At 41.7% G+C, this 121815-nt stretch overlaps 1 protein-coding gene across 1 annotated transcript; it reads right to left on the bottom strand.

Annotated features, from left to right (window-relative positions):
* Positions 1-2298: 2298 nt before the first annotated feature.
* Positions 2299-115251, bottom strand: znf827 (zinc finger protein 827). The gene is given in 15 exon segments (XM_061679290.1): positions 2299-8083; positions 9592-9769; positions 10962-11174; positions 15561-15727; positions 17436-17613; positions 21311-21448; positions 23533-23633; positions 23717-23771; positions 27941-28085; positions 28087-28196; positions 45125-45400; positions 60945-61443; positions 63195-63367; positions 70725-71945; positions 114861-115251. Coding segments are annotated over 15 exon segments (4212 nt in total). The 5' UTR covers positions 114904-115251; the 3' UTR covers positions 2299-7368.
* Between the last annotated feature and the right edge of the window lie 6564 nt (positions 115252-121815).

The raw sequence follows: 121815 nt of genomic DNA, 5'->3' as shown, positions 1-121815 counted from the left end.
CTAAAATGGTTATTAAAAAAAAACAAAAACAAAAACAAAAACTCAAATTTGATGCAAATGGCCATCAGAGAGCCCAAAGGATGAAAAACGGGATGACGTTTTAGCTCTCACTAATGTGAAAGCCGACGTGAATGAACCGACTGTAAAAGAAGCGCTTCCGTCCAAGGTGTTCCGTAGCCGCGGGGGCTAACGCTGATGAATGACACCCTTAATGTCGCCAAACACTTTATCTCTGCTTCATCTGTTTTCATTAGGCAGTGAAGACCTTTGGCTGGCCGGGAATGTGCCGCAACTTTCATTATTACCACAACCACCTTCCTCCCCTCCCGTCGGCCTCGTAAAAAACATGGCGTGACGGATCCAATTCCTTCCGATGACGAGGATAAATTAGAAGAAATGACGTCCCTCAGAGATGATCCTAACTCACATTTAAAGCTTTCCCAGTGGACCGTGCGGAAAGTTTTGATTTTCATCTCCTATCGCTGCATTTTTCACTTCCTTTCATTTTCCTTGGACCTTGAACTCGAGCGCAGGCTGGAAGCACTTTGTCTGCTTTGCGTCACGCTAGGGACGTAAAATCAAAATGAACACACCTCAAGGATGTTGGTTTTTGTATCTCTACTCAATGACACAAATATTGGTATAATTTTTTAAATTTTGTGTAAAGGAAACTAGAAGGGTACCTGGAGCCTACCGTGGTAATGCATTTTTTATCCCAATTAATTTTAATTTCCCAAATAAATTGCATGAAAATAATTACACGTTACTTAAAATATGGCATACATGTTTAACAAATATTGGCCTTACATTCACATTTTGAGAAATTAAATGTTTTTACTTATTTACATATTAATGAGAAATCTGGCCGTCTCAACTGCCCAGGTGGAAAAGTCCAACTAGAATAGCTTGAAGGAGGACATTCTAGGCGTTGGTACGGGACCGGATGAAGAAACGGGCACGGGGCAAGGTGACATGCGGCTAAGTTGGAAAGACATGACTTGAACAGAGATGTGGCGGAAAAAACGTGACAACGAAACCGACCTTTACTTGAGCGCCTCGGTTGGTAGGTCCCGGTTAGATGACCAAACGGGTGCCTAAGTAAAGGTCAGAAAGAAAGGACTTGGGCCTGGACTCAAAGGGCTTAGAAAAAGAAAAACCCGACAAAAACTGACCGGAACTCGAAAAACGACAAGGATAAAATAAAATCAAAATCAAAATCTGTGTTATTCAACTAAATGCATGCCGTCTTCAAAATCAGAAAAATCTGAATCTGGAAAAATGTGTGGCGCTAAAATTGTAGGGCAGTGTGAATTACTAGGACGACTGGAAAACTGGTGAAACGGACCGAGCGGAAAGAACAACTGGGCTTACTCGAGGACGGTAGGTGCGGTCGGCATGCTGAGGGCGATGGGAGGCAGACTGGTGGCGTGCAGGGAGACGTCGTGTGCGTCCCGCTGGGTCCTCGGGTGGGGCGGCAGGCAGGTGTTCAGCGTGTACTCAAAAACTAATTCATTTTCAAAACAAAAGGCATGTACAAGCAAACAATAAATTAACAAAGTCAACAACAACAACAACAACAAAAAAGGTTCAAAGTCACAAAGAAACACGAGGAAACAAAACACTCACTGACATGACAGGACCGAAAACATGACGTACAGTATGATGACAACGCACCAACACAGACTGAAAGAAAGCAGGGAACTAAAAACAAAACAAATAGACAAGACCACCTCTAGCCACTCGACAAGTCAAGTGGCTAGAGGGAGCTTACTGGTACACGCAAGGGACTGGGCTGACGGAAACAAGTTGAAACGAAATCCTAACGAGCAAGACGACCTGATATCAAAGACCTTTACAAAGGACACAAGGAAAAACATGACACGGCATAAAACAAAAACTATATGCAATCAAAACAAAGTCGACAAAAACACAGATCATGACATTTAAAAAGAGTCATGGATATTCTCTCATTCCATTGCTCAAATGTGTTGAGGATATTAAGGCCTGGCTGCCTCTGAACTTTTGAAGTTGCAGTGACAAGACAAGAGGGGATGGTTTTGGGTTTTTCTGTGCCATGTACAGAAAAACCACTATTGTACTATTTCTGTACAATCCATTAAAAAGTCAATTACCCATGATATATCCCTTTGAAGACGTCTCCAACTACCGGAGACAAATTCCTCGTGCGTTTTTTGGACATACTTGGCAAATAGAGATGATTCTGATTATCAATACTAAAAGTAACTGGAGGATGTTAGAAAATATGAGTAAACAGAAGAGAAGACACAAAGACTTGGCAATATTCGATGTAAGCTTTACTTTCAAATCCTGTTACATTTATATCTGGCAAGTTGAACATAAAAAGAATACCAAAGGAAACAAATACAAAAAAAAAAAAGTACAAATGCTCTATTTACCAGTTATCTTCACAACCCTGTACAGCCTTAACCATGGAGTAATAACAATAATAATAATCATCATGTAAAAAAAGCTTTGTACAGCATATAGCAATTGTTACCAAAGCAGATGCGTTGGGTTGAGATTTTTTTTCTCTTGATGGTAAAAACGCTGAGATGCCAGTAAAGTCATGCTAACAGCAAGGGGAGTGGCAAGTGTTCATTCCAAAACCGATGACAACATATGCAATGCTCAAAGAAATGCTTATTATTATTATTATTACTACGTATTTTTTTTGGGGGGGGGAGACTTCGGAGGACATGATCTGTTTTTAGAATTGCAACTAGCGTCTAAAAGATGACACTGATAGAGAGTTGGCAAACAATAAAAAAACAAAACAGGACGTGACGGATTCCATCCTAACATCACATCCCGCGGCTATGTACGTTTTGGTCGAAAACAATTCTCATGCCCAATCTGGCATAATTTAACCTAGTAAAATAAAACAATACAAAACAATGATTGAAAAATGCATGTGTCATGTACAAAAGGACAAAAAAGTAGGGTAGAGGCAGAGTCCCTTTACAAATGAGGGATTCAGGCTGTGAAGGCCACATGATGAAAAAACAAACAAACATGTATCTCCGCATGTTAGGATACTTCTTACATTTCGTCAGGAAAACGCTCTCTTTGTCCAGTTTTGTAAAAAAAATAAAAAATAAATAAATAAACTTTTAAAGTCAAAAAATGTTTCTATTTTTTAATAAAAACAATCTTTGAAGTTTCAATAACTCCTATTTTTGGGGGTAAAATATTTTATTTGATGTTTAGATTTTTTTCAATTATCAAATAAAAAAACATGGCTAAACAAAAACTTTGATGTTTAGATAAATGAAAATCACAGACTGTGGAGATGCATGTTTTCACTGGACAACAAGCAACTTAATAACAGGTAAAGCTTTTCAAAAGTCTAATTGAATTTAAAAAAAAGCCCTGCTGCCCTATTCCATTCAGAACACGTCTGTCGAGTCTTATTGCAAAATAAAACTGCAACCCTGTGCAAAAAAGAAAACCCAAAACGATCAGAAATTTAGCCTGGGGGCCTTTTTAGCTCCCAGGAAGAGCGTCACCTCTATATCTCTAATTTACTCAATTTGTCTCCATTTAATGATATCCCCCGTGTGGGCGGAGCCTAATGGTGTCTTGATTTGTTTTCCCAGCCAGCAATTTTGAAGCTTTTTAAGTGCTTTTTCCTTAGACGTGTTAACAAAGTTAAGTGCAAATAGTTGATGTATTAGGGGTAGGGCAAATTTGTTACGATTAGAGATGGGCATGATAGTCGATTACAGGAGGTCTTCGGTTTATGACAGTCCCGACATGTTAGTGATAGACTACGCTGTGTTCCAACTTAAGTACAAATTTGGGTTTTCGTCACTGCTGTGGAAACAGAACTTCGTTGTACACTGAGGACACCCTGTAGATAGATACTGGTGGTGTTCCACAAGGCTCTATACTATGCTTTCAATAGGAACGCAACATACAAGAGATATTCAGTTTACGACAGTACTGACATACGTTTTGAGGCTAGCTCGGTTATCAATCAATTAATTTAATTAATCCATTTATTTAACCAGGTAAAAAAAAAAAAAAATCATTGAGATTTAAAACCACTTTACCAAGAGAGACCTGACCAAGAAGGCAGCACAAAATCAAATCCAACACAGATAAAATACAGGGTAAATACGAAGTTAGTGGGTACTTATTGTTTATAATTTGATGGTTTTATATTCATGGCCAATAAGTATTTTTTAATAGGCACCAGAAAACCTGCAACCCTAGTGAGCGTAAGCGGTTAAGAGAATGGATGGATTGATGGATGGATAACTTTACCGTGTTAGCCTAGGTTAGTGATAGACTAAGGTGTGTTCAGACTTCCGTACAAACAAGGGTTACGTTGCCACCATAGGAACTGAACTTCGTCATAAAACGAGGACCCCCTATAGATAGATACTGGTGTTCCACAAGACTCTTTACTAGGTCCATGCTACATCAATGTCAAAATTATCCACTGTTCCATTAGGAAAGATAGATACAGCGGTACTCGGTTTTAGGCGGTCCCGACATACGAGGTTACGCATGGTCCACAACAAACTAGTTTGCACAGCGGCATAGGAATACACGTGAAGGCATGCTCAGTTAGTGCTGTATTTCCTGTTTTGCATTGGATTGTTTTATACGTATGGCCTAGAAGTGTTTTTAAAACAAATTTTTACTGTAATCATGACTTTACCACTGCATTAGTGTGGGTTTGTAGACTACACTGTGTTCCAACTTGTGTACAAATATGGGGTTTGTCACCGCTGTACAAACAGAACTCAGTCATAAATCGAGGACTCCCTGTAGAGAGATACTGGTGGTGTTCAACAAGACAAGGTCCACTCTAAAAAAAATGACAAAATTACTTGCCGTTTCAATAGGAAAGCTAGATAAGATGCAAGAGATCCTCAGTTTACGACGGTACCTATTAGGTATATTAGGCCCACTCTACGTAAATTTCAAAATTACTTGGCAGTACGAAAGCTAGTTAAGAGCAGGGCAGTCCTTGGTTTACGAATGTACCAATATAAGGTTTTGAGGTTACAAATGTCACGCAACGAACTAGTTTGCACAGTGACATAGGAATACATTGTAACACGGCAAAAGAAGGCTCAGGATCAGTTAGTGCAATAGTTACTGTTTTATATTTGATTGTATTTTATTTATGGACTACAAGTGTTTTTCATTAAACTATTTACTGTCATTCTGACTTCACTATACAGACTTTCTAGGCGCAGCTGATGCGTCGAGGGGTCTTGTTTGGTGACCACTGCTTTTTGCAGAAGTGGTTCTGCTGACTTCATCCAGCCGTGATCTTCAACTCTTGGTGGAGTGATTCGCAGCCCAGTGTGACGCAGTTGCGATGAGAATCAGCACCTCCAAATCTGAGACCATGGTACTCAGTCAGAAAAGGGTGGAGTGCCCTCTCCATGTCGGGAATGAGATCCCGCCCCAAGTGGAGGAGTTCAAGTATCTTGGGGTCTCGTTCACAAGTGAGGGAAGAATGGAGCTGGAGATCGACAAGCGGATCCGTGAAGCGTCTGCAGTGATGCGGACTCTGTATCGGTCTGCCGTGGTGAAAAAGATTTACCGGTTGATCTACCTTCCTACCCTCACCAATGGCCATGAGCTGTGGATCATGACCAAAAGAACAAGATTGCGGATACAGGTGGCTGAAATTAGTTTCCTCTACAGGCTGTCCGGGCTCTCCCTTAGAGATAGGGTGAGAAGCTCGGTTATCCGGGAGGGAGCCGCTGCTCCTCTACACTGAGAGGAACCAGACAAGTTGGCTCGGGCATCTTGTTAGGATGCCTCGTTGGTGAGGTGTTCCTGGCACATCCCACCAGGAAGAGGCCCCGGGGACAACCCAAGACAAGCAGGAGAGACCGTCTCCCGGTTGGCCTGGGAACACCTTGGGATCACCCCGGAAGAGTTGGACGAAGTGGCTGGGGAGAGGGAAGTCTGGGCTTTCCTGCTAAAGCTAACCCCGTGACCCATCCCCGGATAAGGGGAATAAAATGGATGAATATGACTTTACTACTACGTTAGCATAACATAGCTTTACCTCTTGCGTACAAATATAAACTCCGTCGTAAAGCTAGGATCCCTGTACTTGATTGTTGAGGAGGCAAAATGGAGTGCACTAGTTCAAGGGTCCCCAACCTTTGTTCCGCAGTGGACCAGTTCATGCTCGTACATGTTTCGAGGACAGGCAACCTTTTGTCGACAAGGGAGTGGGGGATGCTGATTGACTTTTGGAAGCTAATCATCTATAAGGGTTGGGGCAGGGGAGTGCGGCCCGGCACTAAATGGCCAGTCCGTGGCCCGGTGGTCGTGGACCACTGCACTAGTTGACTATGACGTCAGGTCACGCCTACGTCCGCGATTATTCTGGCACGGAAACAGGAGTTCAGAACACACACATAAAAAAAAATAATAATAAAAAAAGTCAAATGCCCATCCCGTAGTTATTGTTTCTAGTGGAAGCCAAAGGATGGTCTATAGATGTAAGTAAAAACACATTTTATGATATCAAAGACTCATTAAAAAAAAAAGTAAAGTAAGTAAGTGTCTTTTTACCAGCACATAAGATGTCCCTGTTCACGCTTATTATTATTATTATTATTATTTGTACATCAACAAAAATACATTCATTAAAGTCATTTTGGAACAGTTTTTCTAGTTATTTAGCTTCTTTTTTGTACACAAAAATTACAAAAGCTCCAAAAAGCACCATTTGAATCGGCCCCGCGGCAACCGACCGAACTCCAGCCGGTCACCTCCGCTAACCTGTTAGCATGGTATACTGTATATAATTTTGTCGTTGGGGATTGGGTGAGTGCAAAAATTATCTTCAATTGGGATGTTTGTCAAATTTTAGATTTGATTCTCATAGCTTAGCAGGAAAAAAAAAAAAGAGGTGACGCCAGGCAGCAGCTAAGCATAACATGGTTTGACCATCATACAAAATAAAACGACAAAAATAAAAAAAAAGATGGGCAGGGGCTACAAAACTATGTACAAAATTGATAAATAAGTGCGTAGTTTGAGGCGTCTGCTTTGGAAACGAGCCTTTGTCCGTTTCATGGGTTCAGTCTGTATCGCACCGCCGAAAAAACAGACCAAAAACTCCATGTTAGCTTCCTAAGCTAGCTTGAAACACAGAAAGAGGCATGCTATCTTAATGCAGCTTGAAAACGAGCTAGAAAACTGGTAGCTTCCTGGGGCTAAGCGCTCGTCCCACGTAGCCGTCATAAAATTCAATCAACTTATAAGAAAAAAAGCAGCTTTTGGATATAAATGTTTGTTTTTGTTAGCATGTACAGCTCTTAAAAATGTTTGTGGTGGTCTGATTGGGATAAAAAACAAAACAAGTCAAACAGTCTCGGCCCGCTCCCTGAGTCCCAGGTAGGCCAGGAAGGAGTGTTTGTGGGAGGCGGGAGAGGGGGCGGCAGAGTGGGCAGTGGAGTGGGTGGCAGCCGGTAGGCGGGGCAGGGTGTGGAATGTGAAACTGTGGGTGAACAAGGTGCTGAGGGGGATCAGGTGCGCCCGCTCGCAGTTTCTGTACGGATCCACGTCGTCACCGCAGCCCGATGAGGACCGGCTGTTGGGGTGAGCCAGGCGAGGGCCGCCACCCAGGGTGCGGGTCAAGGCGACGGAGCGCAGCGCACGGGACGCGGAAAGACCGCCGAGTCCACCCGGCGTCTCCCGTCCCGTCCCGCAGTCTCCCTCCTCTGCCGCCTCCGCCCGGGAGGTCCGGGGGGTGGGCGGCGCGTGCTTGAGCCTCTTGTGCAGGTTGAGGTTGTCCTTGCGCTTGCAGCGGTACGGGCAGCGGTCGCAGTGGAACGGCCGTTCTCCCGTGTGCACGCGCACGTGCTCGATGAGCTTGTTGGCCGTCTTGGACAGGTAGCCGCAGCGCTCGCAGCGGTAGTGGTTGCCCAGGCGGTGGGCGCGTGCGTGGGCCTCCAGGGAGGAGCGGTCGGGCCACAGTCCCTGGCAGATGCGGCAACGGTGCTCTGTCTGGAGGTGCGTCTTCAGGTGGCACTCCATGGCCGCCGGACGACTGCTGGAGTAGATACAGAAGGGGCACCTGGATAGGGTGGTGTAAAAGGGTTGGGGGGTGGGAGACGAGAACAGTTGAAGACGGCGGGACCACCAGGGACGTGGCTGGATATTGATAGTGATGGAGAGGAGGGGCGTTGGTGAGGAATGGAGCAGCACTTACATTTTTAAATAGCACCTTTCATCTGCTCTGGGCCCCAAAGCGCCTCACAAACCCTGCAGAACAGAATCACAGGGTTTTTCCTGCATATGGAATTTGGAGGTGGCCGCCTCCGCATAATTTCAGGCGGCCTCTTGCTCTAAAACCTCTGACATCAAGACAACTGTTATTATTTGACCAGTGTTGGACTAAATTGGGTGTCATTTTTAACTGCAATTGCGGTTTTGAGGTAGAACGCCACAGCAATGCTGTATCAGTAACAGTTGGTAGTCGGACAACAAGGAGGAATACGACAGAAGAAGACCACAATGACGAAGAGGAAGACGGAAGAGAAGATGACAACGAAGACGACACCGAAGGAGACGACAAAGAGGAAACCAATGGAGAAGACGAAAACAAAGACGAAGAAGTCGATGACAGAGGAGACAAAGACAAAGAAGTCAATGAAGAAGACGACAATAAAGAAGAAGGTGAAGAAGAAGACAGATGAAAAAAGCCATAAAGAAGGTGCAAACAGCAGATTTTCTTTCCTAATCCAAATGCGTTCGACAATTTTATGATAAAAAATATTGTTTCAGGGCATAAAGGTGAAGCGAGTGTATGTGTGAGCACGTCTAAAGTTACATTAACACAAAGCCGACGTTAGAAACCAAGTTTGCATTACATCTGTTCCTTTTTATTTAATAAACCAAGATTGTCATTAATTTGTTTTAATAAATCTACTTTGCTGTTACTTTGACTCAATAAACTAGGATTGCAGTTGTTTGTCATAATTTTGTATGAATAAATAGCCGTTACATCTGTTTTAATGAACCAATTTTTTTGTAACTTTGGTGTGAGAAACAAAGTCGGCATTACTTTCTTTTTCAAGTTTGATGTTTGTTTTACCAAGCCAAGTTTGCAATAACGGTTTTAATAAAACAAATTGCCATAAGAGTTTTTTTTAATAAACAAATTATTGATCTAATAAATCAAGTTCGCTCTAACTGTTTTAATACAGCAAAGTTCAGCATTGCTGAGTTCTGCGCATGCTTCGGCGGGAGTTCATGACAGTCACAAACAGAATTGTGATACAGCTGTAAAGCATCAATTACATTTTGTACTATGTGATAGCTAGGACTACACACTCTTGTGAATAGCTATGTTAGCATTGACACTAGCTTTGTAGCTTATGTCAGTCACTGCCAGTGCAAATAGACCATCACATGAGACCACAATGATTCAATTAGCTTTTTCTTTGGCTTTTCGCCAACATGACATGAATCAGTGAGTGCAAACAATCCCTCAGTGTGTCTTTGTGTGGTGGCGTGATGGGTGAGGGCGGGGGGAGGACGGGCGGAGTTTAGGAAAGGTGTGACTGTACTTGCTTTCCTTACTTGAGTCCTCCGGTGGGGATGCTGTGACACTTCTTGTGCTCCAGCAGCTGCTCTGGAGTCTTCAGGAACTTGTGGCACACGTCGCACTCGAACATGCGCGCGATCAGGTGGATCTGCACGTGGCGCTCATACATGCTGCGCGTCTTGCACACGAACGTGCAGAACACGCACTCGAAGCCTGGAGAGAGGGAGGCAAAAGTTGACGGCGGTCGTTACTTTGTACAGATATTCCCCCAATTTGTGATCAACTGTAACAAGGTTCATAAGGCCTAACCCCCCTGATGAGGCTCTCTCCAGTGGCATTAATGATAAAGACAACTTGAATGACAAAGAAGGATGGTTCGTAAAAGAACCAAAAAAAAAAAGCAACTCTGAAGGGGTATGATGCCTTTGTGTTCGGCAGATTAAGCAATAGCAGAAAAATCCCATGTATACGAAAATGTAATTTGCATCTCCAGAAAAATGTTACAAACCATGAAACTTCATTTTGGACGGTAACGACATTTTGGCATTAAAAATAATAAGTTATTATTATTTTCTGTGATAAAAGAATTATGACCTTTGAACATCTCCCAATAAAATACTATCAGTAAAATTAATTGATTTTCAAAAGGAAATTCAGTGGGCCATGTTATTGATAAAATTATATGAAACTGACCCTTATGTGCATTTTTCTGTAATCTGTGACGTCGCTACTGTACATCGCACAACAGCGATTAAAATTTGGAATCGCCGCAAAACCAGTGGCCGAACTAATTACAGGAACCCGCACACTGTTCAGTAAGGAGTCCAGTAGGATTTTGCCGCTTTAGACATACACTGGTACCTTGACTTATCAGTTTAATTTGTTCCGTGACCAAGCTTGTAGCTCAGTTTACTCATCAAATGATTTATCAACTCTGAAATGACATTAACCCGATTCATTTTTTATGTTACGCGTTTTTAATAAAGAAAAATAGTACTGTATGGTATAAAACAAAAGAGTGTAAAGAGATGTAAAGAATGTAAAGCGCCACCTTCAACGTCTGTGGGGCATTACTTTTTTTTTTTTTTTTGGAACTTCTCTCAAGCTGCACCGTATCTGAAGCTTGCTCATAACTCAGAATTAGGCTCGCAATCAAGCGATAGCTCGTCACGAAAATCTTGCAAGTTAGGGCACTCGTACGCCACGGTGCCAATGTAAATGCTTTAGGGTCTTTGTATACAACAGCAAAGAAAGATTTTATTTACCAGACATGTTTCAGCTGAACACAACAAGGCACGTACCTCAAAATTCTTACTTGTGGAAGTAGGAAAATGTCCAAATGTTAATATGTTCAAAATGTTCATAAGTAGGGAAGTAACGTGTATTTACACTTCAAACCTTTTACCTTTATCGGATTTATCCTCCGTGCCCGAGCCCGAGCGGCTCCCGGAGCTGGATTGGCTGCTGGCCGAGGAGGGCGGGGCCAGCAGACTCTTGAGCTCTTCGCCGCTGGTGTGCGTGAGGTCGCCGCCCTCCGAGCTGTTGAGCGAGTCGCTGAGCGCCGACAGAGATGACGACGTGCTCTTGGTTTCACTCAGGGGACTCCTCGAGTTCAGGCCTGGAACGTTACAAGACGAGAACGGGGACAGGAAGTCAGATACCAAAAATTTATAGATGCAAATTGGCAATAAAGCTAACATTCCTTTTGAGTAATATCATGCTCAGTCAAAAGTGCAATGAACCGATGCTATGAATTTTCTTTGTACCTTTGTTTTAATAATTGTTTAACATTGTTTGAATAAAGTTTGCCTTAACTTTGTTTTAATAAACAAAGTTCAAAGCAACTTTCTTTAAGTAAACGTTTTCTGTTACAAATAAGGTTTGATGTTTGTTTTATTAATCCAGATTACCAGTACCTTTGTTTTGACAGACCAAGTTGGCCATACATTTGTTTTGAATGAAGTTTACCATAACTTTGTCTGAATAAACCAAGTTCATTGTCACTTTGATTTACTCAAACAAGTTGGCCATTACTTTGTTTTAATAAACAAATTTGGCCATTATTTTGTTTTTCCTTAATCTTGTTTTAATAGTAAAAGAATCTTGTTTTAAGAGACAAACCTAACTCTGTTTTACCAACTAAGTTTGGTGTAACTTCGTTTCAATAAACAAGTTTGGTGTAACTTTGTTTTAATGACAACATTTTACAATTACTTAAAGGTCCCATATTTTACCAAATCAACTTTTTCTAGTATTTGGAATGTTATATTGGCTCTATGGTGCCTCAGTAAACATGTGAAATATGAATTAAAATCGTCCACGGATTCCAGAGTTCCAGACGTTTTTCTGCCGAGAGGCCTGAAATCAGGTCATTCGAGTTTATCTACGTCACTAGCGAAGATATCTTCCTCCCCTTTCCATTCCTGAGCCAGCGCTGTCAACATAACCATCACGTGGGCTCTCACAAGTAGTGAAGGTGGGGTCTTCTACACAGAGCCAACCAATCAGCGGAAAATGGGGCGGTCTTAGCCAAATATGGACAAAGAGGATATAAAACTGGGTCTAACTTCCCGCATATCAGATGGTGGCCGTTAAATGACAACAATAAAATTACAATATCGGCAAAAAATGCCACGTTATGTCATAGATATGCTTAAGCATTAACTGCACACAATCTGTGATTCCCAACCAGTGCGCTGTGAGAGATAATCAGGTGGGTCACGGAAAGCTAGTCAATTTCACGTAATTGGTCCAAAAATATGTATTAAATACTGTATCTTTGTTCATCTATCTATGCCAGTGACATATAGTGACTGGAAGAACAATTAAATGCTCTTCCAATAGATGGCAGAGTGTACATAATTGACCTTTGCACTCATTTGTGGCATTTTTTGTTTTGTGGAGTCCAATGTCTGTGGCTCAGTTGCTAGAGCCAGTCGGTCAGCCAGTGACCGAAGGGTTGCCGGTTGGAATCTTGGCTCCAACTGTCCCATGACGAAGAGCCCCTGGGCAAGACACTGAACCCTAATTTGCTCCCAGTGGTCTTGGCAGCGCCTTGTGTGGCAGCAGCCGCCCATGGGTGTGTGAATGTGAAACTTTGTAAAGCGCACTGTTATGGTGCAGATAAAGCGCAATATAGAATAAGTGCAGTCCCTCAAACATTTAATGTCACATATGCATCTTCTTGGCTCAATAAACGTTGGGAAACACTGCAGTAGATAATGATTATAAGAGTCACTGTGCTGTGTATTTTATTGTACCATGCAGAACTTTGTCGTCATCAGACAGTGACCACATGAATAACCTCAGTTTTATCCTTCATGTATACACAAAAACACACATAGCTGTGCCTGAGGGCCCCCCCATTGCTGGCAGACAAATCAAGAAGCGGCGTGGTATTATTGATCCACGTCTTCCATTCACCAGGAAGCGAGAGCGAGGGAATTAGAAGTGGAGGGAGATGCCGAGGGACAGAGCGTCACGGGCGAAGGAGCTAAGATGGCGGAGGCGCGCTTCAACAAAGGACATTCGTCAAAGATGTCGGCGATGGGGAAGCAGTGCGCCCTCCTGCCGAGTTGGGCGGCGTACACTTGAGTTGGAACTCTGCGGGGGGCCTGGTCAAGCTCCTTGAACTGCGAACAAGCTGCTGAGCTCAGCCACTCTGGTCTGTATCCACGCAGTCAACACGGGAGAGCTATACTCTGTCAGAGACTAAACGGTGGCGTGTAAATAAAGATTTGCACTCTGTTGTGTTTAGTGACTTCCATCACAAGTAGGGAGCTACACTAACTTTTCCACTGGTAGCACTGGTGCGACCAACTGAGAAAAGGCTTAAAGCAGGGGTGGGCAAACCTTTGTGATTTCGAAATTGGACAGATGGTCCAGGTCATTGGTAGATGAGAAAGGGGGAGAAAAAAACAAAACAAACAAACAAAAAAAACAATAAAATGCTTATTGTAATAATACATTCACAACTATGTTTTAATTTTTAATATTTGTAATCATAATTATTGAATCAAATACTCAAAAATGTAAAAAAAAAAAATAAGTCTATTTCACAATGTGTTATTTGGAATAGATTTTATTGATAATAAATGAAACATTTACTAAAAAAACAGATTCTACTAATATTTTTTATTTACAATTATTACATCTTCCAATTATTTAATGATAAATGAACGAAAACAATCTATAAAAATGAGTAACTACATTTTAACTAACAAATTTTAGGAAAAATATCCAAATTAATGCAACAAGAGTTTATTCTAGTAGAACAATGCTCATTTTTATTTTACAATTTATAAATCAATGAATTATAATTTAACCAACCAATTTTTAATACAATATTTTCAATATTACAATAAATCAATATAAATACATTAGTTAATAAAAATCAATGCAAAATGTTAAGTGTACAGTATGTTTTATTATTTACAGTAATTAAATTAACCCATTATTTAATGAGATATATGAATTAAAAAAATTTGAAAATAATGCAAGAAATAAGAGTTCATCTGAGTGATGAAATAATTACTGTTCATGTTTTAATTGTATTTTTAACCAATGTTTAATTCAATAAAACATGCTAAAGGTACTGTATGTATAATTTCTTTAAAATTTTACTTCAAAAACATTGTAATTTACAATAAATAAATTAACCAATTATGTAATGGATAAATACATTTATAAAAATGAATAAACACATTTGAATTAACCAATTTTAGAAGGAAAAAAATGTAACAGTTGAGGCACACTGAAAATATTGCAGGACTGTTGATAATATAAATGCGCAGTGGGCCGGATGTGACGGGCCATACTTTGACCACCGTAAAGCAGACGCTCCAATTGATTTCTTCCATCACCCCAGGCCCGATAAGGGCCAGCCTTCTCAGATAAATGAGGCCACTGTGGCCTCTGAAGACCCTCTTCATGTTGCCAATCCCGCACGCACACACTCAATAAGCGCACACACACGCTTAGAGAAAGAGAGGAAGAGCCAAACATCAGCAATAAAAGTTGTTTTCGGACAAAAACGCTTGCCATCTTTCAGCAAAGGATCACATGAGCAGGTTTAAAAGATTAAACAGAAAAACGCCCCCCCCCAAAAAACATCTACTGGAGTCCATAAAAGAGGCAAATTAAACAATTTAGCTTTGTTTTGATAAACCAAGTTCAGACTTTTATTACATATACATACATATTACATATAGTTCGCTGTTTGACATTACTTTGTTTTATAAACAAAGTATGCCCCGGTTTTGTTTTGATAAACCAAGTTTACAGTAACTTTGTTTAAATAAAGCAGGTTGACTGTAACTTTGGTATAATGAACCAAGTTAACCGTAAATTTGTTTTGCTAAACCAAGTACGGCGTAACTTTGTTTATAAACCGAGTTTGATGTAACCTTGTTTAAGTAATCCCAGTTCACGGTAACATGGTTTTAATAAACGAAGTTCACAGTAACTGTTTCAATAAATCAAGTTCAATAGATCTTTGTTTTAATCAACTAAGTTCACCGTTACTTTGTTTTAAAAGCCAAGTTCACCATATATTTGTTTTAATAAACCAAGTTTACTGTTACTTTGTTTGACCAAATTCACTGTAACTTTAATCTAATCAACCAAGTTCATACTACTTTGTTTAAAAAAAAAAAAGTTTGATGATGTAACTTAGTTTTAGTAAACCAAGTTCGCTGTTACTTTGTTTTTCATCAACCAAGTTAACCGTAACTGTGTTTTAATAAACCAAGTAACACGCAACTTTGTCTGCTACATTTCCTGATCAATGGGGTATTTTGAAATTTTTGGGAACTGGGATCCTCAACAAATTAACTTTGAATCTATCTTAGATCCTGCATTGCACAGCGTCTCCTGGTGCCACCACAAGAACTGTTTCTGCCTACACTGGCAATGTAATCTCACAGACGTTGAAAGTCAGCCTTTTTAAGTCAGACAGCTGCCATTTTGAGAGCGATACGGACAAGTAGATTACAAATGTGGGTACCTGCGTGTCCGGTGCTTATATGGCTCTTCATGTCCCCCTCCTCCATGCACACAAAGTCGCAGATGCTGCAGCAGAGCGAGAACATCCACTGCTCCTTGTCCACATGGAGCGACATGTGGCCCACGAACTGGGCGTTGAGCTCCGTCTGGAAGCCGCAAACATGGCAGCTGCAAGAGAGCGCGAGAGCAAAAGAGGGAGATGCGACGTGTCAACCAACGCCAGCATGCATTTGCTAAGTGGCGCAGCTTGGCTTCCTTTGAGAGCTTTGATGCAGATTAGTCCAATGATGGCTTCATTACTTTCCCTCACACATCCTAGCCACCAAAAGCAATGGGAAGTAATTTCACTTGAAAAACTGGGAGCCATGACGCCCGTCTTTATGCTAAGCTAACCTAATGTCTCTTGGCAGCACAATCATGCGTACTGATGAGTAAACTATTTTTATTACTGATAAATCGAGAACATTATTAATTGGTTTGGAGCCAGAGTACAAGGAAATCCTGCAAAAGGTGTCCCTAAATGTTTAGTGCCAGCCAGAGCTAAAGAGAGGAATTCAATTATCATTATCATCATTTATATATTGTATTTTACATTACATTCATTATGGGGACGATCTTAAATGTTTTTTTTTTTTTTGTATCCTGCACATAGCATACTCAAATGTTTAGTGTCAGAACAGATATTCAATGAAGAAGCTATAATTACTAATTAATTAAATAAGTAGTGAATTTTTTATTCACTACTTATTTGATCTGGTGTCAGAACATGAACTGGAACAGGAGGAATTGGATATGTATTTTAATTATTTATCTATAAGTATTATATTATAGATTAAAATAACCTTGAAATTGTCCATCCTTATTATGTTTTAATAGTCTTATTAACTACTTGTTGTTTTATTTATTTTTTCATCCATCCATTTTCTACCGCTTATCCGGGTCGCGGGGCCAGTAGCTTTAGCAGGGACGCCCAGACTTCCCTTATTTTATTTTTTCATGTTTTAGTTTAATAACTGTTTTGTTTATTAAAAAATATTTTTTTGCCCACTTGTCCCCTTAAAAGATATACTTAAATGTAAACAATCAGACTGGAAACGCTAAAGTCGAACGACTGTACAACTCAGACTAACAAAAACTTCAGCAAATCTTATGAAACCCGTTAGATTTTTTTGGGGGAACCTATACTCTGTTAAAAACTCACTTACTCGCCGTTTCTGTGCTCAGGCTAAAGCAATAAGTGTTTTTGTTTTCATTTTATGGCACCTAAACCTTTTTGGGTGGGGGTGGGTGGGGGCATGAATTACTCACAGATTTTCGCTATTCACAGCAGGGCTTGGTCCCTATTCCCCACAAATAGTGGAGGAACAATGTATACAACATTCATTTTTAGACTTCTCAGCTAAGATTTATTTATTTTTTTAAATCCACTTTTTGACCTTTGTGGTTCCACTGTATAAAAATAGTAAGGGATAATCCATTTATTCTTCTATTTGAATGATTAGCTCTTCAAGTATCATCATAATGACCCACATTAAGGTGCAGTAGCTTAGTACGTGTTCAGAAAAAAAGAAAAAAAGAAGAAATGTTTTATTCCTAAAGACTATATTTAATATTATTGTAAGCCACTGATACAAAAAAACTGTACTTAAATAATGATTCAATTACAATCTATTGTACAGAAAATTTTAATTGTACCTAAATGTTTAAAAACAAAAATTTTGAAAGATTAAATGCAAATATATTGAACTTAAAAGTTAAATATAACTGAACTGCACTTGGGCAGTGATTATTTCTGGTACCACTTTTGTACCAACGTACCACAGTTTGAGAATGACTGGACTGTCAACATTTCGACTTAATGGACATGAATGATCACCTGTAGTAGTAGGCGCAGTTCTTGCGCTCGGCGGCGTCGGTGGCGGCGGCGACGGCGCTGACGATCTGCTCGGCGTCCGTGTTTACCAGCTTAACAGAGTGGATGGTCAGGTGCTGATTGAGGTTGGCCCTGCACTTGGCGGCATAGGGGCACAGGTGACACTTGTACTTCCTCTCTTCTGCCACGAAAACACAGACACACACATTAGCTCACATTATGTCGCACTCTTAGATCTAATTACTCAGCCCTGCCTCACCTTCACTAAACCCGGGGTCAATTTAATCCTAAGAGGACAGTAAAATGTGCATGAGGTACTTTGACAACAGCACCTGAAACATAATTGAACCCTGTTGATGCATACCAGATACCCTCAAACACTGTAGTCAGGACGAGGCGTTTATTTTCGAAGGAAGCATCCATTTGAGAGGGGGTCTTTGTTTTTGGACAAATGCTCGCACAAAGAGGCAAGTGCCCAGCCCAGCCCAGTGCTGTGTCCAAGAGAATCAAGTAAATTTTATTCATATAACTCTTCTCACGGACTCACAGTGCTAACATGGATAAAATACAGTCAGTTAAAAAAGATAACGAGATTGGTATTGGCACTTGATGTAGACTGTAGGCCTGTGTGTAGTTTCTTTGTCGTATGTCTTGTTTACCTGATTGTATGAAGCGTTGTCGTTGCGTAAAAGCACAAACAGTTGTGACAAATTTGATGTTTGAGACTTTTGTACTGCAGCTGTTCGGGTTTGCACTTGCTGCACGGCACTAAGAACACACACTTGTGACTTTTGTTTGTCATATGTTTTGTGATATTTGTTTGCAGGATGCCGTATCCTTATGTGAAAGTGCATTCAGTTGCGACAAGATTTGTTTGACACTTTTGCGATGTGTGGATACAGGTTTGCAGGTTTTGCACTTGCTGAATGGCCAAAAGACCACGTGCATGTGTATTTTTGGGTTTTAGTGATTGCGAAACCAAATCAGGAGCCCCTTTTACACAGAATTGTTTGCACCTTTTTTCCAGACGAGCGGAGCCGCCTGTTTGTAAGAGTATTCCATAATGTGAGACCGGGTGAAGTCTGACACCCAACACTTCTCCGCTCTGTTGCGTTGCTGCATATTTCGAGTTTGCACTTGCTGCACAGCTGCAAGACCATGCTTGCGTTTATTTTGTTAATTGCTACCTACGGTGGAAACAATGACGCAAATCAGGAGCCCCTTTCATAGGGATAGACCGATTTTTAAAAAATCTTTAAAAAAAAAAAAAATAAATCCAATGGCGGGTAAGAGATCAGTTTTGAACTTCTGGGGCTATTAATTTATTTAAAATTTCAATTAACTTTTTATAAGCGATGCTGCTGACCCTGGGAACTTCCTGCACTTTTAGTTTTAACTTAGTTATATTGAAATCTGAATATTGAAAACTTTATTTACTGTGGAAAACTTTACGAAGCTATTTTTAAGTTTGCATTTAACTTTAGAAGACATTTTTTGTTAGAATCTTAAAACAAAGATGTTCATCATTTTCTTGTCATGGGCCACATCGTAGTTACAGTATGGTTTCCCTCAGAAGGCAGTTATGACTGTAAACCCATAAACAGTAAATGTATGGTCATCTCATATTATGAGATACAACAAATGGATGGATAACTAGTTTCCAAACCAGAAGCCATTAAATAAATTGTTTGTTCAACTATTTATTAATGTATTTTAAGAGGGCTTGGTAACAAGAAATGCTTGCAATATTTCAACATTATTAAATGTGAAGACGATTTTGGCATTTTAGCAAGAAACATTAAGTGAACGCATATGATTTGCTTTCACGGGACACATAAAATGATGTGGCAGGCCAGATATGGTCCCCAGGCCTTGAGTTTGATAGTTAGCTAAAAAAAAACAAGTGGAGTGGAAGGACAATATCAGTTGGTGGCAGTAATGCGCCATTACGCTGCCAATAGATCCCACAGAAGAAGAAGAAAAAGGAAGGATGTAGAAAAAGGAAGGAGGCAGAACAGATTTATTGCATTGCCATTCATTACAATAGGGAAAGATGGTTTGAGATACAAGTGTTTTGCAATATGTGCGTGGTCATGGAACAAATAGAAATCGTATCTCAAGGCACCATTGTACTTGCATGGTTCCTTCTTTTTTTTTTTTTTTTCCCCAGAGGAAGAAGGAGCCACCTGTGAGCAAGGGAATGCCGTAATGCCGGGACCGCGGTGTCAATCTCAAAACTGTGAGGCAGATGGGCTAATCACTAGTTCACTATGCTACCTGGCAACTAATTAATATTCTTTTTTTTTTTTTTTTTTAAATCAACATACCAACACATCATTTCTTTGTTGAAACATGCACACACACAGTTCATTTGCCCGAAGGACACGAAGCCAGGCAACCTTTATGTCGTTGGGGAGACCAAAAAGACCACCACGGTGACATATGCCCCAACTTCTGCTCTCTGTGGTGTGGCCAAGCTGTTCGCAGCCAACACGCTCAGATGGTGTTCGCGTGTGTGCGTGTGTGTTTGTGTGCGAGCATGTCCAATTGTGTCTGGGGCCATTTTCTACACCAGTCTCAATTTGTGCTCTCTGAGATAAGGAGAGCTATGATATCCCAACACCACAAACTGACGACACCGTACCTCCCCTCCTGATTGGGACACATTCATTTCCCCTCTGCTTTTAATTGGCTTTCAAGTGAAATTCCACAAGCGGGAAAAGAAGAAGCAACAAGAGAGAGTCGATGGAGGATGTGGGATGGGGACACGGGAAGCTAGGAATTCTGTGTCTGTGTGCGCGTGTGTATGCATCGTTCAAATGGGGTAATGAGAAGGGGCACTTTTCCCGGTGAGACTCATCATGGTTATAATCTCTTTAGGGTAATCTAGTCTAGTCAACCTCATTTACCAATGCTCGTGTGTGTGTGTTTTATGACTTTAAATAACAATTATTTTCATGATCGATTAATCTGGAGATTATTCCCCCCCCCACCCCATTACCCATTATTCAAAAACAGGATTTTATTTCAAATTGACAGTGCATAAAACGCACAAACTTTGATATAAAAAATATTATTATGAATCAGTTACTGGTTTGGTCCGTGACATGTCAGAAAGTAGGCAAAATGTTGATCGTTGTTTTCCAAAATAAAAGCAGATGTTTGCAAATGTCTTATTTTGATTGTACACAAAGATAATCAGACAATATTTCCTGTTGAGAGGCTAAAATTCAGAGGATTTTGACAATTTTACGTTAAACATCTCTAAATGATTAATGGATTCTAAAAATAGTTGTTGACTAATTAAAAAATGTATTAGTTGATGATTAATCTGTTGTTGCACCTCTAGTGTGTGTGTGTATGAAACGGTTTACTGATAAATTGTGATACAATTTCAATTGGTTAACATTACCATTAAAAATGGTAATTATCATCAATACCAAGAGCTCTGAGGCTCCTCTTTAAACTGACGTGCTCAGTTAGCGTAACAACATAAGCGATAGCATCCACAGCTAATAGGAAAACTGTGCTTAAATAATGATTCAATTAAAATATAATGCTTAATGATTGAGTATTTTAGAAATTTCCACTTTTAAACGAGCTTTCTTGCACTGTACCATTTTTATCTTTATATATATATATATATTTTTTTCTCTTTGTTTTTAAATGTTTTGAGCTGTCTTTTATTTTCTGTCTTTATATTTTAAATGCTTTTAATCATGCAAATCACATTGCGTTACCTTGTGTAGGAAATACACTATATAAATACATTTGCTTTGCTAATGCAAATAAAAGTGAAACAAAATCCTGTACATTAAAACACGTGATTATTTTTGTCACAATAATGGTGAAATGGAATGTTTACATTTTTGTGTTACCTGTGTGTAGGGCCAGGTGCCGCGATAGTGTCTGTTGCCTCCCAAACACTTTCCCGCAGACGGGACATGGGAAGAGCTGCTCGTTTAGCCGCCACTGGGAGATCCCATTGCCTGGTTCACATTCGTCCTTTTCAGAGTCTGCAACACACACAAAAGGACAGCCATCATTCACTGCACTGATGCCACCTACAGTTTGAGGCTGTCACTCCAGAGACAGATGCATTTCAAACCTTCCTGTTATGTTGACTATCAAATTCCATCCATCCATTTTCTGAACCGCTTCTCCTCACTAGGGCCGCGGGCGTGCTGGAGCCTATATCCCAGCTGTCATCGGGCAGGAGGCGGGGTTAAGTTTATTTCTCTCTAATATTTTTATTTTTTTATTTTTTGTAGCTTTCATCTATTTATATTCGATTATTTATTACTGACATGAAAATGTTAAATTTTCTTTAATACAAGTGTATTTTGTCCTACTTGTTTGTATATAATTGTATTTTTTGCTAATATTTGTGTATTTTTCATTTAATACAGTATTTCATGTTTTGTCTTATATTTTGCTTTTTTATTGTATTTTCTTTGATCATACGTTTTCTAATTGTATGTTATTTCATCTAATACGTTCTCATATTTTTTAAACATTGTTTTATTTGTATTAATCTAATATGTTAATTAAATATTTGTGATAATTTCGTCCAATATTTGTGTATTTTTCATCTAATATTTTTGGGGTCATATTTCCTATTATTTATTGTATTTTTTTTAAAAACAAATATTAGTTTATTTTACATATTATGCCGATTTTTGTTTTCTTTTTCTTTTTTTTTTCCCAATCTGGTATTTTCCCCAGCCCTTCTAATGGGTCTAAGCCCATAACGCCATTAGCCTCACAGGTGAGAAGAGAGGCACGTTCTAGTCACGTCAGGTGACGACAAGCCAGCCAAACTTGGGAGTCAGCCACCTGACAAAAAGCAAGCCCATTAAGCCAATTAGGTCACGCTGTGGGCCTTCAAGTTTCTAATTGTCTAATTAGTTCCTAGTTAGAGGTACACCGACAAGAAATGCAGGATTGTGGTTTATTTGTGATGTATTTTTTGTTTATAGTTATGAAGTTTAAGTTCTTTATTTGTATTTTCATTACTTTTCATGAAATATTCTTCTTGTATTTTGTATGATTTAAAAAAATATTTTGTTGATTTTTTGGGGCATATTTTAATATCTTGGCATATTTCCCAGTATGCCGGCACGGTGAGCTACTGGTGAGCACATCTGCCTCACAGTTCTGGGGACCGGGGTTCCAATCCCGGCGCCGCCTGTGTGGAGTTTGCATATTCTCAAAGTGCCTGGGTGGGTTTTCTCGGGGCACTCCGGTTTCCTCCCACATCCCAAAAACATGCGTGGTAGGTTGATTGAAGACTCTAAATTGCCCGTAGGTGTGTGCGAATGATTGTTTGTTTCTATGTGCCCTGCGATTGGCTGGCGACTGGTTCAGGGTGTACCCCGCCTCCCGCCCGAAGATAGCTGGGATAGGCTCCAGCAGCCCGCGACCCTAGTGAGGATAAGCGGTAAAGAAAATGGATGGACGGATTTGCCAATATATATATTTTCCAATATTTTAATTATTTTCTCTAATTTGTCTTTTTATCAATGAGTTTTTTTGCTAAATATTTGTATATATCTTTTTCTCGCGGATGCCAACTGTCCAGCTATTTAGCAGCATGAAAATATTCAAGATACATTGCAGTATTACCAATAAAAAGCATATAAATGTACCAGTCAAGACAAGTGGAACGAGGAAACGCGGGTGTGGATGTGTTCACATGGAGAGCAGATAACGACTTAAAAGAGGAGTAGAGTTAAAGGAGCTGCAGAGCTTCAAACGCACAAGGGAAAAATGTGTGTGCATGAGTGCGTGTGTGTGTGTGTGTGGGGGGGGGGGGGGGGGGGGGGTTGAATTAACTTTCATGCCACTCTTTGACACCCAAGAGCCAATCAGATTTCCATTAACTGGCAGAGGGACAGGTAAAGCTGGCACAGGCTAATTAACCTCTGGACCACTGGCTGCTACAGGAAAGGAGACTAGGGGGGACGCCCCGGGCAAAGGGGGCACAGAGCCCATAGGCTCATTTGAGATCTAAGCAGGGAGCTGGCGGTTGAAAGTGTAGTTAATTGAGATGTGTGTGGAAATGCTTTTGTATTTTCCTGTGGTTTTTATTGTGTGTTACCATGGAAAGGTGCCCGGGTGGAGGAGCTGGCCTCTGCGGGGGAGGAGCTTTTGGAGCGCGAGTTGAAGGCTGATTGTCGAAAGCACTCGTCCAAGAACGGACTGGAAAATGCAGAGGAAACCAAAGCTCCGTTTACAACAAGTACATTTTTATGTTATGTGGCCTTTGTTGTAATTTGTCTCACCTGTTAATTCCCATCATGTGGCCGCCCTTGTGGTTGTTGGCTTTGCTCACTTTTTCTGGAAAACAAAAATAAGACAACATACTTAACCAGGTTACATATAACGATAATCAGTCTGATTTGGGTAAATGTGGTAGGTGATGTGTCCACGTGACAGTACAGTGGTGCCTTGAGATACAGCTTTAATTCATTCTGTGACCACACTCGTAACTTAAATGTTTTAATAACTCAAATCCTCTTTCCACTTTGAAATGAATGGAAATGCCATTAATTTGTTCCAGCCTCCCCCCCAAAAACAGCATTTTTTTTAAATGAGAAAATAGCACTCCATAATACTGTACTTTATAAAAATGTACAGAAATGACAATTAAAAATCATAAAAAATACTTAAACATTTGTTGTCAAACTTTGCATCAAATGAAAGGCTACTGAGCTGCTGCCCACATTGGCCATCTGGGGGCATCATAAGACAGACACGGATATACTGTACATGGACTTCTGTACAATATAGACTCAGCTTCTCTCAGCTCCTTGCAGATGATAAAGAATAAATGACTGTGTACTATGCTGAATGTCTGTGTGTTGCTGCACAGTTTGTGTTCAAATATCAGTTTCTTAAAGTGTTTTATACTGTATGAGTGTCACATTATGTGTTAACAGCATCACAGTAGTGGACAAAAGGCTCAACTATTTGGTTGTTTTAAATGTGTAATTCTTCTCGTTCTATGTTTAGTTTGACAGTAAACCTAAAATGGAAGTGGAAATCAACTTGAAGCCTCTTTTTTAAAGAATTGTTTACTATTTGACAAAGTATTGTTTATTGTGAAGTGAGCTTAGTTGAGTTAACCGAGTTAACTACTAAGATACAGCGCTTGTATCTGAAGTCTGCGTTTGCAAGTCAAAGAACAAAATTGGTTGAATGACGGCTCGTATCTGGAAAAACTCATAAGTCGGGTCACTCTTATCACTGTTGCTTGGTCCATTATTTTACTTTATGTTGTGAGCCAAAATTTCAGGTACAAGTGAGGAGGGGGAAAAAAAGGAGCAAATAAGGTCCTGTGATGCTATATTATGGGTGAGGCGAGTCCCAGTCGCCAGAGCATTTTCAACCGTTTATAGAGCGGGACAAACAGTCAAACAAACAAACAAACTGCAAAAAAAGTACACTCGCATGGAGCTGCTGTAGGCCACAACTCATGCCCAGACACTCACACGAAGACTAACATGCCAACCCCACTCCAGCTCCTCACATCACTCAATAGGCCACGCTCCTTAAAGAGGATACTATTGTACGTACAGTAATTAATTACACTTTACAAAACCATATGCTCTTTTTTGGTTTTTATACCAAACAATGTTATTTTTCGTGACTAAAAATGTCTCATCAAGAAATTGTGGTGGTTTTTGATTAATGGCATTTTAATTAATTTGAATGGGTAATATTGATTTGAACTGAGTAAATTGAGTTACGAGCTTGGTCACAGAATGAATCAAATTCATAAGTCAGTAAAAATTTGAGCCGTAGCATTCTGGACCAGCTGCAGCTGTCAGATTCATTTTTTTGTTCAGACCTGTAAAAACCCTTTACAGCACCCCTCTTCCTGCCTGACGGAGCTGCTGTAGAGCACAACTCACGCCCAGACACTCACACTAAGACTAACATGCCGACTCCTCACATCACTCAATAGTGGGGCCACGCTCCTTAAAGGCACATATCCGACCCACAAATACTACAGTACGTACAGTAATTAATTACCCTTTGTAAAACCATATATGCTCTTTTTTTTTTTATACCAAACAATGCTATTTTTCATGAATAAAAACATGTAACAAAGAAATTGTGATGGTTTTTGATGAATGGCATTTCAATTAATTTGAATGGGGAATATATTTGAACTGAGTAAATTGAGTTAAGAGCTTGGTCACAGAACAAATCAAACTCTTAAGTCTGTAAAAACAAAAACAAAAAAAAGTCTGGACGAGCTGCACCTGTCTTTTTTTTGTTCAGACCTGTACAAACCCCATTACAGCAACCCTCTCCTTGCCATAATGCAAACTAACAGCTCTGGCCTTACATGATTGACATTTACCAGAGGTTCTTACATGATAATTAAAATAGGATAGAAAATATACCCGCTGAGAGCCAAGAAAGAGAAGAAGAAGCCACATGTGCGACTTTCAAGGAGACGAGGAGCACCTCAAAAGCGGACGAGCGTCTCCCCAGCGTTCTCTGCGACCTTCCCACTAACGCGTCTCTGAGGTCTTACCGCTGCGGGTAATTCATATTGATTGCTCATTGTGTGACAGCCACGCACCAAGACCCCACACCCACCCACCATCCACCCTGCACCATTCCCTTTGCATCCAGATCCTCCTTTTGTGGCAGTTGTCGCAGTTCGCCTGGCCCCAGAGATGCCCCGGCCTCCCTGGGTGGCATCCGTGCCCCCCCACCCACAATCTTTTACTCGCCTTATTACTACACCCCAACCCCGCCCACCCACTATTTTGTGACACCACTTGCCAAGGACAGAGGTCTCTTTCCATGTTGCCATGGCGATGCCGCACAGAAGAAATGTAAAGGCGGTAGGGAGGGAGGGTGGTGGATGGGGAAGTGTGAGCAGCCAAGTGTGCTTGAACCGGCATGTCTGAAAACGAGTCAAGGGAGACAGAATGAGGGAAGGAGAGGACTGGGGGGACGTGGAGGGGGGGCGTTGAGCGTGTAAAGGTGGGTTTAAACGCAAGTTAACAGTAGCCATGTGTGTGAATTGTGTGGAAGCGGTTCCGCCTTCATGGAGAATTACAAACAAGTGGCCAAAACAGCTTCAAATGTCAGCCGTGTGGTCAGTTGCGATGTTATAGGTAGAAGGTGTGCTGTAGCGGAGGGGACTACATTGTCACTGTGGTGATAATTGTCTACTGTACTGACTGATGCTCAACAGTCATCAAGCAATGCGGAGGGAATACACTTATATAGCTTAAATAGCTGCCCAGAGCAGTGACTGATGCGCAACTTTGATATCAAAACTCCTGCAAAGAGAGAAAAACTATTGCTTGCTGTAATGACTGATTTGCTAACTTTTACATTAAGACTCCTGCACGTGGAAGGAACCGGCTTTTGAAAAAGCAAAGTGACAAGATTTCCAAATAATGACAGTCTGTCAAAATGCTAAATCTGGTTGGAATGGCTACTTCAATCGGACTACTGTAATCCCTCGTTTATTGCGGGGGTTAGGTTCTGGACCACCCCCGCAACAGGTAGCGTGCATGCGCTGACATAATTTTATTATTATTATTATTTTAATCCCCATGTTGGTTGGGACAGTCAATGCTTAATGTGAAAAATCTTAACGGTGCTTAATGTCACAAAACCACGACCAATCATCACTAAAATTTATGCGTACTGCTCCAATTATGCCCCATTTTTTACTTTATGGACATTATAACGTTTTCCTCCCCATAAAAAGCTCGCTATAAAGAAAAAGTTTAACGTCAGTTAATGTCACAAAACTTCGACCAATCGTCACCTAAATTTATGTGGATATCTCTACCTATGCCCACTTCAACCGCTGAAAATATCTGAAGGAAATCCCTGATATTTTGGATTGCATATCAATACGGGCATTCAAGGACGTCATGATTCTCGCAGGTGAGCAGCGAAAAATTACTGTTATATACATTTGTAATAGACAGAATGAAAGTATACCTTTTTACAATCCTTCAGTAAAAGTATAGATTTCTACAACATGAAATATATTTTTTTCATTTTTCTTATAATTACGTATAATGCACTCTATCAACTTTTGAGTAATTTTTTTTTGGGGGGGGGGAGCACAAAGACGGCAGCTACAATATGTGTCATGTTGCTAAGAACTGTACAGTAGTGACTGATGTGTAACTTCATCAAGACTCATGGGTATAGAAGGAAAGCAATTTTGAATAAACCGTCACTGTAGTTATTAATGATCAACTTCATTAAGACTCCTGCATACAGAAGGAAACAGCTTCTGAATGAATGTCCACGGTAGTGACTGATGCCCAACTTCATCAAGACTCAAGCGTATTTAAGCTTCAATGTCAGCCATGTGGTCACTCGTAATATGTCGCGTCCTTGAATTTACAACGGTGCCGCCAGACGACGGAAATGGAAGGTTTTACAGCCCACAAACACACGCACGCGTCTGCTGTCCTTGCTCTGCAAGGGAGCCGACAAACGCATTCAAAACAGACCTGACAATTTGAAGAGGAGCTCGGAGGCCATTTTGACCGAGATGTCCTGGGAGAAGAGGTCCTTCTGAGGGCACACCAGGGGCTCCAATACCGGCTCCGTCTTCTCACGCACCCCTAAAGTGCCGAAAGCCAGCAGGTGAGGACGATGGAGGAGCAGGTGGGGGAACGGGTGGCGAGACTTCTGCCGGCGCCGGGTCCACCTCCATGGGCTCCACTTTTACCTTCACCTTCTGGAAGTGGCCGTCTTTGTTGCTCTCTGCGGGAATTTGTGAGTCAGGCGTTAAGTACAAAAGGGCAAACTGAAGTTGTTTATATTTAAGTAGTATAAAGTACACAGAAAAGCACACTAATACAGTGGTACCTCAAGATATGAGTTTAATTCGTTCCATGACCATACTTAAATAGAAAATAGCACTCTATAATATTGTACTTTATGAAAACAGATTAATAACATCATGATGCACTTGGCGCGTCATGATTTAATAATGCAATGCAGTTCATTGTGCTGCTCCTTCTGGTATGCCCGCGCCTTGGCCACCAGGAGGCAAAAAGTCATACAGACACAAATGAAGAATAGACTTTTTTTTATTATTATTATTTTTTACTACTGTAACTGAATCAGTAAGATGCTGTAATATTATAATTTTTTTTGGGAGAAGATAAAGAATATACTCTGACCTCTGAGTATTATATGTCTACATGTGTTGCTCTACCGTTTGTGCTCAAACGTCCGTTACTTCAAAAACCACGACTATCCATGCTAAATGTTACTAGGTCAATGGTGTTTTGAACTGTTTTTTTTTTTTTTTTTGCATTAGGCTTAGTGGATGTTTTCAAAAGACAAAGCTATGTTGTTTTAAATACACACGGTGTACGTTTCTTTGTTTTATGTTTAGTTTGACAGAAAATGTGAACTCAGAGTGGCATGAAAGAGCTCAAATCCTCTTTTTTGATGAATTGTTCAATATTTGCCAAAATGCTGCTTATTGTGAAGTGAGTTGAATTAGTTCACTCCCACAATACAGCGCTCGTATCAAGTTTACGCTCGCAAGTCAAAGAAAATAAATAAATAAATGAATGGGGGGGAAAAAACAATTGGCCAAATGTCAGCTCCTATCACGAACAACGTAAGTCGGGTCACTTGTATCTCAAGGCACCACTGTACTTCACATATTTGGATTTGTACACACTTAACAAATACTGATTTTAATCGGCTCTGTTTTTCTTTTATGTGCATCAAGACTCATGCATATGGAAGAAAAAAGCTTTTTAGGAAATGCCCACTGCAGTGACTGACGCACAATATTTGAAACCGAGACTAAATCTGAAGGATGGAATCATTTTATTGAATAGTTTCCACTGTAGTGATTGATGCTCTACTTCATCAACTCACGTGTATAGAAGAGAACAGCTTTCGTATAGCTGTCCACTCATTATATTGGACCTATAGTAAGTAACATCTGCATTACGAATACAACACTCCCTGCACTCCAGTTGTCTTTAAATAGTTTAAAGTCCCTGCCTGCTCGCACAGAACCCCAGACAGCGAGGAGCGTCATCAGGGGGGACATTCCTAACAGATGCCACATCTCCCTTAACTATTTTTAGCGCGCCTGCTTCATGTCACCTTTTCAAGTGGACGCACCCTTTGAGTCAACAGCATTTGCTCACAGTGAAGCCAATCACTGACGTCGTGGTTGCCATAAACATTTTGACCGCCAGGTTCACGTAGCGAGTGTTTTGCTTCTTTGCCTCGGCGGCCCCGACTCCTCGGCCTCCCCTCCCCGTCAAGACGCCGGCATGACCTCGCAGTGCCCTCTTGCCCCAATAAAGGAACAGCGCCAGGCTAAACTGCTTAGCATGGGTGTTTGGACTGCTCCTTGGATTTCCTTCTTTTTAAGCTGTAATTCCGCTCATTCACCCTCTGGAAAATCCCATGTGGAAGCAGGTTTGAAGGAGAGAAGCTCAAATATACACATATTTAGTCAAAGGATATGTACAAAGAATCACATTCTTGCTACGCAGGAGTAATGACATGTGAGTACGGCAATGATCATTTGGTTCAAGGCCAAAAAAGCTTCATGGCAATTAATTTTGATGGACTGAACTGGATTTGGTGGCAAACAGATTGTAACACTTAAATGTGTTGAATACACACCGTGTGGTTTTTTTTTTTTATTACACCCCTTATTGCTGGTTTGAGGCACCAGGCGGCTGTGGCTCAGTAGGTAGAGCAGCTCGCCCACTGACCGAAGAGTAACTGGTTTGAATCCCTACTCTGACTGTCCGCATGTCAAAATGTGCTTGGGCAAGACACTGAACCCTAATATGCTCCCAGTGGGCCTGGCAGCGCCTTGCATGGCAGCAGTCGCAACATTGGTGTGTGAATGTGAGGCTTCGTAAAGCGCTTTGGGCACTGTGATGGTGTAGATAAAGCGCTGTATAAGTGCAGTCCATTTACTGAATACCCAAAATAGGACTTGACATTTTTACTTTTAGTAGGACTGCGTACAAAAAAGTATATACTTGGTCAACAGACATATAGTTTTTAAGTAGAAGTTTGCTAAGGAAATTCCTTGTAGAAAATCATACTAAGTCTAAAGTGTCAGTTGACAAAATATCTGTTGAGTTTTTTTCTTACAATATCCCACTAGACGTACAAAATGTTTGTTGACTTAAGGACAGTACTTTTTGTAGTACTGAAAGTACAGAATGTCTGAATGACTGAAGGTCATCACTTTTTGTAGAAAACTCCTACTAAAAAGTAGAAAATGTCTGTTGACGAGAGGATATCACTTTTTTTTTTTACTACGAATGGACAACATATCTATTGAATGAAGGACATTTCCATCTTATTTGATCAATTCTCATTAATTTGTAAGATCCATCCATCCATCCATCCATTTTCTGAGCCGCTTCTCCTCACTAGGGTCGCGGGCGTGCTGGAGCCTATCCCAGCTGTCATCGGGCAGGAGGCGGGGTACACCCTGAACTGGTTGCCAGCCAATCGCAGGGCACATACAAACAAACAACCATTCGCACTCACAGTTACGCCTATGGGCAATTTAGGGTCTCCAATTAATGCATGTTTTTGGGATGTGGGAGGAAACCGGAGTGTCCGGAGAAAACCCACGCAGGCACGGGGAGAACATGCAAACTCCACACAGGCGGGGCCGGGGATTGAACCCGGGTCCACAGAACTGTGAGGCTGACGCTCTAACCAGTCGTCCACCGTGTCGCCAATTTGTAAGATGTTAAAAAATTTATTTTGGAAATTTCTAGTTCATATATATTTGTGCTTGTAAAGTCTCATATATTTCTAATAATTTAAATGAAAAACAATTTTTCCCCTCAAAATTCTTAGACTAATAAAATACAATTGTGCAATTTCCTGGTCTGTAGTGTCTGTGATCCCAAATTCTGTCTGTGATCCCAAATTCCTTTTGGAAATTTGTAATTTATTTTTTATTTTTTAGTCTAAATCTTCATATATTCCTATTCAATTTGAATGGACGTTTTGTTCAAATTACAGAAATTCCCCCAAAAATAATAATAATAAATTTCAACCATTGAATTGTAAGCTTTCATGGTCTCTAGTGACATATTTCATTAAACTCTCTGGATGTCTATGAGCCCCAAGTTGTTTTTAGTCATTCTTATAAATTGCCATATAATCTTTCAAAATTCTATGAAAACTAGTCTTTCGACCATTAAATTGTTATGGTTTCCAGGTCATATATCAACAATTACAAAGATGGCCCATGATCCAAAATTACAAACCAAACCATTAAAAATAAATAATAAATAAATTAAAAAAAATAAATTAAAAAAAAAACATTTTTATGCTGGTATTAAACATACAAAGGCACAAAAACCATGGGGGAATTAATTAAAGTCCTGGTGTCAGTTTCATTGGAGTGCAGGACAAAGAGAAGGGACACAGAAAACCATCAAACCCCTCTAATCCCTTAATCAGGTGGTCGACTTGGTCTAGAAGATGTGGTGGTGGGGGGTGGGTTCCGATGGTGCTTGTTTGGCAGGCTTTAAGGGAGCATAAGGGGATCACTGTATTGCTACCCTCAACAACTAGGGGGAAAAACACGTGCTAAATGTCACGGCTGTGAACTTGAACTCCCACGCCTCGCTGACACAAACGTGTTTACCGTCATCACCCGGAGATGGCACAGCACGGGTGGGAGGTATCTGATGGAGAACACCCGTATCCCCTATCCAAAGTCCACTTGTCACCACATAAAACGGGAAAATATGGCCTCACTCCCACGCCGATGTTATTTTTTTTCTTGACCTAATGTTCCCTTGCCATAAAAAGAAGTCCACTTCCGCCTTCACCCTGCTTCAGTATACAGTGGACACCCCACCCTAAAAGTGGTACAACTGGGTAAAATATGCCTGTTCTTTGGCTTTTTTGCGCGTTTTTTTTTCTGGATACGCAGGAGCTCTTAACATTTAGTTCTGGAGTCAAAATAAGACCCTCCTGGGGGGGGTGGTACTTTGAGGTTCACTAACATTAAGGCAACATCTTTAGTCCAGGAACTAGAAGTCGGAGGAACTAGAAGCTCCTACAAATGTTTTTTGCTTTGGTTAGTCAGTTCAAGTGAAAGGGTTTTCGTTGCTTTTATAACACACAGCTCTTAAAGAGCTGTAAAACATCACTTTTCCATCCCCTTTGTTCAAGTTAAGTGTTTGAATATTTTTAGGGAGCAGGTTTTAATTATTGCGAGTCTTCAGAGTATTCTAAAACAAAACACTAGATTGTAGCTGCACATCATGTACCTTGGAGTCAGAAGCTTTTAAAAAGTGGAAAAATTGCTCCCGTCAGATCCCATTAAACATCCCATTGAGAGAGAGAGAAAAAAAAAAAGTTAAATTAATGCAACAGAATTTCTGGCATTCGCGGCATCCTTGATTTTGAAGACACTTGATGCTTTTCTCAATGGTTTAACCTGTAAACGAGTCAAAAGCATTTTCTAGTGTGGAGGCGGCTTGTCGATTAAATGTTAAAAAAAATGAATAAAATAAAATAAAAAAGTCACGTACGCTAAATATAGTAATTCCGCCGGTGAACTCTAGAGTGGTGCTTGAGCTAGAGAAATACGGTAGGTCAAATGTGTGAAGCAGCAAGACAGATTCAGTTTGCAGGACATTGTTTTCAACTGAAAACTGATTGAAGAATATTGTGTAGTCTGTTCGCATTTTATTAAAGCGTTTACAAATGTTTTTTTTTTCAGTGCAGTGAACAGGTCTATTAGGTACACTGGTATGGTCGCATAACTTAGAGTACATATGTCAAGTTTTAAACCCCACCATTCACTGAGAATGGTATGGTATTGAAAAGAGTCATACTCCTTACATGTCAACTTTTAAACCCTAAAAGCCTTTTCAGACCGCAACTGCCACCGCGTGTGGACCGTCGACGAACCCATTCATTGTGTATGTGCAAAAGGGGCGGTGCCACGGAATGCCGAGTCACGGCACGGAGCAGTGAGTGCAGATGCCGTTTGACGTGACATGCTATCGAATAGAAGACATGGTGACGTTAGAAAGCGTCTCCAAAAAGAGAGGGGCTCGTGGATTAATTTACAAACTGCTATTTTGGCGGACGTACTGTAAATCAGTGGTCCCCAACCACCTTGGTACAGGGCTCCAAATATAGCTTTATAAAAAAAAAAAAAAAAAAAAATATATATATATATTATATATATATTTTTTTAATATAAATATATATATGTATAAATATAAAAAAATATATATATTTTTTTTTTCTTCAATCTTTGATGGGGCACCTGCTGCCCCCACCTCATCGATGATTAGTATAATATTTATCATCACAATAAAAGTGTTAGATACATTGGCAAGTGTAAGCACTCATGAAAACAGAAGAAAACAACATTCTTCTAAATATGTATACATTTCTTTCATAGTCTATATGTTTTTCTTCATTTAATTCTTAGGCGTAAATATACTTTTTTATGTTTTAATCAGTAACATTTTTATATTTTAACTCCAACACAGTATGTTCTGACTGAGCAAGATTGTAGGACTTGACTTATGGCTTGCTTAAACTAAGCCATGACTTGACTCAACTTGAAATTTAGTGGCGACTTAACATGCTTGATTTTAGCATGTAGTAACTTTGGATTTGCTTGAAACTTGAAGGTTACGACTTGAGACTTGGTTGTGATTTACACATAAGTGACCTACTCCCACCTCTGACAATAACCCTTGTTTCCACCAATCGGTGTGGTTCGGTTTCGTTGAGGGAAGGGTCTGCTGTTCCTGGAACTGTAGAGGTGGAAACGCATATAAAAAAGTAAGCCTCACTGGATTCATGCAATGTATTACAGATATATTAGGAATAAATTATAATAAACCCCCATTATTTCCGCTACAACTAAGTCAGAAATGGCCTGAGGTTGTTGTGTTTTTAAGCGATAAAGTCTTGACTTCCCATGTCAACAACAATTCAGTCAAATGAAGAGCACACACATACTGACGGATAAATACAGTCATACTATTAATAAACAAAAATGAATTGGCCCACTTTGACGCGTCAGTATGAAAACCTGGCCACAATGTCGGCGTGGGAGTCGACGGAAGGCTAAAGAGAGGGAAAACATTGTCAAACGGTGCCAGAAAAAGAACACCTGGGGGTAGTGTAGGGGAGAGGGGAGATGGCTCGATTCGAAGTGACAACCCCTCCTCTACTCGGTACATCCGAGTCTACCCCTGTCCTTGCTCTGTTACTCCACATCCCACCCCACAACCACATCTCCTTCCTCCTCCACTGTCTCCGACCTGCTCCTCAGACAGGGGGTGAAGAGTTCACGCTGCTTCAAAGGGCTGCAGTGTGGAGACAGCGTGTCATGTGGGAGCCTGCCGACTTCACACACATCTGCTGCAGCTACCATTGATCCCCAGCTAACCAGCTCGCACCAGACGCCGACAAACGACCATAAACATAAGTCACCAAATAAGGTCGTAGCTCCCAAAAAATAAATAAATAAGAGGAAGCAGCATAAACAAGGAGACAAAAAGAAGTACGCTAAGGGTGGGGGGGGTCAGTGAGAGGCCACACACCGACGGGGGCACTGTGAGGACAACCGCCCAAAGCAAAGTGCAGTTTTTACATGACACCAGATTATGACATTGTTGTCAACTGACATGGCCGGATGATTACACTGCGTTGGGTGGTTGTGTGCGTGTGATATGTTTGCGGTACATGTGTGTTACTGCCCAAAGTTGGTAGTAACATGCTACATTTACTCTATTATATTCAAGTAATTTTTTGGATAAATTGTATTTGTCAGAATAGTTTTGAAGCAACATTTTTCATTTACAGTGGGACCTCAATTTACGATTTATGCCCGATTTATGAGTTTATCGAGACACGAGCCATATTTTAAAATTTGAGTTTCGAGCACCTGGATGGTTGCGACAAACTTCACAACAAGCAGCAGTTTGGAAGATAGTGAACAACTCTTCAAAAAAGACGTGCTTATTCAAGCTGTTAATAGCCATTCCCAGTTGAAGTTCACTGTAAAACTAAACATAAAACAAAGAGGATTACATGTGTATTTAACCAAACCACATACCTTTGCCTTATGAAAGTTCACTAGCTAAATGCGAACACAAAATGCCATAGACAGGCTAAAAATAACCTAGCATTGATGTAGCAGTAGTTATAACCCTTGAACCAACGTATACCTGAACAAACGGAACACGTACATACGACATAATATTCACAGGCAAATATTTTTAATTCTCTGGGAAAAACTGCTAATATTACTGCAGCTTAGTTGTGACCGTCTTCTTTGCGTATTTATTATCTATGTACTATACTTCCCAGTATTTACAGCCACACCACAATATTGATGCACACTATATGCATGGGTTTGAGACTTCATAAAACTAGTTAATATCTTTACACTCTTGTACAATACTTTCATGACTAAATTTTACAATATACTGCTACTTTTTTTGTTGTTGTAATAATTGTGTTTTTTGGGGGGACTGGAACAAATTAATTTTATGTCAATTAATTTAAACGGTAAATATTGTCTGGGATATGAGTGTTTTTAGATATGAGCATGGTCATGGAACACATTTAATTTGCATTTCAAGGCACTACTGTACAACTTTGATGCCATCTGGTGGCATCTTAGTGCCAAGCAACTATGATGAACTGAGAGGAGGATCTTAGTTAAGCCATAGCCTTGTCTAATCTTGTCGTATCTATAGGTAATCACAAAACTTTTTGTGTGGGCGTTAATTACTTGCAGATTTTCACTATTCGCGACAGGGCTCAGTCCCTATCCTCCATCCATCCATTTTCTGAGCCGCTTATCCTCACTAGGGTCGCGGGGGCGTGCTGGAGCCTATCCCAGCTGTCATCGGGCAGGAGGCGGGGTACACCCTGAACTGGTTGCCAGCCAATCGCAGGGCACATACAAACAGACAACCATTCGGACTCACAGTCACACCTACGGGCAATTTAGAGTCTCCAATTTATGCATGTTTTTGGGATGTGGGAGGAAACCGGAGTGCCCGGAGAAAACCCATGCAGGCACGGGGAGAACATGCAAACTCCACACAGTCGGGGCCGGGGATTGAACCCGGGTCCTCAGAACTGTGAGGCTGACGCTCTAACCAGTCGGCCACCGTGCCGCCCAGTCCCTATCCTATCCCATCTAAATCATCATTCAATAGCCAACAGTAGTCAATAAAAGGGCTTTTTTTATGATTCAGCTGAACGTGAAGGCAGGTTATTTGTATTTTAACATCAAGCTCCTAAGTGGTCAGACTGGCTTTTAATTTACCCGCTAACGAGCCCCAGCGAAATATCCTCAAAAGATGGTGAGCCCTGTTACTAAGCGGCAAAGCGAGGACAACGTGCGATTTTCACACCTCCGGCAGCTCTGGCGAGCTGGCGTCACGGCTGTTACCCGCATTGATACCACTCTGTCAGGGCGCCCTCGTACTCCGGTCCCCCTTCCCCGCCTTGCCCCGCAAACAGTGCCCATCTGCTGGCGTGCTTTTAGCTGCCGGCGTTGGGGACTACTTAGCCCAGCGTAATTGGCCCCCAGACACTGGCAGCCTGTTTTTTAAATTTATTTATTTTTTAAACAGATGTGGGGAGGTTGCATGATCGTCCAATGTTTGATATGAAAGCGGGGAGCGATAGAGTGCAGTGTAGGGAGATGCGAGGGAGGGGTGGGGGGTGGGGTGGGGGGAAGTGACCTATTTAAAAAAGGAATGATGCAACTCATGTTACTGCACAATGGGCAGTAATGGTGACAACACAGGTTGCGGTACTTTCCTGTGAAGTGAACACGGCTGCTATATCATGGTTTATCTTTTGCGCCCCTGCTACAGTATATCAACAATCTTTAAGCGATTGTTTTGGATGGGTTTTTCTAGTATACAGGCATATCCGAATTTAGAGTTGTGCGCCTTAAGTGTAGCCATGTTGTGTCACAACATGCTGGGGAACACTGAGCTATACTGGACATTGATGCAGTGTAATTAAGAGCAAGAAGAAGAGGCAGAGAAGGTTCCCTAAGAAGCTGTAATAATAGTCTTTCCCACCGAGCAGAGAGAGCTTTTGCTTGTGAGTAATATACAATGCTCTGCTTGTATGTGCTGCTGTTCTGTGTTTTAAGGTTTATTACTATTACTCTAAAATCAATGCTAATTTTTGTTCACCCGTCTCTGGTTATGTTAGCATTAAATTTGAAGACTTTCATTATTATATGGTTTGGGTGAACATGATGGTGTTTAAATACACAATGTTTGATTCTGTACCACCCCCCCCTCCCCCCCATGTGTCAATTTGTCAGTTTTACAGTAGACGTCAACCTGAACAGCCACTAAGGAATACTTATTAATGTGTGTTTAAATAAGTTTAAATGTGTTTAAAGCAAATGATAGGGGTAAAACTGTAATTTATAAGGCCGATTTTCACCTATTGCGGGTGAGTCTGGAACATAACCTCCGTGAGAAACGGGGATTCACTGTAATGATCACAACATGGGCGGCGTGGATTTCCTGTACGCAACTAAGACATATTGGGATGTTCTGGCCAAGACTAACCACACTCTGACTCTCCCCGCTCCATGTGATTTGCGTATTATGCATCCTTATTGGGTTATGGCTGCTTTGCCGCTGACCTTTTCCACAGTGGACATAGAGGAGAGGTGATTGTACGGACGCCCTTGAACCTCATGACTGTAATCACATGTGACTGTGAACGCGCTGACCTTTCCCTGGCCCCTTTCTCCTCATCCTCACCCTTCTGCTCCCCCCCATCCCGGGTCACTCCAGGGTCCAGACTCTTGTCAAGGCTGTCACTCTCCACAATCCTCTCCATCTCCCCTCCCTCAACCAAAGTTGCCATGGCAACCAGAGGCACTGCGCTCCGAGGACAGAAAGCGAGCGAGCATCGGATGACCGTTTCGCCATCTTTTGCCTAACCTGGGTCAACCAAGCAGGTATATGAAAAAAACAGTATAAAAGGGTAAAAATGACATGAAAGAAACATACAGTATACTGTCCATATACAATACAGTAGGTGGAAGTTGTACAACTAAAGGATAGATGTGCCTCCTACACAAAAAAACAACAACCCAACACTTCAGACACAAAATTGCCGCATCAGAGCTGTAACAATAGAATTGATCTGCCTTTGCCTTTCACACTGAACCCAGCAGGCTGTAACCGAGTGCTCTTTCACACAGCAACCCAGCACTGCTGGATTAGCCTATTCAGCCTTGTAGCACTGAGCTCCACTGGAACTGATGCATCATAATTATAAGAGCGAGAAGATGCCCCATCAATGTAATACAGTACCATGTTTTGCCAAATTAATATTTGTTGTTCCCACTGAGCAGAGAGAATATATGCCTGTGAGTGCTGCTGTATGCTATTCGTAAGTGTCGCTGCTCAGTGTGTGTTAAAGTAGCAGTTGTTTGAAGGTTTACAATTAGCGTAACATCTATGCTAATTTCCAACTTTCTTTAGATGAAATTATACGGTGAAGTTGGTGTTTAAATATACAATATTTAATTCTCTTCATTGGCACGGTGGACGACTGGTTAGCACATCTGCCTCATAGTTCTGAGGACCCGGGTTCAAATCTGGCCTCGCCTGTGTGGAGTTTGCATGTTGTCCACGTGCCTGCGTGGGTTTTCTCCGGGTAGTCCTCCCACATCCCAAACAGATGTATACTAGGTTAATTGAAGACTCTAAATTGCCCATAGGTGTGAATGTGTGTGCGACTGGTCGGTTGTTTATATGTGCCCTGTGATTGGCTGGCGACCAGTTCAGCGTGTACCCCGTCTCTTGCCCGAAGATAGCTGGGATAGGCTCCAGCACGCCCGCGACCCTAGTGAGTAGAAGCGGTGTGGGAAAGGGATAGATGGATGGATGTTTTATGTATCAGTTTTACAGTAAACTTCAGTGACAATGTTTGTGCGTCTGGTTGGTTGTTTATATGTGCCCTGTGATTTGCTGGCGACCAGTTCACGGTATACCCCGTCTCTCGCCCGAAGATAGCTGGGATAGGCTCCAGCACGCCCGTGACCCTAGTGAGGAGAAGCGATGTGGGAAAGGGATGGATGTATGGATGTTTTATGTATCAATTTTACAGTAAACTTCAGTGACAAATAGCTTGAAACTAGCATGCTTGCCTCTTATTCGCAGAAATGTGCAAGTGCGTCTTCATTTCCTCAAAGTGATGTTATATGATAGTTTCCCCACTCCTTGACAGCGAGAAAAAGAACAGGAGCTAAAGAAAGCTGAAAATACATTCAATACATTTAAATCATGAGTTTAACGCACGTGGGCGCATGAAAAACTATCGATAAAAAAAAAGGTTTTGATATACTGTAGTCTCTCCACAGTATAGCATGTAATTTCACCTATCGCAGGTGGGTCTGGAACGTATGCCCCTTGTAAACGGGTATTCACTGTAATTAGATTACTAGGACAGTGACAGTTGTTTTCAACACAACAGGGCAGGAGAAGTTAGTGTCATGTTTTGAACTTCACATCAGTCTCAGCATTGCAGGATTCCCAGGCCTTGTCCCGCTTGTTATGACTCTGTAACTACCTCCGAATATGATCTACAATTGTACTGTCTGAAGGAGAGCAACACAATGTCAGCTATGGGAATCTACAGGAACTCCACCCTGCAGCCTTGTTCTGCTCAATACGACACTGGCATAGAAACAGGAGTGCAGAACATTCAGAGAGATTCTCCCATTCCTCTGTCAACCCCAAACTGACAACTCTCTGTTGACCAATGCACCAACTTGAAACTTGACTTTATACCCCTATTCCTCGCATTGCGGAGCTCCCTTATACACAGGCTTTGACCCATTACTCACAATTGTACCACAACGCAAGCATGCTAAAAAAGTAGCAATGTAAGGACTGGACGTTTTTGATAGAATGGAAACGCCAATGATTGACTGGCCAGTCGTGAGTGTACACCGCTGCCACAGTCAACTGGGACTGGGTTCCAATCACATGCTCCCCTAAAGAGGACAAGCACTAAAGAAAATGGAAGGATAGATGGATAAATGAATGGATGGATGGCAGGAAACATCCCCCAAACATTGGTACTCAACGTACTGCAGGGTAGAAACAAGTATAAACACATGAAGTTATTCAAGCCACACACTGGAAATGCCAAATCCCATAGGACAACAATAGTGGAATAGGAAGAGGGCTAATATTTTCCTTGCAACAGCTTATTACAAAGTTCATTATGAACATGCCACCCAGAACATTTGTATTTTATTCGGACACTTTCCGAATATCACCCAAATGCTGAACTTAGCCTCGTTGGCAAACAGTTGACATTTTTAAATTGCCTGAGAGTCACTCCGCAGCATAGGACAAACAACACACTCCAACTAGACCTGGCTTTCACCGCTCATTTTGGACTAAAACAAGCAGGGGTGGAGTGATTTAGCACTGACGCACCAGTGTCCAGAGGCAAAATCACTTTGCAACATTACCAAATAACCAGGGGGAAAGTTTTAGTTGAGGTAAAACTAGCGTCTCATTTTCAAATTTTTGGCCTTGTTTAGGAAAACAGCCTAAAAAATTAAAGCAATTACAAAATAAATAAATAAATAAACAAATAAATAATTAAATAAAATAAAAAGGCTGCGCGGTGGACGACTGGTTGGCAGTTCTGAGGACCGGGGTTCGGGTCCCGGCCCCGCCTGTATGGAGTTTGCGTGTTCTCCCCGTGCCTGCGTGGGTTTTCTCCAGGCGCTCCTGTTTCCTCCCACATCCCAAAAACATGCATTAATTGAAGACTATAAATTTGCCCGTAAGTGTGAATGCGGGTGCGAATGGTAGTTTGTTTCTATGTGCCCTGCGATTTTGTCTGGCGACCAGTTCAGGGTGTACCCCACCTCTCGCCCGAAGATAGCTGGGATAGGCTCCAGCACTTCCGCGACCCTAGTGTGGACAAGCGGAACGGAAGATGACTGAATGAATAAAATAAAAACACAAAAACATTTACCACAATTTCTTGTGTATAATGCGCACCCATGTATAATGCGCGCCCCCAAAGTTGACCTAAAAATTCTGGAAATCCCTTCAACCCATGTATAAGGCATTTTATAATCCATGATTTTGCTTCTACCCATATGATTAAAACATGAAGTATTATCTGAAGTTAAGCACTTTATTTGAACACATACTTTCTTTTTATTTACTTGCTCTCACTTTGAGATTCACAGCCCTACTTTTATTTAGTAAATGAGAATACACAGTTGTGCTCATATGCTTGATTTACCCAGGCAGAATTTGTATGATGTGTACAATTCTTTTAAGAAAATATGAAGGACCACACATTTAATTTTATTTTAATGGGATTCAAATTAAACTGTCAAGCATTGTCATGAAACAAAACATAACCATAAAGAAATAAATGATGGTTGTTGTTCAGTAATCAGTCGTATTAAAAAAAAAAAAAATAAAATAAAATAAAAACCTTTCACAAATTCTGCATGGGTATTTAAACTTATGAGTACAATTGTACATATATGCACTCATATGTACCCCTGTCATATTGGAATGAAAGACTTTTACAACTTTTTCATAACCTCTAGGGGGCGGTGGCATCGCGGAATGAAAGTGTACAGCATTTCATAACCTCGAGACAGCGGCATACATTTATAAAATGTGAAAGTCTTTTTCATTTTCTCCTATATACCCATGTATAATACGCACTATTGACTTTGGACAATTTTCTGGGGTAAAAAATGCCCCCAAAATATTTTTACCAATGAAAGGTTATTCCCGGTGCCCTTGTTGTGATTGTACGGCATTGCGTGGAATCGTATCCGGCACAGTGTGCAGGCATCCTTGCTCTTATGGTTTTCTTGCCTTGCGGTATGCATTATTGGTTCTGTGAACATTTGCTATGGCGGCCGACACAAGATACCTGTTTGGAGTGCCTTTCATTCCTCGCATATTGCCGCAGGCGAACACAAAAAAAACGTACCAAATCTGTATCTCTCCAACGTGAGCTCTCTGGTGCATAAAACTGTCTTCAAAGTAGTTTGTTTATGCACCAGAGATCTTGTGTTACAAATCGTGAAAAAAATCACTGTGTACATACAAACATGTCAGTCTGTGTGCACCATATAAGGACTTGGTTAAGTGTACCACAGAAGAAATTGCTGTACTCCTTTCAAAGTGGTTCAGCCAAGAGTGCAGCTAAGAATCGAACTTGCTGGTGGTCGTACCCGCAAGACATCCATCCATCCATTTTCTACACCGCTTATCCTCACTAGGGTCGCGGGTATGCTGGAGCCTATCTCAGCTAACTGCAGGCAGGAGACAGGGTACACCTTGAACTGGTTGTCAGCCAATCGCCATGCACATATAAACAAACAACCATTTGCACTCACATTCATACCTTTGAGGACTTTAGAGTCTTCAATTAACCTATCATGCATGTTTTTGGGATGTGGGAGGAGACCGGAGCACTCGGAGAAAACCCACGCAGACATGGGGAGAACATGCAAACTCCACACAGGCAAGGCTGGATTTGAACCCCGGTCCTCAGAAATGTGAGGAGGATTGTACTAACCAGAAAAACACCACTGTAAAAATATCAATAGCAGTGCATGACCTGGAAGCGACTCCGCAAATTCTCTCAGTAAATGCAACCGTTTAAGAGATACCTCTACCAAGGACGTCATGTTGTTATTGTGAGCCGATTTACACTGAAACTATTGGCTATAGGTTGGCGTGTGGGTCAAGGAGTTTTTTAATAGTTTAACATTGCTAAGCACTATATATTTTTTTTATTACGCTTGAATGCGTGTGACCTACTGACTGCACTTTTAGTAGTCTACAGCAATTCCAAATAAAAGGTGCTCCTCGGTTTATGACGGCGTTGCGTTCGTACGACGGTGAAGCAACACGGAATGTGTATGCAATTCAGAATTTGCTGTAGTTTAATTTGTTCTGTAGTCAAGCTTATGAGTCAATTTACTCATATATCAAATCAATTTTCCCCATTGCAATGATTTGGGATTCCATTAATACGTGCCGGACCCCCCCCCAAAAAACAAAAATTGTTACATGTTTTTAATGAAGTAAAATAGCACTGTATTGCAAATGATGAAGTTTATATTTATCAAATAAACATAAAAACATAAAAGAGTGAGCCAGTCATGTTTACCACGCAGTTAGGCGAGAGCAAGCATCTCCTTCATGCTGCCTGCGAGTGTTTTCATTTTGTATTTGACTGTTTAGTCGCTTCACTAAACTTCTGACAGTTCATCGACAACATTTTTTGTCACTTCACTCGAGCGACAGTGTATCTGTGGCTTGTTCGCCACTCAAATTTTGGCTCGCAAACACACAAAATAAATAAATAAATAAACCAAAAGACGACTCATAACTTGAAAACTTTTCAGTTGAGGCACTCGTAAGTCAAGTTACCAATGTCTGAAAATCTAACAAAAAACTAAGTACGGCAGGAACTGAACTGAACATGTCTTCTTGTGCTAAGTGGAATTCTTGCGCGCTATTCATAACATTGAAACCATGTTTGGCGGGACGATCATAAACCTAGAACCCCCAGTACCATGTTTTGACTACTTAGTAGCCAGGGGTAAACATAATTTTGGCCTAACTAGTTTGCTACCGAGGCGGCACGGTGGGCGACTGGTTAGAGCGTCTGCCTCACAGTTCTGAGGACCGGGGTTCAATCCGGCCTCGCCTGTGTGGAGTTTGCATGTTCTCCCCGTGCCTGCGTGGGTTTTCTCCGGGCACTCCGGTTTCCTCCCACGTCCCAAAAACATGCATTAATTGAAGACTCTAAATTGCCCGTAGGTGTGACTGTGAGTGCGAATGGTTGTTTGTTTGTATGTGCCCTGTGATTGGCTGGCAACCAGTTCAGGGTCTACCCCGCCTCCTGCCCGATGAGAGCTGGGATAGGCTCCAGCACACCCGCGACCCTAGTGAGGAGAAGCGGCTCAGAAAATGGATGGATGGATAGTTTGCTACCTAATAACTGACATAGCAAAGTCTGGAGAACACTGGATTTTTTAACCAGTGACACAGTATCTATTTATCTTGTCCCAGAACATTTTTAACTGGATGGCCCATAGTAGAAAAGGTCCAAGTGGCATCTTCCTTATAGATTTAAGTCCCTTCTAAAACACAGGGTTTCTTGGTTTACGACTTCTGTTCCTATGGCGGAGACGTAACCACACGACCACATATTTTTACGCCGCTTCACAAATTCGTAGCCTTAAAACTTAGTATTTGGGGACTGTCATAAAACAAGGACCCCCTGTACTGCATTTTGATTTGGCTTTCAGTTTAAATGGTAGCCAGGGGTGAACAACATTCTGGCCTAACTCGTTTGCAATCTAAACTCAAAGATGACAAAAATCAGGATAATCAAGGATTTTTATTTGGGCCAGTGAAAGGGATCTGGCTATCGTCATCTGGATTTTCCCATGACATTTTTAACGTTATGGTGACGGTGCATAGTCAGAAACAGCACTTTCGTAAAAATTTTAAGTCTCATCTTTGATACAAAAATGTTCAAAAACAAGATGATGGGATGCCACAGTGGTACTACGACCTGATATTTACAGATCCTTAAATGTGTATTCATCCTACCTGAAAGCTTGATCAGCAACTCGGAGGCCACTTTCATGTTGATGTCTTGGCTCAGTAAGCTGTTCGCAGCTGAGGGGCTCCCTTCCCTCGGTTTAAGAGACCCAGAGCGTTCGGAAGCTGCTGCCGCGGACCCCGTTATCCCATCTTGGCAGAATGTCCCGGGGAAGCTCGGCTGGATTTGACACTGGGAGGCCGGTCTAGGACTTAAGGCTTCCTCTGTTTTGGGTTCTTCCTTCAGGTGGAAGGGCGACTTCAATGCCTCCCTCTGGTTGGCGGCTGTGGAGAGAAAAAAGATGGTGGATTTGTGTTTGTAAACCTGCAATTCCAACCTTATACAACTTGAAACGTTCTGGGTACCAAATTTGAGCGTACGTTTTGATTTGAGTTTGAAAAGTGGGAAATCCAAGGTTTCATTCCCCCGAAATAGTTAACCCTAGCTGAGTTTGCGTCATCCGTTTCAATACCATGCCAATACATGAAAAAAAGAGTGAATAAAAGTATCCCAACATGGTAACGATTTTAAAAGGCTATGTATAGTCCAGCATTGGTTCAAACCAAGGAAAGAAAGAAACAAACAAAAATCTGTGATCACCTTCTATAGTGCGACTCAAAAGCAACTCCCATACAGCTGACATAAATTACGGCTTCGTCATCCTTATCTGGCAATCTTTATGGGACGTAGCTTTCTGGAGCTTCTGGAGTGAGCTGTCACACCAACACTGCCACTTCACAGACATTTTCAAGAGAAACTGGGCCACATCTAATCCACCTTAGATGAATAATTAATAATTAGCCACAGAGCAACCTCTGATAGAAGTCATCTTTTTATCTCTTGTCGCATCTCATTACACACTGTGCTAAAACACAAATTTTTTGATAGACAACAGCTTCAAATTCAAGTAAAAAGTACACCGTGTTATGGTTGACTGTATGATATGCCTTAACTTAGACACTATCTCTCACAGAAATGCTCATGATGAGATGCCTGTCTACCCCCCGACCCCCCAACACCCGCCCGAGCATCTCACCTAACATCTCTAGCAACCATAGGTCTGCCACCCCCTTCATCCCACCTCATCCATCTGCACCGACTCAGGGCCTCTCTGATTAATGACCATCCATGCCTTAGGGGTAGAAGGCTCAGCAAAAAGGGGACAGGTGCTGGTGTTCCGGACCACCCGTGTGGCAAGTGACGCCACAGTGCCACACCATGGTAGGCCGGGGGGTGGGGGTTGCGTGTAATTCAAGAGGGAGAAAAGCTAGTGAGGGGGAAGGGCGGTTGGTGGTACAGTGACCTTCAAGTTCACGGGCAGTGGTTCGGGGGTCATAGCCCGTACCAGCTGGAAATGTCACGTCGTCAGATGTCGGCGGGCAGGCTAAGTATAACCTGGTCAGCACCTGGAAGGACGTCCTCTAATTAGAAGCGTGTCAGGCCATGTTGGATCAGACGGGGGACAAGACATTTGCTCCCCCACTTTACAAAACACACCTGAAAAAAAAACATGAGCAGATACATGCACTAGGATAAAAACAGAAGACAAATTAAAGCTGCAAGCAGCAATTGTTGGCCTGACGATGGGAAACTTCTCAGGATGACAGAGAAACATCCTGATCGCTAATAGCTGCTAACGGCTAGCAGAGTAACGTTAGGTACAGTAAGTGCCTAACGAAGGAAAAAGGGTCCTTTCTCCATGTACAGTGGTGCCTTGAGCTACGAGTTTAATTTGTTCTGTGACCAAGTTTGTAACTCAAATCACTCATATCTCAAATCATCTTTCCCCATTGAATTTAATTAAAATGTCATTAATGTGTTCGAGCCTCTCCCCCCCCAAAAATGTGTTTAATGACAAAAGTAGCACTTTATAATATTGTACTTTATAAAAACATACAACAATAGCAATTGAGATTAAAAAGAATTGAAGTTTTTAATCACACTTTGCATCAACTGAATGGCCATTGTGCTGCTTCCCAACTTGGCCAACTTGGGCAGTATAAGAAAGAGATGGATATAGTGTACATAGACATGTGTACAGTCTCTCAGCTACTCAACTCCTCGCAGAGGATAAAGAACATATGACTGTGAGTACTGTTATATTTAATGTCTAAATGTGTTGCTGCACCATTTGAGTTCAAAGATCAGGCTTGTTGTTTCCCATTTTCCATTATGTGTTAGCATTAGGATTAAGCTAGAAGACTAATGCCTAAACTATGTGATTGTTTTAAATACACAACATTCTGTATGTATTGTGAAGTGAGTCGAGTTGAGTTCACTACCACCATTAAATACACGTTCTGTATGTATTGTGGACTGAGTCAAGTTGAGTTCACTGCCACCATGCAGCACTTGGATATCAAGTTTGCACTAGCAAGCCAAAGCAAAAAAAAAAAATTCATCCAAATGACAACTTTTATCTAGAAAAGCTTGTAAGTCGGGTCACTTGTATCTCAAGACACTCCCAACCCAGTAGCTTCGTCCACTGTCCTCATGGTAAAGAAAGCCGTGATCATCAATTGCACTGCAGAATAGGGGCAGTGTGAGCAATCGCTCATTTGCATGAGACAGGACCGCGCCCTCAAAAGATGATTTCAAGCAGTGTGATAAGAGGACATTAAGTGTACTGTAATTCTGTATCCTATGTGTATTTTGATGGAAGACGCTAACAGACATTTTATTAAGATACATGGAAACGGTTTAAAATTGTGAAAAAAATATGCATTACATATAGGCTTTTTAAAGATACACAGGCACCCTGAGTGTAACAACTTTTGCTGACTCAGCTACAGACCCCAAATGTGCATTATCCTGCATTTCCATATAGCATTCTAATGCTTCAGGCGAACTTTTAACACCCTCCTTAACAAAAAGAACAAGTGCTCCACAGAAGTAACAGTTCAATCCCTAAAAAGCTCAGCTCACACTGTAGCCATTTGTCTGTCAGAATCTCACAAACACAACACGGAGACGAGCATTCAGTATTTCTCACGTCATCTTGTGAAGTGAGCTGAGAAGCAGACGGAGGGCGTGTTTCTGGGTGAGTAGCCTTCTCGAGTTCCGGAGTCAGCTCCCTTTCTGCCACCGCGACAACGCCATGAAATTTTCTGCGTCTTATCACATTGTATCATGCATTGGTGACTGTGGCTCTTCCTTGCCCACATGCGAGGGCATTGCAGTATCTTAACTGCTCTTTTTTCCCCCTTTCAATTCAATCTTGTGGCGGTGTATCTGAAGCTTGCTTGTAACTCCAATTTTGGTTAGCAACACAAAGCAAAATAAATAAATAAATAAATAAAAAGGACAGCTTGTAACTTAAAAAAAAACAAGTTGGGGCAAAAACCAATGTACCACTGTAAGCAGGTTTCTATCGTGCAAACGATGTTTTGAAAAAGTTTAAAAAGTGTCAATGTTATTACAGCATGGGAAGGGATATTTTAATGTTTAAACTACTTAACATAATTTTTTTATATGGCTTCTTTGTATCGCAGATTTTCACCTTTCACAGGAGGGTCTGGAACGAAATTTTCGCAATGAGTGGTCCGCGGTTTACAATGGTCCCGACATGCGACGCTTCCGAGGTTACGAAGGTTGTGCAATGAAGTTGAATGCGCAGCGGTGTAAGATTATGAGGTGATGCGTAACAAGAAGGCACACACAACAGCATTTGTAACAAAACACATTTTAAGGTGTGCATAAGTACTGGAATGGAATTAAAAGTACCTGTAGATAAGTGAATTCAAACTCCAGAATTAAACCCTATAAAGCATGCAGTCAAGCAGACTAAAAGAGGTTGTGGTGAAAGCCTGGAAAAACATTGCAGCGAAGACCACAGAGACAACCTGGCACTCCATTAGAGGGGAGGCCTTTATTTGTAACACAATTAGTTGTGTTTATTTCCCAAATAACAATACCATAACATCGGTACTAATCTTATTAGCATGTCCACCCATGTCCCTCTGCTGGTCACTTATTAAAATTAGTTGATTGACTGCATATCAATACACCAAAATTGTGCAGGCCCCTGCGATGTGACTATTGCACACACATACATTGCGATGACGAGGCTCAAACGATATATTGTGCAGCCCTAATAGATGGTTTACAAAACTAGCATCAATGTTCCGGTAATTACAAACTTAATTTATGGTTGAACAAGTGATAGCAACACATGCAGACAAAACATACAACAATACTCAGGTATATACTGTGTTCTTTATCCTTTGCGTAAAAAGACCAATATTAGCTAGTTGTGACAGTCTTCTGTTTCATCATTATCTATGTGTAGTATGTGTATATGAATCATACTGCCCGTGGTGGCCAAGGTACCATACCAGAAGGAGCAGCACAATGCCCCTTGAATTATCATGATGCAAAAATAGTTTAATTCTTTACATGCTATTTTAAATAGTAAATTACCATTATTCTTATTTTATTACTGTACATGTATGTTTTTATAAGGTACAATACTGAACAATTTAGTCTTAGTAAAAAATGCTGAACAAATGAACAAAAATTGTTTTTAGGGTGGTGTTACAGATTAATGACTTTCCCATTCATTTCACTGGGAAAGATGATTTGAGATATATATTTTGAGTTACGAGCATGGTCACAGAAAGAATTAAGTCGTAAGTCAGAGTACGACTACTGTATTTGGAGTTAAACCAGAGTTTGGGACAAAATAAAAGGACTCAGAATCACAAACACAACATGGAGACAAGAGCCCAGTTTCTCACATGTCATCTTGTGAAGCGAGCCGAGAAGCAGATGGGGGGTGGAGGAGGGGGTTGTCTTTCTGGGTGACTGGCCATCTCGAGCTCCCGAGTCAGTTCCCTTTCTGCCGCAGCGACAACGCTATCAGTTTGTCTGCGTGTTATCACAGCCTTCTGACACCTGCCACCAATGCTACATACATCGGTGTTCTTTGTGCGTCTCTGCCGCCTCCTGCTTTTCTCGCCTCGCGCCTCATCAGTCTAGCTGCCAGGCGCTTGTCCGCCGTGCCTCACCTCTCGCTCTGTGGCCAGGCCCGCCGTCAAATAACTTCATTAGCTTTCCACCTCTGTCACGCTGGCCTGCTCTCCCTCTAACAATTGGCTGCGGTTTTATACTGGAGGAAGAAGGAAAAAGCGCAGGACTGCGCCGGGCAGGTTTGAGAACCCAACAGGAGCTGACAGCGTGCTACACGCCGGACAGTGATACTGATGGTTGCAGAGGAGATGTATGGACAAGAGAGGTCAGGCTCAAAGGGCCTTCCCATGTGTGTGCTCTCATGCGGAGCAGGAAATGGGAAGGCTATTCAGATCCACGACGTATTATATATAGAGAGCGACAAAGGAGACAAGGACTCTAAATATATCAAGTACAATGTCACCCAGGACAGACTGTTTTCATTATACCAGTAGTACGCCCACTTCATCGCACTTGCCCACTCTATTATGAATATTTGTCCATGCGTTTTGACCTTTTGTCTACTCCTGTGCTACGTATTTAGGTCACCAAACCATTCCCCCGCTATATCATGGTTCACCTATATCGTGGATTAAACATCATGGTACTTTGAGTTACGATTCGAATACATTCCATGACCAAGCTTGAACTCAGTTTACTTGTACGTATATCAAATTCATTGAAATGCTATTAGTCTGTTCCAGCTCCCCCAAAACCACCACAATTGTTTTTGTTATGAGTTTGTTACAACCATCCATTTTCAATACCGCTTATCCTCGCTCGGGTCGCGGGCGTGCTGGAGCCGATCCCAGCTGACTCTGGCCGAGAGGGGGGGGTACACCCTGAACTGGTCGTCTGCCAATCGCAGGGCACATATAGACAATCATTCACACTCACATGCACACCTATGGGCAATTTAAAGTCTTCAACCAACCTACCATGCATGTTTTTGGAATGTGGGATGCGTGCCGCCCTGTGTGTGTGTTATAAAGAAAACTAGCACTGTATAGTAACAAAATAAAAGTGTAACGGATAGACTGGTTTTAAGTATAATTAATAACTTCTGTACATACTGTAATATTTGTGTGCTGGATATGTCCAGAGTGAGTTATGTCAGGAGCTGGAGTTCGGATGGCTTAGTCTGCGTGTAAGTGTCTGGGGCTGAGTTGGTAGCTGACAACAGCTCAAGTGCTCTCTCATTTTGTATTTCCCAAAACCACCACAAAAATTGCCAAGATTTGGTGCTTGTTGCTTTTTTGAAAAATAGTTGCTAAAACAGTGTTTCCCAACATTTATTATGAATACTGAAATAATGAGGGTCTTGTCTCAACTTACTCACACATTTACTTGGTATAAAATATGTACCTGTTTAATTAAACACAAAGCTGATATACCACAGGAAGCAGTGACTTATTCTGTTGTGTAAATGGCAAAAGATAAAACTTTTATTGTACCTTCTGCCATCTAATGGGAGAACATTTCATTGTTCTGCCAGTTATTATACATCGCTGGCATAGATAGATGAACAAAATATATTTATAACTAATTTAAAAAAAAAATAAGTGAAATTGGATAACTTCCCACAGCACCCATGATGAGCTCTCATGCAGTGATCGGAAGATTACTTTGGAAATGTAGTTGGTTACAATTACAAGTTACCTAGGACAAAATAACTATTAGTAACCATTTCAATTACTTTCTCAAAGTAATATAACTAATTACATTTGATTAAATTGTAATTAATTTTGAATGAATGCATCAACAGGACCCATAGACGATTTTAAAACCATGGATCATTATTTTTTATTATTTTTTGGAATTAACCACCATACTAAACTTTGTGGCGGCACGGTGGACGACTGGTTCGAGCGTCAGCCTGACAGTTCTGAGGGCCCGGGTTCAATCCCCGGCCCCGCCTGTGTGGAGTTTGCATGTTCTCCCCGTGCCTGCGTGGGTTTTCTCCGGGCACTCCGGTTTCATCCCACATCCCAAAAACATGCATAAATTGGAGACTCTAAATTGCCCGTAGGTGTGACTGTGAGTGCGAATGGTTGTTTGTTTGTATGTGCTCTGCGATTGGCTGGCAACCAGTTCAGGGCGTTGACAGCTGGGATAGGCTCCAGCACGCCCGCGACCCTAGTGAGGAGAAGCTGCTCAGAAAATGGATGGATGGATGGATACTAAACTTTGTAAATTAGTTTTTTACTCTTTTCTATGTAGAGCATGTGGAAAACCACCAAACCATACAATACCATGTTGACCTAATGACGAATGTGCCCAATTGGGCAATATCATTTAATATGACAAACCATCCATCCATCCATTTACTTTACCACTTCTCCTCACTCGGGTCGCGGGCTGCTGGAGCTTATCCCAGCTATCTTCAGGTGGGAGGAGGGGTACACTCTGAACCGGTCGTCAGCCAATCGCAGGGCACATAGAAACAAACAACCATTCGCACTCACATTCACACCTATGGGCAATTTAGAGCCTTCAATCAACCTACCACGCATGTTTTTGGGATGTGGGAGGAAACCGGAATGCCCGGAGAAAACCCACCAGGCACGGGGAGAACATGCAAACTCCACACAGGCGGGGCCGGGATTTGAACCCCAGTCCCCAGAACTGTGAGGCAGATGTGAATTTTCCCTAAAAGGTTCTAAATTATAAAAACTGTCCAAAGGTCATCCATCCATCCATCCATTTTCTGAGCCGCTTATCCTCAACAAGGGTCGGGGGAGTGCTGGAGCCTATCCCAGCTATCATCGGGCAGGAGGCGGCGTACACCCTGAACTGGTTGCCAGCCAATCGCAGGGCAGATACAAACAAATAACCATTCGCACTCACATTCACACCGAGGGGCAATTTAGAGACTTCAATTAACTTACCATGCATGTTTTTGGGATGTGGGAGGAAACAGGAGTGCCCGTAGAAAACCCACGCAGGAACGGGGAGAACATGCAAACTCCACACAGGCGAGGCCGGATTGAACCCCAGTCCTCAGAACTGTGAGGCAGACGCTCTAACCAGTCGCCCACCGTGCCGTGCCGCCTGCCCAAAGGTCAATGTTATTTAATTTTTTGTCTTCAAAAGTGTAACTATGAGTAACATTTAAATCTCAGACAAACTCATAGATTGCACAAGGTGGCGCTTCAAGGTTATATTTGGAAAATTATATGTCACATTTGAGACTACAGCAGAATGGCACAGGACTGAGACGAGCCAATCACAAGGGTTGGCTTTAGAAGCTGTATGTTTAAAAAAATAAAAATAATAAAAATTCTGAGCTTCTGCGGCAATTTCTCGAATCTAACTAAAATTGTAATCATGGATATTTTAAAAAGCAACTGTAATTTAGTGACATTTTCTTCCAGTAATATAATTGATAACAATTGCACACATTTTGTAATTAAATTATGTAATCTAGTTACTCACAACACTGCTCTGCGCTAGTGTGCCAGAGCACCCTGGTTGGGAGTCACTGCGTTAAGAGGGGTACAAAAAAGCAACAACATTGCCAAGTAGGAAACACCAAGTAACCCTCACTTCATCAGAATGCCCTTGATCTGCCCCTAGTTGCAACTGTAACGAGACAGAACCACCCCCCTCAAACTGAGTGATTTCAATCAGCGTGTGATGAGGGGATGTTAATTGTACTGTAATCCTTTATCTTTAGCGTATTTTGACCAAAGAATGTCAGAGACCTTTAATTCCGACTGTTTGATATTGTGAGTAAAAACAATTATATTTTGTCTCCTTTAAGGTTTTGAGCTGTTCTTCAAGTGGATGATTAGCCAAGGAAGCTAATTCCACTGAATTGTTAATTGCAATTAGGTCCAAATTGATGACATTCAAAAATGAAGCGCAGAAGCACATACTGCTACTGTTCTCGGTGTTACATGTATCCCGTTATATTTCTGCCTGTGGTGTTTGCCGCACTGTAAGGAAAGTATTATATGCACAGTATTCTCCTGGGGGGAACAACAATCATAAGAGCTGCAACACCTCCCACAATGCCCTGCGTGCCAATTACTCACACCCAGCCAAGGTCAAGCTCGCAGTGCCTATGTCAGTGCAGCGGGGGGATGGGATGGATGGTGTCTGGAGGATGCCCACTGTCATGATTAAGTCTGGTCCACTGGGCACAGGGAAGGGGGAGGGACACGTGGCTTTAATCTCGAAATCAAAATGTGGATCACATTGGATGGCTGACGGTTGTTTCAGCATGTGGTCGTACAAAATCAAAGTGTATTGCCGTGATTCTCAATAGAAAGCCCCTAATATATATATATATATATATATATATATATATATATATATATATATATATTTTTTTTTTTTAATCTCAATATGATGTCAAAACTGGGATCCGTGGCCTGCCCAGTTGGAAGACCCCTTGAGATGTGATCGCTAGTGATAATTACGAGTTGTCTGTCTTTTGATCACAATATAGTGTCAGAAGCGGGATCAATAGACTGTCCAGTTGGAAGGATTCTGTGATACACACCAGCGGTAATTAGAATGACTTGTGTTTTCCCAGCTTGAAGGACCCAAGTGACAACTGCCCCCTTGTCTGATAGACCCTAGAGATACAGTATTTAGGATGAGTTGAGTGTTTTTTCATCCCAATATGATGTCAGAAGTAGGATCCGTGGCCTGCTCAATATGAAGGAAAGCCACCCCCCCCCAAAAAAACAAATTTTAATTCTTATTATGTTAAGGTTCAAGAGGAGTTCACTGGCTTGTTCATGCCTAGGGAAGTGGATGCAACTCCTCGCTTTGCCGTCTCTCAGTCTCTCGCTTGCTCAGATGTCACTTCATCTGTCTCGTCTTATATCTTTCACCCGCCGCCTCCCTTGTTTGGCCTTGAGGGACGGAGGCAGGGAACCGGGGGTGTAAAAAGTAGAAGGAATGAGCTACCCGTGAACACAATCTGGCTTTGCAGGGAGAAATGGAGTTCCTAGGTCCCAAGAGGAACTCCTTCACCTTCCCTGCCCATGTGCTTGCACCATTGTTTTAAAAAGATCTAAGCCCCACTTCTTACGACTAGCCCCGTTATTTCAACAAAGGAGGAACTTTGTGATCAAAGGACCAGTATTCATTAAATTCCATAATCATCCTGTCTTATTTTCATTTTTTATGTCCACCCACATTCCCCTTGAATGACTGACCCAACTTAAAATGTCCGCCGCTTGACACTGGACTGACATTGGAAGGAGTCACCGCTAGCTCCTCCCTGGAGGAGGCTGGGCTTCATTGCGCAGTCTGGGAGTGAAGTGCAACTGGCACCCGGGGGGGCATTCGTTTGGAGTCGAGGACACAAAGTGGGCGGTGGTGGGGGTGGATGGTTTGGGGGTGGGGTGTGGGGGGTGGGGTATAGTTAACTGAGTCGTCGTAGTCCCAGCGGCTCATCCTGGCTGGGTCACAGGAAGGCGAGCCAAGGGCGCTAATCATTTCAAATTATAAATTCCCTTTTAATTATGAATTATGCATACATTTTTAATTAATCTAATGTTCCTGTTTTTTTCCCCCAGAAGATCTCAATCTAATTACGCAGCATTAAGCGCGAGATTGGCAGCCATAGCCTTGACCCCGCAGCCGAACCTCACCTAACCTTTTCCCATCAATCTCGCTGTTGTCTCTTAGTGCTTCTTTTCATATTGTGCAACACTAGAAAAAACAGCTATACAGCATCAGGACTTAATATTCACACAAAACAGCATGTTTGTCAAGTTTTCCCAATCTTTTAAAAGTTCAAATGGCAATAAAAATCCATCCTCAAACAGAATGGCAGCTCGTTATTATCCAGCGTGGAGTCCCAGATGAAATCATTCGTATTTTTCTCATATGTCAGTGCAGAGCAGTTAAAACTTTTTTGTATTGTTTTGTTTTCATGTGCAGAATGCATCTGAAACCGAGAATTCCTATCTGGTCTACTAACCCCCGGATGGCATGCTATGAATTTGTTTTCATGCAAACAATGTTTCACAGTTCAGTGAAAAGGTCTTAGCAAAACAGTGGTATGTGCGTAGCATATCAAATCTGCTGTATATTTTGAAGACTGATTGGTGTGACTGAGTGTGGTGTCACTCACTATGCTGCACAGGGTTTTCTTTGCAATGTAATGTCAGAAGTGGTATGTTTTAAATATTTAAAACTCATTTGCCAACACTTCTCCTAGAGCCGTCACCTTATCGTGGTGGAGGGGTGTGTGTGTCCCAGTGATCCTAGGAGCTAAGTTGTCTGGGGCTTTATGTCCCTGGCAGGATCACCCATGGCAAACAGGTCCTAGGTGAGGGACCAGAAAAGCACGGCTAAAAGACCCCCTATGATGGGTAAATTGATGGAATCACGTTTTCCCTTTCCTGGACTGCGGGTCACTGGGCCCCCCATCTGGAGCCAGGCCTGGAGGTGGGGCTCAAAGGCAAGCGCCTGGTGGCTGGGTCTGCACCCATGGGGCCCGGCCGGGCACAGCCCGAAAGGGTAACATGGATCTCCTTTCCCATGGGATCACCACCTGTGGGAGGGGCCATAAGGGTCGGGTGCAGTGTGAGCTGGCGGTGGCCGAAGGCAGGGACCTTGGCAGTCCGATCCCCAGCTACAGAATCTGGCTCTAGGGACGTGCAACGTCACCGCTACGTCAGGGAAGGAGGCCGAGCTGGTGTGTGAGGGCGAGACGTTTCGACTAGATATACAGTAGTTGGGCTCGCCTCCACACACAGCTTGGACTCTGGCAGCAGTCCTTTCAAGAGGGGTTGGACTCTCTTCCACTCTGGAGTTGCCCACGGTGAGAAGCGCCGAGCAGGTGTGTGTCTACATATTGTCCCCCCGGCTCGGTGCCTGTACATTGGGCTTCACCCCGGTGGACGAGAGGGTAGCCACCCTCCGCCTTCGGGTGGGGAGGACGGGTCCTGACTGTTTTTTTGTACATGTGTTTTTTGTGGACTTGGAGAAGGCATTTGACCATGTCCCTCAGGGAGTCCTGTGGGGGGGTACTTCGGCAGTATGGGGTACCGAACCCCCTCATACGGGCTGGTCTGTCCCTGTGCGACCACTGTCAAGAGTTTGGTCTGCATTGTCGGCAGTAAGTCGGATTCATTTCCGGTGAGGGTTGGACTCGCCCAGGCTGCCTTTATCTCAGATTCATAACTTTTATGGACAGAATTTCTAGGTGCATCCGAGGCGTAGAGGGGGTCCGGTTTGCTGGACTCAGTATTGCATCTCAGCTTTTTGCAGATGATGTGGTTCTGTTGGCTTCATCAAGCCGTGACCTCCAACTCTCACTGCAGCGGTTCCCAGTCAAGTCTGAACTGGTTGGGATGAAAATCAACACCTCTAAATCTGAGACAATGGTCCTTAGTCAGAAAAGGGTGGCGTGCCCTCTCCAGGTCAGGGATGAGATCCTGCCCCAAGTGTAGAAGTTCAAGTATCTTGAGGTCTTGTACACGAGTGTGGGAAGAATGGAACAGGAGATCGACCGGCAGATCGGTGCAGCGTCTGGAGTGATGGCGACTTTGTATCCCCCCCCCCCCGCCCCCCCTTTTTTTTTATTGTCCCGTTCGGCTGTTAGGTCAAGCAGAATGGAAGATCTGTATCCCTTTTATGCCGGAACAGTTTTACTGTGTTACAGTGGAGTTTTTAAGCTTCCACTGTGGTTTCTTAGCATTATGATTGAAGTTTATTGAGAATCAGAGTCAAACAGAACAAAGTTTCTCAAGGGGAGAGAGAAACGAAGACAAAAGACAAAGCACAAATGGTAAACAGGATGAGAAAAGTAAGTCATTACATTATCTACAACAATGAAACATTAAATATAAGGGAAGGACAGGACAAGCTAGAATAGGACAAGGACAGGAGAAGAAGCATGCGGGACAAGGGTCGTGAACCCGGCTGTACAACTGAAGTGGGGTGGGATTGACTGTAAATTATAAAAGTGTGTAGGACGAGAGTATGAGTGAGGAGATAGCAAGCAATTCGCATATTCATGAGTTATTTGTCGCAATAAGTGAGTGGCCCCACACCCAGTGAAAGTGTCCCAAGGGTGTGTACCTGCGGACACATGTAAGTGAATTGACACTGTTTTACATGCACAAAGACTGACAGAAGAGTCCTGTAATTGCTGTGCCCGCACCGCGGAGGCTGAGGACCCCACCCAATCAATCGAGGGGTGGGATCAGGCCCAGGGGTCCACCCAAAACACGGCCCCACACCGAGGGACCCAGGGCGGTCCGCCGGCTCCAGCGCGGAGTCCCGACAACTGGCCACCCGGTGGGGGCCGCATGGACCTCCCAGGCTCGCCCTTAGAGATAGGGTGAGAAGCTTGGTCGTCCGCGAGGGGCTCAGAGTAGAGCTGCTGCTCCTCCACATTGAGAGGAGCCAGATCTGGCGGCTCGGGCATCTGATTAGGATGCCTCCCGGACGCCTCCCTGGTTAAGTGTTCCGATCATGTCCCACCGGGAGGAGACACCGGGGACGACCCAGGACACGCTCGAGAGACTTTGTCTCCCGGCTGGCCTGGGAACGCTTCGGAGTCTCCCCGGAAGAGCTGGATGAAGTGGCTTGGGAGAGGTAAGTCTGGGCGCTGGAGCCTATCCCAGCTGACTTCAGGCGAAAGGCGGACTACACCCTGAACTGGTCGCCAGTCAGTCGCAGGGCACATATAGACAAGGACAACCATTCACACTCACATTCACACCATCTCCGAGTGGGAACTGAACCCACGTTGCCTGGACCAAAGTCAGGCGAATGTACCACTACGCCATCAGTGACCCTATGATAACATTTTTGACAGGATTAATCTACAACTAAGCAATCATCAAATTAATTGACAACTATTTTTGATAATCCATTAATTGATTAGAGCTATTCTTCAATTTGAAAATAAATTTAATCCGTTACAAAAATTATTGTTATCGTAATATGAATAACCTATGATTAGCCGGGTTTACATGCAGACTTTTTTTTTGTCATTCCAATATACTGTAGTAACAGATAATTCTGAAAATATCTGTTTGTTTCTGGCTTTCTGTCTGTGAACTGTTAACATATGACGCGACCTATCCCGATCTGGTGTATACATGTCCACTACATTTAATCAGAACACCCATTTTACAGACGTGTGACATGCGCAGCTCTATTTATCACGTGATTTATCAAGATGGAGGTCAGTCGTCTGTTTAGCACAGTGATTGATAAAAACAAGTCACAAATTGTTTAATACAAGATCTTGATTGCACATCCGCTCAGTTTTGAAGCTGCCATATTTTCCAGGGTGTAAACGACAACGTCACTGCGCATTTAGTGCATGCGCAGACAGAACGCAGCCTGGCTATTCCGATTGAACAGTGGAACCTCGTTTTAATGGACCCAGATACTGTATAACGGACATCGAAAGCAATGGACTGGCTCCGTGAGCCACATGGCTAGTTACATGAGTCAGGACACATGCAAATTGCATGTAAATTAGCGATGTGCTTGAAAACAGCAGGGTGGGTTCAAATCCTGGCTGGAGAGGGTCAGTCTGGATAAACTTTGAAAACATTTTCAAGCTTTTTAAAATGTATTTACAGTAATTTTGTACTGTATTATGTAGGGTTGGGCATCGTTGGAATTTGAGCAATTCCGGTCCAGATTCCGGTTCCAAATGATTCTCGATTCAGATTCTTTTAGGGGGCTGGTTCAAGAAAGTTTTGACCCAGCCCCCTATAAGAATCGGAATCGAGAATCGTTTGGAACCGGAATCTTTTAGGGGGCTGGGTCAAGAAAGTTTGCATGGTTTAAATAAAGGGCGTCCAAATTATGAACATCCATTTTCTTAGCAGCTCGCAGCATAGACTAAAATTAACATTTGACGGAAGGTTCTTTATAACCAGTATCAATATCAAAACTATGAACTAAAAGTCAATGTGTGTGTAAGTAGCCCAATTGACTTAAAATTCATGAGTGTTTCAGCTCAGTTAAATATAGCATTTCTAAACTAGATATATGCAACTGTTTTATCACATCAAATGGTTTATATGTGCAAGTTTTAACTTGACTTCCTGTTTTGAGCATGAAGCCCTATTTTATTTTTTAAGGATATGCACCGGAACTCAGCATTTTGGCACAAAAGGTAACTTCACATGACACCGGTGAAAACGAGAGTAAACTTAGATGCTCTGTACAATGTTGATTCCTTTACCTACCCACAGATGAGGCACAAGGTTAGTGTTTGTGATACTGTGAGACAAAGTTTATGTGAATTTTGTCCCAATTCATTGTGATGTAAAGTTGCTCATTTGACCTTTGTTGATGTTTAAGCTCAATGTTAAGCTTGTGTTGAGACTCCTTCTACTTTCTAGTATGGAAATATAATTTATACTTTATTTTTGTGTCTGTCATCAGCTCTTACGTTGTTTTGAATACTAAAATAAACGCCAAAAACCATCAGTGCAAGAGTGTAACCCACCATTTAACTTGTTAGCTGCCTCAATGTTGACATAGACGTATTTAATTGTTCCACACTCACCCAAATTGACATCATTGAAGTTCCGTGGAGTGTATGCTGAGGCTCAGAGCAGTGAAGGACCACGTCAGACTTCTATACATTGCGAAAGCCTCCTTTGCACAATATAATCTGATTCCAAGTGTTGCACTGAGGCGACTGGTCATTTATTTTAATAATATTAAGAAACACTCATGTACGCCGCCGCTGTTGGGCACGAGCATGTTTTCCTGCGCGTTCTTCTTTGTTGGTTTTCATCACTTTCTTCAGGATCAGCGAACTGTAGGCATCGAAACTGGGAAACGGAATTTTTTAATTTTAACGATTCCGGGACCGGAATGTTAGCCCCGGTTCCAATCGGTTCTCAATACCCAACCCTACTCCTCGTACATACTAACCTGATAGCTTCATAAGCAGGTCAGTGGCCGTCTTGGTATTGATGTCCGGGCTGAAGAGGGAGACCGTGGTTGGACCACTGGGGCTGGAGCGTACCCCGACACCCGCAACGATGCCCGGCAGGTCCAAGGAATTGGCGCTACTCTTGGGTCGCTCCCTGCTGATGCTAAACGGGGACAGCACAGATAGGTCCCTCTCCAGGGGCTCCTCTTTGATGTGGACGTGATTGGAGGAAGCCTCGCCTAGCGGGGACGACTGCAGCCGGGCATCCGGGTGCAACGGAGACACCTGGGTCCCCCTCGGGTCGGCGGTACCGCTGGCGTCGCCGATCAGGGAGCCCTCGCCCTCAGTGTCGGTCGTGAGCTCCTCTTTCACCTTGACATCGGTACGGGGAAAGTGCTGGTGGCAGCGCATGTGAAGCTTCAGGCTGAAGTGACGAGAGGAAGTGAATGGGCAGAGTTCACACTGGAAGGTCTCGCCCCGGTCTTGGTGCTGATGAACCTGGAAAAGGAAGGAAAAGTGTCAAATTACAAGCGCATTTCAGTACAGTTGTACCTTAAAGTTCATGAAGTTCATCCTGAACATTTTCAAAGCTGTAGTGATCATTTACATTTAGTCATATGTTAGACATTTTTGACCCAAAGTACAGTATGTTCTTCCAAACTACAAATATTTTGCCAAAGTCATCGTGTACAACTTTAAATGACAAAAGAGCGTGTGGGAGCAGGAGGTGGTAGTACACTGTGACTTCAGCAAAATATTTATGGCTTGCAAGCACATACTGTACCTCAGGTCAAAAATGTCCAACATGTGACTAAATGACCGCTTTTGCAACATGTAAATGGAAACTAGGTCTAAAAAACAAACAAAAAACAAAACAAAAACACATGACTTTAAATCACATCTTGGCTTTTTTTTTTTTTTTTCTCTCTCACTAGGTGGACCCAGATATGCCTTTTTTTCCACTTCACTCAAGCGGCATATCTGATGTTTGCTCATAATTCAAATTTGGTCTGCAACACTAAACAAAATGAAATAAAAAAATTATCAAACTACAACTGTAACTCACAAATTTCGTCTGTCATTTTATGTCTTTTACAGTATCCTTGAGTGCCCGTAAAACAGCATTTAAATAGTTTGTTATATAGTAAAATAACTTTTCCCCCACAATAGTCAGATTTCTGAGTGTAATAGATTTTATTCTCTGCGCTTATAGAAAAATCAAATGTCACTGATAATATTCAAAACAAGTTTTGCTCTTTGTCTTATCTTCTGGGATTTCTGCTGATGCCAAACAAGATCCAAAACAGGTTTTTTCCCCAGCAAGTCAGCAATCAGAATCAGAATCATAATCATCTTTATTTGCCAAGTATGTCCAAAACACACAAGGAATTTGTCTCAGGTAGTTGGAGCCGCTCTAGTACAACAGACAGTCAATTTACAGAACACTTTGGAGACATAGAGACATTGACAAAAAACAATTGTGCAAAAAGCGAGTATGAACTTGCATTAACTTTGACAGAAATCATTAATTCATTCATTCATTTCCTGGACCGCTTATCCTCACGAAGGTCATAAGCGTGCTGGAGCCTATCCTAGCTAACTCTGGGTATACCCTGAATTGGTTGCCAGTCAATCGCAGGGAATATATAAACAAACAACCATTCAGACTCACATCCACATCTACGGGCAATTTAGAGTCTTCAACTAACCTACCATGCATGTTTTTGGGATGTGGGAGGAAACCAGAGTACCCAGAGAAACCCACGCAGGCACGGGTAGAGCATGCGAACTCCACACAGGTGAGGCCGGATTTGAACCCGGGTCCTCAGAACTATGAGGCAGATGTGCTAACCAGTCATCCACCGTGCCGCCCTTACAGACATCCTAGAATAAATATTTTGTCTTATCAGATTTACGAGTGCCCCAACTTGGTCACTATTTTGCGAGCCAAAATCTTGAGTTATGAGTGAGCTTCAGATATGCCTCTGCTCGAGTGAAGTAAGACAAAAATGTAAGGCCACAGTCGCTTGATTCACTTTTAGCAGTTTTTTTTTTTTATTGGACCACTGTAGTTTTACAAATAGTACCTAGTTATTGCCTGTTTTTTGACAATAGAAGAGCGGCAATAGCACGTACAAAAGGTAGCGTTGTGAAAAAAGGGCATATTTTTAATATGCATGATCAAATTCAGAATCTTTCTGGGTCTACTGTACATGATTTGACACAGGGGGTGTAACCATCAACTTCACCTTCATGTGGGACTTGAGATTGTCTTTGCGGGCACAACGGAAAGGACACAGCGGACACTGGTGGCTTTTCAAGCCCGTGTGGATGACCATATGTCTCTTCCAGTAGCTCTTGCGCTTGATGACCAGGCCGCACACAGGACACTGGAACGGTTTGCCGCCATCCTCCGGTGAGCCTGGTGGGGGGGTGGTTGGGGCACAAAATGGTTTTAAGTGACATTTACAAAAGCCCAATTAAAATCAAATTTATACTGTATACTGTTTAATAATTCTGCAGCTTTGTTCCTGTAAAGTAATAAAATTGAAAGACTTTTCAGTGTGCGGAGGTTTGCAATAAACCTTTACGCACCTAATGGCGAAGACTGTCGTGAGAAATGCCAGATGGAAATGCGAGCAAAAACTCAAGGCGTATCTTTTACGCGTCTCGATTATTGTTGTTGGCTTTATATCCGGCATCCATTACCGCTTAATTGGTGTTATTAGAAAGAGACATGATGGCATTACAAATTCTACACGGGCCTGTCAGGACGGCTTCATGAGTATTCCGACCGTGTTCCTCGGGAAAAAAAAACATCTGGTAATCAGTGTTTGGCGAAATGACTGCGCTCAGCCATTCATTGACCTGAGGTGTAAAAGCTCGAGACTGCCTATTTGCAACAATAAATGGCCATCTGCAGCCAGAACAGCGGAGAGGCACGGTGAAAAAAAAAATAAATGCATTATGCTTACTCCAAACTGAAGTGTATGGAGCAGAAACACAAAGAAACCTTGGTACCTTGGGAAATGTTAAGATTTGTATGCTAACCCGTTTTAGACAAGAGTACTCAGATTAATGTGTGAAAATGCTTAAGAGAACTAGGATTTGTTTACGAAAATGTTTTAGCGAAGAGAACAAAGATTTATTGCTGCCTTGTTTTAGAGAAATAAGATTTTGTTTCTGACATGTTTTAGAGAGGAGAAACAAGATTCATATGCCCTAATGTTTTAGAGACCTAAGATTTATATTCTGACATATTGTTTCATATGATAACATGTTTTAAGAAGAGAACTACAAATTCATAAGCCAACATCTTTTACAGAAAAAGTATTCATATTAGAGACAACATGTTTTAAGAAGAGAACTAAGATTCATATGCAAGTGATGAGGACTAACAGAAACTTTTAACAGAACTAAGATTCATTTATTGATTTTTTGGACGAGAATATATTTGTATTAAGGCTACAATGAAAAAGTATTTCGAGGACTTTGAGGACAAAAAATGCTTGAGGATTTTTTTCTGCCTTGGGGATCCGCTTATTTAACTCATTCACCGCCAGCCTTCTCAGTTTGATACTAATTTTATATACAGTAGCTGTCTGTTAATGGCAGGAAAGAGTAAATTGTGAAGCTCAGCAGAGCAAACGCACGACGACAACGTGCTTGCGTCATCAGTGCGAGGCGCACATATTTGATTCAAGGAGCGGGAACATTGAGAAAATACTATTATAGTTTGCAAACCGCGTTAAACACAACAAAGAAGACGATGGCGATGACGTCAGAGAAAATAAATGCGGGGGGGGGGGGGGGTGAAAGACAAAATGTCAAAAGTACATTTCAGGCTGAGCAAAAAGGTGAACAGCCGAATTGCTCTTATCTATCATGGAGGCGTCACTGCAATTGACTTATTACACTGCCATATCTGGATTTGTAGAGTATTGCAGTTATCGCCTGCGTCTTTCAACGACAATGAGTACACTACTTAGTGACTTATGTTTGTATTGTGCGCATTTGTCGCGTCGCTGTGTTTACTGCCTTTTTGTGTGACTATGTTCGGCTCCTCAACGATTTGATTGACAGCTGCGGCTCATTTCTTTGATGTCCGTCACGTACCCGGCTACGACTGTCCGCATGGCGAAGTGTCCTCTGGCGAGACACTGAACCCTAATTTGCTCCCAGTGGGCCTGGCAGCAGTCGCCCATTGATGTATGAATGTGTGTGTGAGTGGGTGAATGTGAGGTTTTGTAAAGCACTTGATGGTGTAGATAAAGCGCTATATACTGTAAGTGCAGTCCATTTACCATTTACCTAATGACGTAAGCAACTTTGGCTAATAATGCGGTTTCATTTCGTCTGTTTGGAGCCTGTGCAGAAGCGTACTTTTGAAGTGGCGCACTTGTTTCCATGTTTGAGTTGTCATTTGGCATGTCAAGTTTGTTATAAGCTTGGCCATTCCTGTTCCATGGCATTCCGTGACGCCTGCAGACGTGGTCGGCCAACAATTAAGATTGTTTCATGTCGTTCCAAGCTATGCATTACTATTAAAGTATTGGTTCATGTTATGCCATTGTGTAATTTGTATGTATTTGTGCTTCCTCTCGAGGTGTCTTCATTTGAGTTTAGTCAGCTGGTCTATAAACTCAAATGCACAGCCATGAACCTATACTGTATTATGTCACATGCTAAAATGCTGGCTGCTGAAGTGAAGGTTCACAACATAAAGGCTTTTTATGCTTTCTTTTAATTGCCTTATGTTTTTTATACTTACAAGAAATACTAAGTTTAAACTGAAATTCCTTTATATTTGTGTTTTATCTATTTTATTTGTTTGCAATTGCCTCACTGAAAATGTTTAGCGATGAGAAAATACTGTTTGCGCCTCGATGTGAATTTAAGGAAAAAAACTGTTGATTATCCAAAAAAGAAAAGTTGCTGGTTGGACGGTTAGTCACTAATTATTATGTGAAATGGCTTATTCTTTTCTTGTGTATTCATAATTGCTCTTTAACAGAGGTAGCATTTTAAAAATGTTATTTAATTGAATTAAAATATATATATTAAATTATACTTTAAAATAAATATTAAAATATATTAAATATAGCTATCCGAATACTCGATTACTTGAGCAAATCTTTTGTAGGATACTCGAATACTAAAATAGTTGATCGCTGCAGCCCTAATTCATATGCTGACATGTTTTAGAGAACCAACATTAATTTATGAACATTCTGAAGAAGATAAGTAAGATTCCTTTGCTAACATGTCTTAGAGAACTCAAACTGATGTGCTTGTTACTAGAGAACTAAGATTCATTGTTTAAAATATTTGACACAAGAGACCTAAGATTCACACGCCAACATGTTGGATAAGATCTGAAAATGTCTTCGAGACAAGAACAAACATTCACATGCTAACATGTTTTAGAGACAAAAACATTTTCTCAGGTTTTAGACAACTGAGGTTAATAAACTAACATGTTTTAGAGAACAAATATTCATTTCCTGATGTGCTTTTACAGAAGAGAACAACCATTCATATGCTAACATTTAAAGACAAGATGCCAACATGTTTTAGAGAACTATGATTCATAAGCTAACATGCTTCAAGAAGGACTAATATTGGTGTCAACATGTTATAGAGAAAAAAAAATCATATTATACTCAGAATTAAGATTGATAATGTAACATTTTTCATCTGCTTGTGTTAAAGCGAAAAGAACCAATTGTCGTTGGCTGAGATGTTTTAGAGAACTAAGATTCATATGTGACAATGTCTTAAGAAAGATAACCAAGACTTCAATGAAAGGCAGAGTACATCAAAAGAGGCCACAGTTTCGTCATTTAACAATAGCCGATTAAATATCGAGCACAACATTGTTGATTAATAAAAGCGTCTCTTAGGGCTTTAGCAGACAGCGGGCTGAGAGTTTGCAGTCTACAACTGCACTTACATTGTGTCTTAATAGCTTATTTCCAAAGGTATACGGCTGCGTACAATATGTCACAGTATTAAACCTTTTAAAAGAGTCTTGTTGTGTCGTCTCTCATATAGACTAACACAGCACCGCCGTAGCCTTCGGAAAATGTAGAGAATTAAAGCAACGCCTCCGGGCCAGGGTGAAAATATTATATTTATTGCAGGGTCATTTTTGATGGTGAAGGGCTTTCTGTTTGGCTCCGTTTAGCCCAGGCCATCACTTTGAATTGTGCCGTTACTAAAATGCATATGCAAATCACAGCACATGTGGATTTATGGCGCTAAATCAATGAACAATGGATTTAACGCCCACGCCGCAACACTACTTGGTGTAGCATAAAACCTGCCATTTTTCATTTGTTTTTACGCCTAAAATTTGTTTCTATTAAGGCAAGCAGGCAGCAGTCAGTTGACTGTACAACAAGGGTTTAGGTCAATGAATGAAACTACTGTACGGTAATTTCATTTCATATTGTTCTACAAGTTATTTTTTCTTGGTAAAAATTCTAATTTGTCTTGTAAACAACTTTAATGTTTTGGTGTTTAAATATACAATATTTAATTGTCATGTGTATTCTGCGTTAATTTTACAGTGAAATTCAACTGGGTGACAAAACCCAGTTGGAGAACTGTGCAATTTGTCTTCCCCCCCCCCGTTTACTCAAAGTTATGTGAAGGTACCCTCCCATTTCTTCAGTGAGAGAGAGGGAGAGAGATGATGAATTTGCTCACATTACAACTTCATCCTCGTAAAATGATGATAAAATGATTTTCCTCAGATGTTAAGACTTTCTTCTCATAATAGTACAGCTTTTGTATCCATTTCAACTTTTGTACCCACTTGGACTTTATTCTTGGCGTTTCTACTCAATTAATGAGCCTAAAAGTCCTTCGCATTTGTCAACTCAATCTCAGGGTTAATTAATTTATTTTTGCATGAGTATGAACTCAGAGTGCAAAACAACACGAGGATGACTTGCGAGTAAAATCCGATAAAGGAAAAACAAAATGGAGTTGGGAGTCCTAAATGAAAAAGGAGCAGACAAAATGAACACTAAATGGGCTTTACGGTGGGAGTGGTGCAGAGACGCCAATAAAAAACAAGGCATGGCCGTCAATAATCAAGGTCACATTTTTCAGTCTGGCGACCAAACAACATACCTGCATTTTTACAGCACTGCTCGACCTTGACGGGCTAGCCGGGTTACAGCAACCTCCCCCCCTTACCCGTTCTTTCACCACCACCTTTTTAAGATGCAGATCACACAATATTACATCGGCCCCATCATCTGTCTGAAGTCAATTTCATCCCGCCATTTTAGATTTGCTCGGAGTTGCGACACAATCCTTCAAAAGTGGCCATCCGTCTCTTTGAAAACATTCTCTTCTCCACTACAGGCTACTCAGTCTTGCTGTCTGTCTCTTTTTCCTTGTTTGGGTTACACGTCCACGTCTTCCAGAATAAATGGTATGCAGGCAGCGAATGTACACACATCTGTATCCAGTCAGTGGAAAGTATGACGCGTTTGGCCTTAAGGTCTGCCCTCCCGATCAGCGCGCCGACACCACCGGTTAGAGCGGGGTTCCACGCTGGCCAGACCCAAATGAGGGAGGCTCCCCCTGCTGCTTTTCTGGCAGCCCCCCCGAGCGCAAATGAGCCCGTCGAGGAAGACGGCGAGGTCTCGGTCGGAGGCCCCCTGTGGAGCCTGCACTGCCCTTTTCTGAGACTTGGTTGGTTGGCTGACGCTTAAGTGTCTTGCTATGAAGGTAATTAAGACTGCAGTGGCTGAAACAAGTGAAGTTTCAGGGAGCGTTAGGGCCAAAATGTAAAAAAGGAAATTTATGACACAAACGTTTTTGAGAATATAGTCGTAAATATCCGTGTATTTTTCATGTAATACTTATACTACTTTTTAAAAAATCATTATATTCTGACTTTAGTCTCTTAAAATTAAATGTTTCCTCATGATATACGACTACCTATTAAACCAGATTTCAAAATAATTCTCATAATTGACTTATTCTCACAATGTTATTACCTTTTTTATTGTAAATAAAAAAAATGTAAGTTAATTTTTTTATATACATTATTAAAACCTTTTTGTCCTAAGATTATGACTGTTCTTGTTGTATCACATCTTTATCTTTGTAATATTGCGACATTTTAAATTGACGTCTATTTTATCCTAAAATTGCAGGGTTTTTTCTCATAACACAGTAATAGTGGACGGGGACCGAGCCCTGCTGCAAATAGCGAAAATTCGTGAGTAATTGACGTCCCCCTATAATGCTTTATAATTGCCTATCTATACCAGAAGATGGCATCAAAACACTATTCTTCTATTAGACGGGGCTTTGTAGCATCTTAGAACAGTTCAGAAAGTGTACAAGAACAGCAAAAAGGCAAGTTTTTCATTGCATAACAGAGGATAGGGCTTCCCCCCAAAAAGCAATAGGTGCATTTGCGAGAAGCAAAAATTCTCGGAAAATTACTTTTTATAATCACATTTCAACACTATTCTTTACTCTTAGTCTTTATTCTCAATGTTTGGTTAGTCACATAAATTCTCAATGTTTTTATTTTTTTATTCATGTGAAAAGTTTTTTCTCGTGATATTAAGATATTATTGTAAATTTGTCTTTTTGTTTTGAAATTATGGCTTTTTAAAATCAAACTTTTTTATCGTTGCGTTCTTGTTCTCCTAAAAGTGTGTTTTTTTAAATATGACTCAATTCTACTAAAAATACCACTATGATATTTATAGCTTTGCTTTTTATTTGGTAATGACATCACTTTATTCTCATGAAATTACAACTTTTCAATAGTAATATTACAAGATAGATAGATACTTCATTAATCCTGTGAGAGATAAATATTTTTGATCAGAATACTATGCCATTATTCTTATGACAATAATATTATTCAGAAATTATTCTCACAAATACATTTGTTTGTAAATTACATCCTTTTTCTGGTAAAATAATGACTTTCCATCATCCTATAAAGAGTTTATTCTTGAGAAATTGTTTTTATATAAAAATCTATTCGTTGTAATTATCAGACTTAATTCACCTTTTCTTGTAATATTAACATCTTCACTCCTATAAAATAGCGTGATTTTTTTTTTTTCAAAATTTAATTTAATTTTATTTTTATAGGTAGAATAAAGTGTAAAACATGAAATAAAAATTGTTTCTTATGTCTACAATTATTTGTATTGGTGCATCATTCATTTCTATGAATGTGCCTGTGAATATTCTCATACATCCAGGTCATTTCATTCTTCAAGACGTTTTGCCTCTCAGTTCCTATGAGCAGACATATAGTAAGTGCATTTCAGTGATTCCCAATCAAGATGCCGCACACACCAGTGTGCCATGAGAGATCAGAGATGCTGTGGGAAGATTTTGCAGTTCCACTTTATTTGTCAGAAATGTATTTATTAATTCCAATATATTTGTTTAACTATCTATGCCAATGAAGTATAATGACAGGCAGAACCATTAAATGCTCTTTCATTAGACGGCAAAAGGTATAATAAATCTGTGTATCCCCCTGTTGCCATTCATACAACAGTGTCTTCCTGCAAGTATATGGGCTTTGTGAATAATAGGCCCACATTTCACATTAATTAGGTCAATTTGGGAGTAAACTGAGCTGAGGTACTATGTTTCAGTATCCAGTATATACTTTTTTGTTACATTTTTGTTTTGTGATGACCCATGAGATTTTCCGGAATGTAAAATGGGTGCATTGGCTCAAAGGTTGGGAAAATACTGCCGTAGATCATAGTAGTTACCTGCTTGGCTGTTGGGTTTTCCTCTTCCTTTGGGTGTGGAGGGCAACAACAGCTCCAGGCCGTGGGTTGGTGTCGACGGCGTGGGGGGCTTGTGGTTCTTGTCCAGCAGGGGCTTGACATCCTCTTGGAGGATGCTGCCGCCCCCACCCGACTGGGGGGAACCTTCCTTCTTCTCGGTGAGCAAGTTCCCCGCCGCCCTGGCCGCCACCTCTTTGAGCAAGGCGGCCGATGAGGTCATAGACACGAGCGACAGGAAGGACGTTGCAGAGTTCTGATGGTCGGCCGGCACGCCAGGCACTGACGAAGCGTGACTCCGTTCGCTGACTTTCTTGGAAAGCGCGGCCAAGGTGGAGCTTGCCGACTGTGGGCTGAACGGAGAGTTAAAGGCATCGAAGCGCACCACATCATCGCCCCGGCTGCCTGCCCCTCCGAGGGGCGGCACAACGGACGAGGCGGTGGTGGAGGAGGTGGTGGCGGCGGCGGCCACGGATACAGCGTTCTTGTCTTGAAGCACCGCGTTGGCCGCTGCTTTTAACTTCTGGATGGCAGAGTCCGGAGAGAGGCTGGACCCGCAGGGCGTGGAGTGGCCGGTGGGCGGCCACTTGTCAGCGACACCCGCCCATACGAAGCTGCCGCCGTTGCTCTGGGAGTTGAAGTGGTCCATAGGCTCTTGTTTAACGTTGGTGAGCGAGGGCCCCAACGATGCCGGCGAGGCAGAGCCACTGTTGTTGTTAGCCAGCTTGCGTGCGAGCGCACTTAGCTGCTGAGCGTGGTGTGAAGATGGGGAGAGGGTCAGGGGCGATGCAAGACCTATAGGCGGGGATTCGCTTCCACGTGACGCCCGCCCCAGGATGTCCCCCGCATCTAGCTTCAGCGATCCAGCCTCCAGGAGGCGGCGCAGGTTGCTGCTGAGGGGCTTGCCAAGTGCGCGTGACGCCGCCTCGCCATACAGCGATGAAACCACCGACGAGACGGTGTCATGCGGTGAGAAGGCACCACCGCCCAGCCCCAAGAGTTCCAAGGAGGTGCGGTGGACGGGCGTGGGGCAGCCCGTCGGGCTCTCGCGGTTAGCATCCGGGGACGAGCCCCTCGGCAGAAAGAGCTCATCCTGGGTGTCACCGTAGGATGAAGACTCTGAGCGCGTGTCGGACGCATTCCCGAACCAGCCTTCCTCCTCCGCAGTGCCGCCGTCAGGCCCTCCTTCGTCATTGCTGTCCACATCTACAGACAGGGATATGAAGGTTAAAAATTATGCAAATGCTGATATCAGCTTTAATACGTACACCACCCTTGAAAAGTAAGACCAATTCTTTTTTTTTTTTTTTTTTACGTAGACTAAATCCTCTGGGTTTGCCATCAAAAGACAAATGAGACAAGAGACCTGTATTTCTGCTTCTCAGGTATTTACTCGACATCTAGAATTGATACACAACATCTAGAATTGAATTGATACACAACATCTAGAATTGATATACAACTTAAAAAATAGGAATAGACTAACATTTACAAGTGATTTCAATCCTCAGAGTTAAATCCTAACCCTAAAGAGGAGACTGAAGGGAGTAAAGGCCTCTTTATACTCCCACGCCCGCATTGCATCGCGTGACCGACGAATTGGCCCGCGCGGCTCCTCTGCGCAGCAACAATTGAATGCCGCGGAGATCGTTTCTCGTGATTTGTCCGCTTTAGTCACATGCTGTGATGATGTAATCAGCGTTCCTCCCGGTTCCACAAGGCACCTACGCCGCCGCCTTCTCGATTGATTTTGCAGCATAATTAAACGTATCATCTGGTCACCTAGGTCCATTTGTTCTAACAGACTCTGTTCCACGGTCGCCATTGTTGTTGCTTTGTTAATTGTTACGGAAATAAAGTAAAAACGGCTACCGGAAATGGCCCAAAAATGCAGAGGAAACTCCACCCTGTGGCATCCTAGCCAATACCTTCTGTAGCGACACCTCCGACTTGGAGGAGAACTGCAGTACACTTTCAAAACAGCACACGTGGGTTGCGCTTGAGTATAAAGGCAAACTGCGTGCGGCATAGCCGCAGTGACGTCCACGAGAGTATAAAGAAGCCTTAACCCCTCCAAAACAACTAAAAGAGCTGTGACAGTGAGCGCCTGGAATATCATTTAAAAGAAGACTGAGGAGAGGACTTGGCCCTGTTTAGAAGGGAGGCACAATTGAAACACAATTCATTTTGTTCCTAGTTAATTTCACAAATACAGATCCATTGTTCGATACATTTTCTATACCACTTGTCCTCATCAGGTCGCAGGTGAGCTGGAACCTATCCCAGCTGACTGGGCAAGAGGTCGCCCGTCAATCTCAGGGCGCATACAGTCGAACAAGAATTAAGGGACTTGAACGAACTTAACATGCATGTGTTTGGAATTTGGGAAGAAGCCAGAATACTCTGAGTAATGCAAGCATGGAGAGAACATGTAAACTCCACACAGGAAGGCCAGAGCTGAGATTTGAACCCCAAACCTCAGAACTGTGAGGCAGACATGTCAACCACCAGTCCGCCTTGCTGCCCTGGATCTGATACATGACTTAGTAACTTTACTAAAATAACTTTGCTATCAGCATTTGTAACAAAAATCCACATTCTAGTGAATTATTGGAGCAGACTGAAAATAGCATTATTCACTTTAACCTTTTTGCTTGCAATAACAGCATCAAACGTGACATCACCAAGTGACATCAAATGTTTGCATCCAAGTCGATCTCTGAGCTTAAACCCCAAAAAGCATGCATTTTAGCATAGACTGAAAGAGACTCCCAAGAAGTGTGGAAAGGCATCACAAAGAAAGCTCGTTGTTGATTCTAACAAATTCTTACGAGAACATTTTCGTTCCTAGTTTATTTCACAAATACACGTTATTTAAAAATAATAATAATAATAAATGGCTTCTACGGTAGTGTCCGAGCCATCGGCTCGAGACGGCGCGTCACAGTGAAAATGTGCACACATTGTTAGGGCAATATCCCGCTTAGCAAAGGCACATGCTTATTAATTATGGGTCTTTTGTTAGACCTCTGATGCGTGAATTTTGCAAGATCTCTGGGCAAAAGAGGCTTTAAACTATGATCATATTTATAGGGAAACAACATCCGAGTGGTTAATTGCCCTGCAGATATTTAAAAAGTTTTCTGAATCTAAATCTGATAACGCTCCACACTTAAATTAGTCAGAGACTTTTTTGTGCTTTGCTGGGTGCTCCTGTTTTGGTTACCAACATGATTAATTAGGTCTTTCATGCCTGTGTGTGCATCTATGAACTGTTAATAATAATACATAATTACAGTTATGGGGCGAGGCAGTAAGAATGGTGAAATTAGAGACAGCCAGACATTGAAAATGACCACAACTATCTTACTTGAAATGAGCGACTATTTAAACATTCATAACACAATTACAACCTTAAGCCAAAATAAAATTGCTGTTTTCCAATTCACTCCTCGAGAGTGCCCTAAAAAACAAATTTCTTTGAAGATAATGGGGGCTCTCCGCAAGAGGCGTGCGAAATGTTTTTAGTAATTTTCATTTCCTGGACATTTTTTTGTTGTTGTTTTTTTAAACCAGATTCTTCCCACCCTTGCTCTCAAGGAGTCGAGTAACGGCGTTACCATGACAACCCGATCCATCTGGGAGGCTAGACAGCAAAGATTAGGGTAATGGAGGTTACGGAACTCCATTAATATTCATGAGCCTGCAAGATACCAACGGGGAGCCAATAAGGATAGGGTTAAGGTCACCCAGGGTCATTAATATACACTTCGTGTATCAATATTCATAAGTAAAATATTACAGCTTGCCAGACAAGGGCGAACAAAAAGGAGTGAGCATTCCTGATACATATTAAGAAAATGGTCAAGGGACTGTTTTCTGTCTTTGTTTGTTACTGGACAAAACACATTCAATCAAACCGATTGAGAAAACGCAATTGTTAAAACCTGTTTTCACCTTTCACAAGCCCAGCGGCCCGCTGTGTGTTTACAGGCAAAAGCAAAACAGTTGCCAGGAAACGGAGCCCCGGCAGCTGGTGGTGATCATTCGAGTTGGCTCGCGATCAGGCCCGGAACGGCGCAGCGTGGTCGTCAAAAGGTGAACACAATCACCAACCCGCCGCCACCTTTACCTCCTCTGCCTGCAAGGGGCTTGCAGAACTGCAGGTCTGTTTTGTGACGCTTGGTTAAAATTATGTTTGGTTGAGAAAATTCCCCTTCAGTAGTCATACGGGATTCAAATCAAAGTCCCTTGCTCTCAAAAAGTTGGTCAATTCTAAGCTCTGGGTTGAGAGTCGCATCAAGCCAATGTGAAGAGAAACAAAAACCTCCCAAAAGAAAACCAGCAATACCATTAAACATCATTTAACAGAGGTAACGGAGTAGCACGACATTTGACACTCACCAATGCCATAAAAATGGAAGTAAACAAAGTCCCTGTAAAAAGAAATGTCGTGGGGGTTTTCCAAGCCGCAACAACGAGGCACTCTAAGGTAGCTATGTGAGCGCAAAGCCCCTGCCCACACGATGGCTGTCACGCCTGACATTTTTCCCCCGCCTTCTCTGTGTGACATGCCGACAACGAGGCGGTCTAACGCAGCCATGCCAGCCCAAAGGCACATACTGGCTTGTCAAGTCAGACTTTTTTGAGGAAAGAAAAAAAATTCTCCCTTCCTCGCTCTTCCAGCTTTCTCTGTATGACGTGCGCGCACTCACGGCTGACAACACGATGCACTAAAGCAGCCACGGCACCACTCGAAGGAAGACGTATTTTCGAGGTGTAGGCAGAGCTAGCTAGCTAACTGGATGTCGCAATTGTGCTGGATAACTGCGGGTGCTGTTTTGACAACAGCCAAGCATATTTTTTAACTGGCCAAAATATTAAATCATTTTACATAGGGCTGCACAATATATCGAAAAAATATTGTCATTGAGATAATGGCATGTGCAACGTGTATAATGTGTGCAGCCTCAATTTTGCACATTTTTATAATACGGTATAATGTTGGATATAAACACAGAAGTCACATCAACAAACAACATAAATGTTAAATAAAATTATTTTTTCTTATTGCTAAGACCTGGCCTCACACAGTACTTGTCCTACAACATTACAGCCTCCGTGTGATCTTACTCCCTGGCACGTGTCCGCCCGTTTAATTTTTCATCATTTAACAATTTTAAAGAACTTTTAAGCAGCTTGAAGTCTGAAACATCGGGCTGTCTATGTTTCATTATTTTGGTTTTAAAGAATTTGGATTTTGCTTCATAAAACGGATGATTGTTGGATTATGACATTATCTTAATATTGTTAGCTTGTACTGTCAAACCTGTTTTGTGTTTGTTGTACGTCTGTTCGATTTGGCAAAAAAAATATTAATTAATTTTTCCATATCATCCGATCTCGAACATGATCACGATTTTTTTACATTGTTTTAAACTGTTTTAAATAGCCAGTTTTATACCATCTGTTCTGAAAATTAAAGAAGCTAGAGAGTAGTTAAAAATTTTATTAAACGCCTTTTGTTAACAACACTCAGTCAATTAAAACAGTAACCCCAACATGATATTAGCATACTTTACTCAACAAATAAAATACATGTAAAAAAATATAAGCACACTTTTTATTCAACAGTGCAGTGAATGTAGAAAAATAACACTAGTTTGAAGTCCTGAGTATTTTTGGAGGTACAAGATACATAATAAACTGCCCCCGCCGGGATAAGAAGAAGAATCACCTTTAATGTCATGCATGCACACGAAATTTGTTCTCTGCATTGTACCCATCACAGTGAACACATACACATTAGTGGAACACACTGGAGCAGGGGGCAGCTGAAGCGCCCGGGGAGCATTTTGGGGTATCAGTATCTTGCTCAAGGACACCAGAGCCGTGAGTCCGGGGGATGTTGGCGGATGGTCCAGTCGGGGTCTTGAACCTAGGTCCGCCACGGTGGCAGGCGAAGAGCTTAACCATAGGGCCTCGGCTGCCCGTAATGATAATGATGAATGATGAATGAATAATGAAGAAACCATCATTCTCCGGTTATGATGCTACATAACCTGTTCACATTATTGCTACTTTCAACTGTGCATCATCTTTAATAACAATACAGATTAACTAGTTTTAATTTAACAAACCACCTGAATAATGACACGATTTATTGTCATTGCTGGTGGTCTCACTGCTTGCAGTGGCTAACTGCTAATGCTACTCGCGCTAGCAACAGAGAGTGACAATGAATAAACACAATGCTGTCCGTTTTTGAGGGTACCGACATACCGTACACATCGCATAGTTAAAAGCATTTCTCCACGTCGCTTTGGAGAAGCCGCCACACAACCGATGCCGCCTCGGCTCCATCGCCGGGGCAAGAATGGGTCGCCACTGACTCAGCAGGCTCTGAGGACGCCTAAGTAGGCGTCTCGATCTTGCTACAGGGCAAGGTGGCGAGCCAGCCAAGGAGGCATGGCTTCTGTTTACTCCTGCTACTTGCAAACGCAAGTGGAGCAAGAAAAGGACACGTCCGATTGGCTCTTGTCACACACATCCCGTCATGTTAGATCGAGGAAATACGCACACAGCTGATAACCGAGATCGGCGTTATTAGGAATCCCATGCACTTTCCTGGCAGGACCTGCTCCAATATTACTGGCTCCAGGACACACGCCGCTGCATTATGATTTGCACGTGGATGTTTGTGTACGTGGGTAAAAACAGTCACTCGCCACGGGGCGAGCGTCACTCGCCAAACAGTTAATTTAGTTGCAATTGGCGACTGTTAATTTCAGACCCTGGCTATAGTCCACAATTGAGTAATATACAGTACATAGTAATCAGTCTTTGCACGTTTGGAGCAATTATTGCATTTTGAAACAAATCTCTGAATTCACTTTTGTAGGGTCTCTAAGCAGGTTTTTCACAATTTAAAAGAGTAAATTAAATATCTAAATTAAAGGCCTCTGACACTTTCCCATCAAAATTCACAAAGGACCACACATTATAATACAGTACACTTGCCAAAATAAATTTATTTATTTTTAATACATTTATTTTGGCGGGCGGTTGTGTCTCATCATCAATCATACTGTTTTTAAAATATGAGACTAGCAACAAATCTAGATTTTTTATTTTTTTTTGCCTGTTATTGTAGACATCTGGAGACCCTGAGACTCCCTCGAGAGCAGGAGAGGTTCACGGGTTAGGGTTAGATTTGTCATCCAGACCGAAAATGCGCAAAGCCACCACTGGCTAGTTTAACCATATGACCTATATGGTTAATGGTTAATGGCATGGCCTATAAAAATCTGATTGTGATATTCCTCCCAGGAAGCAGCACTTTATCAGCACGCCGCTAAATTACACTTTGTCAATTAGTTAAGTAGGCGCACCCATGTGGCACATGCAGTGGACATTTGGCCAAACAAACCGCCATTTGCAAAACTCAAAACTCAAAACTCGAAACAAAACATTTTCAAAAAATAGGCAACTAACAGGGGCACGGTGAAAAGTGTTTAGCATGTCTGCCTCACAGTTCTGAGGACCCGGGTTCAAATCCGGCCTTGCCTGTGTGGAGTTTGCATGTTCTCCCAGTGCCTGCGTTGGTTTTCTCCGGGTACTCCGGTTTCCTCCCACATCCCCAAAACATTAATGATAGATTCATTGAAAACTGCAAATTGCACGTAGTTATGAATATGAGCACGAACGGTTGTTTGTTTATATGTGCCCTGCGATTGGCTGGCGACCAGTTCAGGGTGTAACCCGCCTCTCGCCCGAAGATAGCTGGGATAGGCTCCAGCACACCCGCGACCCTAGTGAGGATAAGCGGTACAGAAAATTGATGGATAGATGGATGGATAGGCAACTAACAAACTATTTACATACTTGTTTAATTTCACACTCAATGGGTGGGCAGGCAGGTATTGACAGGTAACAATACTCAAACATAAAATATCAAAATGTCTGTGAATCTCAGTATTCAGCTGTATGTACATTCAAACAACCAATGAAAACACGTATTATGTATTTATTACTGGTCAGACTCTGGGTGTATATCCTTATTCCCTATTCGTGAGGACATGCATGAATGACAAGCGAATCAGATTGGAATTGTGACTCCTTCGACTATTCAAAAATAAAGAGCTGTTTTATGTCATAGTTCATTTAATGAAAAATCCAATGTGCCTCTTAGAAAAAAAAACATCGAATATTCAGTTTTGCATTCATATATTATTGCAAAAACTACAACATGTTTTTCAGTAGAGAAATAAAACTTCTAAGGGAAAACAATGTGTGTATAGCTCAGCTTTGTGTGTATTTTCATTCAATTGTTGAATGGAAAAAAACAAAAACTAATATGTAACTAACAGTACATTAGTGTTCCATACGTGGGATGACGTTTCCCCCCCAAAATCCACCAAAACTTGCTTTGGAACCAGAAGCAGATGCCATCATACACTATGGGAATGTTTTTCCCATCTGCAAAACAGAGGACAAGTCCCCGCCCACGGGGGATGCGCAGAAGCGTTGCTGCACTACGTCAAAATGGCTGCCCCCAAAAATACATGGTGGTAAACAATTGGGGAGTATTTTGTGTTTTTCTTTTAAGTACGTGGCGTGGCAACAGTTGCAGCGCTCGTTCGAATAAAGTAAGTAGTATGTTGTTCTTTGATTCGTTGGGATTCAAATGTGAAAACACTCATTTGGCATTCGTTGTTTTTTTTTTCCCCCACTCGTGAGTTGATGCGACTCACCACAGACCCGTTCGTAGCGCCAGTATTCATCAGTATATCACTGTATAATGATATTTTTAGCACGGGGGAACAATTCTGCTATAATATATTATTTGAAGTTACCCTGCGATTCCCACTCAGAGTAACCACTTGACGCGTCCTCATCCTTCACACTTAAAAATGTGAACAGAAGGATGCATCCAAAGGCCACTTTGCAACCTGAGCTAGGTTGACCAGTACCGAAAGAAAGTCAGAGAGAGAAAAGAGCCAGTGTGAGTCATGCAGGGCAGGGCTCGACCCATATCCATGTGACATGCGGAAAAGCAGCGAGGGCCGCTAATGGCTGTAATGTGGTTAGCGGCAAATCACTAGCTTGCTGACCCGGGGTGTCTCAAGCTTTGAGGGGGAAGCTCACTCTTGAACCGCGTACGAGCAAAATACGCCACTAATTCTGATTTTTGCGACAACCCTTCGTGGCTTTAGTCTCGCAGTAATCGATACATTGGGAAATTAAAGAGCATCTATAATAGGTCACGATATCTGTGGAACTAAAGAAGGGAAACCCAATTTTAAGCACACAACAAAGAACTTTTTGATTGAGGGTCTTCAATGAACCTTACATATTGTGCATGACAATTTAGTCCTCATTTAACCTAATTTACATATTTTTGTAAACATTAAGCTAGTCTTAAATGACCTTAATAGACAATATATTATTTTATTTTTTTTAAAAACAAAATCAATAGTCTTCAATAAACATAACACCTTTTTATTGTTATGTTTTTAAGGTATCTAAGACAGTTTAGTCTGCTTTATATTTATGGACTACAAGGCTAGGCAAGGCAAGACAGGTTTATTTATATAGCGCATTTCATACAAAAGTCTGCTGATTAAAAGGACAACATTTAAAAGTATTTAAAACAAAGAGCAAAAGTAATTTTAAAATCCTTTAAAACTCTTCAATTGTAAGCATGAGGAAAAAAAAAAAATGTTTTTAACCTGGATATTAAAAAGTGTTTTTCATACAAATATTTACTGAAATGATGACTTTACTACTGCATTAGCGTAGGTTAATGACTGACTACAGCGCAAATTACGCCATCGCCGAAGAAATACAGGAACTCTGTTGAGCCTGTATTTTTGTATAGAAATATTTTATTTCTTTACAGTTTCTATAAGCATGCCCTTCTTCAGATACAATACTGTAATGTATTGAAGTACTGTAGTATTGTGATATCATTATCACAGGCAAAATGGTGTTATACTGTATCGCTTGTCTTCATTAAGGTCGCGGGTGAGCTCGGCCCCATCCCAGTTGACTTTGGAGGGTCGCCAGCCAATCGCATATATAGACAAAAAAAAACACAATTCACGTCTCATGGGCAATTTAGAGTCTTCAATAAACCTAACATGCATGGTTCTTGGATTGTGAGAGATGGCCAGACAAAAACCTACGCATTTGAACTTGGAACCAGTGTGAGCCAGACTTCCGAGCCATGACCCGACCGTGGACAAGGTTTTCATTTGGCACAAGCTCACCCCTCGGAGATGATTTAAAGCAGATAGCACATTTGCGACAGATATCCCTGCATAGGCTGCGGAACGGCGATTGGTCCCTCCACTGACAGAGCGGTGGAAACACGGGCCGCGGCAGCTAGCATCTGCTACAGAAAAGGGGAAGCATTTAGTTTTGTAGAGGCAAGCAGCCTGCGGGGAACGCAGCAGTCTGGACGTGTTATCGCTCACACGCACACATACGCGGGTGATTCAGCGGTACAGCGGCCAGGAATGTTCTCACCGGGTCACATGGACGTTATAACTCTGGTGCATTGTAGACAAAGAGGGAGCCTTATCGAGTCAAAGTGCAAACGTTGGCTGCACAAATAGCAGGCTGGTAATATGGTAGACGTACTGCAGGCTGCAGAGTGCAGTGCCAGAGATGTGTTTGCTGTATTAACCTTTCACGAGCCAAGTAGCGGGGAGTCAAAGCCTGGAAATACAGCTAAAACAGCTGGATACTGTATCAAAAACACTTTATTTTTGGATTTGGCAGCACCATTTTGATTATTTGAGGTCAGGGGGTGTCATCAGTCAAGGTCATGTGCACAAAAACACATGTGTAGCCTTTTTCCATGTTATTGTTCTCTATAAATGGCGCAACCTGTCAATTTTCTGCCGTTGGAGGTAGTAATAAACCCCTGAGAGAGCACATGTGTAAGGGGAACAGCGTAATGCTGGGACAGCCTGTGTGAAGTTTAACACCTGACACTCACTTCTCCTGCAACTTTGTGTTGAGAGCCAATGTCCGAAAAGTATTTTATATACCCTATGTTTTTTTGCTTTTCAGCGATGTCTCGTAAAACAAGAGAGTCATGAGTGAAGGTGAAACAGCACAGAAAATTACAGTCAGTCAAACAAATAGAATTTGTGTTACTGATGAGATACGCTCACTTGTCAGGTCTGAAAGTAGGAAGCTTCGTGAAATGAAGTGGACCAGTGAAGGCCAGGGTTCATAACAGGATAGAAGGCAACACAAGTGTATTCAGTTGAGGATTACTTGTGTTGTACAGTGGAACCTCAATAATACGGACCCCGATATAACGAATACCGGATAAAAAGGACTGTTGGGACTGAACATGTGTCCAAATATAGTTTCCATTTGTCACTTCAAATGCCGCTGACGTCGTCGGTCAGTTCCAGAATAGGCCGCTGTTGTTTACTGGTGCTGTGGCGTAATGGAGGCAGCAAGTTTCTGGGTCAAAGATATACAATATGACTAGATCCAATTCCAAAAGATGTGCCTCTCTCACCTCCCGTTCCCATCTGGCGGCCATGTTGAATGCGGGGCATTGACATGGCGGCCATGTGAAAATGGTTCTATCTATTGTCTATTTTGCATAGAGCGTGGCAGAGAGAGCGAGAGAGAAAATACAAAACATGTCTTTGGAGCCTGGAACATGCTATTTTTGGTACAGTGACAGTTTTTTTGCCGAGCCGTTCGCCTTTGGCAACAGATTTGGAACTACGAAGCACACTAATTCCTCGCGGCTCGTAAAACCGACTTAGTAGTAAGTAATAATTAGTAGTTTATGTCAACAATGTTACCATGACCAAGCACACAGGCATGGTAAGTTTGGAGGAAAAATGTGAAACATATTACTGTACAGTAATATGGATTCGTATGGCCTAAAAAAAAGTGCTTCAATGTAACGGACAACCAGTTATAACGGACAACTCCCCGCCCCTATTAGTCCATTCTATCGAGGTTTATTGTTGTATAGATTTAATATATTAACACAACGCTGGCATTTAACTTATACACTAGGTTCCAATTATTATGCAGATATTTTTCTCACATTTTCCTAAATACTGTTGGCATAATTTTGAAGAAATCAACCGTCAGAATATGAAATGTTTTTGAACCAACATCTCAATGACAACAGCTTTTTTTTTTAAATAAAAAAACAAACAGCACTGTTCCAAATTATTACACACAACAGAGTTTCAAGATGTTTGACAGATTTTAAAGAACGTAAAATAGTCATTCATTGAATGCACAGGTTTAGGAGGTCATATTTACTGAAATCAAAAGATATTTCAATCAAAAACATCAGAACAAAAGTTATATTTTGACATGGAGCCCCTTTTATGATCGCAGCTTCATAATTCTTACAACAATTTAAAGTTTTTGGAGAGTTTCTCCTTGAATTTCTTTGAGATGGTGCACTGATTTGAAGATTACTTCGTTAATAAATCACGGTTCTTCTTTTGGTACCATGGAAGAAAGTGTTCAGTGATTCACGCCACATACTTTACAGAAGTAATTTTCACGCCTTCAGGGACCCCTAAAGGTCTCTTCCTTCCAAATACACGACTCCGCCAGTCGGCCAATATTTTGTCATATTGTAGATATTATATATACTTATGACACCCCCTGACCTCAAATAACAACCTTTTAGCGAGGAAAACAAAAACGACTGGAGCCACTGCATAACCAGTGTGGACAAAGGAATGTACTATACCATTAAGTGGCAGTATTATACCTTATATTGCTGTCATATATTGTTGCACTCTCATATGACCAACAGCTAGCACCCCAAAATTATGTTCAATCACCAAGTTAATTTGCTGAAAAATTGCTAATTTATTAGGGTGTCAGGATTAACATGATACAAACACAACAGTGAGTGACACACATCCTTGCAAGCCTCATGAACCCAAGCAATCATATAACTGTGGCTTTGCACTCTGACATGAACACAACAGCTGTAGCACCCCAAAATTATGTTCAATTGGTAATTTAATATGCTGAAAAAAAATTATAATTTATCAGGGCATCGTGGTCAGCCGAGCCCCATGACCATACAAAAAGCCTTGAATATGTCACAAAATTAAATGCCTGCCTAACCTCATCGTCCAAAAACCTTCAAGTGTCTAAGCCTGATAAAATAAGACGAACACCGCGATGTAAGGCAGGTGTTCGGCGTGTTGACAGCCTGCTGTGCTCATGAAAATCCACCGATCACACAAATACTACATAAATGCTAACGTCTGTGTTATGTCATCTTCCAAAAATGTTTACCAAAGGTGAGTGATGCAATCAACCCAAGAAACAGCCCACAAAACTTGTAAATATAGGCGCAAATGAACCACTTAAGCCTGGTACAGACATAAAGCCAATCGGGCTATTTTAGTCCCGATTCTGCCCCTTTCCAATGAAGCACGTCAAACGCCAGACAATCTTATGTTTTATAAGATTATTCTATAAAATTATCCTTAGGTCGGAGATTAGTTAAGAGTGGATTTGTCACGATTTTAGGGTCGGTGCTGACAATATTATGTAATTAACGCATTCAATATTGAAACCAATACTCTTCATGTGTGTGGGGACAGCAGACATAACCCAGAGAATTGTGACGTGAAACGGAATGTAGCCAGTCAAACACGCACCCGATACTACTGACGAACACCGAAACGATCGTAAATGAAAACAAACTACTGAGTCTTTTTATTTATGTACACCACTTCCGCCTCCATTCTCTTCGGCATCACTCGGCAAAGATCGGCATATACCCGGAAGTGTGTGCCAGTCTTCGTTTTTGTGAGATCAGGTAAGATATCAAGATTGGTGGTTGAACAGAATCTTTATGTGTGTGGTGTTCTGTGTTGGGATTATCGGAGCACACAATACGACCAAAACTGTTAAATGCTTGATTTTTGTAATCTTTATGTGTGGGGTCTGTCACAGATAAATGGGTGTTTTAAGATTTGAAATATTGTTGTCTGTGTACCAGGCCTTACCTGAGGTGGCTGGTCTCTGCAAGAAGGCATGACAGCGATCGATTCCAACAAAACAAGCCTCCAGATTAATTTAACCTCACTATTTTCACTTGTTATTGTCTTTAAAAAAAAAATAAAAAATAAAAAATAAAAAAAAAACACACAGACTTCATATATACGCGACAATTGTTAAAAAAACAAAAAGTTAAAAAAATGAATTTTGGGTGTTTTGGGGGCTGGAACAGACTAATTTTCATTCATTTCAATGAGGAAAGATGATTTGAAATAGTGTTTTGAGATACAAGTGTGGTCACAGAACCAATTAAACTCATATCTCAAGGCAACACTTTTTTAGTATTACATTTATTTATCACCTAATTATATCATGTTGTCTAAACTCTCTGCAATAATTCATGGTAGAAGACAGTTTTTTTTTGGAAACTTTGGATTTGGTGATATTATTATACAATACATCGTACCTAGTATTTTTAAACTGCTAGGCTAAAATCAGTTCTGTAAAAGAAAACTGCTTTTAGTTTGAGATTTTTCATGGAATAGTTTTCAGTAGCCCAGGGAGTCGCCTGACCTCAACCCAATCAAACATGCTTTTCACTGTAAACTCTATATTTGGTGATGTCATTATACATATATCAGGCACTGAATATGCAGTACCAGTACTTTTAAACACCCTAGGGCTAAGCTGAATTCAGTTATAACAAAGGCAAAATCAACTTCAAATTTTATTGGTTTCATGGAATATTCTTCAATGGCTAAGTCAGCTGCTATTCATGTTGGTTTACACTGGAAACTCTAGATTTGGTGATGTCATCATACTTAGACCAGTAAAAAGCATGGTAGCCTTTTGTATTGAGACATCATGTTAGGTCATACCAGCAGGCTCTATCTTGTGACTGTCATTACTGATGAAAGAACAAGTTCAAGTCAGGGGAGCAGGGAAAACCAAGGACTGGACTAAAGGTAGGTCGAGTTGGGGGGAGGTCACCCACCACGTGACTTGTGTTAGGCTACTGCACGCGTGCGCGCACAAACGCACACATATAAACACAAAGCCATTCTATCACTTAGCCAGGCATGAAAATTGGCCTCAGTGACCTCAGGCCCTGAAGAGTGGAGAGGGAGGAGACGGGAAGGCGAAAGGGATGGATGGAAGGATGCGAAAGGGGAAGGCAGGAAAGAAGAGGAGGCCATTAGCCGATTAAGGGTGGATATGGGGGGGGAGGGGTGGGGGACATCAATTCCACGGCTGTGTCAAAAGGAGAGAGACATCCAAGAGCAAATACAGTAAGGAAGAGATGTAGGAGGAGGGCAGCAAATGCTGACATCAGAATATAAGATAGCATGTAGCAATCTTTTTCTTATCAGTGGTCATTTTAAGAAATACAACACGACAAACTGTTAAATTTTACTGAAGCATGTTAGCAATCTATGTGCAGAGTCCCAACGAATGTTGTGGAGCTCCCTGCGCTCAGTACAGTATGTCATCTTATCAGAAGTTATTAAGTACTGCTTTAAATTTAAGGTTTTCATGGAATATTTTTCAATAGCCCAAGGAGCCACCTGAAAATGCTATTCAGACCACTTCATTCTTTAATCCGGCCAACCAACACGTTTCATTACCAAGAGTTCTGTCATATTTGTTTGCAATTAAAATGTATTAATTTTTATGAATTCATCTCATTCAATTACTTAATTGATTTTGAACAATTTTAGATATACATTTAAAATGTTATTAATTAATTAATAAATTATATATACTTTACTATAAATAGACTTTAAAAAATTGCAAAAATAATTAGTTCATAAATTATATTTATTTTACAATACTTAAAAATAAGCATGAATTATTAAAATAAAGAAAGTCATTTGTGACGTTAATTTAGCTGTTTCTTTGACCTCAAATTGGTAAATTGAAATATCTTATTTTTTTATTATTCATTTAGCTCACTGAACTGTTTTAATTTATTATAAATAAAATTAAAAACAGTAGTAAAAAATGCTACATATACATTTTTTACATCATTGGTTAAACAATATAATTAAATAAATTACAAATAATTTAAAATGTGCATAAATTATTATTATACAATTAAAATGAAATTTTAATTACTTTTTTAAAAAACATTTTTTTTTACCTCAACTACGAATGACCTGGCTCATTTGTCCATTCCGTGGCCCTTGAGCACAAAAGTTCAAGGGCCACGGCTCAAGTCTTGGGGCCAGTTGCGGCCCGCCACATCCCTAAATGTGGCCCACGAAAGCAAATCATGTGTGTCTACTTCTTGTTTCTTGCTAAAATCTGTTCCAAAATTGCAATTTATCTTCACTTGTAATCATGTTGAGATTCCAAGCATTTTTTCTTATGAAACCACTTTTTAAAATAAATTAAACAATAGTTGAACAAATTGTTTTCCTTTGTATTTCAAAACTAGTTATCCATTTAATTTTTTTTGAGTATACTTTATTTAATATGATGAGGGGGTTTCACAGTCAGAACTGCCCTTGAAGGGAAATCATAATTACAGTGTGGCCTGTGACAAAAATGAGTTTGACTTCCCTGGTTTAGATGCTTTGATTTAATTTTACCGAACAGATGTTAAAACATTGAAACAGCATGTAGCTCAAATGAAAAAAATGGGAATTACTTTTCGAACTATTTTGTATCTGTCAGATTGATGCACAATAACTGTTTGTGAACGTAGCATTTTGTCACGCCAACAAATAGCCGAACGGACAGCCTCCTAAGAATCCACTCTCTGTCAGAATATTCCATGCATGGCAGGTTAACACTTAATACTGGCGGTGAGTCACATTTACACCTCCAACGAATATGCCTCCCGTGTTGTTACTTAAAAATGCCCTTTTTTTTTTTCCACTCTTGCCTGACACCGTTACGGGAGTGCAAAGAGTAAAAATATTAGTCACAATGAATGGAGGTTTGCATAAATAAGAGGATGAATTATATCAGGGCAATGATGTAAATTAGGCTCTGACCCTCGTTAACAGATATTTTTATTTAAATATCCGGCCAGATGCACAAAATGGAGGCATTGTGGAATTGTACGATTGGAGACACATTTTACATATAAACAGCCTGGACTAATTCTAACAACTAGCACCACTTTTTATTTACAGATATCACCGCTTGTGTGCCTCACACGCACCCACTTGCTCTATTTGCAACTCTGCGCTGTATAAAACCCATTTGATTGTCCCCCCAATTATTATAACGGACCGCCATTCGAGTTTGGAAAGCCCTGTTTGTAAGCCACGCAGCTCCTTCAACATCTCAACAAAGTTGGTGAACCACCTATTCCCCGCATAATTTCTGGGGAAATAATGTGAGAGAATGTGTAGTTATTAGTGATAGACCGATTTTCGGCCGGGCCAAATATGGGGGCCAAAAGTTTCCATTTTGGCACATATCGGCCTTTTTTAAAAATGTATTTATTTATTTGTTTTTTAAATCCAACGTCCGATAATTTAATACTGAGTTATTTTGGCTCTGATGTAGCCGCGGCAAGCCTTTCTGTCTGGGACTTCTCTCTCCAGCATTGTCCCGCCCCTGCGTGTGCGACAGCAAAGCATTCATGTCTAAAACTGTAAGGAAATAATGGCTATTTAACTATTTCTGCTGTTACAGGATGAGCAGGCAACTGCATATGAACACACGAGAATGACGAAAACATCCACAATACGCAACGGAGAGAACATGATCCTTCAGCAGCTGTGTCGATGAGACGTTCAGCTTTCATGCTGGCAATTCACACTGGTGACCTGCTGGCCCGGACCTTGGTTGAGGATGAGCTACATCTGTACCTCAAGGAGCCAGTCATCAACACGTGTAAAGGGGACCCACTGTCGTGGAGGACATGATAACTGTAACTCTGTTTTATTTACTTTATAAAACTTTAGGGAACTATTTATTTCAATTTGCAGTTCAATTTATAAAGAGATGGTGCTGACCCTGGGAACTCCCTGCACTTTTTGTTTTTCAACTTTAAACAAAATTATTATTATTACTATGTAAAACATTAACATTTCATTTATTAAAAATTCTATCCGCTTGACACACCCTGGGGAAATAATGTGTGTGATTATTATTATTTTACAAGACTGCTATTCCACTTTGAATCTTGAGGTGCACCCCGCTGAAGGGTGTTTGTGCACGCCCACTTTGGGAATCCCTACTCTAACTTGATGATTTAACATGATTACTTGATGTATGTTCAGATAAGTCTTTAAACCACCTCCACCATTTTAGGCTTGTTCACTCAATGACAAATCTAAGACTATATGAGCGAGTGTGTGGTGTTTTTTTTTCTTCCCGTAACAGGAGATGCCAAAAATGGAGGAGAAAAATAAACGGGTGGGGGTTAAAGTGCACTTCATCTGCAATGAGGAATTTCAGAGGACTGGGCGGGTGAAGGGGGTGGGGGTCTCTTGGTCCTCTCATTCCCCTCCAAGAACACTTCTCTTTCCTGTTTCACCTCTGGCGAGACGCCCGACGTAGCCACAGACCAGCGAGGCCAAGGCCAAAAATACACAGATGGTAATTTGCGATCCATTTCAATACAAGTCAGTGACCAATATACTGTACTATATATACTATACTGGGCTCAACGGGGATCATCATCAAGTGTCCTCTCACCTCAAATTGCAAACTAAAAGATCACTTTTTGGGTCGCAATCATAGCGTTATGAATAGTTACAGTTAGAAATTGGTGTTTAGATCACTATATGCTATACAGTCGATGCCCAATATGCTAGACAGTGGACTACTGCATTCACCTATTGGTGGAGACATTATTTTTTTCCATTTATTTTGTTGTTATGTCTTTGTTTATTAATTTGTTTTGGGGGGGACCAACCCCCATTTTTTGTGGAAAAACGCTTATTGGCAGTATATCCCCGCTTCTTGAATTTTTTTCGGGGAAAAAAAGCATTTATAATTATTCACAGAATTTCACTCTTCACAGCCGGGCCTGGACCCTATTCCCAGTGAATAGGGGGGATCCACTGTATTGTATGTTTTCGGGTAATTTAAAACTAGACTTTAAACCGATCTTATCATCTTGATTGGTATCACCCGATAATTAGCATTTTAGGATGATCGGCTTTAATGTCATAATTCGCAGATCGATCAATGACGTTATTGATCGGCTCCGTAACACATTTACTCTGCGTCGCCATCGTGTACAGTATATTTGACTCCAAAGGCTAGTTTATTTTTAGCCTTGTCGCACGTCTTTTGACGTAGTACTGTAAATATCTGACCGTCAATAAAGTTATTAAAAAATAAATAAATAAAACGTCAGCGGTGTGGGACAGACAACATGTCTGAGCCAGACAACACGTAATGCCTGGATCAGACAATAAGACAAATTTGGTCTTTTATAATTGCACTATGTGAGAGTACTGCAATAAAATCTTGTATATCGATACCACCGCATCCTGTCTTTTCCCATCACTGGGCTTTATCTTTTAAACTCAAACGCGATCAGATACACTCGTTACCATGGTGACAACAACAACAATGGATCGCGTCGCGTATATGATAAGAATAAAATGGGGAAAAAATGTGTGCTGGTGATCACAAGTGCTCGGGAAAGGACTTTAATTCAAGGACTGCTTGAGGTATGTTCACATACTTTTAATACGATACGACTAGCAAGCAGGCAACAAAACGTTATGTAGCCTAGCAAGCTAGTGCTAGCACTAACGGTTGTACCGGCGTTCTGTCGAATCATGCTCTAAAGTTTCAGTGTGTGTGAAGTAATTTAATTGCAGTAAGTTAGCACCCATTATTTCTGTCATGTTGCAATGTTGGTTTGATCTGACTGATTAGAATACATGACCTGACTAGAGCAATGATTTCCAACCTTTAATGAGTCAAGGAACATATTTTACAAGTGAAAAATCTGACCACCGATCAGCAAGTTTAAAAAAATTATAACCGATCCAATCACAAGATGGAGCAATGTGTCTATTTACATGACTTGTTCATTTATTGTATATACACGTGTGTACTGTATACCGAGTATCTTCAAAATTATTCTCTAGCATTTTAGACAAAAGTTAAAACATCAATGACCTCTAGGGGGCATTCAAGGATTGGCCACTGATTAAGTTTAGGTTTTTTACCCACGCTGCGTTGCTTGAACGCGACATGCTCCTCCTTGTGAACATTCTTCAGGTGCCCGATCAAATTTGTTGTGTTGAAGCGTTAACATGACGTTCCCCACGATGTACTTCAGTTGCGCACAGACTACAAAAAGTCTGAGACACCGCAAAATAGTCCCACATCGACGACGTGTTTTTTCACTGACAAGATGGAAAAAAACTTCATTATGTCAGATAGTTACAGTACTTAAGTAATTCATAACATTTATTTCTCAAACTACGAATAATCAAGTGTGACTGCTTCTACTTTCTTTGTTATTGAAATTATGTCATTATGTGCACTACACTGCCCCTCAGAGGTCAAGATGTGCACAGCAGGAACAGCTCTCCCCAAAAAACTCACACACAAACAGGGGCAGTACAAGCACCTCGAGCCTCACTACATTATTCCTATCCGCCACCACATTGTCGATAAAAATATACCGCAAATGCATCAAGAAGTTCAAAAGTGTATTGCCGCACATGTGGAGAAAGCAAATGCTAGTCCCACCATGTACTGACAGAAAATAATTCCTCACCACTACCTAGTAAGTGGGATATTTCCCACTTTCCCCTGCAGTTGGGAAAGCAGCACTCCCTGTTAGCGGCAACGGGGAAATGGTGACATTAAGAAGCACGCAAGGGCTAAAGTGAAGGATCCTCGACGAAGCCATCCTGATCCGCCATGTCCCAATTAATAGAATTACCTTCCTTCTCGGGAGGACAGTTAGTCATTTGCCGAGACTCGGTGGCCGGCAGTGGAGAGTCTCTCCCACCATATTGTCCAGTGAGCGCTAATAAGGCAGTCCTGACCGGCGGGCGCGCTCATTAGCATAGCCTGCAGCCGTTGCAACCCCTGCCAGGGCCCAGCCGGACACTTAATTACTGCCACAGCTCCTTCTTCACGACATCCATACTTGCTGCCTTCATTCCCGCGTTCTCACCCCCTTGCCCTAACCTTCTTAACCCACCCGCAAGATAGACACCACTACGGGAAAAAAGTGTGGCGACGCATTTTTCCAATGTGAGGGCTTTAGTTAAGTATCTGCTGGTGGTCAAGGGTGAAAACCCTATGGCCTGAGGTCCATATACGGCCCGCAAGAGCATTTGATCAGGTGCACCATGCAGTCCTTACAAACAAAAAAAAACACAAACAAAAAAAAACAAAGAGAAGCGCATTCCTTTGTTGCTAGCATCCATTTAGATCGTGGATACTTGATTTATTGTGGGGGTTAAATTCTAGACCATCCCTGCAACAGACGAAATCCGAGAAGTAGTGTCCAAATATTTACTTTATTGTTGAGATATTTTTTTAAATCTTCATTCATATGATACCATTAACATGTGAAGAGATGGGGGTGCGGCAACTTTGGTAAAGGCTACTTACTATACTACGTGGAATATACAGCAAGCTATTAAAAAGGTGTGTTTTTGGATTTTCATTCTTTTTGGTGGGTCAGGAGGGTTGTGGTGTTAGGGATAGAGGTGTGTGACCTTTTTTTTGGTGTTGAAATTAGTTGTGGCTTAAAAGGCTTGGGAAAGGCTCCCCTCCTATGTAGAATGCATTTGTGAATGCACTAAACTTGCTTTTTTTATACACTTCTTTTGGGGTCTGGAATAGGGGTTCAACTAAGTATGTTGGGGTGTCGAAAGGGTTGTGAGGCTTAAAAAGGCCTGGGAAAGGCTGTTTTATGACAGGGTTTGTTCAGATTGTTTTGGGTGGATTACCACAATTGTGGTGAACTAGTTAGTCTGTACTGGGAACCCCCGCTGTTTGCGGGAGATAGGAACCAGGCCCGACTGTCAATAGTGAGAATCCCAAATAACTGACATTCATTATAATTGCCATGATGTTTTGGGTAGGAGAATAAAAGGAGAGTAAGAGGAGGATCGGGTAAAAAAATTTAAATAAAACATTTTTAAAAAGTCAATAAGAGGGGGATCGGGAAAAATACCACAAATAAGCGGGGGTTCCACAAATAACGAGGTATTGGAGTGTTAACATGTAGCTCGTTAGTGTTGATTTTCTGTCGCAAACGAAGAGTTCGTAAAGTGCCAGTTGGAACAGAAAATCGCACAGCATGTATGCCTAGCTTTACCCTGGTTCAGTAAGTCAGTTGATTGGTCAACAGAGACCTGTCACTTGGTTTGTAAAGTATGGAATTTAATGTGTAATGTTTGGCAAATCAATGTGTTTATTGAATTGCCAAACATCCATATTGTGTTTATTTATCATCATTTGCTGCCGTGTTACTATGTTGTCACAAATTACTACAACCCCAATTCCAATGAAGTTGGGACGTTGTGTTAAACATAAATAAAAACAGAATACAATGATTTGCAAATCATGTTCAACCTATATTTAATTGAATACACTCCAAAGATAAGTTATTTAATGTTCAAACTGCTAAATTTTTATTGTTTTTAGCAAATAATCAACTTTGAATTTTATGGCTGAATTGTGTTGTACAAACACAAACCTCATCAGGATAACTCTATTCCAACTGAACCCAAACAAATTGAGGCTTTTACGGTGTCACCATCATTCTGACACCATGTTGTCTCCGCGTAAGGAAATATCAAAATAATGTATTTATGTATGTTATCCATCTCCCGCTGGAATACGCTTTGTATTTCCCTGGGTGGACTGACAACCATAAAAGCTGAATGTCCCTTTTTTGCTGGTATGGCGATTTACAAACAATACATGGACGCCTCACACACTCCCACCTTCCACCCTCCTACTCACTCTCACTTCTCTTGTGCACACACACACACACACACACACACACACACACATAAAATCACCTCTGTGAGCTGCTTCGGCATGCCAGAAAACTACACAGCAGGGTGATGGCTTGTTCTTTTCACATTTTTCTTACCCAAAGAATTGCAGCCTGTCTTCTCACGATTGCCACTTTGACACCCATGTCTGCTGTGAATGAATTAAGATGCGTTTTCACCAGCAGCGGCATCGTCTGAGTCTTTTTCAGAGTCGTCACGAGATACAAAGCAGGGGTAGTGGTGCATCAATTATGTCGGGGTGTAGAAGGGAGTGTGTGGGCAAAAAGATTTGGGGAAAGGCCGTTCTCTGTAAAATCAACGTAGCCAGATGCCAAACAGTTTTTTGGGGTTTTTTTTCTGCCAGTTGAGGTGCCAAGGATAAGGGTGGGCCAACTCTGTTGTGGTGTTGAAGGGGCTGTGTGGCTTCTAAAGTCTAAGAAAGGCCGTTCCACTTCGTAAAATGAACGGAGCTGTACGCTAACCAGTTTGTTTGGATTTTGGGGCCATGGTTGGGGTGGAGGGATCTTCCATCCATCCATCCATCCATCCATCCATCCATCCACCCACCCATCCATCCATCCATCCATTCTCTGTAACACTTATTTTCACTCGGGTCACGTGTGTGTCTATCCCAGCTGACTGGTTGACTGGTATTGTTTAAATCCCATGGAGACGATGATTAGTGACTTACAATGCATTAACACCAGACGCCAAGAAAACCTTCGCGCGACTTCGAAGCCGGGGGTAGAGACTAAAAAAATAAATAATAAAAAATATAAATAATAATAATAAAACAGCGTGCCCCCAAGCAGCTTTTTCCCCCCTCTCTTTTTTTAAATACAGACATTCAATAACACGCGTGGTGCACAAAGCGATATAGTGGGCTAGCCCGCTAATTAGCTAGGGGGCTAGGCACTCGTGGACTGGCAGCGGGCCGTCCAAATAAACTACCGCCTCGCGCCATGTGTGGCTCACACAACAGAGACACTTAAGGGAAAGTTGACTGGTTATTACGTTTGGTAGACTGCTAGCAAGCAGACCGGCGGCAGAGTCATCTAATTAGTCATCGCCTTGCTCTGTGTATGTGTGTGGCTCCGCAAAACAGAGACATTACAGGTAAAGGTAACTGTTACAGCGGCACGTTTTTCAGTTCGTGGCTCACACTATGGACGTTGTCAAAAAAAATTAAATAAAAATAATGTACCGGCATTACCAGATAACTAGCAACCCTTTATTGCTCAGTGACTGTTTTTCTCAATGTCTTTATGTCTCCAAAGTGTTCTCTGTCAATTGACTGTCTGTTGTCGTACTAGAGCGGCTCCAATTACCGGAGACAAATTCCTTGTGTGCTTTTTGGACATACTTGGCAAATAAAGATGATTCTGATTCTGATTTGAGCACAGTTTTCAGTGCATTCAGCTGACATGCCCACAGGGTCCGAGGGGGTCTCTATTTTAAATCATTTTGGATGCCTCATTTTATAAACTTGTTTTTTTTATTCAGTCACATTTTGCAGGCTTTTTAACAACACTCTGTTGTGTGTCAAATTCATGACATTTTTATTTTCACTTTACATGGACTTTAAAGAGTTTGGGAAATACTGTTCTATTATGTAAAATAAATGTAACTAAATGCTAAACAGGGCTTGGTTATTAATTGTTTTTTTTTATGATGGCTTGAGGGGGATTGTGTAGCCAGTGATACACCAGGGGTTGTAATGAAGGGGGTACATGGGTTTCAAAGTTTGGGAAAGGGTGCTCAACTTTGTGAAATGAATGTAGTTAGATGCAGATGCACTTTTTTTTCCCGGTGGGTTGGGAGTGTTGTAGTGTCAGGGAAAGGAGTGCGCCAACTGTGTTGGGGTATTGAAGGGGGTACTTGGCTTAAAAAGTGTGTTCTACTTCAAAAATACTTTTGTTGGGTTGGGAGGCTTGAGATGTCCGGGATTGATTGTGCAACATCAGGGTGTTAAAAAGGGGCAAAACTAAACAGGGTTTTTTGGTGTGTGCCAACTCATCTTCATTTCGACCGATTTTTAGAGACGAAAGGATGTTTTTTTACTTGGCCAACACTGCATGAACACACCCCCAATGTTTATCCCTCAGCAACCCCCACTTTGAGCAGAGGAGCCAAAACGATGAGCGGGTCGGGGGGTTGGCACCTTTTGTTCAACGGCTGCTATTGGTTTGACATCCGTTTGGCTGGGGTGCCACTAAAGGACAACGAGAACACTAATCAGGATTTGTCCTGGTCCCTTACTTCTACTAGCACTAACATGCCAAAAAAGGCAGGTGAGAGAGAGAGAAACTAGCGAGAAATGCTAACCGCTAATTTACATGCAGGTCCAGAGAGGATGAGGGAAGTGGGTGGAGGTGTTATTCTGTTTCCAATCTCCATGTTGAACCAGGGCAGCGGATGGGAATGAAAGCCATTGTTTGCCACATGCTGTTACATAGATACCTGCCTCACTTTTCCTAATGTATATGGAGGGTCATCCGACTATACGCTTGTTTACTTGCTCCAAACGCGGCTCTTCATCGCTCGCCACAACCAGGTTGCGACCCGAGGCTGCCGCATTCAAAGCCATCCTTCACCTGCCCGAGTAGGCTTGGTGGCATAATGATTGCTATGGCAACCGTCACTTAGAGCTGCGGGTAGGTGGAGGAGACGTGTTGGCTTCTCTTCTCTGTGCTGATGATCTCATTTCTGGGTGCCAGATATGACAAGGTCAAAGCGTTGAAAGTGCGTAGAGAGTGGATATACGCAGGACGCAATAGAGTTCTCAAACAATTACATGGTCCTGGTAATAAGGTGATAAGAACAGAATCTAGGGCTGTGTCACTTTTGCCGGTGTGCTTAAAAAGTCTAGTTAAGGCTGTTTTACTATTTTAAATAAACATAGCCAAATGCTCGATTATTTTTTTTTTATTATGGGTTGGGGAGGATACCAAATCTGTCAGGGTGTTAAGCCATCAGGGTGTTGAAGGCGATACATGGCTTAAAAAGTTTGGGAAAGGTTGTTCTTCTATATAAAACTCACGTTGCGTAGGAATTCAATAAACAGGCCTTGGATTTTTTGTTTTTTTCCGTGGGTTGGGAGAGGTTATGCTGTCAGGGATAGGCGTGCACCAAGTTTATCAGGTTGTTGAAGGAGTGCATTGCTTAAAAAATGTTGGAAAAATCCGTTCAATTACATCAAAATCAATGTAGCTAGTAGGGCTGTTGAATTTGTTGTATTGGGATTCGAATGGGCGTGGAAAAGCGATCATCGAATGAGAACTTTGTGATTCATCAGAACGAATCTAAGAATATACTACTTTATTCCGACAAGAGCTGCAACTGCTCCCACGCCACATTTACTTTAAAAAAAAAACAATATTTCAAGATGTTTATCCTTTGTTTATGGGTGACGCCATTTTTATTTATTGTGCAGTTTATGCTCATACGTACTGTATGCACAGTTGTACAGTAGAGTATAGAAGTGCAGTTTATCATATATACAAATAGCCATAGCCGTCTCCACTGAGACGATTATCTCCGCAGAAGGAGGCGTCAGATAGCCGCACGAGGAGCTGCACAGATGTTAATGACAGACGGCGACCACGGCAAAAAGAATGGGAGATAGTTGATCAAGATCCAACACAGCGGCAGATGACGAGAGCTAGCTGGCTAGCCGGCTAGCTGGCTAAAAAGGAGGCAGATGGTCCCAGCCAGTGTGGATTAAGCATTCTACGGCATTGAGACGGGCGCAAAACGAACCTGGGTTCCACTTTTGGCCATGGTACAGCGAGACGATCCTAGTTAAAGTAAGCCAATTTAAACTAAAAAGGAAAGCTTTTCCAGAGGGAAAAGTGGTAGCCAAAACGCGGCAGCCACAACACAGCAGCAGTGTCTTTCCAGTTCAATGGGTAATTCTCAGGTCATCAAATTGGATTTTTCATTTGTTGGACAATGACCTCTTAATTTCGGAATAGTACAAGGAGTAACGATTTGATTCTGATACAGAAGTTATTTTTTGCTGTCAACACGAATATCGAATAGGGATTTAGAGTGCGAGTCTGAACCCCAGTAGTAGGGGTGATTTTCCCAAAAATTTGGGTTGTTGCCACACCTACACAACACACCCAAAACAAAGAGCAAACCCAGTTTAGTGAATTTTTGGGTGTGTAACATTACCCAGGTTGGCACACCTCTATCTCTGGCACTACAATCCCACCCCAAAAATTCAAACAACCCAGTTTAGTGTATTCAATGTAATAGAAGAGCCTTTACCATATATTTATAAGTCACATACCCACTTTTAGCAAAGCGACAGCGGGCGCACTCTCGCCCTCAACCCACCCAAAAATAAAACAAAAATCAAGAGATACCCTCTCTTTAACATATAGCTACAGTATGTTGCTTTTTACCCAGTAATAGGCTTTACACAATCAGGATTTTTGGGACCGATCACAGAGTTAAAAAAAAAAAAACGATAACCGATCACCGATCCGATCAGAAGATGGAGCAATGTGTCTCTTTAAGCGACCTCTTCATTTAATGTATATACTTGTTTGTGTACTTAATTGCTCAAAAAAATATATTTATTATAAATGTGTCTTTGTTCATCTATTTATGCCAATGAGGCATAGTGACAGACAGAACAAAAGAATGGTCTTCTATTAAATGGAAGGAAGTACATACAGTAATTAATGTATCCACTTTTTGTGACATTTTTGTTTGTTGGTGTGCCGTGAGATTTTTCACTTGTAAAATATGTTCCTTGGTTCATTAAAGGTTGGATATCACTGCTCATGTCAGGTCATGTATTCTAATCAGTCAGGTCAAACAAACATTACAACATGCCAGAAATAATGGGTGCTAACTTGACGGCATGATTCCACAGAACGCCGGTACAACCGTTAGTGCTAGCAGTAGCTTACTAGGCTACATAACTTTTTGTTGCCTGTTTGCGAGCCGTATCGTATTAAAAGTATATGAACATACCTCCAGCAAGTCCTTAAACGAACGTCTCTCCTGAGCACCCGTGACCACCAACACACGTTTTACCCCATTTTGTTCTTGTAATACAGTCGGCGCAATCCACTCGTTGTCCTCGACATGGTAACGAGTGTAACCGGTCCCATTTGAGTTGACAAGATAAACCCTAATGATTGTAAAAAACGGGATGCGGTGGTATCGGAATACAAGATTTTATCGCAGTTGTCTGACATAGTGCAATCGTGAAAGAGCAAATTTGTCTTGTAGTCTGATATACGCAATTACATGTTGTCTGTCTCAGACGTGTTGTCTGTCCCACACCGCCGAAATGTTTTTTGTTGTTGTTTTTTTTTTTTAAATAACTTTGTTGGTGATCAGATATTTACAGTACTACGTCAAAAGACGCTAAAACAAATGCTAAAAATAAACTAGGATTAGGATTCAAATATACTGTACACGATGGCAACGCGCAGTAAATGTCTCTGCGGAGCCGATCAATGGCGTCATTGATCGGATCTGCGAATTATGACATTAAAGCCGATCAGCCAATGAGCATAAAATGCTAAATATCGGCCCGATAACGATAAGGCCGATCAGATTGGTTAACTCTATCTAGTAGCATAGACTTTTCCCAAACAATTTAAGCCACATACCCCCATCAACACCCTAACAGAATTGATGCACCCCCACCCCAACTCACCAAAAAATTAACAAGCCAGACAAAGCCCTGGTTTAACAGACTACTGTAGCTAACAGCTATGATGCTTTTTACTGAGTAGCAAAGACCTTGCCAAACGTTTTATTCCACATTTCTTCTTCAACACCCCAACCCACCAAAAAAAATAAAAATAAAAAAACACTACATTACTAGATCCTTGCATAATTCGCCAACGGGGGCTTTCTGTGAGATGACACCACATTGATTATTTTAACTTCTCCAGATTTTTGTCCGACAGTCAAACACTTTCATTCTTTATATATTTTTTAGAGGTCATATAGTGTTTCGCCAGAGAGCTAATCACCGATAACGCGTGTCGATTTAAAAAAAAAATATATATATATATTTTGTAAAACATCACCTCCAGGCCGGCTCTACGGATTATCCCCGTTTAACTGCGGCACTCGGGCAGATGTTAGCCGGCCTGGTTACACGACATTAGCCCAATGGCTTCCTCTTGACTGCAATTTGAAAACACACTAAGAGGAAGGAGAGAAATGAGGGTGGTGGTGTTTTACCTTGGCTAGTGCATTAAAGGCTAAATAGAGGCAGGCTGCACATGAGATGCCTCCTGCACTCGTCTACCCACACAGGAAGTGCGGTCACAGCACAGTCCCTTGCCAAGGAGAATGTGTTCGTTTGTGGAGGGAGGGGTCAAAGTTCAATGTGTTGGCCGCCAGCCATTTTAAGGAGCCTGCAAATATATACATGCGCTGATTACCACTACTTAAGACTTATATTTTCCCACTTTAGTAAACAGCGCTTGATTAATTGCCCAGGCTTGGTTTTAAGTCAAATTATAACATGTAGCTGGTAGCCTGATGCATAGATCATTTTACATTTGAGACTATGTGAGGTCGGGATGCAAATGTCACGGAAACAATGAGTCCCTGCAACTTATCATGGAATACAGATACAGTAATCCTCCACTATGTCACGGTTATTGCTTCGGAGTCCGGCTATATTGCAGAGTTTTATTGCAGTTGTTACTGTTTTATTATGTATATATACTGTTTATACAATATTTTTGTGTTATCCATTGCACTTGGTCTCTCTCAATATATTGTGTTTAAATGTGTTTTCATTGTTTAAGCTATTGTTTTTGTTTACAGGCCTTTCAAAAAAATGTAAGTGCCGTAAATGCAAAAAAAAAAAAAAAACATGCCTGTGGTGTATTTAAATAGGGTATTGCCATTTCACGAATTTCACTTATTGCAGAGGTTCGACTGGGTTTGCCTCGGACCATGCCATTGCGCTTAGCCAGCGACAGCCAGCCCACAAACTGTGACACCATGGTGGATCACTTGCTTGTGCTTTGATTAAGAAGGCAGCAAGCTGCACTCCATACGTTTTGTCGCGGTTATCTGCTTCATTTTGGCGCCGAGCGGTGACCTGGCTGGCCACTGTGGGCTGCCCAGGCATAGGCAGACTCCCCCAGTCTGATGGCTTCTCTTTTCCGATCGATTGTGAGGCTCGTGGCTGCTCCGTTCCCCACATGTGAAAGCCGGTGATCCGCCCAGCCCGCAGCGAGTGGCGCCGCCTCCCCCCTCGGGGGAAAAACTCAAGTTAACTAACTAACTAACTAACTAACTCCCCCTCAGTTGGGGTGAGAGTGAAATATAACCATACAATTACAAAACGTATGGTAGACATTTTTTACAGCGCAGGTACAACTATTTGCTGCGCTCGCTCACATATCACATAAGCAATTTTTATTTATTTATGTATTTATTTTATTCATTATTTATTTATTTTTTTAAACACACCCACATTTATACAGTAGGGTGAGTCTTGTAAAAAGAAATCATACGCCGGATTTCCAGCGCTACGCCAGAGTACTTTAGGCAATGAATAAAAAGGTCTCCGTTTTATTTATGAAACGATAACCCGCCCTATTCTGCCTCAGATTGGCTCGCACCAGGACAAGACTCGTACTTTTAGGGGATAATGATTCGCTGAAGCACTTCACCAACACACACGCGCGCGCACACACACACACACACGCACACACACACACACACACACACACACACACGTGGGTAAGCAATGCTGTGTGTCTCTAGACGACGATTCACCATGCTTTATGCGTCGCTGCTCATTTTTGCGCTTCTCAAACGTGGAACGCACATCAAACGATTTCCGTGCTGATGTTGGTGTATAAAAAAAATAAATAAATAAAAATAAAAAAGCCAACGAAAAAGCAAAGCATTTCTGCCGTTAATCACAAGATTCAAGTCTTTTCCTGATGTTTTTTTTTTCTAAAGTTCGTCATTATTACACTTTACACCAATTTTATTGGCCGATAATTAGCATTTTATGCTGATCGGCTTAAATTTCATAATTTGTCGATCCGAAAAATGACGTCATTGATCGGCTGCGCAAAACACATTTACTCCGCGTCGCCATCGTGCACAGTATATTTGAATCCAAAAGCTAGTTTATTTTTAGCCTTGTCACGTGTCTTTTAGCGTAGTCCTGTAAATATCTGACAGCAATAAAGTTATTTATAAAAAAATTAAAATAAAATAAAAACATGTCGGCGGTGTGCAACAGACAACACGTAATGCCCGGATCAGACTACAAGACAAATTTGCTCTTTCACGATTGCATTATGTCAGACTACTGCAATAAAATCTTGTATTCCAATACCACTGCATCCCGTTTTTTTACAATAATCGGGCTTTATCTTGTAAACTTAAAATGCGACCGGATATACTCGTTACCGGGAGGACGACAACATGAGTGGATCGCACAGACTATATTATAAGAACAAAATGAGGAAAAACGTGTGTTGGTGGTCACCGGTGCCCAGGACAGGAGAGGACGTTCGTTTAAGGCTTGCTTGAGGTATGTTCACGTAATGTTAATACGATACGGCTCACAAGCAGGCAACAAAAACGTTATGTAGCCGAGCAAGCACAAAGTAGCACAAACGGTTGGACGTAACCATGCCGCCGTTCTGTTGAATCATGCTCTAAAGTTTCGGTGTGGTTGAAGTCATTTAATTAAAAATAAAGTCATTTAATTGCAGTAAGTTAGCACACTATTTCTGTCATGTAATGTTGGTTTGACCTGACTGATTAGAATACACAATCTGACTAGAGCAGTGATTTCCAACCTTTATGGAGCCAAGGAACATATTTTACAATTGAAAAATCTCACGGCACACCAACAAACAAAAATGTCACAGAAAGTAGATACATTAATTACTGTATTAACTTCCTGCCATCGAATAGAAGACCATTCATCTGTCACTATGCCTCACTAGCATAAATAGAGGAACAAAGATACATTATTTATTGTAAATATATTCTTTTGAGCAATTAAGTACACAAGTATATACAGTAAATGAACAGATCATTTAAATAGACACATTACCTCCATCTTGTGATCGGATCGGTGATCGGTTATCGTTTTTTTAAACTCGCTGATCGGCCCCATAAATCCTGATCATGTAAAGCCTCGTCATTATCATGCTCGTCATTAGCACGTAACAATTCATCTTGTTATGCAATTGATTAATTAATAATAATGAATTGCTCATATTGTATCAATCAGCAAGGGCCTTTCCGATGCCATTTCCTGTTTTCCTCTTCCCTCAATTTGTGGAGCTTTCATTTTATGCTTAATGAGCTGAGGACTCTCAGGTGGTGATAGGTGTTTTGAGGAATATTTTTTCACATGAAATGTCACTTTTCAGCCCAAATTGTACCACTTCTTGAGCATTTAGCTGTGGATGTTCCACTGTGCTAATGCAGCAGCGACGTGGTGACACGTACCAAGTGCAATAAATTAAAAACTTAATTAAAGTCGAATCAGGTGCAACAATTTGAGCTACAAACTTTCCAATTTCACACGACGGTTAGGCAACACTGCATGTTCTGCATTTATCAAACGGCCACTTTGAGGAGCTCAGGTGATTTAAGCAGTTCTTTATTTCCCTACAAAGTCATTTAGCGGCTTTCTAGGAGCGAAACGTGAGCGTCCAGCGATAAATCACTGCGCTGTTTAGAGCAGGCATCTGGCACAGAACACCACCTCCTTCACTTCCTCCTCCTCCTCCTCCTCCACTCCATCCCTCATGCCTGTTAACGGCTTGTCCTGCAGGGCCTGGATGCACTTGTGTGGTACAACAACAACAGAGAAACCGCCCAAAGCTCTTAGCGGCTCTTCCTCTCCACTACATCCCTCCCTCCCTCCGTCTATCGCGCACCCTCTCCGCCACCAGCAGCTCGCTCTACCGCTCTGTCTTTCCCAGCTGCACCGGCGAGCTGTTCTGTGTGAAATGCTGCCAGCTGAAAGCCTCGCTACTCCTTCGAGATTGCCGCTACGCGCCAAAAAGGGTTGCGCTGCGAGCAGTAGATGTCCGTGTTGCGACTTGTCAACACGGTGGGGGGGAACGTTAGCTCAAGCACTTCCATTCCACGCAGAGTGTGTGTGTGTGTGTGTGTGTGGGGGGGGGGGGGGGGGTTCTGATTGATACCAGAAAGGCAGACACAAAACGGTAGCCATTAGGAAACTTTTATGTTACGAAAGTGTTTTTTTTTTTAAACAGATCCATATCACAACTAAAATGTTATTCATGACACCAGGTTGACCCTGTCCACGCAATTACTGGTAAATAAATGTCACCGGTGGCACAGACAGTACAGAAACTCTTGCAGTCACTGTAGAAATGGAACTGACATGGACCTAATACAGCATATTTTTTTCCCGAAACCAGAAGTGTTGGTGAAGTAGCCGATGTGATCCAAACCGTATGTACCAAACTGTAAGTTCTGGCATACTGTTACATCCATAGTAATAAAAATTATTGTTAGAAACTGTCTTCTGTTGCATTTTAAGGCAATAATACTTAAATTGTGAATTTAAGAATTAAAATAAGTGAATACAAAAACATTTCTTCAAGTCCACAAATCCTAGGTACATTTGCCATAAAAAAAAATAAAAATTCTCTTTAGTTGAACATTGGACAGCGACACTATCGATATGTGACTTTGCCACATCGATACTGTCGGGGGTCCTCTCTTCATGACAGCGTTCCGTTCCGATGGTGGCGACGCAACCCAAATTTGTACCCAAGTCAGAATGTGCCATAGTTCATTACTAACCTATGCTAACGCAGTAGAGTACAGTCATAATTACAGTAAATATTGGTTTGAAAAACACCTTTAAGCAATAAATATAAAACAATCTAATGAAAATCAGTAAGTACAGTGGTTCCAAATGTGTGGTTTTTTTTTTTGTTTTTTTTTTTAAAAACAAGAGCAACATCCCAACTAAAATGTTTATGACACCAAAAAAAAAAACAAAAAAAAACGATCCAGGCAGCACGGACAGTACTAAAACACATACAGTCAGTGTATAAATGGAACTGACACGGACAGAAGATGGCAATTTTGCGGTATCTGTGTGAAACAGGCTTAAATAATGCTGATTTCAATGTGAAAAGCTGTGTTATGGTGAGTTTTTAAATCAGTGGTGGGCTGTGTATTTGGTACTCGGGCCTTCAGTGAGCACTTCCTGTCTTAATCCACCTCTTAACGCCACAATTTTAGAAAATAAAACCATCAATACTGTACAATAACGCAATATAATAGAACGCCACTCTGCCACATAAATCTAGACATTATGAAGTTATACTGGTTTACTTTAGTTTGATTTTCTACAGACGATATCACACAAAACCTTTCCCCAAAAAGGCATCCCCCCCCACCCCCACCCCAAAAAAAAAATGTCCGTGTGAAACATTGGTTCCGGCAGCACAAACATGGTTCCGGGCAACACTTTTTTTGGGAGAAAAACCTTTTGAGGGAGAAATTTTGCGTCAACCTATTTTTGAGGTCAATTTAGCAGAGTTATTCGATTTTTTTTTTCCTCAGCCCTATTAGCTACTCACAAAGCCAGTGCACTGGCCCTCAATGATATCAGGATTTTTCCATCCTCTGATTAGATAGAGCAAAACTTGTTACAGCCGACTTCGACTTGAATAACAATTTGCACACATTCATACATTTAATAATCAACACCTCCGATGAGTATGATGTATTTTATTCAAATTTTTAGTTTTTTTTTTTTTTTTTTACTAGTCAGAATTGTGAAGTTACTTGTCACCATGGAGGCGATAATTAGTGACTTTTAGAAGAGCGTTGTGTTAGCCATACTAGCAGCTAGTGTGGCTAAAACGACTGGCTAGCAGCAGCGGAGCTGCCCGCATTGTCAGACGGGCTGGAAGCTAGTTTTTTTTTTTTTTTTTTTTTTTTTTTTTACACGGAGGAAAATCCACAAACATGGTTAGTAGAATCCAAATCTTATGTCAGCCAATTACTTTCCACTGTAGTGAGAAGCCAAGCACGTGATATCCATTAACTCGCCCACTGACAAACTCAAACGGCTTCTTTATACTCACGCGGGCAGCGACCGTGCTGACGTCACTGCGGCTATCTCGAGCGCAACCCACGCGCGCTGTTTTGAAAATTTGCTGCAGTTGGAACTGGCTAGGACTCCACAGGGTGGAGTTTCCTCTGCATTTTATGGCCAATTCTGGTAGCCGTTTTTACTTTCCGGAACCAGGAACAAAGCAACAACATTGGCGACCGTGGAACAGTGCCTGCTAGAACAAATGGACCTAGATGACCAGATGATGTGTTTAATTATATTGCAATTGATCAAGAAGGTGGCGGCGTGGGTGGTATGTGCGGCTGAGTAACTGAATATGTCATCACAGCATGTGACTAAACTGGACCAATCACGAGAGATGATCTCCGCAGCATTCTGTGCGCGGCAACAATTTGTGCCGTCAAGTACCACGTAGGGGCCGCACGGCCCAATGCGTCAGTCACGTGATGCAATGCGGGGGCGAGTGCGAGAGTATAAAGAGGCCTTAAGTTAACATACTGCGCATGTAGTCTCTTCCTCTCCAGATTGCGGAACATTTTCGACTTCCCTGTAACGGTGGAACACATGGCAAATACCTGTAACAAAATACGGCTAAACAGGAACACTTGGTATCTGTTCATTGTACAACGATTGCAGCCCCAAAAACTGCGTATGTCAAAACAGTTGTAAACAAAGGACCCCCGGTATTGGTAGAAACTGTCTTCCTGCACATTAGGCGACATAAGACTCAAATGAGTGAATATAAAAATACATTTTCCAAACCACAAGCACTAATTATTAGGTGCCTTTGTCATAAAAATGTATATCTATACTTCAAGTATAGTGACAGGATCGATAACTGATGTTGGCGAGTTGATACTGTACAGTTTGGGAATTTATGATCCTGCAACGTAACCGGCATTTGCACGAACCTAAACTAAGGTAGTAGTAAAGTCAATATAAAAACATCTAATGAAAAACAGGATAAGTAGGACGGTAATCAAGCGTGCCTTCTTGTGTCATGTAACCATGTATTCTTACGCCGCTGCACAAGTTGGTTCATTGTGCTCAGTTCGCAAAATAAAGATGACACATTCAGACTGTAGTAAACGGAGGACTCCCTGTATTTTCAGAGATAAAAGTGTTAAATATCATTATATCGATGCTTTGTCCCACCCCTAACTGGAATTAACAAGTATTTCACATTTCATTCCTAAAATAAAACAACAAGTTGTGTGTGCAAAGTGTCCTTTCAAGTTCAAGTACAAAACCAGCTGGCTTGTCTATGTGTACTCTCATTTGTCTCGAGCAGCAAATAATGTTAACATTTATGTGTCGCCATCGATCCAAACATAGAGGCCTTGCTACTTTGGTGAAACCGGGCCCATTAAACCTTACCCCGCTAACTGTTAATCCTCATCAGCCTCAGTGATTTCAGGTACTATCAAATGAAACACACACACACAGTCACACACACAAGCGCTGCAACGGCCACCTGTGACAGCGCATGGTGAATTAATTTCCCAATTCAAGCTTGTTTATCATTATTCGCTTGAGCTCCGATCGACCGACAAAGCCGCAGACCCCAATGACCATCCATCAGAGCTGGGAAGGAGGAATTGTGAGGGAAGGGGGATTCTGGGTAGAATTTTACACCAACGGTGAAATGGAAACCTCTCATTTTCCTTTCCTCTTAATCCAGCGTTTTTAAGTCCAGGCCGCAGCAAGGTCATTATAATCATAGCGAGTGGAAGGCAGCCAGAGAGCCACCCGCCATGGCACTAAGGTATACAGCGAACAAGTCATTGGCAGTGGGCTGTCAAAAGGAAAGCAGAATTGGCGAAAATGAATTGAAAATGTTACCATTTCACAGGAAGACGCTACATCACAGTCTATTGACAAAATTAGAAATCAGATACAAAACATGATTGTTTTACAGTGCTGCTGAAATTGAATACTTTTTGATGGTGTCATTCAAAATGGAGCATCATTACATCTGTAAACAAAAACAGTACAGTTCAGCCTCTGGCCAGCAATATGCTTTTGAAGGTAGGTCAAACTTTAATCAAAATTTACTGCTGTTTGCAGTTTTTGTGTAATTTTTCATTAAATCTGTTCTTGTTTACACAAAAGATGTAATACATGTTTTGCATTTTGTTACCCAAAGTGTAACCAATGTAAACCCTTAAACCAACATATGTACAGAACCGGGCCGTTCAACGTGCAGTTACAACTCTAAATAGATTTATTTATAATATGCAGGTTTACTGAATGTTGAGGCTTAAGCGACTTGAACTTTCTTTTTGATTCAGCCATTTCACATTTTTCGTTACAGGCAGAGAAACAACGAGAAAAAAAATTTGAATTTTTGGGGAATTTTGAAAAAATATTTCAAATTAGAGATGGGCATTCAAATTCTGTATTGATTCCAAGGAAAAAGTGTGTTTGACTGATTGTTATTTTTTTCTTAAATAGTATTTGAAGTGAGAACATTTTCTAAATGTTCTGACCTCCTGTTTCTACGCTGGAAGCGTACTCGGCTAAATTGTGATGAACGCAAGAACTGTAGTTACACTTCCCATAGCTAACATCATGTTGACTTCTGCAGGCAGCAAACTAGTTGATTGAATACACAGTGCCTCTGCTCGTTGCGGCCAAGCAATGCACTCCATTTTGCTTCAAGACAAGACTGATCAGCGAGCAGCAACATTAGCGAAAAATTTCACTGCCAAAATATCTGTCCACGACTTTACATTTATACAAATTACCTGACATACTGTTCATCAAAACAATGTTACTTTGTGGACTTTGTCCTCCCAGTTGACTATAACATAATCTGGCAAAATCTCATTAAGCAGTCAGTTTATACAAGTACAAATACTACCTCCACCCCTTTTAAGACATATATGCTGGCCAAAGTCGTAAAATAAAAACACTGATAAGAAGTTTCCAAGGTAGTGTTTACCTCCTTGGCGTAACTTTGCTGGAACAACGAAATGAACCACCAAGAACCCTTCTAAAAGTCGCCACAGCTCTACTTCCTGTCGACTGAGCTGCCTGCCTTTACACGGACTCAAGACTGGTCAACTTTCCGGGTCACGTTTCCTACCTCAACTGTAGTGAGTCACACGCATGCCACAGTACATTCTTTGCTATGCTAATGAATGAAAGTCAAGATGCTGCCTCGCAGAGGGACAGAAAGCAAAATGATGACACATGGAATGGATGTAGAAGTATTGAATACTATATACAAAAACTCAAATGTCATTAAACTTTGCTGCCATACTTCTCCCACACGCAATAATGAAACTAAAATGTTTCGTAAGTTTGCGTCATTGCCCGTCTGTCTGGTATACATATATCAAATTTGGCAGGCATTGGACAAAATCTCTAGAACCAGACCTCTGGAAATGGTCAAACTGACCCTCAGCGCCTACTTCGAACCAAAATTGCAGACTTCTTCTGTCGTTTCAAGCATAGTTCCCCAGATACTTTTTTAAGAGTCTACTCATTACAGACATGCCTGCCAAATGTCATGTTGCCAAGTGAAGCAGGCTCTAAGAGTTGAATTTAAAAAATAAAAAAAAATTCTGGAGGGAACTTCCAAGTACATTTTGGGGGCTTCACGCCAGCCGGGTAGGCATACCACTGCAAAAAGGTTCAAATATATTTTGTCAATAAACAGTTTAAAAATATAATTATATGCCACAAATAAAATAATATACGATAAAACTTTCAAAAACTTACAATAAAAATGTCTGTAAAAAATAAAATGTATATATATATTGACCCTAAAAAGCTTTGAACCAAAATAGCAGACATCCTGTGTCTCTTTGGGCATGGGCTCTTGAGACGTTTTTTGTGTCTCCTCATGACTGACATGCCCACTAAAAATTATGTTGCCAAGCGAAACTGGCTTCGAGGGGTGTATTTTATTATTATTATTTTTTTACCAGTACCAAATGACACTTTTTCACCACAATTAACACACCTGCAAGAAAAAGGGGCAAAAGAGGACCCTACTTGGGGGGGGGGGGGTCATACTTTCGAGAGGTCCAGGAACCTTTCTGGAACATGTCTGACAGGAAACTCGTGGAACAAGAAGTACCAAAAACTGAAAGTGTGAGTAGCATTTTATAATTGTCATGATGCCTCATAAAGCCACCCTGACTACTGACAATGCAAGGCAATGCCCTTTTTCCAGTTGTGTGTGATTGGCGGCTGATGCTGACAAACAATACACAGCAGTGGAGTCTTTGTTTGATGCCCTCCTTGCGAAATTTACGGACAGGCGGGTAAGAAGGAAGTAAAAACGACAAATAAAAAGAGTGTTACAAGGTCACAGAAGAAGAAGAGCCGTTTTCATGGCGGCAACAAAGGTCATGTTTACTTGTCAAGAGTGATGGCGCCATACTGTACCGTGACCTCCATAGCTGGCTTATACACGCGCGTACACATACACGCATACATACATACACACACGAGGCTTGCGTGCTCTCTTTTCTATGCTGCGCACACACTTCCGAGAAAAATAGTCACCTCTGACAAGTTGTACCACAGACAAGACAACAAGGCAAACTGTTATTTTTTTTTTTTTATCAACTGTTGATAAAACTGTTAAACAGTTAACTTTCCCGTAATTGAATAAATTGGGGACTAACACACACAACAACTCTGACCAAGGCGCTGACATTTTAAACGACGTCGCCGTGGTGGAGCAAGCTGTTTAGCTCCTTAGCTCATGGGCTAGCGAACATTATAAACTGTTAACTTTCCCTTAAGTGTCTCTGTTGTGTGCTACACATGGACCAAGGCTGTGGAGTAGTGGATGGAGCAGACGTCTGCCAGCGTTCCATCAGCCCGCTAGCGGCTAATGACACAGCCATCCAACTCCCTGTCGGTTCACTGTGGGAGCCCCGCGCCGGCTTACCAAAACAATGACAATTTATCGAGTCCGGAAATCCTATCAAGTCCATTTTATTAATCGAACAGTAAGTCGATATAGTAATTATCGTGACAGGCCTGATGTTATCAGATGGCGCGAGCTGTTGGCAACAGGTGTAAAGGTGGTGGAGACCACCCTATTTAAAAGAATGCTTTGCACTGTAGGTGGAATTGGAAGTCTTGGGAACAAACATATTACTGAGTTACAGAAAATAAATGGATTGCTCCAATAATTTTGGGGAAGCCACCAAGTTCATAAAAGCCATACTTCGTTTGATTTAACTTGCCCCGAGTGCGTGGCAATTGGATGTATGTGGTCTTCCTGCATGAAATTGTGTTTAAAACTTTGGACAACACAACCAGAAAACTGCTCTGTGAGAGACGAGCACCAATTCCCACAGTGCACTAAAATGACCCAGACGCACAGAAATGCAAAGTTGAAAGAAGTATTTGTTATAGGTGATATGGCATGACTCCTTCTTGTGACTGGTGAAGAATGCAGCCTTGAGATCATTCAGAAGTTCCAAAACTACATTGCTAAATAGATGATATTACACGATAATTTTTGTTGGCATTTCAAAAAAAATTACGCAAAAAAGTTCATCCTGCTGCCTCTCATTTTGCCTATGCTACGGTGGCACTGTTTTGCATTCTGGTTTGCGCCTGCCTTTTGGACGGGGTATTTTAAGACGCAAAGTCAGCCAGTGCAATTTGTCTCAGGTTTGATAAATTACGAAAGCTAAATGAATCAATTTGCATGTATTCCTCCCACAATGGGCAAAATGAACTGCGCTACAATATAACATTTGGTAGATGCAATCCTGGTCACGTGCAGTTAGTAGACTAGCTTCCACATCTGTTTGCCTGAGCAATCGAGTTTCTGCCTCTTTTTGCATGCACAATCGAGGAAATCAAGTCCTATGTGAGCAACAAAAATGATGGGAGTAAAATAGACCTGATAGCAAACATCGGCATGACAACAGTTTTGCACTATCATCCTGCACATACTACACAAGAAGCCCCTCACTCCATATACCCCTACTCACAGAAGGTGAAAACTAGTCTGACAATGACAACCACTCATTGTCTGCTTCACGTGTGACATGACAACAACACGGCTTCTTCCTCCTGCATTGTGTGTCATTCATGTGTGAAAACAGACCTTACATGTTCCTTTTGCAGCACATTAGCTCACTATATTGATATCACAGGTGACAATACAGCAGCTCGCCAGTTAGTGCGAGTAATAAATTTTTACTCAGTTTTCCTTTTTGTCAAACTGCAAAAAGATGGACTCAAATTCACCAAAACAGTTACAGAAGATCCAAATTATATTACAGTACTTTGTTTACAAAAGTTGGTTAATAACAGTACTGGCTTAGAGTCTTAAGCCAATTTATTGTTTGGCACAGTTTTTATGCCAATTACCCTTCCTGATGCAACCCACCCAACCATTTTTTTTTTTTTTTTCTTACATGCTTGGGGCCGTCAGTGGCTAGTTATTAGAGCCTGGAATATAAGAAATGCAGCACGTCCAAACAGGTCCTGCTGGTCACTTAATATTACAGTTGATTCACTGTATATTACAGGACACCAACATCGCAGCAGACGATGCTCAACAAAATATCGTACAACCTAGAGACCGGTAGCTTAGCACTGTCGATTTTGTCCAAGCTGCTCAGTATAACATGGCTGAATTCAACAACAGGCGAACAAACATTTGTTTTTCTCACGTCAGCTACATGGTCGGCCGTTTGGTACATTCAACTCCATCCAAGATGCTGTGTACAACATGGCAAAAAGTTGACAATAGCAGAATGTAAGCCAGAAGATGAGCTGTGTTTAGGTCGTTTTTGTCGAGACCAGACCCCCTACACACCTGACCCTCAGAGAACACGTGTCAGCTTGGTTTCTTATGCAAATTAGCCACATGCTGGCTCTGTCTTGGCTACTCAGTACAATAGTCCAGGTCAATGCTGTTTACAGAGAATGTCACAGAAATGCGTAAAAGGGACTAGTAATGAAATGCGTAAAAGGGACTAGTAGTGACTAACAATTACAAATGCTAAAACATATGCTGTCCAGTAAATTACAGTTTTATGATAGCGACACAGTAGTGGTCAGCACGTCTGCCTCAGAGTCGAGAGTTTGTGGGTTTCAATATCCTCTCTCTCGCCCAAAAGTCAGCTTTATTCAGATCCACAATGAAGTCCTTTTTTAGGCTGGGCATCTCTTGTATTACAGAGGAGGCCACTATTTAAACCTGGCAATAAATTGACATTAGCGTACCAGAGTCCCAGTAATTCGTTCATGTAATGGATGTTTTTGTCTTGCAAAAAGAAAGAGCAGGACAGTTTGTTTAAAAGTCAGTCCAGGACAGGTTCCAGCTCACCCAACACCCTAATGGAGGCCAAGCACTGAAGAAAGGGGATGGACAACGAAGACAGCTTGACCCATGAATAGATTAACTCCATCCTTTTTACTTCCTATGGGGGAAAATTCTGACAAACCAGGGGTAGGCATCACAATGCTGATATTTTTAAAACCTAGATGGTGTCATAAGATACATAGCAGTGCCATAACATCCCATTTTCTATTGCACTGGAGCCTATTCCAGCTGACTTTGGCCAATCAAAGGCAGCTAATAGAAATACATTCACACTCACGATCAATTTAGAGTCTTATTTGAACCTAAAATGCATGTTTTGGGGAGCTGGGAGGAAACTGGGATACCCTGAGAAAATTCACACAAGCAGGATAAGAACATGCTAACTCCAAACTGGAAAGCCAGAACTGAGATTCAGACCTCGAACCTCAGAACGGTGAGGCAGATGTGCACCGTGCTGTCCAGTAATTGCACTTGTATTACCAAAATATTATTTCAAAACTACTCTGAATAGTTAATATACTGTAGGTTTGATGGCAGCACCGTGGTCTAGGAGGTTAGCCTGTTGGATTTCCAAGTTCTGGGTTCGAATCCTGGCTCACATGTGCCCACTTCCCTCACCCAAAAGTCACCCGGAAGCCTAATGGAGCACAACAAACCAGCGCTAGACCTCACAACGCTGACATTTTTTAAACCTAGATGGTGTCATAAAATACATACTGTAGCATGGTGTCATAACAAAACACAGCAATACAAGGAACAAAAAGACTCTCCAGTCATTCCTCCACGATGAATCCATAGCGACCCAAATGTGCAACTGCAGCCCCCCCTTTTCCCTCCCCTCATTCCCTGCCTGCACCGATAACGGGGTCCAAACATATGATGGTGGGTCAGATTTGAAGAGACAAAGTGGGAAGCTGGCTAAAGGAAGGAGGGAGGGGGTTCGTGTTATTATTATTAAAAAGATGGCTACTGCGGCACGACATTGGCATTTGTGTAGCTTCCCCCCCTCGTCTAACCGCGTTATTGATCCAAGTCTGTCTGCAATGAATGGCTGCAAAGGGGAAGAGGAGGAGGAGGAGGAGGAGGAGGAGGGGGGGGGGGCATGAACTTCAGGTGACCGACCATGACGACTCTTTGACAGGCGGGTAAGCTAGAAAATGGTGGAAAAAAATCTTTCCATACTTTTTTTTTTTTTAAAGGGAATGAAGTTGAGCTACTAGCTAATGCTAACCGGGCATCGGTGCGCGGAGCAAGCCAAGCCAGACTCCGGCTCGTCTGATCCGGCTGACCCTTCGTTTTTTTGCGGCCACACTCCCCGGGTCCTCCCCTCCCTCCACCCCCGGAGAAGCCACCGAACCAGGCGGACATGTTAGCGAAAACACCGCGGTGGCGTTCTCACCACCACCACCACCTTCTTGTTCGTCCTCCTCCTCTGCCCTCACACAAACATACGCACACACAAACACACAACCCGCAACCTTTAACAACCTGATTTTTTTTTTTTTTTTTTTTTTTGCGGAGGGGGGGGGGGGGGGGCAAAATCGATTATGAACGTCTCGCTCGCTTATGGTTCCTCCCGCTGCTCTCGGGGGCTGGCTAAAGCGTCGCCAACAACATGGCTGCCTCGCTCGGACCCGAAAAAAAAAGAACCCGGGGAGGAATATAACCTAGCCTCTTTTGTCTCTTTCACCTCTTTAACCCCGCCGAGAATGGCGCACACAAGCCGCGAGACTTACGTGAAGGCAGGCGCTTGGGTTGCTCCTGCTTCCTCCTTGGCATTTTCCCCCCCCCCCAAAACGCTTGTTTTTAAATCACATTCTCGTCCTGGCGCGGGGAGACGGAAAAAAAAAGAGGCTCGCTCCCATTTGAAGGAGACCGGAGGGGACGGACAGCAGGCGGGCAGGAAAGACGGGCAGCAGCCGCTACTCCTCGCTCGGTCTTGCGCCTGGCTGGCTTTCGCTCGGTTCAGAGTGGGACCGTCGGTCGCGGGGGACGAGAGATAGAAAGAAGAAGCGTGAGGGGGGAAATAGGGGAGCCCGACCCGCGGAGGAGGGGGCGCCGCCTGGGCCGCTTTGCCTGCTCGCTCGCTCGGCTGTCTTGACTGCTGTGCGCCTCGGAGCCCCCCTAACTAACACTAATGCGGGGGATCAAAGGGCAGCAACAGCAGAGCAGACGGGCGCGCGCGCGCGCGCACGCACACACACGCGCGCGCGCACGCCGGGCTCGCTTGCCCGCGCACGCACACACACGCTCTCACATAGCGAGTGGTTTAGGTGCTCGCCCCCGCGACGAGCAAGGTGCCCCCCAAAAGCTTCGCATTGACGACAACAGCGTTCTAGTTCACCATGTTGGAATGTCCACATTGGGTGTACTGTATTATAATTCCTCACTGCATCGTTATGTATATCACTGTCAATAATGCACAAATTGTAGAAATGTTGCTGAGGCATAATTAGTCTATATTTATTACTCACAGACCAACATCTTAATCTCCTGTTTTTTGTTGTTTGTTTGTTTTGGCATACATGGATTCGATTTAAATGTCTTTGAATTCCTCCTCAATGCTGCTTTTGCATGGGTTTTTACTTTGTTGGTTGTTTCTATATTACTAATACATGTGTGTTTATAAAGTAACATAAACTAAAGTATCTCTCGCTCTCGCTGCTCTCTCTCACACTACATTTCTGCATTTCAACAATTTAATTAAATCTCCAGCATTTCTGTTCGGCTTTAGCTCGTTAGCATTCACACACAATTTCTACAAAAATTACATTCTCCAGTTCAGCGGTCACCAACATGGAGCCCACGGGCACCATGTTGGTGACCAGGTCCTTCTTGCGTCAGTACTCTCCGAATTTTTACAGAATCACCACAAGTTCCCAACGCCGATGAGAACAACCAAACCGCCGGTAGACCTTCACGATATATCTGTTCAACAACCTGGTTGTATAGCAGATCTCCCTCTGACTGGTGCGTTCAATGAGGCGCATTTTAGTATTGCGGTATTATGCTCCACAGTCTCCACTTTGCCCCTTCTCGCTGGCCTCAGTCTCCTCTTGAAAAGAGTTTACCTTCTTTAAATACACGAAATACATGAAATACAGGAGGTAGTTTTTAGTGATTCCTTGTGACTGCTACGCTCAATGAGGCACGTTCTGTTGCTGCAGCATTATGTCCCTCAGTCTCCACTTTGCTGTAGCAACTAAGCAACTGACTAAAATTTGTCAAATTTGAAGGAAATACAGGAGATGCTAGTTCCCCACCCCCCACTGTTGGGTGTTTGCTCACAATCTCTTCAATGAGGTGCATTATGTTATTGCAGTATTATGCTGCACAGTTTACATTTTTCTGCCCCCAGTCGCCTCTTGAAGTGAACACAGGAGCCGGTTGTTGTTCTCTGCCGTTGTTTGTTAGCACCTCTCCTATCGACTGGCGCATTCAATGACTTGCTTTTTGTTACCGCAGTATTATACGCCACGGGCTTCCCTTTGCCGTACAGCTGCCCTCAGTCTCCTTGAATAAAGCGTCTTGTATGTATTCCGCTTTCTGGCTGCCCTCAGTCTCCTCTTGAATAAAATGAAGTAAATACAGGATACCCTCCTTGATCTTCATTTCTGTTGTTTGTTATCACGTCTGCTTTCGACTGGTGCATTCAATAAGATGCGTTTTTTTCTGCCGTTTCCCCACAGACTACTGAAACTCCTTTCTAAAGAGCCTTTCCACTGACCTTGCGTCTATTGAAATGGAGGCTAGCCTTCACCGCACCTTATTCATACACACCATACGACGCCATCTTTTCCTCATTAGCCTGTGTTTGTCTTCCAGCTGGGAATTCTGAGAGCTGTCAATGGTTACATATCCTCGGAGTCGTGATTAATGACCTTTAGGTGCGCACCCCGAGCGAGGTTGTGTCAGCGTTGCCATGGCGACTATCAGTGCGCCCGCAAACGGCTGACGAGCTTTGTCGGGGTGGTCAGAAAACGGGCTGTGACCTACACGTGGGAGCCGAACTTCAGTAGATGAAAATGAAAAGTGGTCATAAATACCACACTTCTTGTGTCACTCATTTGATGATCACAGCAATGTTTGTAGAAGATTGGAGGCAGATTGATGAAAAACACGATGGAGCACTATGATGCATGGGAATAGTGATACTGATAAGTGTTTTCTCTGGGTTCTTCCCACGCTCCAAAAACATGCTTGTTCGATTCAATGAAGACTCTAATTTGCCTTTAGGTGGAAATGGTACATTTACCCAGTTGACTGCTAACTGACCAGTCCAAAGAATTGCTTTCCACCAACAATTGACATCACAGAATGACCTGCATGTCGTTACATGACGGTGAAAAACATATTTAGCAATTGGCAATAGGAGTCCCCGATAACCCGGACGAAGTACACAGTCAGAGGGAGTCCAGGCGCTCACCTCCTGTGTACCTAAATGTCACTGTGTTGTGGTTTTAATGTGTTGTTGTTGGCATTATTCAAATTTCGACTTGCAACACAAAGCAAAAAAATATTAACCAAGATACGCAACTCAAAAAACCCAGAAGTTGGGACACTCATAAGTCAAGGTGCCACTGTTTATAAAATACTTCTGCGGTTAACTTATTGTTACACTTGTATGCAAGTTAAGAATGTGAAATAACCTGTCCAGTCGTGTCCTGCTCAGTCCCCGTTTAATCATGTTGTTCTGTTTCCCAATTAGCAGAAAATCCAACATGTCTTTGTCACCTACAGGCAGCCAAGTGGGTTAATTTGGGTTTTTCTCACTAATTGCCACGGTAACGAGCCTCCTGCGCCGGGGCGGGGGAGGCAGGGTGTGAGGCTGAGGCATGGCGGGACGCAAGGAGGGAGGGAAAGATGGATGCAGAAGAAGGCCGAGGTGTGAAAGAACGCAGCGGGCCGAGGAGCAGGCAGCCCGGAGGAGTCCAACGGCGATCAGCCTTGTGGGGGGGTTGCAACCTGAGCTGTGAAAAGATTCAGAAAAATAAATAAATAAATAAAACGAAACCAGACCACTCTGTTGAGAAAATGAGACGGGATAATTGCTGGGCATCTTTGTGACACCTCTTATTGTAGCGGGGTGATTTATGTCTGCTTTCCACTTGCACTTTACCTTGTTACTTGCTCTTCAAAAAGACACTTTTTAGGTAGAATTCAGGAGGCAGCTGTTACATTACGGATGGCCTGATATGTATGGAGCCCATGTGCTGTCAGGAGTAATCACGTGTTATTGTGTTGTAAGTGTATTTGGTGTACAGTGAACCCCCGTTTATCGCAGGGGATACATTCCAGACTCTATTTTGAATTAAATCAAAGAATTCAATTAAATAACATGATAAAATAGATTACAATTTGGAATTAAACTATATTTTAAAATCACTTTATTAAAATAAAAATGGAATTACATTAATTTAAAAACTAAATGGAATTAAATTCTACACTTAAATCTTATGTTTAAAATGTAATTCGATTTTGTTTTTTTTCGGAATAATGTTCATAATAAATAATTATACACTGAAAAAAGTACAATACTTAAGTTCATCATGTACATCGGTTGCACATGATTGAAATGTGGGAAACATAATTTGACACTCTTTTCCTTAAAAATAATCAAATACTATGTTAGTGTAACACATTTTAATCAAGTGCAACCGATGTACATGTCTGAATTACTTAAATTGAAATGACTTATTTCAGTGTATTAATTAACAGTATTTTTCTCAAATTCTGGAGATTAGATTAAATGTAATTTTTAAATTAAATTAAATGAGGCACTAATGTGCTCACTGGCCTCCCTAATATAATTATCTTGAATTTAACATTTTAATTTAGTGTAACTTTACAATTAAATGTGATCAAACATAAAAAATTTAATTGAATAAACTTTGAGAAGAATATTCTTGTTGTTTTTCAGAATTATTGTTGTGTTATTTTTTTTTTAAATTGGAGATACATGCTTTTCATTGGACAGCAACACATTCAAAGCACTTCTCCTGATCCTGCTGTTCAAGTCTTACCGGAGACAACCTTGTTCACTCACGCACAGTCAAAGTCTGCGCAAATCATTTCCTCCCTCCTCCTCGCCGACACCAGTGTGACAGAGGCAGGTGGCCAACTTCCTGCCCTTTGACCTTCAACAGCTTCTCTCTTCAACCACACACACACACACACACAAAGGAGGAGCCTAGGTTGCCCCGGGTGAACTGGGCCAGAGGTCTTGTGAAAGGCGCTGGAAGGAAGTAAAGGTCCTGTGACACAAGGGCAAGAGATATTTAAATGCTTGTATAAAAAAAAAAAAAAAAAAAAAAAATGGACACATACCATACATTATATAATCTTATACAGTATATCATATACAATTTAGTCGCTTTTCAGGTAGTCATTTACTGTATTTAAAAGCCTCCGCCAAGGCCAAACTCAATTTGTTTGTTTGTCCGTTTGTTAGCAAGCAGTGGAGGATGACAAACAAATGCACCATTCTGATTGATTCTAATGGAGCGATGGGGGGACACTTCCATTGAAAACAAAGCAAAAATCGACACCTTCATCCAGATTTTCACCAAAATGATGTCGACACTGTATTCGCGTCGACGTTCGCATTCAGTGAGGTGCCATTGCTCCATTTAATTTCTGTTTTTCTTCATGCTGCGTGTCATTTTTGGCACTGCTTTGACAATTGGGTAATGTGCCTTTGTTGCACAAGTATTTTTATTATTTGGAAACACAGGCAGGTAGGAAGGAAGGAGGCTATCAAAAAGGGCTAGGATGTGTGTTTTTAATGTATTTTTTTAATTATTATCATTTTCATCAGCAGGCTGTAGGAGAGGCTGTGCAGAAGAGAGCCATTGCTTCTGTCTCCCTATTGCTCCCCAAAGCCCCACCCCCTCCCAGGCAGCCCTCCAATGAGAACGCCTTCAGGTGCTGACCTTATCCGGAGGAGGTCAAAGCCAGGTCAGGGATCTGTCGCTAGGCGACAGTCAGATAAGCGGCGAGGCGGGCCCGTTGTCATAATCTGGACGGTTTGCGGACAGGAACACAGGCTATCGGGGGGCCGCGGTACGAGAGGCAATTGAAATATTAAAAGCGGCCACGCTGAGCTCCTGGCAGCGCAGCTTGGCAAAGGCGTTTGTTTGACACCCGTGCCAACTGTCACGCAGTAACATGAACCCCTTCGGCGCCTTTGCGTGGCTGCCTCTCTGTTGTCGGGTCGCTCCAGGACAAAGAACTGCCTGGAGCATTATATATTTTCAAAAAAGTAATTACACAGGAGTGTTTTATTATGATCAAGCTATATTGACATTATCTACAAAGGAGGCCACACTGAAAAGAATGATTATACCACACGAGAAAGGGATTTTTTTGAGGGGGCGGTGGGGGGGGGGGGGGTTATCTTTTTTGTATACAATTACCGAATTAGTGTTAGCAGTTCGGGTTATTTTATTTTTTAATTATTAGTTTTTTGTCCTGTTCGGCTGTTAGGTCAAGCACAATGGGGGAATCTGGATCCCTTTTGGGGTAAGACTTATTCTGTAATAGACAAATGTGACGGGCTCTATTTGGCCCTTCAACCAAATATTGTCATTAATTCTTGACAAGAAAGTACAGTTTTCCTAGCATTTACATGATGTACATTACGAACATGTATTGTTGCTTTGATAGACAAACGTGTGAGGGCAACTGCGGGCAGATTCCCATTTGAGTTCTGGGGAGTTCTGCCTGGATGCAGCAGCCAATCATATTGCAGCGGGGCGTTTGCTGCATCAAACTGAAATGGGATTCATAATAACGCTTCATGAAGACATCTCAACTCCTATCTCAGCTCAATCAGTACAGCACTCATATATATTAGTTGTTCTACGCAGCTTGATATGACTGGGAGTACTCGGCCGGCGAAAATGTTCGTCTGAAAATGGCCCAAAATTGCATTTTCGGTTTTCAGCCAAAAGACATTTGTCGCCGAAACAAAACCGCCGAAACAGGATGTTGTTAAGACGCAAGGAAAAAAACGCAGCCAGCGCGCCCTTCTCTGCATAAAGCAATGCAAGGTACTCCGCGCTGAAACAGTCATGTGGCGTCAAGAGAACCATGCCAAGTTAGCAGAGATTATGACTTCATTTTCATTTCTATTGTTAACAATGAAAACTACAGATTCTATTCGGCACTTAAGAAACATTTTTGCCATGAAATCAGGACTGGAATATAGCATTTTCACACCATTTACATGTTGTACAGTGGAATGCATATGTAGCTATGCTCTACAAATGCGTGGGCAGGTTCTATTCAGCACTTTAGCCAAATATTGTTACCAGACGTTAGGGTTCTCCTGGCATTTACATGAGGTACATTAGAAATGTAGCTATTCTATCAGCAGGGTTTGGGGTAGGAAGGCAACTAGTTTTCTGCTAGCCTCCAACCTTTAAATTCAGAACAAAGACTGTTTGGTCAGAGATCGGAAGAAGAAGGAGTGAGGGGGAAGCGAGAGGCAGAGAGAGAAGAGAGGGACTGAGAGAGAGAGACAGAGAGAGAGAGGAAGAGAGAGAGACACAGAGAGGGAGAGAGAGAGGGAGTTGTTGCATCTTCACACAAACATGGTCTGTTCTCCCACTCTGCCATTCCGCCACCTGGACCCAGCTATGTGGGAGCGACACCAAACACAACCATTTTGTGTTTCACGCCGCGCTCCAA

Source organism: Phycodurus eques, chromosome 6, assembly GCF_024500275.1.
Source record: "Phycodurus eques isolate BA_2022a chromosome 6, UOR_Pequ_1.1, whole genome shotgun sequence".
Taxonomy (NCBI): domain Eukaryota; kingdom Metazoa; phylum Chordata; class Actinopteri; order Syngnathiformes; family Syngnathidae; genus Phycodurus; species Phycodurus eques.
Note: the sequence above shows the minus strand (reverse complement) of the source record. Positions and strands in the feature narration are given on the sequence as shown.